Raw genomic sequence first — 144,179 nt, forward strand, 5'->3', positions numbered from 1 at the left:
TTATTATAGGAAAGGCAAGGAAAACATAGCAAATGTTCCCAGACTGTGCCCAAGTTCTGAGTTCAAGCACAGGACTAATAGAAAGAGAGAGGGGTGGGACTTAAAAGAAAGGCAAAATTGAGAAACAACTAAAATAACAACAAAAAGCTACTTAAGGTTTCATAAACAGGCCGGGCATGGTGGCTTATGCCTGTCATCCTAGCTCCTCAGGAGGCTGAGATGTGAGGGTCAAGGTTCAAAGCCAGCCCGTGCACAAAAGGACCTGAGACTCATCTCCAATTAACCTCTAGAAAACTGGAAGTGGGGCTGGAGCTCAAAGGGTAGGGTGGTATCCTTGAGCCAGAGTGCTCAGTGACAGTGCCCAGGCCTAGAGTTCAAGTCCCATTACCCACAAAAAATAAAAAATCACAAAACGTCATTAACTCCAAAAAAAAAGGAGGGGGGAAGGGTTCTTTCTTACTGGGCAATGGCACCTCACTATTCAGATAGTAGAAATGTGGTACCTTCCAGCATGGAACAAAGGGATTTGACTCATAGAGAGACAGGCGCGAACGGTAGCCAATCACATTAGACCAAACATGCACACACCTCTCTCATTGGTCCAAGTTCGCACCAGTGAGAAAACACAGAGACTTGTGAAGTCTACCCCAGATAGCTAGCCAGTAGTTTCATGCTGCATCATTATCTAGGCAGAAGATGGCTGCGTTGCAATCATACAAAATGAACCTATCAAATCATACAAAATGAACCTATCAAGGTGAGGGTTACCACTTACCCAAGCAGGCTGAATTAAAGGCCAAGTGATGACCAGCAATTAACCAGTCATCACCTCTCATAACCTTCCCTTACAGGAGAACTGGTTGAGACGCGTTGGGAAACTCAACATGCAACTGATTTTTAACTTAAATCTCTATTAAGAGACTTCCTCTTTCCTCCCAGCCAAGGTCAAGAGGCCCTAGGCCATGCTCCTTATCTTCTCCCAGCCCATTTCCAGGCTCACATCATGATTTCTCCATGCTGGATCTTTCACCTTCTGCCAGGACCTTGTGGGGGGGGAATTACCCACAACTCCCACAACTTTTATGTTTGGCTAGGTCTTTCTGGGACAGGGGGAGGGATCCCACATTCCTTGATCTTGCCTGCAAACTGTTTGAGTCCAGTCCCCCAATATTAGGGTCTGTGATCAAAGGAACGAGTCTGACACAAAAGCAGGAGTTAAACAGAATTTTATTCCATGCCTAGCATCGAGAATCACACGGATCGGTCAGGACCATCTCTAAGATGTGAGTGAGAGTGTGGGGGGGAGGGAAACGGGTACCAAGACATGTGAAAGGGTATCAATGTATGTGAATTAATGCACCTTCTATCTGGCAAATATCATGTAACCCTTTTACTAATTACAATAAAAAAAAAGATGAGAGAGCAACCCCCTGTAATCTCACAGGCTACTTTTGGAGGCCACCAGCCATGTAGTAGGGCTTGGCCATGCAGAGGGGGCCAATGGAATCTCAACCTCCTTGAGTGATGTCTGGGGCAACCACTGACGCTTTTGCTGTTTGAACTGACCTATCATCTAGGTGGGCTTCTGGCACACTGCTTTGACAACAAAGAAAAGGGAGGGAGTTTCCTGTCGGGCTGATGGGTAGGGTGGAGGAGGAATCCTGGTAACTTCACCTGGTTAACCTGCTCTTATAACCTGAGCTATTGTCAGGGAATTTACAGCCCCTGAGTTGAGTCAAGTACTCCTTTATCCTGAAGATCGGAAATGCCTATAGGGGATGGATTTGGAGGGAAGTCAAGAAAGGGGTCCCTTCACAAACAAGCTGCTTTACAGAACTGACATTTGCAGTGCCCAGGACCTGAGTTCAAGCTCAGCACTGGGGGTTAAAAAAAAAAAGAATAGCACAGAGAGTAGGTACTGTAACAAACATCTTTTAAAGAAAGAAGCAGAACTGGGTGCCAGTGGCTCATGCCTGTAATCCTAGCTACTCACGAGGCTGAGATGTGAGGACTGCAGTTCAAGGCCAGCCTGGGCACAAAAGTCAGTGAGGTTTTTATCTCCTATTAGCCACCTGAAAACTGCAAAGTGGTATTGTGGTTCAAGTGGGAGAGTGCTAGACCTGGGCCAAAGAACTCAGGGCCAGAACCCACATCCAATGTTCAAGCCCTACAACCAAGCAAAACAAAATAATAAAGGCAAGAAATTAAACCTCAGAGGCATTCAATACATTCTGTGTCATATACCTGAGAAATCAAACCTAGCCATTGAAAATTATCAATTGTCTTCTCACTCTATTATAGCACTGGTGATTATACTCAGTAAACTGAGTGGAAGGTAAATATTACATGGTTTCTGTCTGATAGGCAAAATATTTTCCTTCTTGTGATTACTGGATGTTTTTAGTACAATCATCCATAGGAAAGAGTTCTGGAAAAAGCCAGGGAGAAACTGGCTCTGGACGCTGGGAGAGCAAGCTGGGCTCTGCAGACCAGGAGAAGCAGGAGCTGTGCATTTCCCTCCATGACTGAGAGAGAGTGCTGTGTTAGCCATGGGATTTTATCACTGTGCCCAGCTGGAGGACGAGCCAGGGAATGACTGTCGTGGAATTGTGAAAGGTCTTAGGACAGTGAGTGGCGATTGGGGCTCTGTGTTGTTTCTCAAGACATGTTTGCTCTGCTCCTGCTTTGTGTCCCGACCAGCGGGTTCAGTTATTCGTCAGGCTCGAGGAGGCACCTCCTAAGAGAAGAAAACCAATGGGGGAAAGAGAGGAAGGAGACCAGGCGCATAAAGAGAGACAGAATCAGTCTGGGTCACGTCAAGGTCTCATTTATTAAAAGCAAAGCAGGGTTTATATACCCTGAGTGTAAGGAAGGGAGTATGGGGGGGGGAGTTTTTGCAATAACAAGAACGGGAAATCTCAAGGTTAGGGGTGGGTCAGGCTATTCTTTTGGCCGTTGTGCTAACCCAAGGGACTCAACCTGCGGTTATTCCGAGAAGTATTTTGTGCAGATGACTCAACCAGGTGTGGTTTGCTCAAGGCTAGAGGGTCTTTGCTTTGTTCCGTTTAACTCCTTGGTCTCTGACAATTCTTCCTTTCCTTTAAAGAACAGTCTTTAAAGATTGGTTGAGAGAACATCCTGTCTTAGGCTATATGGAGGGCCACCTTACTCCTGGCAACATGCCTTGTTGAGCCGGCCAGTACGGCCTCTGTATGTTGTGCCATCCAGGGTAAGCTCCATACTATTCCCGTCATTGGATGCTCTCTAGCTACCTTGGGGTTAATGGGTGAGGAGTTTATGGAACTGAAGTCCTCTCTCAGGAGGGCTCTCAATAGACCCTGCAGGGCCTTCTAGGTCCTCTAGGCAACGACAATGCACCGAGATTGACAGAATAAAATATGTAAGGCGCTGAAAAAGCTCAAAGGCCAAAAGAATTGTACTGGAAAAATTTAAAAAGGTCCCGAAATTAGACTAGAGTGGTAAAGTGTAGTCCTGGAGTTTGGTCAGTGTCAACGGTACTAAGGGGCTGATATTGAATAGCTATTATTTTAGTCTTAACTACTGTATCTATTTGGGTTTTTATAAAAGTCATAATTTTATTGAAAAGGAAAGGCCCGAAAGAGAGTAAAATAAGTATACCGAATAAGGGTCCTAACAGGGGCAGGAGATAAGGTAAAAGCCTGTTAAGCCCAGTCCAGAGGGGGTTATCAGTCAGTTCCCTTCGTCGTTTTTCCAGATCTTCCTGAAGGTTCTTGATCTTGTCCCGGACAATGCCAGACTTGTTTGCATAAAAGCAGCATCGTTCCTGTAAAGCCAAGCAGATACCTCCCTGTTCTGCAGTTAGTAGATCTAACCCCCTTCTATTTTGGAGGACCATTTCTGCTAGGGAGTCCACTTGGTCCTGTAGATCCTGGATAGTGCCAGATAATGCTTGGACATCTCCAATTAATTGTTTTGATAATTGATTATACTTATGTAGAGACACACCTAATCCGCTGTTCCCGACCCTACGGCCGCAGTAACGCCTAGGGTCGCGAGGAGGGGAATAAATGTAATTGCTCGTGTGTGTCTCTTTCCTCCTATCATATCAAAAGTAGGGACAGGTAGGGGCTCGTCCCCTGGTACGACACTTATATCTGGGAGTAATAAAGCGAGAACACAATTTCCTGTCCAGTTGGATGGCAATTGGGGATAGGCCAAATTTCCTCCACAGACAAATATTGTGCCGCTGGGGGGGCAAAGAGACGGCGTAGGTTGAGAATAGTTCTTCAATATTTCACAATTATTGGAGGGGTACGTGCCAATATCAACATTTAGGGTATTGTTTTGCATTGCACCTGAGAGGCAGGTTGTAAAATTGCCCATAGGTTGGACCCTAAGAGGGGGGCTAGGGGAGCATGTGTCTTTAGTACTCACATTATATGTGGCGGAAATGGCTAAAGGCATAACTCTCCTTGCTGCTAAACAAAGCCAACAATCACTAGCAAGTACAGGGTTAGAGTTGTTGGTAAAAGAAAGGTGGTGTTTAAAATATCCATTGTATTTATATCTAAATTTGATGCTTGGGACTTGGGTAATGCTAAGGGATGATACGTAAGTTGAGGCAGTTGGGGTTCTAGTGATTTCAGTACTTGGGTATGTTTAATAGCATCTGTGGGCCCTCCTCCATCAGATACGCCTATGGGGGCCGTAAGGAGCCAGCAAGAGGGTTTGCCAATAGTTCCCTCACAGCCGGCAAGTTGCAACTGTGTATGGAGTCTTGTATACCCAAAAAGACCAGTGGTCACGTGTGTGGCCATTCCTTCAGGGCGAAAGGTTTTGGTCAGGGAGGCTTGAAAGTATTGAAGGCCTTGTTTGCCTATACAAATGGCGGCTGATGTATAGCAAGTGCTGTGCATTGCTGTGGTATATGCGCAGGATTCTGAGCAATTTTGTCTGGCTTGGCCTGTTTTAGAGGGAACTATTTTTGGTTTATTAATGCAAACCCATTTTGGTTGATGAAATCCTCCAGAATTAGTATTTACTTCTGCGCGGAGGTAGGCCACCTTAGTTGTACAATCCACTGTCCAAGTGTAACTACCAGGAGCTTCAGGCCAATATCCTCCTGAGCAGTCACAGGGAGGGCCAAAGAGTGCAGTATAAAGTTCCTTTCTTGAGGGCGGGGTCCAAAGCCTGAATTTATATTTTTGATTATTATTGAGGCTAAAAGCCATAGGGGCACAAGTTTTGGCTGCATCTTTATCTTACCAATTACAGGAATGGTCACGAGCTATTGAGACTCTGCAGCGCCGTGGATCCTAGAAGAAGAGAAAAACTTTCTCAGGGAGGGTCCCTGGATTTATTATATGGTTTTATTAACCTTTCAGGTAACCACCTAGCTCCCCCTTCTTTAGAATTATAAATGCAAGCTGATCCTTTTCCCCAGATAATGACTGGGTCAGGGCCGTTCCATTTTCCCGTCAGTGGGTCTTTCCATAGGGCCTGGGCGTAGTCTGTTTGTGTGATGGGATGCCAAAGGCATTCTGCGGCAGATTTGCCATTAGCGTCAAGAGTTAAAAAGTTTAAGACAAAGAGAGCATGTAATAGTAAAGTCTTATAGTTTCCTTTAAGGGAATATAATGTTTCTTGTGACGCAAGTTTAATGAGGGTGTTTTTTAAAGTCTGATGAGCCCTTTCCACTATTCCTTGTCCTTGGGGGTTGTAGGGGATTCCAGTAATACGTTTTATGCTCATTTGGGAGCAAAATTATTTGAACTTTTGACTGGTATATCCGGGCCCATTAACCGTCTTTATAGTTTGGGGTTGTCCCATGACAGAAAAAACATATAGGAGATGGTTTATAACATCTTTTGTGGCCTCCCCTAAATGAGCGGAGGCACAAATAAATCCACTAAAGGTGTCAATGGTAACATGTACATATTTTAATCTTCCAAAGGAGGGGACATGAGTAACATCCATTTGCCAAAGTTGTCCAGGTATGAGCCCTCTGGGGTTTACACCTACATGGGGTTCAGGGAGCAGGGTTAGGCAATTTTGGCAGTTTTTAACAATTTGTCTTGCCTGTTCTCTAGTAATTCTAAATTTTAAGTGTAGGGTATGAGCGTTAAGGTGGTGAACAGCATGGGCCTCTTGTGCAAGGGTCACCGGATCAACTGTTTGAGATAAGGTAACTATTTGGGTTGCCAAGTCAGCTAATTCATTACCCCGGGTTAGTGGCCCAGGTAGGCCGGAATGAGCACGAATATGTCCTACAAAAAAGGGGTACGAACGTTGTCTAATAAGTTTCTGTAATTCAAAAAATAATTGAAAAGTAGGTGTAGTAGGTTGAATAACCGGAACCATTTCTAAAACTTGTAAAGCTCTGACAACATAGTGGCTATCCGAAAACAGATTAAAAGGCTGGCCATTTATATCAGTCTTGGACCGGCACTCTCTAGCCCAGTGATGGCCTCTTTTGCATTTAGGACAAAGGCCAGGGGGAAGGGGGAAGGGGGAGGGGAATCGTCCCAGGAACGTTGGGTTGTTTAATAGTTCCAGGGCATTCTCTAGCAAAATGTCCAATTTGTCCACATTTAAAACAGTTTTTAGGGCTAGATATTTGTCCTAGTTTTCCTGAAGGTGGAGTCTGGTTTTGGAGTATGGCTCCAATGGCCAAATTAATAGATTTAGACATTTTATGTTCAAAGGAATCCACATCATTGCAAATTTTAATCATACCATTTAAATCTAGGGTCTTTGTTTTGCCTCTTAAAGCAGCTTTACAGGCTGCATTTGTTAGACCCCCGACTCAGCGGGATGTCTTCCAGACGGAGCCCCCTTCCCAAGGAACAGCGAGTCCACACAGTCGGATGCAAACAGCAAGAGGTTTATTTGGGAACACGGGTGCCCGGGGCAACAAGGTCTCCTAGGAGACTTGCGCGCCTGGGCTGGGGAGAGGGGGATATTTATGGGTGGCTGAAGCAGGTTACAGAAGCAGAAGCATAGTTACAGGGTAATGATTGGTTATAATCACATTAGGTAAGACTCAGCTAGGGGTTTATTGGATTTTCCACTTGGTTAAACAGGCAGTTGACTGCATGTCTTGTTTCTGGCCATATTTTATTGTTTTATTCCTGGAATTTCCTCCTCTTATTCAGGTTCATAAGGTATACAGTTTCACTGACTCGAACCAACTCAAACCGCAATCATTCAACATCCTGTTGGCTGTTTTCCAGCCCATTGTATAAACTGCAGCTACTTGCACTATTCTAAAGGCCATTCTTTTAAGACTTTGGATTTCTTAGTATCACCTCTATAATCAAGTAAATTGGAAGATGTTTGTGTTGTACTATTACATTATGGGGAGATTTTATATTTCTCACATTAGCATTTTCTATGGCCAACTGTCTAACTATAATATCATCTGTATCTACCTTACCTAATATTCTTTCGGTTGCTTCCAACAGTCTAGCAACAAATTGAGAATATGGTTCATTATTGCCTTGTACTACCCTGGAAAGAGAGGTAGTAACCGCTCCTGCAGCAGGCACGGCTCTCCAGGCGGCCAGGGCAGCCTGAGCAGTCTGGGTTAATATTCCTGCAGGGAGTTTTTGTTGTTTTTCCTCCGAGGCAAATTTGCCCCTCCCTGAAATTTTATCAGAAGACCATGAAGCCATTTGTGTATGTTTTTTATTGGTAATGGCTTGATTTTCTGCCTTATCTATAAATTCAGCTTTCCAGGTTAGATATTGACTCCTGGTTAAAACAGACTGTACAATCTTGTGCCACTCATGAGGCAATAAATGTCCCTCACCCCCGAGGCCCTCCAGTACTGTTAAAGTAAAAGGGGCATTAATTCCATAATTCTTGACAGCCGAATGTAGTTCTTTAATTTGTTTAAATTTTAATTTTTTATATGTAATTTGAGAACCTTCCCTTGCCTCTTCCTGATCACCCCCCTCCTCCTCGGATGCAGAGGAATCTAAGTTTTGTCCTTCCTCCTGCCTCCTGATGGTGTCAGCCTCCTCTTCTTCCTCCCTTTCCTGAGGCTGAGAGGTAGAGCGAGTAATTACGGGGAGGGAGAGGGAAACAGTTTGCGCTCCGGATTGGAGTCTATTATTGCGGCTCTTTGAAGCCGAGGGAGTTTTAATGGGCTTATTACCCGAGGCGTGGGAGGTAGTTAGAGTTTCCCCAACGAGATCCATTTGTAAGTTATGAATTTGTAAAGTGAGGTCCTTTAATTCTCTTTTCAAGTGAAGAACGTTTTTTAATTCTGTTACTTGTTTTAAGAGAGAGTCTTTGCTTTTAAGGAGGCCTTGCATCTCCGGAGGAACAGAAAATGATCTCAACATTTCCTGTGGTGGGGCTGACGGGAGAGGAGGGTCTGGATAGGGGGGAGGGGAGGGCCAGTGAGGGGCCCTTGTTTCCGGAGTCTGTGTAGCTGCAAAAACTTGGGGAAGAGGAAGAGGGCCATACTTTTCTTCCTCATACCGCGCTGCCTCCTCCTCTAGCTCCACCTCAGAGGAGGGATCGAGTCTGCCACTATCAGGAGAAGTCTTAGGAATAATAGGATAGATATTTTTATAAGGTTTTAGTGACATATTTCTCTTTTTAGTATTGTTCTTGGTGCTGTCTTCTAAAGAGGGTTGGACTTGTTCCTCTTTTTCGGGGACTAAAGGTGGCACCAGGTGGCATCCTGTGGGCACAGGCTCATCAATCAAAGAGGGGGTGCATGGGCCAAGCGGAAGGCCAGTGGCCGAAGGTCTTTCATTGTCGCTTTCGCTCTTACGAGACAGACAACATGACCCCGTTAGGTAATCCTCTGTTAAAACTAGTAAGCGAGCACTGTCACTTCCCTCCTCTGCGTCCTTTAAGATGTCTCTAACAACCCCATAGAAGCTAAAGAAGGCCTTAGGGACTTCCTCTCCCTGACGGAGTAAATCATTGATATTCTTCCCTACCTTATTCCAGGTGAGGGGATGGATATCTGGCCCGTGCAAGACCAACCACGGACACTTCTCTCCAACAAAACAATTTTACCAAATCTTTCTTTTTAACTCTTATTCCTCTCTTCCTAAGTGATTCTTTCATTTCTTTTATAAATAATACCTCTTTTGATAACGCTTTGCCCATGGTAGATGGGACGGCAGAACTTACCTCAAGACTCTCCCACGGTGCACGAGTGATGCGGTGCGGGCGTCTCTACCTCTGGGTAGTTCTGATCTCCTATTTTCCGCACCGTCCGGCAGGTCACTGTACCCGGAGCCCCACCTTGGGCGCCACTTGTCATGACCGGCGGGTTCAGTTATTCGTCAGGCTTGAGGAGGCACCTCCTAAGAGAAGAAAACCAATGGGGGAAAGAGAGGAAGGAGACCAGGCGCATAAAGAAAGACAGAGTCAGTCTGGGTCGCGTCAAGGTCTCATTTATTAAAAGCAAAGCAGGGTTTATATACCCTGAGTGTAAGGAAGGGAGTATGGGGGGGGATGGAGAGTTTTTGCGATAACAAGAATGGGAAATTTCAAGGTTGGGGTGGGTCAGGCTATTCTTTTGGCCGTTGTGCTAACCCAAGGGACACAACCTGTGGTTATTCCGAGAAGTATTTTGTGCAGATGACTCAACCAGGTGTGGTTTGCTCAAGGCTAGAGGGTCTTTGCTTTGTTCCGTTTAACTCCTTGGTCTTTGACAGCTTTGTTGGCCTTCTTAGCTCACCTGGCTTGAGTTCACACAGGTGTGCACACATCCTTGTGTCTGGAGTCATTGTTCATGGGATATTGGAGTAGTGTGTGCTGGTGCTGTGGTTTTAGGAATGGAGCCTAGCGATGTTTGAAAGACACCCTGTGACCAGGAGTCTCCCTCCTAAAGGACAGACTTCACCCACTCTGAGAAGCCCTACAGAGCAGAGGAGAAAAGCGCAGGAAGAGGACACGGTTTTAGCTCTCCTTTCCTTAAGGAATCATTGGTTCTATATCTGCAGAGCACAAAATGGACGTGGTAGTCTTTCTTCCAACATTCAATCACTTGTTGATTTTGGAAGGTTTAGACCAACTTTCAGGAGGGAGAGGACTTGGGCCGAGGAATAAGCTGGAACCTAGTTTTTAGAGGGGAACAGGAGACAAATGAAAGGATCTGTCTAGGTTCTACTCCCCAATCCCATTCTCACTAATTTATTCAGTCTACTCCCACAATCATTCTAGTACATGATCTTTCAAATTTAATCCCAAATATCCCATGTATGGATTTGGTGATCCTAGCTGTTATATATTGGTTCTTGCTGGCATTTCAGGAAGTGTCAGTCCATGATCTTTGTCCTTTTAAGAAAAATTACAGAAGAAATTTTGAGGTAATGTATCTTACTGAAGGTTTCATAATTTGTAGATTGTACATATCCTGAACTTTTGCCTAGTGTTCTCCATTTGGGACAATCTACTCTAAGAAGTATTATTTCACATAAGACCTTCTTTCTGGGAATTGAACTTAATGGACATAAGCAGTCTGTTAAACTACCTTTTGTGGGGGGTGGGTCGTGAGGATTTAATGTGCGGTCCATCTTCAGCTCAAGGCTTCCTCCCTACCCCTTGCCCAGGGTGTTGTCCCTGAGCTCTTCAGTTCAAGACTACCACCCTACCTGGAGCCAAGCCCCACTCTTGTTTTCTAGAGGTTAATTGCAGATAAGAGTCTCAGTTCCTTTTGGGCCCACATTGACTTTGAATCTTCATCCTCAGATCTCAGCCATCAGAGTAGCTAGGCTTACAGGCTATGAGCCACCATGCCTGGCTCTGTTAAAATATCTTATGGAAACATGTTTATGCTGGGTGATATTTTTTGCGGGGGGGGCGGGGAGGTTGTTTGTGGGAGTTTAACTGTGGGCCTCGGCGGCATGAAGAGTGGAAAAACACTGGTACTTGTTGATGAAATGACCTCCCTCACCCCAGGCCCTGTTCTGGGAACCAAAACCACAGAAAACACTAACCCAGACTTGAAGCCCAGGTGACAATGGTTCATCGCCCTGCGGTTATGAGCTCTGACCAATCCTGAAGTGACCAGTGGTTCAAAGTTAAACGTAGTCTGTAACTGTGGAAACTTGTTTGCCCTTGACTATAAATGCTGTGTGCAATCTCTGCTCCTGGCCTCTGAGTGTCACCGGAAACGTGTGCGCAGAGGCCTGAGTTCGAATTCACCATAAACGACCCTTGGCTCTTTGGTTTTACCTGGATGTCTGGTAGTTATTTTGGGATCCTAGGAATTCGGGTACAACAGGCACTCATCCTGATCTTTTCAGCTGAGGACTATTGCTCTGACTTTGAAGCACAGCATTACATCAGGTTGTCGGGCGGTTAATTAGAGATAAGATTCTCTGGATATTTTGCCTGCTGTCTTTGAACTAATTCTCAGATCTCAGCCTCCTGAGTAGCTAGAATGATGAGTGTGAGCTACCAGCTCCTGGCTTGAAGCTGTTCGTTTGTTTGATTTTTTTTTGTGGGTCTTGGGGCTGGAAATCTTTCATGAGGGCTGTGCTGTCACTGGGCTCTTCAGCTCTGGAGCCACAGTTTGTAGTGGTTAATTGGAGATGAGTGTCTCACAGGACTTCCTTGCCCGAGCTGGCTTTTTGCTGTTTTTATCCTCTGCACTTGCTATGGCTTTTGCAAGTTTAAAATGTTACTCACATGGATATTCTCCATTTTAATTGTCTGCCTCTTTAACATCCCTTAAATCTAGAGACTGCCTAAATCTATATTGCAAAACAATTGTTGAAATATAACCTACGATACAATGCCTGTTTTTATCTTCTTCTGATCTTGGTCTTTGAGCTCATAGTCTGGGCACTAACCATGAGCTTGTTTGCTCAAGAATAATGTGCAAAAACAATTAAAGCACATCTCCAATAACAGTTATTTTTCATATTTTATTAGAGATCAGAGTTTCCCAGACCTGTCTCTGCTGGAGTCAATCTGTGCCACTTCCGGGTTCTGGTGATTAATAGCAAGTAAGAATCTTATACACTTTAGCACCTGGGCTGGCTTTGAACCACAGTTCTCAGACCTTAGCCTTCAGAGTAGGTAGGATTATAGCCCTGAGCCACCAAGCCAGATTACAATATAGTTTTATAAAATGCATATTATATTTCTAAGAAAATAATATAAAATAGAAAAGTTTAAATTAATAAGGGATGTCCAATAACTAATATGTATAAGGGTATTCTCAATCCCAAAACAAAAAAAGAAAATAGCCCACCCTGAAATCTAAAACACTCTTGATCTCAAGCATTGTGAATATGGGCATTAGGCTATTGTAATATCTTTTTTTAAGTTTTTTTGTTTTTTTTTTTAGGCCTGGGCTCTGTCCCTGAGCTCTTCAGCTCAAAGCTACTTACTGCTCTACCCTAGAGCCAAGTCCCACTCCCCATTTTCTAGAGATTAACTGGAGATAGGAGTCTCAGTTCCTTTTCTCTTCAGGCTTGCTTTGAACCTTGATCCTCTGATCTCAGCCTCCCGAGAAGATAGGATTATAGGTCTGAGCCACCAGCATTGGCTTTTTAAAATTGTTTCTAAAGTAAGAAAACACTCTTCTGAGGTAGAAAAACACAGTACTGATGTGCAAACACTGTTTTAAAGGATTCCACTGTCTTTCCTAGCAAAAACACCCTTGCATCAAGTCTAAAGAGTAGATTTTCGTTTTTTGTATCTCCTTGTTAGATTCATGTTATTTTACATTATAAAATGTCCAAGCTGGGCATGGTGGTCCACACCTGTAATCCTAGCTTCTCTGGAGGCTGACATCTGAGAATTGTGGTTCAAACCCAGCTAAGGCACTAATGTCTTTGAGAATCTTACCTACAATTAAGCAACAGAAACCCGGAACGGACACTGTTAGGTGGCAGGGGTAGAGTGGTAGCCTGGAGCTGAGGAGCTCAGGGACAACACCCAGGCTCAGAGTTGAAGACCCATGAACAATAACAAAAACAGAATTTCCATTCTACATGACTGTGTCAAAACAAACCAAAACAGAACTGTAGACAATTATTTTCTGTGCAATAAACCAAGCAACAAGTAAGTGTAGAAACATACCTATTTAATTTTTTTTAATAATATGATCTGCCTTTTGGAGAGTTCTCAGCTTGTTATCTAGTATAAATATTTAAGTAATGTTAGACTATAAGCTGGGCAAGGTGGCTCACGTTTCTAATCCTAGCTACTCAGGAGGCTGAGATTTGAGGATCAAGGTTCAAAGCCAGCCCAGGAAGAAAAGGACCTCAGAAAAGACTATAAACTTCTGATTCTCTTACTCAGGATGTGAGTTTGATTGAGACACTCCTATGACCTGAATTTTCTGTTGCATCTTTATTAGGCCCTGTGTCTCCAGCAGGCTGGCCAACGTCCTTCATTTGACTGTTTAGGAAAGTCAGCATTAAGGACTTGCATCATCTTTCCTGATGGCCTTTTGACAAAAGCAGGTTAAATGACAAATTGAAAATTATTCCACAACGGTGAGAAACCTTATAAGTGTAAAGAATGTGAAAAGTCTTTCAGAATTAAGACAATTCTCTCTTACGATCTGGGAAAACACACAGGAGAGAAACCCTTTGAATGTAAGCAATGTGGCAAATACTTCAGATACAAGCGAAATTTTAAAAGACACAGGAGAACACACACGGCAGAGAAACCTTATGAATGTACGAAATGTGGAAAGTCTTTCAGACAAAAACGATACCTGGATTTACATGAGAGCACACACACAGGAGAGAAACCCTTTGAGTGTAAGGAATGTGGCAAATTCTTCATCCAGAAATCAGGTCTCAACTGTCATACAAGAATTCACACTGAAAAGAAAGCTTATGAATGCAACAAATGTGGGAAGACCTTCAAGTGGAAGTCACATCTTGATGTGCATAATAGAATTCACACCGGTGAGAAACCTTATGGATGCAGCATATGTGAAAAGTCTTTCAGAAAGAAGTCAAAGCTCACTTTGCATCAGGGAATTCACACAGGTGAAAAAACTTATTAGGCATTCAATAAATTCTGTGTCATATACCTGAGAAATCAGAACTTAGCCATTGAAAATTATCAATTGTCTTTTCATTCTGTTGTAACACTGGTGATTTCACTCAGTAAACTGAGTGAAAGGTAAATATTACGTGGTTTCTGTCTAAAAGGCAAAATATTTTCCTTCCTGTGATTACTGGATGTTTTTAGTACAATCACTCATAGGGAAGAATTCTGGAACAAGCCAGGGAGAATGACTGACCCCTTATGATGCCACTCAAATTAGAAATCACTGTTCTATGAAGCTCGCTGAAACAAACCACTTCTTACATCTCTACCCTCTGATGCATAAAGTAGCAGCTGGATGTCATCTTCAGTTTTCAAAGGATATATATTAAACAATTCTGGAATGACCTTCTACTGCTGATATGCTAAAGGTGGCCTACATCCATATCCAAGAGTGGGTGAGGACACACAGCAGCAGGTCACCTGTGTGAAGGAAGCACAAAAGCGTTTACTCTCTCACAAGCAACATGGAACCAGTTATTGATGAGTAAGGGTCTGAGTTACTAGTTGTAAATTAATTTCATTGGTCCTAGTTTGTATGTGTGAGGAGTAGGGTTTGAACCCAGGATTCTTGCTCTTCCTTGGCCTTTTCCCTTATGGATGATAGGCTGCCTGTTAAGCATACCTCTACTTCTGGGTTTCTCACTGCTGAAATGCTGAGAAATGTCAATGGTATTTCCTGACTGGACTGGCCTAGAATCCTCAGATCTCAGCCTCCAAAGCAGCTAGGATTACAGGTGTGAGCCACCATGCCCAGCTCAGATATATATATTTTTTTAATCAGGGAAATATTGCTTAAACCTCAAGGGATGCTTCAGACACTGCAGTCCTCTTACTTAAGCTTATGTAGCTAGAATAATAGGCAAGGATTCTAATATTTCCTTTATTCAAGGAAAATCTGCTAGAAAAAATTATTTCATTTTTGTTTTTTTTTGTTTTTTTTTTCTGAACTTACAGTCGTGCGCTCAGAGCGCGAGTGTGTTTTTCTTTTGGGGTTTTTGACATTTTTTTTTTTTAGTGAATGTTGGTGCTCTTATTTCTAGAAGCCCAACTCACTTCTGTGTTTTTAATAGTTAAAGTTTGTTTGGAATACTGCCCGACTATATTGCAATGGCAGATTTTGAACTGTGATCCTCAGATCTCAGGCTGCTGAGTATTTTTCCATATTTCAGAAAGCTGTCATTGCTCCTTCATTTGATGGATAATTTAAGTGGATACAAATCTTATGGTTGTGAGTTGTACCTGAGTAGTAGAGGCCTCAGCTAACATGCTAGGCCTTGATAGGAAGGGAGGGAAAGAGGAAGGAAGGAAATTTATTTTGGGGAGCATCTAAAAATAACTTTTAGAAATATGGCTCAAGAAAAAAATGGGTTTTACCAGAAAGAAATTCTTTGAGCCTTTTTTGAATAATACAGAGGTTCACAGTTTTTTTTGGGGGGGGGAGCAGTACTGGGCTTGAGCTCAGTGCCTGAGCAGTGTCCTTGGACTTTCTCAAGGCTAGAGAGGCTCAGGCATTTTACAGAAGGTTGGAATGAAACCCTTTCATCTACATAGACACAGAAAGCTTGACCTAAGTTTATAATTCCTAGAAGCAAGGTGGATGGCATAGTATAAGTGGCAGTGTGGCTCAAGTGGTAGAAGACTAACCTTGAGCTAAAGAGCTCAGGGACAGTGCCAAGCTTCATGATTTTCTTGTTCCCAACCCACCCCACTGCCCGGGAAAAAACAAAAACACAAGAAAGCAAAACTTGGTGCAAACTCTGATTCTGTTAGGGCCTGGTCTTTGTGACAGAAGTCCAGCAGTCCTGGGGCTTGAACTCAGGACCTGACCTCTGTTCTTGGCCTTTCTGTAGGCTAGAGCTTTGCCACTTGAGTTACTGAGCCAATTCTGGCTTTTTTATGTATGTGGAACCCAGGAATTGAAGCCGGGTCTTTGTGAATGCTAGGCAAGCACTCTACCACTAGGGCAAACTCCCGGCCCTACAGCCAACAGTTTTATGCTACATCATCATCTAGGCAGCCAATGACTGCGATGTAAGATACAAAAGAAACCTATCATGGTGAGGGTTACCACTTCCCCAAATAAGCAGAATTAGTGGCTAAGTGATTACCAGTCATCTCTTCCCATGACCTTCCCTTGCACGAGAACTAGTGGAGACTGGTCCAAGAGACTCAACATGTGTCTGATTTTTAACTTAAATCTCTATTAAGAGCCTTCCTCTTCCCTCCACAGCCAAGGTCAAGCAGTCCTAGGCCATGTTCCTTAGCTTCTCCCCAGCCCATTTCCAGGCTCACATCATGATTTCAACGCAATTTCTCCATGCTGGATTTTTCACGTTCTGCCTGGACTTTGTGGGGGAATTACCCACAACACACACAGCTTGTATATTTGGCTAGGTTTTTCTGGGAAGGCAGGGAGGATCCCACATCCCCTGATTCTGCCTGCAAACAAGCTGGTTCACAGAACTGACCTTTGCAGTTTCTGAAACGGGGATGTGGTCTGCACAGGCCACAACCCCCAATTTGGGGAAAAGGCTGAGGGTCTAAAAAAACAGCAACAAGAAAAGACACACACACCAAAAATACTATATCTAAAACTGGGTTCTTACAATAACAATACAGGTATTTTATATCAGTGTGAACATTAGAGCAGTAGAAAATTATCCAGGAATTAGTTTAGGGCCTTCAAATCTCTCTCTCTCTTTTTTTTTTTTTTTTTTGCCAGTCCTGGGGTTGGGCTCAGGGCCTGAGCAATGTCCTTGGACTTTCTCAAGGCTAGAGCTCTAGCACTTGAGCATCAGCACCACTTCTGGCTTTTCTCTATGTATGTGGTACCAAGGAATCAAACCTGGGTCTTCATGCATGCTAGGCAAGCACTCTACCACTAGGCCAAACTCCCAGCCCTGGCCTACAAATATCTTTTCAAAGTGACCGGGAAGATACTCAAACCGTGAAGGCGAAACAGAGACATACTTTACCCTGCAGCAGAATGAATCTGTGAAAAGAAAACCAAAACCTATGTGGTCTCATAACCTCAATGCCATGATTACATCTAGGACTTAAAAAGCCAAAGCCGATGGCAATGACTCAGCCTGTAATCCTAAATTCCCAGGAGGCTGCTATCAGAGGACTGTGGTTCAAAACCAGGCCAGGCTTTCAAATCGTGGAGACTCTTATGTCCATTTAACCTCCAGAACACCGGAGGGGCACCATCGAACCAAGGCCTGGAGCTGAAGTCAACTTATCTAGTGCTCTCCATACGTTTCCATTTTCTGTTTGGTCTTACAATGCTTCCAGAGGCAAACAATAATTTGATGAAGAAATTCACCTGGCTCCCCAACCCGGGAGAGAAACTTTCCAGTACATCCAGCCAGACCTGGGACCTAGCTTCTGACAGTGGTGGATCCTGTGAAAGGAGCCCACTTCCGCCAAGGTGCCGCCGTGCATTGTGGGAGTTGTAGTTTTACCACAGAGCAGAGCCCTTGGTAGTGGAGGAAGTTTGTTTGGAGGCGGGGTCGGAAATCGGAAGATGGGTGTTGCACCTAGGCTCCCGCCCACAGCTTGGTGTTTTCCCTTTGAAAATCCCTGCGTCTGCCTGTTCCCTGCTCGCTGCTGGAAGCCTGCAAAAGACTAACTCGGCAGCTTGGAGTCCCGCGAAGCAGGCGACCAGCTGTGGAGCCGATGTCAGGTGGGGAGCCCGGGCTGGGGCACGGGAGCAGAGTCGACCTCCACGTGTTCCTCCACTCGGGGTTCATGAGTGTCGCTGCCATCAGCTCTCGGGTCTCCTCCAGGTGCCAGAAACTGGCTCTGGACGCCGGGAGAGCAAGCTGGGCCCTGCAGAGCAGGAGAAGCAGGAGCTGTGCATTTCCCTCCATGACTGAGAGACAGTGCTGTGTCGGCCATGGGATGTTATCACTGTGCCCAGCTGGAGGACGAGCCAGGGCATGACTGTGGTGGAAATGTGGAAGGTCTTAGGACAGTGAGCTGGGATTGGGGTTCTGTGTTGTTTCTCAAGACATGTTTGCTCTGCTCCTGCTTTGTTGGCCTTCTTAGCTCACCTGGCTTGAGTTCACGCAGGTGTGCACACGTCCTTGTGTCTGGAGTCATTGTTCATGGGATATTGGAGTAGTGTGTGCTGGTGCTGTGGTTTTAGGAATGGAGCCTAGAGCTGTTGGAAAGACACCCTGTAACCAGGAGTCTCCCTCCTAAAGGACAGACTTCACCCACTCTGACAAGCCGTACAGAGCAGAGGAGAAAAGCACAGGAAGAGGAAAACGGTTTTAGCTCTTCTTCCCTTAAGGAATCATTGGTTCTACTTCTGCAGAGCACAAAATGGACGTGGTAGTCTTTCTTCCAACATTCAGTCACTTGGTGATTTGGGAAGGTTTAGACCAACTTTCAGGCGGGGAGAGGACTTGGGCCGAGGAATAAGCTGGAACCTAGTTTTTAGAGGGGAACAGGAGACAAATGAAAGGATCTGTCTAGGCACTACTCCCCAATCCCATTCTCACTAATTTATTCAGTCTACTCCCACAGTCATTTCTAGTACATGATCTCTCAAATTTAATCCCAAATATCCCATCTATGGATCTGGTGATCCTATATTGGCTCTTGCTGGCATTTCAGGAAGTGTAAGTCCATATCTTTGTCCTTTTTAGGAAAATTACAGAAGAAACATTCAGGTAAGGTATCTTGCTGCAGATTTTATAATTTGTATATGTTACATACCCTGCAGTTTTAGCTAGTATTCTCTGTTTGGGGTTCTCTAATTTTGCCCTTTGAGCTCACAGCCTGGCACTAACCATGAGCTTGTTTGCTCAAGAGTAATGTTCAGAAACACTTAAAGCACCTCTTAAATTCCAGTTATTCTTGGTATTTTCTTGGATATTGGATTTTTCCAGACCTGTCCCTGCTGGCTTTAATCTGTGCTACTTCCGGGTTTCTGGCTTTCAATAGCAAGTAAGCATCTCATAGACTTTCCCTGCCTGGGCTGGCTTGAACCACAGTTCTCAGATCTCAGCCTCCAGAGTAGCTAGGATTATAGCCACCAGAGCCTAGTTACAATACTCTCTTATAAAATGCATATTATATTTCTAATAAACTCATATGAAATAGAAAACTTTAAATTAATAAGGGATGTCCAGTCACTAATATGTATAAGGGTAGTCCCAATCCCAAAACAAAAAGAAAATACCCTACCCTGAAATCTATAACACTCTTGATCTCAAGCGTTGTGAATATAGGCAATGGGCTATTGTAAAACCTTTTTTAAGCTTATTGTTTTTCTTAGGCATGGGCTCTGTCCCAGAGGTATTCCACTAAAAGGCTACCACCCTGCCAGAGAGCCAAGGCCCATTTCCAATTTCTAGAGGTTAACTGGAGATAAGAGTTTCAGTTCCTTTTCTGCCGAGGCTGGCATTGAATCTTGATCCTCTGATCTCAGCCTCCTGAGAAGGTAGCATTATGGATGTGAGCCACCTGCACCGGCTTTCAAAAATGGTTTTTAATGTAAGGAAACAGTGTTCTGATGTAGAAAAACAAAATACTGATCTGCAAACATTGCTTTTAAACAATTCACATTGTCTTTCCTAGCAAGAACAGCCTCACTTAAAGTCTAAAGAGTACATTTTCATTTTTTGTACGTCTTTGTAAGATTCATGTTATTTTACATCAAAAAATGTCCAAGCTGGGCGTGGTGGCCCACACCTATAATCCTACATTCTCTGGAGGCTGAGATCTGAGAATTGTGGTTCAAAGCCAGCTCAGGCACTAAAGTCTTTGAGAATCTTACCTGCAGTTAAGCAGCAAAAACCTGGAAGTGGCACTGTTTGCTTCCAGGGGTAGGGTGATAGCCTGGAGCTGAGGAGCTCAGGGACAACAACCAGGCCCTAAAGCAGAAGTCCAATGAACACCACAAAAAAAGAATTTCCATTCTATATGACTGTGTAAAAAAACAAACAAACAGAACTGTAGATAATGTATTTCATGTGTAACAAACCAACTACTAAGTACATGTAGAAACACATCTATTTAATGTTTTAAAAATATAATGGATCTGCCTTTTGGAGAGTTCTCAGCTAGTAATTTTACATAAGTATTTTTTAAGTAATGTTAGAATGTAAGCTGAGTGAGATGGTTCAGGCTTGTAATCCTAGCTACTCAGGAGGCTAAGATCTCAGGATCAAGGTTCAAAGCCAGCCCTGGCAGAAATGGACCTGAGAAAAGACTATAATCTTCTGGTTCTTTAGCTCAGGATGTGTGAGTTGGATTGAGACACGCCTTTGACCGGTATTTTATGTTGCATCTTTGTTAGGCCCTGTGTCTCCACCAGGCTAGCAAGGTTCTTAATTTTACTGTTTAGGAAAGTCAGCATTAAGGACTTGCATCATCTTTACTGATGGCCTTTTGACAAAAGCAGATTAAATGACAACTTGCAAATCATTGCACAAGGCTACTCTGAGTGTTTGAATATAGGGAAATGTGCCATTTGTTAGCCATTACTGAAACATCATAAAGAAGACTTACATATCATATACACTTCTCCTGTATAAATTTGGGTGATAAATACTGAGTTAGACATACATGTTTTTGTTGTATTTAGTATGTAAATGAATGAGGCAGTACACAAATGGTCAGTGCAGTCCTTGGATACCTTTGAATAAATAAAATAATCATTCATACATGCCTCAGTGTATTTCAGTAAAAACTAGTTTTAATGAGGGTTTCATTTTCTATTTGTTTCAATTAGTTAATTCTTTTTGGTGGGAACATTTGTTTTGGTTTGCTTTTTGCCAGTTCTAGACTTGAAGTCAGGGCATGGACACTGTCCTTGAGCTTTTTCAAGGCTACAGGTCTACCACATGAGCCGCAGCACCACTTCTGGCTTTTTTCTGTAGATGTGGTACAAAGGAATCAAATAAGGGGCTTCATGCATGATAGGCGAGCAATCTACCGGGAGGCCACACTCCCCACCCAGGCAAACATTAGCTTTTATGAATTCTGTATATCTATTATTCTAGAAATGAATTGCTTGTATACTATCTACCTAACATCTAATGGACTGGATTCTTCTTTAGCAGAGAGTTTATTGCTATCCTTGTGATCCAAAAGAATCTATAGAAGGCTTTATGCTTCTCCAGCCTAAATAGTCTGTGTTTTGCAGGAAAAAAATGGAGCAAAACCATACAGACTCTTTCCTAACCACCTCATTTGCTTTTTCTCCCAGCTATTCTTCCAGAATCTTCTGTTCATTGTCAAAAGCAAGAAAACATGAGAAGATCTGTGGTGAGTTGCTTTTTATTTCTCAGTGTTTTACCTACCTATGTGTGTTGAAGATTTAAAAATATAAGGAGATAAAGATGGAATTAGATCAAACAGATTATAAAAACCTTACATTCTGTCAATATTGAGTGCTAATTTGCTTCTGGTAGTTTTTAATTTTTCTGTGATTCAGTGACAATGGGGAAGTGACTTCTCATGGAAGGTTTATTTTATTTATTTTATTTTTTTATTTTTTTGCCAGTCCTGGGCTTGAGCTTATGCCCTGAGCACTGTCCTTGGGCTTTCTCAAGGTTAGAGCTCTACCACTTGAGCCTCAACACCACTTCTGGCTTTTTTCTATGTATGTGGTACCGAGGAATCGAACCCGGGTCTTCATGCATGCTAGGCAAGCACTTTAACCACTAGGCCAAACTCATGGCCCTCATGGAAGGTTTATACGCAGAGTGTGAGACATCACATTCCCATGAGTAACATAAATAAGTGTAGTTAATGAAATACTGTGGAGCAGCTGAAATAGTGTGTCCACACACAACTTCTAGTGTGCTAGAGAAGAGAACAAGGTTCATGTGTACAAATTCCTCTCCATACATGCTTCTTGGACAGTTTTGTTGTTTATGTCTTACTGGAAAATTAGGCTACATGTGTCCCTTTTTATTTTCCTTATTCTCAATCCCTCTTCCTTCCTTCTTTACGTTTTTTCCTTGTTTTTTTGGCCAGTCCTGAGGCTTGGACTCAGGGCCTCAGCTCTGTCCTTGGACTTTCCTCAAGGCTAGCACTCCACCACTAGAGCCACAGCAGCACTTCTGGCTTTTTTGTGTATGGCATACTGTCTGAGATATCTAATCTGGGTCTTCCTGCATGCTAGGGAAACACTCTACCACTAGGCTATGCTCCTGGTCCCCCCTGTCTGTCATAAGTCTCACCTTTTTCTTTTCTTCCAATGATCTTCTTTTGGCTTCATTTTGGCAGCTTTTTCTGTGTATGTGATATTGAGGAATTGAACTCAGTTCTTCGTGCATGCTACGTAGGCAAGCACTCTACCAGTAGGCCAAACTCCCTGCCAGGAACTAGTTTTCCTTATTGATCCATTTTCCTTTGGTTCATAGAATTGACATTTTCTTTTCTATCTTTCTTACTTTTTTTTTTTTTTGCCATTCCTGAGGATGTGGTACTGGTGAATACTGGTGAATCGAACCTGGGTTTTTGTGTATGCTAGTCAGACACTCTTACCACTAGGCCAAACCCGGGCCAGAATTGACATTTCTTTTACATACATTTCTTTCTTTCTTTCTTTCTTTCTTTCTTTCTTTCTTCCTTTCTTCCTTTCTTCCTTTCTTCCTTTCTTTCTTTCTTCCTTCCTTCCTTCCTTCCTTCCTTCCTTCCTTCCTTCAATCCTTGATTTATTTATTTATTTAGTTCGTTAGTTTACAAGTGCTAGGCCTGAGATCAGGGCCTGAGCACTATACTTGCACTTTCTCAAAGCTAGAACTCTACTACTTGAGCCTCAGCATCACTTCCAGCTTTTTTTTTTCTATGTATATGGTACCAAGGTATCAAACCTGGGCCTTTGTGCATATGAGGGAAGGACTTTACCACTAGATCAAACTACCGGCCCTAACTTCAGTACTCTCCCTGAACTTATCAGCTCAAGCCTTACCATCCTGCCCCTGGGCTTGGGCATTGTCCTGAAGCTCTTCAGCTAGAGGCCACTGCCCTATCCTGGAGACTGTTTTCTTGAGGTTAATTGGAGATGAGACACTCTGGTCCTTTTATGCAGGGCTGGCTCTGGACCTTGATCTCAGATCTCATCCTCCTGAGGAGCTAGGTTTACAGGCTGGAGCCACAGCACCTGGTCAGAATTGACATTTTTCTTACCCAATATATAGGAAAATTGTTGCAAATTATAAACTGAGACACTTCTACAGGATTCCAGATCCAAAGGAAACAAATAAAAAAAAAACAAAAAACAACAAGAAGACATAAAAAAATCGAGAAATAAAAGAGAAACTAGGCTTTCCAAGTTTGACTAGCATTTGGGCCTAGAGTCCCAGCAAACAAGCATATTTAATTCACAAAGGGAAGGTTACAAGGGGTACATTAAAAAAAAATAAAGCACCTATATTAATATTACAAGCAGAGCCAAAACAGAGTTTGTAAGAGGCTTTTAAGACAGGAGACTATAGCCCAGACAAATTCCAGCCATGAAATCCTCCTTAATTAGTCTTCAAGGTCAACAACATTCTAAGGTTCAGTTCCCAGCCTTCCCAGCACTAAGGAAGAGGTGTGATCTGAGTCTCTGAACACTCTCCAGAGTTGCTGTTTAAACCCTTCATGGCCAGCTCTCAGTATTTTGCATTCTGGCAAGGTGGAACTTTAAACCCTCAGCTTTAGGGTTCCTTTTATTCTTTTTTTTTTTTTTTTTTTTTGCCATTTCTGGGTTTGGCTCAGGGTCTGAGCACTGTCCTTGGCCTGAGCACCCTCCTTGGACATTCTCAAGGCTAGAGCTCTACCACTTGAGCATGAGCATCACTTTTGCCTTTTTTCTACATATGTGGTACTGAGGAATTGAACCCATGTCTTTGTGCATGCTAGGCAAGCACTCTACCATCAGGCCAAAGTCAGGGCCCCAGAGTTCCTTTTAAGCATGTCTTTCGAGACTTTCCTTTTTACCATGCATCTTTTATTATGCAGATGTTTGATGTATTCGTTATTATAAATGGTCTGTAGCTATGGTCATACAATTTGTACTGATGTTTATTTCCTTTCATGTTCCCACCATTTGTATTTTTCATTATTGTCTTTTGCTTAGGTTAGCTTTTTATTTGTTTTTTCTATATTTAGTATAGATCTCTTTTGACTGATTATTAAGATAACAATAGTTCAAAGACTGCCTGTTTAGTACAGATGCCAAACTTTTTCAAATATTTTGGTTCGATTGCTCTGTGCATCTGTGCAGTTCACAAATATGCAGGGCCTAGTATATTCCTTTGAAAAGCTATTAATTATGTAATAGCTATAATCTAGTCTGGTAGTTTGACTGTTCTTTTCATAGAAAATTAACTGGTAAGTTTATTTATTTATTTATTTATTTATTGTTTTTCCTGTCTTGAGCTTGAGCTCAGGGTCTGAGCACTATCCTTGGATTTCTCAAGGCTGGAGCTCTAACACTTGAGCTGTAAAATTTCCATTAGGTACATACTTGAGTATTGTCACTCACTTAAACATTCCCCTGGACACTCTACTTGTCACAGATGTCTTAATGGCATATGTATTCCATGTGATGTCCTGAATCTGTTTTGATTGCTTATGAGAGCTCTTTATAAAAGATCAAATTAGCATATTCAGTGAGGAAAAATATGAAAATATGGAAAAATAATTTGTTTACTTCATGGTTACCCTGAGAAGTAGTAAATTTTATCATATTATAAGCTAAGGACACTCTTTCAGAAACCTATGTATAATTAATTTTATTATTCCAGGTTATTAGCTCCTTAGAAGTTACTTTGTCTCTAATGCTAGCAGCAGAAACTTTGTATTACTAATTACTAAGTTAATATAGAGACATATATTTCTTTTAATTTTTCTTTCTCTTAGTGTAACATAACAGAGCAAGCTCCAAACATTTGATGTAAGATGAAACATATATGTACAAGAGTGAATTTCCAGAGTTGGTATTCTTATGCCTCACAGTTAATGACTTGATGGAAATGTGCTGTTACAGAAGCTGGTGTCATTTGATGATGTGGCTGTGGACTTCAGCTGGCAGGAGTGGCAGATCCTGAACAATGCCCAGAGAACCATGTATAGGGATGTCATGCTAGATACCTACAGCAACTTTGTGTCCTTGGGTGAGCAAAAATCATAATAACCTACAAGGTCATCGTCATATTTTGTAGTGGATTTATGAATGTTTGTGTTATTGGAGTGTAAGATTTCAGGCCGCAGGATATATACTCTAAATCTGGCACTGGTTGCAGTGCTTCACTCCTGTAATCCTGGCTCCTTAGGGGCTGAAATCTGAGATTTTGGGGTTGAAGCCATCAATGGCAGAAAAATCCCCATGAGGCTCTTATCTCCAATTAACTACTCAAGACTGGAAATGCTTTTTGGACTTGGCTTTCTCCAAGTCTGTGCTGACGTCCTCCTGAAGAACAGATGCCACCTGCCTGAACGCTGACATGCCAGGGGGTGTGAATCCTTCGTTTTCCTTTGCACAGTATTCCAGTGCACACTTAGCATTCTGGTGTTTTGTTTTGGGTTTTTTTTTCAGTTGATAGTTGAGCAAACTGACATTACAGAAAGTGCCTTAGACACTACAGTACTAAGACAATGTTAAATATATTATTTGCCTCTAGGACAATTTATTGTATTATTTTGACTGTGCTTCATAACATGTACCTCTCTAGTCAAAGTAGTATTATAAACATTCAGCAACAATGAATCAGTGTTAATGAAAAATCCTCAATCCTCTGCATTGTACTTCAAAACACAAAACCTTTGGGGGTTAAAAGCTTTATCATCTGTTAGGAAGAATTGTCATGCAGGTTTGGAATCTTGAATCTCCCCTGGATGAATTGTACTGGCTGTTGACCACCAGACTCCTGACTGCAGATATCTTTTCTTGTATTCCCATATTTCTAGACAATGATTTTTGTAAGACAATAAATTTATTCATTATAGACTAAAAAAAAGGGAAGCAAGATTTAGGATCAGCCTTGTGAACAATATGTGTGACATCCTAGAGCAGTGATGACCCAGCATGAGCCATAGTTCTCCACTACTTCTTATTAGCAGGGCACTGCTTCCCTAAACCTGAATTGATTGCCAAGCTGGAGCAAGGTACAGAACCCTGGGGAGCCTCTGACCAGAACTTCACAGGTGAGTGACATCATCATATGTAGTGATGCTGAGGCCTGAACTCAGTGGGTAAGTTCTTCTTGTGCTGTATGGAGCTATAATATTGCAGGTTTCCCTGAGTCCTGTGTGTGATGGAAACCTAGGTGATCCTTGTGTCAAAGGACTGTGAAACAAGACTTGATATGGAGATCTACTATGTTCTCTGTGGCGGTAAAGTTAGCAATTTCTTTCTTTATGTGGAAGTCACTATGGAACAAAAAGAAGAAAGTGAATAATGTAGAAAATGAGATTTCATTTTCTGCCTGGTGCTGGAGGCTCACACCTGTAATCCTAGCTAATGAGGAGGCTGAGATCTGAGGATCTCAGTTCAAAGCAAGCCCAGGCATGAAAGTCCTTTAGACGCTTCTCTCTAAATAACTCCCAGAAAGGTGAAAGTGATCCTGTGGGGCAAAGTGGTAGCACACTAGTGTTGGCTGAAGAGCTCAGGGACAGTGTTCAGGCCCTGAGTTCAAATCCCAGAACTGATAAAGAAAGAGAGAAAGGAAGAGAGAAAAGAGTTTTAATTTTCCTGGAAGTAAAAGTATGCCGGTGTGAGGAAATAAGGAATACATCAGGGCTGTTTTACTCTGAAAACCAAAATAGTGTATCAGTGGTGGCAGAGACTGAGATCCAGAAGCAGAGCTTTTAGTCTAGTGAGGATGATTCAGTAGGTGGTGAGCTGGAGTATCTTTGTTTTTCCAAGGTTCTGAGGAGCAGGAGTGTTAGGAAAGGAATTTGATGAGACATTGTCTAAGATAGAGAAACACAAATTTTATAATTCCCATAGATACCTAAAATAATTCTTAATGAGAAGTTAGAACTGAATGTATAAACAATTATTGAAAGGCAAAGAGTCACCTAATTATTGAGAAACACAGCAGTATTAGTTATTTCAAAAAAGTAAATGTAAACAAAGCAGCTTTTCTCCCATGATCAAGCAAATAATATTTGAAAAAAATGGTAAAGGCCAAAGGTAAGTACTGAGCTCAATTTTATCAGTACAAAATTGAGCAATTTGAGTAAATTTTTCTCTGTTATAAAACAAAGGAAAAAGGACACATAGAAAAACATTTTTCTCTGTAAAATGTCTGGATTACTTGCTTAATTAATACACTAGAGAGAAAAGCATATATTTCTCTGTTGTTGTTTCTTATTTTTTTTGCCAGTACTGAGGACTGAACTCAGGAGCCTGAGCCTATCCTTGGACTTTCCTCAAGTTTAGTGCTCTACCACTTGAGCCACAGCAGTAGTTCTGACTTTTCTTTATATGTGGTACTGAGGAATCGATCCCCGGTCTTTGTGCATGCTAGGCAAGCACTCTACCACTAGGCCAAACTCCCGGCAAAAGAAAAGCATATATTTCTCATAAATCAATTCCTACTTTGACATTTTACAATCTCTTTAACAGTTAGGATGGGAGAAAATGTCTTTACCTTTACATTACTGAATCATTGGTTCTCATTTGTATTTTTTTTGTATGACTCATTCTAGGTATCCAAAAGATGGAGGCAATGACTCAAACGTGTGAGGAAAATCCAGATGAATGTGTGTGTGAAGTAGAAAGCATGAATAGTAACACAGTCGTGGAAAGAATGAGATCACTACGAACTTTTAAGTTGAATTCAAATCGTAAACCATACCTTACTTTACATGAGCAAACACACACAGGAGAGAAACCCTTTGAATGTACGGAAAGTGACAAATACTTCACCCTGAAATCAGATCTCAATGTACATACAAGAAATCACACAGAAAAGAAACCTTATGAATGCGACAAATGTAGAAAGACTTTCATGAAGAACTCACAGCTTGACATGCATAATAGAATTCACACAAGTGAGAAACTTTATGAATGCAACATATGTGGAAAGTCTTTCAGACTGAAGTCATACCACAATTTGCATCAGAGAATTCACACAGGTGAGAAACCTTATAAGTGTAACACATGTGTAAAGTCTTTCAGACAAAAGTCAAACCTCTCCTCCCATCAGCAAACACACACAGGAGAGAAACCCTTTGAATGTAAGAAATGTGACAAATCCTTTGGATGCAAGAGAGGTTTCCAAAGACACTCCAGTATACACACAGGAGAGAAACCCTTTGAATGTAAGGAATGTGATAAATCCTTTGGATGCAAGACAGGTTTCCAAAGACACTCCCGTATACACGCAGGAGAGAAACCCTTTGAATGTAAGGAATGTGGGAAGTCTTTCAGACGGAAATCACACCTCACTTTACATCAGAGAACACACACAGGAGAGAAACCCTTTGATTGTAAGGAATGTAACAAATCCTTTGCATGCAAGAGAAATTTACAAAGACACTCCCGTATACACACAGGAGAGAAACCCTTTGAGTGTAAGGAATGTGACAAATCCTTTGCATGCAAGAGAAATTTACAAAGACACTCCCGTATACACACAGGAGTGAAACCCTTTGAATGTAAGGAATGTGGGAAGTCTTTCAGAGATAAACCACACCTCACTTTACATCAGAGAACACACACAGGAGAGAAACCCTTTGAATGTAAGGAATGTGACAAATTCTTTGGATGCAAGAGAAATTTACAAAGACACTCCCGTATACACACAGGAGAGAAACCCTTTGAGTGTAAGGAATGTGACAAATTCTTTGCATGCAAGAGAAATTTACAAAGACACTCCCGTATACACACAGGAGTGAAACCCTTTGAATGTAAGGAATGTGGGAAGTGTTTCAGAGAGAAACCATACCTCACTTCACATCAGAGAACACACAGGAGAGAAACCCTTTGAATGTAAGGAATGTGGGAAGCCCTTAGCCTAATTTTGATTATGTTCTAAAAACTAAGTGCCATTGATTGTATATAGAGATTCCTTTTGAACACTTGTTTGTTAATCATGTCATTTGAAATACGATGTAAAAATCAATGTTAATAAATTCTCTAATAAAAGTTTTTTAAAAAGAGCCAACTTATCTAGTGCTAGCCATATGTTTCCATTTTCTGCGTGTTCTTATAATGCTTTGAGAGGCAAACAGTAATTGGAAGAAGAAACTCACCTTGGCTCCCCCACCGGGTGAGAAACTTTCCAAACTATCAAGCCACACCTGTGATCTAGGATCTGACAATGGTGCAACCTCTGAAAGGAGCCCACTTCCTCCAGGGTGCCGCCGTGCATTGTGGGAGTTGTAGTGTTCGGGCAGAGCAGAGCCCTTGGTAGTGGAGGTTTTCTGTTTTGAGGCGGGGTGGGGAAGCGGAAGATCCTTTTTGCGCTTGCGCGTTCCCAGCCACAGCTTAGCTTTTGAAAATCCCCGCTCTGCCTCTTCCCCTGGCTGCTGGAAGTCCGCGGAAGACTAACTTGGCCATCTGTAGGTCGGAGTCCCCTGAGACAGGCGACCAGCTGTACTTGAAGGCATCTCAGGTGTGGAGCCCATGTCAGGTGGGGAGCCGGGGCTGGGGCACGGGAGCAGAGTCGACCTCCACGTGTTCCTCCACTCGGGGTTCATGAGTGTCGCTGCCATCAGCTCTCGGGTCTCCTCCAGGTGCCAGAAACTGGCTCTGGACGCCGGGAGAGCAAGCTGGGCCCTGCAGAGCAGGAGAAGCAGGCGCTGTGCATTTCCCTCCATGACTGAGAGAGAGTGCTGTGTCGGCCATGGGATGTTATCACTGTGCCCAGCTGGAGGACGAGCCAGGGCATGACTGTGGTGGAAATGTGGAAGGTCTTAGGACAGTGAGCTGGGATTGGGGTTCTGTGTTGTTTCTCAAGACATGTTTGCTCTGCTCCTGCTTTGTTGGCCTTCTTAGCTGGCCTGGCTTGAGTTCACGCAGGTGTGCACACGTCCTTGTGTCTGGAGTCATTGTTCATGGGATATTGGAGTAGTGTGTGCTGGTGCTGTGGTTTTAGGAATGGAGCCTAGCGATGTTTCAAAGACACCCTGTGACCAGGAGTCTCCCTCCTAAAGGACAGACTTCACCCACTCTGACAAGCCGTACAGAGCAGAGGAGAAAAGCACAGGAAGAGGAAGACGGTTTTAGCTTTCTTTCCCTTAAGGAATCATTGGTTCTACTTCTGCAGAGCACAAAATGGACGTGGTAGTTTTTCTTACAACATTCAGTCACTTGTTGATTTTGGAAGGTTTAGACCAACTTTCAGGCGGGGAGAGAAGCTGGGCCGAGGAATAAGCTGGAACCTAGTTTTTAGAGGGGAACAGGAGACAAATGAAAGGATCTGTCTAGGCACTACTCCCCAATCCCATTCTCACTAATTTATTTGTCTACTCCCACAATCATTCTAGTACATGATCTCTCAAATTGAATCCCAAATATCCCATCTATGGATCTGGTGATCCTATATTGGCTCTTGCTGGCATTTCAGGAAGTGTAAGTCCATATCTTTGTCCTTTTTGGAAAATCACAGAAGAAACATTCAAGTAAGGTATCTTGCTGCAGATTTTATAATTTGTATATGTTACATACCCTGCAGTTTTAGCTAGTATTCTCTGTTTGGGGTTCTCTAATTTTGCCCTTTGAGCTCACAGCCTGGCACTAACCATGAACTTGTTTGCTCAAGAGTAGTGTTCAGAAACACTTAAAGCACCTCTTAAATTCCAGTTATTCTTGGTATTTTCTTGGAGATTGGATTTTTCCAGACCTGTCCCTGCTGGCTTTAATCTGTGCTACTTCCGGGTTTCTGGCTTTCAATAGCAAATGAGCCTCTCGTAGACTTTCCATGCCTGGGCTGGTTGAACCACAGTTCTCAGATCTCAGCCTCCAGAGTAGCTAGGATTATAGCCACCAGAGCCTAGTTACAATACTCTCTTATAAAATGCATATTATATTTCTAATAAACTCATATGAAATAGAAAACTTTAAATTAATAAGGGATGTCCAGTCACTAATATGTATAAGGGTAGTCCCAATCCCAAAACAAAAAGAAAATACCCTACCCTGAAATCTATAACACTCTTGATCTCAAGCGTTGTGAATATAGGCAATGGGCTATTGTAAAACCTTTTTTAAGCTTATTGGTTTTTTTTTTTTTTTGCCAGTCCTGGGCTTGAGCTCAGGGCCTGAGCACTGTCCGTGGACTTTCTCAAGGCTAGAGCTCTACCACTTGAGCCTCAGCACCACTTCTGGCTTTTTTCTATGTATATGGTACCGAGGAATCGAACCCGGGTCTTCATACATGCTAGGCAAGCACTTTAACCACTAGGGCAAACTCCCGGCCCAGCTTATTGTTTTTCTTAGGCTTGGGCTCTGTTCCAGAGGTATTCCACTAAAAGGCTACCACCCTGCCAGAGAGCCAAGGCCCATTTCCAATTTCTGGAGGTTAACTGGAGATAAGAGTTTCAGTTCCTTTTCTGCCGAGGCTGGCATTGAACCTTGATCCTCTGATCTCAGCCTCCTGAGAAGGTAGCATTATGGATGTGAGCCACCTGCACCAGCTTTCAAAAATTGTTTTTAATGTAAGGAAACACTATTCTGATGTAGAAAAACAAAATACTGATCTGCAAACATTGCTTTTAAACAATTCACATTGTCTTTCCTAGCAAGAACAGCCTCACTTAAAGTCTAAAGAGTACATTTTCATTTTTTGTACGTCTTTGTAAGATTCATGTTATTTTACATCAAAAAATGTCCAAGCTGGGCGTGGTGGCCCACACCTATAATCCTACATTCTCTGGAGGCTGAGATCTGAGAATTGTGGTTCAAAGCCAGCTCAGGCACTAAAGCCTTTGAGAATCTTACCTGCAGTTAAGCAGCAAAAACCTGGAAGTGGCACTGTTTGCTTCCAGGGGTAGGGTGGTAGCCTGGAGCTGAGGAGCTCAGGGACAACAACCAGGCCCTAAAGCAGAAGTCCAATGAACAACACAAAAAAAGAATTTCCATTCTACATGAGTGTGTAAAAAAAAACAAACAGAACTGTAGATAATGTATTTCATGTGTAACAAACCAACTACTAAGTACATGTAGAAACACATCTATTTAATGTTTTAAAAATATAATGGATCTGCCTTTTGGAGAGTTCTCAGCTAGTAATTTTACATAAGTATTTTTTAAGTAATGTTAGAATGTAAGCTGAGTGAGATGGCTCAGGCTTGTAATCCTAGCTACTCAGGAGGCTAAGATCTCAGGATCAAGGTTCAAAGCCAGCCCGGGCAGAAATGGACCTGAGAAAAGACTATAATCTTCTGGTTCTTTAGCTCAGGATGTGTGAGTTGGATTGAGACACGCCTTTGACCGGTATTTTATGTTGCATCTTTGTTAGGCCCTGTGTCTCCACCAGGCTAGCAAGGTTCTTAATTTTACTGTTTAGGAAAGTCAGCATTAAGGACTTGCATCATCTTTACTGATGGCCTTTTGACAAAAGCAGGTTAAATGACAACTTGCAAATCATTGCACAAGGGTTCTCTGAGTGTTTGAATATAGGGAAATGTGCCATTTGTTAGCCATTACTGAAACATTATAAAGAAGACTTACATATCATATACACTTCTCCTGTATAAATTTGGGTGATAAATACTGAGTTAGACATACATGTTTTTGTTGTATTTAGTATGTAAATGAATGAGGCAGTACACAAATGGTCAGTGCAGTCCTTGGATACCTTTGAATAAATAAAATAATCATTCATACATGCCTCAGTGTATTTCAGTAAAAACTAGTTTTAATGAGGGTTTCATTTTCTATTTGTTTCAATTAGTTAATTCTTTTTGGTGGGAACATTTGTTTTGGTTTGCTTTTTGCCAGTTCTAGACTTGAACTCAGGGCATGGACACTGTCCTTGAGCTTTTTCAAGGCTACAGGTCTACCACATGAGCGGCAGTACCACTTCTGGCTTTTTTCTGTAGATGTGGTACAAAGGAATCAAATAAGGGGCTTCATGCATGATAGGCGAGCAATCTACCGGGAGGGCACACTCCCTACCCAGGCAAACATTAGCTTTTATGAATTCTGTATATCTATTAATCTAGAAATGAATTGCTTGTATACTATCTACCTAACATCTAATGGACTGGATTCTTCTTTAGCAGAGAGTTTATTGCTATACTTGTGATCCAAAAGAATCTATAGAAGGCTTTATGCTTCTCCAGCCTAAATAGTCTGTGTTTTGCAGGAAAAAAATGGAGCAAAACCATACAGACTCTTTCCTAACCACCTCATTTGCTTTTTCTCCCAGCTATTCTTCCAGAATCTTCTGTTCATTGTCAAAAGCAAGAAAAAATGAGAAGATCTGTGGTGAGTTGCTTTTTATTTCTCAGTGTTTTACCTACCTATGTATGTTGAAGATTTAAAAATATAAGGAGATAGGGCCGGGAGTTTGGCCTAGAAGTTAAAGTGCTTGCCTAGCATGCATGAAGACCCAGGTTCGATTCCTCGGTACCACATACATAGAAAAAAGCCAGAAGTGGTGCTGAGGCTCAAGTGGTAGAGTTCTAGCCTTGAGAAAGTCCAAGGACAGTGCTCAGGGCCTGAGCTCAAACCCAAGACTGGCAAATATATATATATATATATATATATATATATATATATGGAGATAAAGATGGAATTAGATCAAATAGATTATAAAAACCTTACATTCTGTCAATATTGAGTGCTAATTTGCTTCTGGTAGTTTTTAATTTTTCTGATATAAGAAAAAGTAAGCACACTTGTTATGGGATTCAGTGACAATGGGGAAGTGACTTCTCATGGAAGGTTTATAAGCAGAGTGTGAGACATCACATTCCCATGAGTAACATAAATAAGTGTAGTTAATGAAATACTGTGGAGCAGCTGAAATAGTGTGTCCACACACAACTTCTAGTGTGCTATAGAAGAGAACAAGTTTCATGTGTACAAATTCCTCTCCATACATGCTTCTTGGACAGTTTTGTTGTTTATGTCTTACTGGAAAATTAGGCTACATGTGTCCCTTTTTATTTTTCTTATTCTCAATCCCTCTTCCTTCCTTCTTTACGTTTTTTCCTTGTTTTTTTGGCCAGTCCTGAGGCTTGGACTCAGGGCCTCAGCTCTGTCCTTGGACTTTCCTCAAGGCTAGCACTCCACCACTAGAGCCACAGCAGCACTTCTGGCTTTTTTTGTATGGCATACTGTCTGAGATATCTAATCTGGGTCTTCCTGCATGCTAGGGAAACACTCTACCACTAGGCTATGCTCCTGGTCCCCCCTGTCTGTCATAAGTCTCACCTTTTTCTTTTCTTCCAATGATCTTCTTTTGGCTTCATTTTGGCAGCTTTTTCTGTGTATGTGATATTGAGGAATTGAACTCAGTTCTTCGTGCATGCTACGTAGGCAAGCACTCTACCAGTAGGCCAAACTCCCTGCCAGGAACTAGTTTTCCTTATTGATCCATTTTCCTTTGGTTCATAGAATTGACATTTTCTTTTCTATCTTTCTTGCTTTTTTTTTTTTTTTTTGCCATTCCTGAGGATGTGGTACTGGTGAATACTGGTGAATCAAACCTGGGTTTTTGTGTATGCTAGTCAGACACTCTTACCACTAGGCCAAACCCGGGCCAGAATTGACATTTCTTTTACATACATTTCTTTATTCCTTTCTTTCTTTCTTTCTTTCTTTCTTTCTTTCTTTCTTTCTTTCTTCTTTCCTTCCTTCCTTCCTTCAATCATTTATTTATTTATTTAGTTAGTTAGTTAGTTAGTTTGCCAGTCCTAGGCCAGAGATCAGGGCCTGAGCACTATACTTGCACTTTCTCAAAGCTAGAACTCTACTACTTGAGCCTCAGCATCACTTCCAGCTTTTTTTTCTATGTATATGGTACCAAGGTATCAAACCTGGGCCTTTGTGCATATGAGGGAAGGACTTTACCACTAGATCAAACTACCGGCCCTGTTTTTTATTTTTTGTGGGTCATGGGCTTTGAACTTAACCTCAGTACTCTCCCTGAACTTATCAGCTCAAGCCTTACCATCCTGCCCCTGGGCTTGGGCATTGTCCTGAAGCTCTTCAGCTAGAGGCCACTGCCCTCTCCTGGAGACTGTTTTCTTGAGGTTAATTGGAGATGAGACACTCTGGTCCTTTTGTGCAGGGCTGGCTCTGGACCTTGATCTCAGATCTCAGCCTCCTGAGGAGCTAGGTTTACAGGCTGGAGCCACGGCACCTGGCCAGAATTGACATTTTTCTTACCCAATATATAGGAAAATTGTTGCAAATTATAAACTGAGACACTTCTACAGGATTCCAGATCCAAAGGAAACAAATAAAAAAAAAAACAAAAAAAACAACAAGAAGACATAAAAAAATCGAGAAGTAAAAGAGAAACTAGGCTTTCCAAGTTTGACTAGCATTTGGGCCTAGAGTCCCAGCAAACAAGCATATTTAATTCACAAAGGGAAGGTTACAAGGGATACATGAAAAAAAATAAAGCACCTATATTAATATTACAAGCAGAGCCAAAACAGAGTTTGTAAGAGGCTTTTAAGACAGGAGACTATAGCCCAGACAAATTCCAGCCATGAAATCCTCCTTAATTAGTCTTCAAGGTCAACAACATTCTAAGGTTCAGTTCCCAGCCTTTCCAGCACTAAGGAAGAGGTGTGATCTGAGACTCTGAACACTCTCCAGAGTTGCTGTTTAAACCCTTCATGGCCAGCTCTCAGTATTTTGCATTCTGGCAAGGTGGAACTTTAAACCCTCAGCTTTAGGGTTCCTTTTATTCTTTTTTTTTTTTTTTTTTTTTTTTTTGCCATTTCTTGGTTTGCCTCAGGGTCTGAGCACTGTCCTTGGCCTGAGCACCCTCCTTGGACATTCTCAAGGCTAGAGCTCTACCACTTGAGCATGAGCATCACTTTTGACTTTTCTCTACATATGTGGTACTAAGGAATTGAACCCATGTCTTTGTGCATGCTAGGCAAGCACTCTACCATTAGGCCAAAGTCAGGCCCCCAGAGTTCCTTTTAAGCATGTCTTTCGAGACTTTCCTTTTTACCATGCATCTTTTATTATGCAGATGTTTGATGTATTCGTTATTATAAATGGTCTGTAGCTATGGTCATACAATCTGTACTGATGTTTATTTCCTTTCATATTCCCACCATTTGTATTTTTCATTATTGTCTTTTGCTTAGGTTAGCTTTTTATTTGTTTTTTCTATATTTAGTATAGATCTTTTTGACTGATTATTAAGATAATAACAGTTCAAAGACTGCCTGTTTAGTACAGATGCCAAACTTCTTCAAATATTTTGGTTCGATTGCTCTGTGCATCTATGCAGTTCACAAATATGCAGGGCCTAGTATATTCCTTTGAAAAGTTATTTATTATGTAATAGCTTTAATCTAGTCTGATAGTTTGACTGTTCTTTTCATAGAAAATTAACTAGTAAGTTTATTTATTTATTTATTTATTTATTTATTTATTTATTTATTTATTGTTTTTCCTGTCCTGAGCTTGAGCTCACGGTCTGAGCACTATCCTTGGAGTCTCTCTCCAATCTGTTGTGACCCTGGGATTCTGTTCAGGAATCTTTTCCCTGTGCTTATAAGTTCCAGTGTCTCTCCTATTCTATCCTGTAGCAGTTTCACAGTTTCTGGTCTGACATTGAGGTCTTTGATTCACTTTGAGTTAATGCTTGTGCATGACGAAAGGCTAGAGTCAATTTTTCATTTTTTGCATGTGGTTGCCCAGGGAAGTGGATGAATCTAGAGCGAATCATGTTGATTGAGACAAGTCAAGACCAAAGGAACAAAAGGCACTTGGTATCCTTAATATGTGGCTATTAGATCCAAACAATACAAGAGTGAGTACTCAATATTTGCACACCAAATGCTATGGATATGGTGTTGGAAATATAAACACAACTACATAGACATAAAAACCTATGACTCTATAGGGCCGGGAGTTTGGCCTAGTGGTTAAAGTGCTTGCCTAGCATGCATGAAGCCCCGGGTTTGATTCCTTGGTACCACATACGTACAAAAAAGCCGGAAGTGGGGCTGAGGATCAAGTGGTAGAGCTCTAGCCTTTAGAAATTCCAGGGACAGTGCTCAGTGCCTGAGCTCAAGCCCAGGACTGGCAAAAAAAAAAACAAAACAAAACCTATGACTCTATAGACATAATGTTTTATTACATAGATTCATATGTACCTATGATATACAAACCCTTAGCCTAATGTTGATTATGTTCTAAAAATTAAGTGCCATTGATTGTATATAGAGATTCCTTTTGAACACTTGTTTGTTAATCATGTCATTTGAAATACGATGTAAAAATCAATGTTAATAAATTCTCTAATAAAAGTTTTTTAATAAGAGCCAACTTATCTAGTGCTAGCCATATGTTTCCATTTTCTGCTTGTTCTTACAATGCTTTGAGAGGCAAACAGTAATTGGAAGAAGAAACTCACCTTGGCTCCCCCACCGGGTGAGAAACTTTCCAAACTATCAAGCCACACCTGTGATCTAGGATCTGACAATGGTGCAACCTCTGAAAGGAGCCCACTTCCTCCAGGGTGCCGCCGTGCATTGTGGGAGTTGTAGTGTTCGGGCAGAGCAGAGCCCTTGGTAGTGGAGGTTTTCTGTTTTGAGGCGGGGTGGGGAAGCGGAAGATCCTTTTTGCGCTTGCGCGTTCCCAGCCACAGCTTAGCTTTTGAAAATCCCCGCTCTGCCTCTTCCCCTGGCTGCTGGAAGTCCGCGGAAGACTAACTTGGCGTTCTGTAGGTCGGAGTCCCCTGAGACAGGCGACCAGCTGTGCTTGAAGGCATCTCAGGTGTGGAGCCCATGTCAGGTGGGGAGCCGGGGCTGGGGCACGGGAGCAGAGTCGACCTCCACGTGTTCCTCCACTCGGGGTTCATGAGTGTCGCTGCCATCAGCTCTCGGGTCTCCTCCAGGTGCCAGAAACTGGCTCTGGACGCCGGGAGAACAAGCTGGGCCCTGCAGAGCAGGAGAAGCAGGAGCTGTGCATTTCCCTCCATGACTGAGAGAGAGTGCTGTGTCAGCCATGGGATGTTATCACTGTGCCCAGCTGGAGGACGAGCCAGGGCATGACTGTGGTGGAATTGTGGAAGGTCTTAGGACAGTGAGCTGGGATTGGGGTTCTGTGTTGTTTCTCAAGACATGTTTGCTCTGCTCCTGCTTTGTTGGCCTTCTTAGCTGGCCTGGCTTGAGTTCACGCAGGTGTGCACACGTCCTTGTGTCTGGAGTCATTGTTCATGGGATATTGGAGTAGTGTGTGCTGGTGCTGTGGTTTTAGGAATGGAGCCTAGCGATGTTTGAAAGACACCCAGTGACCAGGAGTCTCCCTCAGTCTCCCTCCTAAAGGACAGACTTCACCCACTCTGACAAGCCCTACAGAGCAGAGGAGAAAAGCACAGGAAGAGGAAGCCGGTTTTAGCTCTTCTTCCCTTAAGGAATCATTGGTTCTACTTCTGCAGAGCACAAAATGGACGTGGTAGTCTTTCTTCCAACATTCAGTCACTTGGTGATTTGGGAAGGTTTAGACCAACTTTCAGGCGGGGAGAGGAGCTGGGCTGAGGAATAAGCTGGAACCTAGTTATTAGAGGGGAACAGGAGACAAATGAAAGGATCTGTCTAGGCACTACTCCCCAATCCCATTCTCACTAATTTATTCAGACTACTCCCACAGTCATTTCTAGTACATGATCTCTCAAATTGAATCCCAAATATCCCATCTATGGATCTGGTGATCCTATATTGGCTCTTGCTGGCATTTCAGGAAGTGTAAGTCCATATCTTTGTCCTTTTTAGGAAAATTACAGAAGAAACATACAGGTAAGGTATCTTGCTGCAGATTTTACAATTTGTATATGTTACATACCCTGCAGTTTTAGCTAGTGTTCTCTGTTTGGGGTTCTCTAATTTTGCCCTTTGAGCTCACAGCCTGGCACTAACCATGAGCTTGTTTGCTCAAGAGTAGTGTTCAGAAACACTTAAAGCACCTCTTAAATTCCAGTTATTCTTGGTATTTTCTTGGATATTGGATTTTTCCAGACCTGTCCCTGCTGGCTTTAATCTGTGCTACTTCCGGGTTTCTGGCTTTCAATAGCAAGTAAGCATCTCATAGACTTTCCCTGCCTGGGCTGGCTTGAACCACAGTTCTCAGATCTCAGCCTCCAGAGTAGCTAGGATTATAGCCACCAGGGCCTAGTTACAATACTCTCATAAAATGCATATTATATTTCTAATAAACTCATATGAAATAGAAAACTTTAAATTAATAAGGGATGTCCAGTCACTAATATGTATAAGGGTAGTCCCAATCCCAAAACAAAAAGAAAATACCCTACCCTGAAATCTATAACACTCTTGATCTCAAGCGTTGTGAATATAGGCAATGGGCTATTGTAAAACCTTTTTTAAGCTTATTGTTTTTCTTAGGCCTGGGCTCTGTCCCAGAGGTATTCCACTAAAAGGCTACCACCCTGCCAGAGAGTCAAGGCCCATTTCCAATTTCTAGAGGTTAACTGGAGATAAGAGTTTCAGTTCCTTTTCTGCCGAGGCTGGCATTGAACCTTGATCCTCTGATCTCAGCCTCCTGAGAAGGTAGCATTATGGATGTGAGCCACCTGCACCGGCTTTCAAAAATGGTTTTTAATGTAAGGAAACACTGTTCTGATGCAGAAAAACAAAATACTGATCTGCAAACATTGCTTTTAAACAATTCACATTGTCTTTCCTAGCAAGAACAGCCTCACTTAAAGTCTAAAGAGTACATTTTCATTTTTTGTACGTCTTTGTAAGATTCATGTTATTTTACATCAAAAAATGTCCAAGCTGGGTGTGGTGGCCCACACCTATAATCCTACATTCTCTGGAGGCTGAGATCTGAGAATTGTGGTTCAAAGCCAGCTCAGGCACTAAAGTCTTTGAGAATCTTACCTGCAGTTAAGCAGCAAAAACCTGGAAGTGGCACTGTTTGCTTCCAGGGGTAGGGTGGTAGCCTGGAGCTGAGGAGCTCAGGGACAACAACCAGGCCCTAAAGCAGAAGTCCAATGAACACCACAAAAAAAGAATTTCCATTCTATATGACTGTGTAAAAAAACAAACAAACAGAACTGTAGATAATGTATTTCATGTGTAACAAACCAACTACTAAGTACATGTAGAAACACATCTATTTAATGTTTTCAAAATATAATGGATCTGCCTTTTGGAGAGTTCTCAGCTAGTAATTTTACATAAGTATTTTTTAAGTAATGTTAGAATGTAAGCTGAGTGAGATGGCTCAGGCTTGTAATCCTAGCTACTCAGGAGGCTAAGATCTCAGGATCAAGGTTCAAAGCCAGCCCGGGCAGAAATGGACCTGAGAAAAGACTATAATCTTCTGGTTCTTTAGCTCAGGATGTGTGAGTTGGATTGAGACACGCCTTTGACCGGTATTTTATGTTGCATCTTTGTTAGGCCCTGTGTCTCCACCAGGCTAGCAAGGTTCTTAATTTTACTGTTTAGGAAAGTCAGCATTAAGGACTTGCATCATCTTTACTGATGGCCTTTTGACAAAAGCAGATTAAATGACAACTTGCAAATCATTGCACAAGGGTACTCTGAGTGTTTGAATATAGGGAAATGTGCCATTTGTTAGCCATTACTGAAACATTATAAACAAGACTTACATATCATATACACTTCTCCTGTATAAATTTGGGTGATAAATACTGAGTTAGACATACATGTTTTTGTTGTATTTAGTATGTAAATGAATGAGGCAGTACACAAATGGTCAGTGCAGTCCTTGGATACCTTTGAATAAATAAAATAATCATTCATACATGCCTCAGTGTATTTCAGTAAAAACTAGTTTTAATGAGGGTTTCATTTTCTATTTGTTTCAATTAGTTAATTCTTTTTGGTGGGAACATTTGTTTTGGTTTGCTTTTTGCCAGTTCTAGACTTGAAGTCAGGGCATGGACACTGTCCTTGAGCTTTTTCAAGGCTACAGGTCTACCACATGAGCCGCAGCACAACTTCTGGCTTTTTTCTGTAGATGTGGTACAAAGGAATCAAATAAGGGGCTTCATGCATGATAGGCGAGCTATCCACCAGGAAGCCACACTCCCTACCCAGGCAAACATTAGCTTTTATGAATTCTGTATATCTATTATTCTAGAAATGAATTGCTTGTATACTATCTACCTAACATCTAATGGACTGGATTCTTCTTTAGCAGAGAGTTTATTGCTATACTTGTGATCCAAAAGAATCTATAGAAGGCTTTATGCTTCTCCAGCCTAAATAGTCTATGTTTTGCAGGAAAAAAATGGAGCAAAACCATACAGACTCTTTCCTAACCACCTCATTTGCTTTTTCTCCCAGCTATTCTTCCAGAATCTTCTGTTCATTGTCAAAAGCAAGAAAACATGAGAAGATCTGTGGTGAGTTGCTTTTTATTTCTCAGTGTTTTACCTACCTATGTGTGTTGAAGATTTAAAAATATAAGGAGATAAAGATGGAATTAGATCAAACAGATTATAAAAACCTTACATTCTGTCAATATTGAGTGCTAATTTGCTTCTGGTAGTTTTTAATTTTTCTGTGATTCAGTGACAATGGGGAAGTGACTTCTCATGGAAGGTTTATTTTATTTATTTTATTTTTTTATTTTTTTGCCAGTCCTGGGCTTGAGCTTACGCCCTGAGCACTGTCCTTGGGCTTTCTCAAGGTTAGAGCTCTACCACTTGAGCCTCAACACCACTTCTGGCTTTTTTCTATGTATGTGGTACCGAGGAATCGAACCCGGGTCTTCGTGCATGCTAGGCAAGCACTTTAACCACTAGGCCAAACTCATGGCCCTCATGGAAGGTTTATACGCAGAGTGTGAGACATCACATTCCCATGAGTAACATAAATAAGTGTAGTTAATGAAATACTGTGGAGCAGCTGAAATAGTGTGTCCACATACAACTTCTAGTGTGCTAGAGAAGAGAACAAGGTTCATGTGTACAAATTCCTCTCCATACATGCTTCTTGGACAGTTTTGTTGTTTATGTCTTACTGGAAAATTAGGCTACATGTGTCCCTTTTTATTTTTCTTATTCTGAATCCCTCTTCTTTCCTTCTTTACGTTTTTTCCTTGTTTTTTTGGCCAGTCCTGAGGCTTGGACTCAGGTCCTCAGCTCTGTCCTTGGACTTTCCTCAAGGCTAGCACTCCACCACTAGAGCCACAGCAGCACTTCTGGCTTTTTTGTGTATGGCATACTGTCTGAGATATCTAATCTGGGTCTTCCTGCATGCTAGAGAAACACTCTACCACTAGGCTATGCTCCTGGTCCCCCCTGTCTGTCATAAGTCTCACCTTTTTCTTTTCTTCCAATGATCTTCTTTTGGCTTCATTTTGGCAGCTTTTTCTGTGTATGTGATATTGAGGAATTGAACTCAGTTCTTCGTGCATGCTACGTAGGCAAGCACTCTACCAGTAGGCCAAACTCCCTGCCAGGAACTAGTTTTCCTTATTGATCCATTTTCCTTTGGTTCATAGAATTGACATTTTCTTTTCTATCTTTCTTGCTTTTTTTTTTTTGTTTTGCCATTCCTGAGGATGTGGTACTGGTGAATACTGGTGAATCGAACCTGGGTTTTTGTGTACGCTAGTCAGACACTCTTACCACTAGGCCAAACCCGGGCCAGAATTGACATTTCTTTTGCATACATTTCTTTCTTTCTTTCTTTCTTTCTTTCTTTCTTTCTTTCTTTCTTTCTTTGTTTCTTTCTTTCTTTCTTTCTTTCCTTTCTTTCTTTCTTCTTTCCTTCTTCCTTTAATCATTCATTTATTTATTTAGTTAGTTAGTTAGTTTGCCAGTCCTAGGCCAGAGATCAGGGCCTGAGCACTATACTTGCACTTTCTCAAAGCTAGAACTCTACTACTTGAGCCTCAGCATCACTTCCAGCTTTTTTTTTCTATGTATATGGTACCAAGGTATCAAACCTGGGCCTTTGTGCATATGAGGGAAGGACTTTACCACTAGATCAAACTACCGGCCCTGTTTTTTATTTTTTGTGGGTCATGGGCTTTGAACTTAACCTCAGTACTCTCCCTGAACTTATCAGCTCAAGCCTTACCATCCTGCCCCTGGGCTTGAGCATTGTCCTGAAGCTCTTCAGCTAGAGGCCACTGCCCTCTCCTGGAGACTGTTTTCTTGAGGTTAATTGGAGATGAGAGACTCTGGTCCTTTTGTGCAGGGCTGGCTCTGGACCTTGATCTCAGATCTCAGCCTCCTGAGGAGCTAGGTTTACAGGCTGGAGCCACTGCACCTGCCAGAATTGACATTTTTCTTACCCAATATATAGGAAAATTGTTGCAAATTATAAACTGAGACACTTCTACAGGATTCCAGATCCAAAGGAAACAAATAAAAAAAAAACAAAAAAACAACAAGAAGACATAAAAAAATCGAGAAGTAAAAGAGAAACTAGGCTTTCCAAGTTTGACTAGCATTTGGGCCTAGAGTCCCAGCAAACAAGCATATTTAATTCACAAAGGGAAGGTTACAAGGGATACATGAAAAAAAATAAAGCACCTATATTAATATTACAAGCAGAGCCAAAACAGAGTTTGTAAGAGGCTTTTAAGACAGGAGACTATAGCCCAGACAAATTCCAGCCATGAAATCCTCCTTAATTAGTCTTCAAGGTCAACAACATTCTAAGGTTCAGTTCCCAGGTTTTCCAGCACTAAGGAAGAGGTGTGATCTGAGACTCTGAACACTCTCCAGAGTTGCTGTTTAAACCCTTCATGGCCAGCTCTCAGTATTTTGCATTCTGGCAAGGTGGAACTTTAAACCCTCAGCTTTAGGGTTCCTTTTATTCTTTTTCTTTTTTTTGCCATTTCTGGGTTTGGCTCAGGGTCTGAGCACTGTCCTTGGCCTGAGCACCCTCCTTGGACATTCTCAAGGCTAGAGCTCTACCACTTGAGCATGAGCATCACTTTTGACTTTTCTCTACATATGTGGTACTAAGGAATTGAACCCATGTCTTTGTGCATGCTAGGCAAGCACTCTACCGTTAGGCCAAAGTCAGGCCCCCAGAGTTCCTTTTAAGCATGTCTTTCGAGACTTTCCTTTTTACCATGCATCTTTTATTATGCAGATGTTTGATGTATTCGTTATTATAAATGGTCTGTAGCTATGGTCATACAATCTGTACTGATGTTTATTTCCTTTCATATTCCCACCATTTGTATTTTTCATTATTGTCTTTTGCTTAGGTTAGCTTTTTATGTGTTTTTTCTATATTTAGTATAGATCTTTTTGACTGATTATTAAGATAATAACAGTTCAAAGACTGCCTGTTTAGTACAGATGCCAAACTTCTTCAAATATTTTGGTTCGATTGCTCTGTGCATCTGTGCAGTTCACAAATATGCAGGGCCTAGTATATTCCTTTGAAAAGTTATTTATTATGTAATAGCTTTAATCTAGTCTGATAGTTTGACTGTTCTTTTCATAGAAAATTAACTGGTAAGTTTATTTATTTATTTATTTATTTATTGTTTTTCCTGTCCTGAGCTTGAGCTCTCGGTCTGAGCACTATCCTTGGAGTCTCTCTCCAATCTGTTGTGACCCTGGGATTCTGTTCAGGAATCTTTTCCCTGTGCTTATGAGTTCCAGTGTCTCTCCTATTCTATCCTGTAGCAGTTTCACAGTTTCTGCTCTGACATTGAGGTCTTTGATTCACTTTGAGTTAATGCTTGTGCATGACGAAAGGCTAGAGTCAATTTTTCGTTTTTTGCATGTGGTTGCCCAGGGAAGTGGATGAATCTAGAGCGAATCATGTTGATTGAGACAAGTCAAGACCAAAGGAACAAAAGGCACATGGTATCCTTAATATGTGGCTATTAGATCCAAACAATACAAGAGTGAGTACTCAATATTTGCACACCAAATGCTATGGATATGGTGTTGGAAATATAAACACAACTACATAGACATAAAAACCTATGACTCTATAGGGCCGGGAGTTTGGCCTAGTGGTTAAAGTGCTTGCCTAGCATGCATGAAGCCCCGGGTTTGATTCCTTGGTACCACATACGTACAAAAAAGCCGGAAGTGGGGCTGAGGATCAAGTGGTAGAGCTCTAGCCTTTAGAAATTCCAGGGACAGTGCTCAGTGCCTGAGCTCAAGCCCAGGACTGGCAAAAAAAAAAACAAAACAAAACCTATGACTCTATAGACATAATGTTTTATTACATAGATTCATATGTACCTATGATATACAAACCCTTAGCCTAATGTTGATTATGTTCTAAAAATTAAGTGCCATTGATTGTATATAGAGATTCCTTTTGAACACTTGTTTGTTAATCATGTCATTTGAAATACGATGTAAAAATCAATGTTAATAAATTCTCTAATAAAAGTTTTTTAATAAGAGCCAACTTATCTAGTGCTAGCCATATGTTTCCATTTTCTGCTTGTTCTTACAATGCTTTGAGAGGCAAACAGTAATTGGAAGAAGAAACTCACCTTGGCTCCCCCACCGGGTGAGAAACTTTCCAAACTATCAAGCCACACCTGTGATCTAGGATCTGACAATGGTGCAACCTCTGAAAGGAGCCCACTTCCTCCAGGGTGCCGCCGTGCATTGTGGGAGTTGTAGTGTTCGGGCAGAGCAGAGCCCTTGGTAGTGGAGGTTTTCTGTTTTGAGGCGGGGTGGGGAAGCGGAAGATCCTTTTTGCGCTTGCGCGTTCCCAGCCACAGCTTAGCTTTTGAAAATCCCCGCTCTGCCTCTTCCCCTGGCTGCTGGAAGTCCGCGGAAGACTAACTTGGCGTTCTGTAGGTCGGAGTCCCCTGAGACAGGCGACCAGCTGTACTTGAAGGCATCTCAGGTGTGGAGCCCATGTCAGGTGGGGAGCCGGGGCTGGGGCACGGGAGCAGAGTCGACCTCCACGTGTTCCTCCACTCGGGGTTCATGAGTGTCGCTGCCATCAGCTCTCGGGTCTCCTCCAGGTGCCAGAAACTGGCTCTGGACGCCGGGAGAACAAGCTGGGCCCTGCAGAGCAGGAGAAGCAGGAGCTGTGCATTTCCCTCCATGACTGAGAGAGAGTGCTGTGTCAGCCATGGGATGTTATCACTGTGCCCAGCTGGAGGACGAGCCAGGGCATGACTGTGGTGGAATTGTGGAAGGTCTTAGGACAGTGAGCTGGGATTGGGGTTCTGTGTTGTTTCTCAAGACATGTTTGCTCTGCTCCTGCTTTGTTGGCCTTCTTAGCTGGCCTGGCTTGAGTTCACGCAGGTGTGCACACGTCCTTGTGTCTGGAGTCATTGTTCATGGGATATTGGAGTAGTGTGTGCTGGTGCTGTGGTTTTAGGAATGGAGCCTAGCGATGTTTGAAAGACACCCAGTGACCAGGAGTCTCCCTCAGTCTCCCTCCTAAAGGACAGACTTCACCCACTCTGACAAGCCCTACAGAGCAGAGGAGAAAAGCACAGGAAGAGGAAGCCGGTTTTAGCTCTTCTTCCCTTAAGGAATCATTGGTTCTACTTCTGCAGAGCACAAAATGGACGTGGTAGTCTTTCTTCCAACATTCAGTCACTTGGTGATTTGGGAAGGTTTAGACCAACTTTCAGGCGGGGAGAGGAGCTGGGCTGAGGAATAAGCTGGAACCTAGTTATTAGAGGGGAACAGGAGACAAATGAAAGGATCTGTCTAGGCACTACTCCCCAATCCCATTCTCACTAATTTATTCAGACTACTCCCACAGTCATTTCTAGTACATGATCTCTCAAATTGAATCCCAAATATCCCATCTATGGATCTGGTGATCCTATATTGGCTCTTGCTGGCATTTCAGGAAGTGTAAGTCCATATCTTTGTCCTTTTTAGGAAAATTACAGAAGAAACATACAGGTAAGGTATCTTGCTGCAGATTTTACAATTTGTATATGTTACATACCCTGCAGTTTTAGCTAGTGTTCTCTGTTTGGGGTTCTCTAATTTTGCCCTTTGAGCTCACAGCCTGGCACTAACCATGAGCTTGTTTGCTCAAGAGTAGTGTTCAGAAACACTTAAAGCACCTCTTAAATTCCAGTTATTCTTGGTATTTTCTTGGATATTGGATTTTTCCAGACCTGTCCCTGCTGGCTTTAATCTGTGCTACTTCCGGGTTTCTGGCTTTCAATAGCAAGTAAGCATCTCATAGACTTTCCCTGCCTGGGCTGGCTTGAACCACAGTTCTCAGATCTCAGCCTCCAGAGTAGCTAGGATTATAGCCACCAGGGCCTAGTTACAATACTCTCATAAAATGCATATTATATTTCTAATAAACTCATATGAAATAGAAAACTTTAAATTAATAAGGGATGTCCAGTCACTAATATGTATAAGGGTAGTCCCAATCCCAAAACAAAAAGAAAATACCCTACCCTGAAATCTATAACACTCTTGATCTCAAGCGTTGTGAATATAGGCAATGGGCTATTGTAAAACCTTTTTTAAGCTTATTGTTTTTCTTAGGCCTGGGCTCTGTCCCAGAGGTATTCCACTAAAAGGCTACCACCCTGCCAGAGAGTCAAGGCCCATTTCCAATTTCTAGAGGTTAACTGGAGATAAGAGTTTCAGTTCCTTTTCTGCCGAGGCTGGCATTGAACCTTGATCCTCTGATCTCAGCCTCCTGAGAAGGTAGCATTATGGATGTGAGCCACCTGCACCGGCTTTCAAAAATGGTTTTTAATGTAAGGAAACACTGTTCTGATGCAGAAAAACAAAATACTGATCTGCAAACATTGCTTTTAAACAATTCACATTGTCTTTCCTAGCAAGAACAGCCTCACTTAAAGTCTAAAGAGTACATTTTCATTTTTTGTACGTCTTTGTAAGATTCATGTTATTTTACATCAAAAAATGTCCAAGCTGGGTGTGGTGGCCCACACCTATAATCCTACATTCTCTGGAGGCTGAGATCTGAGAATTGTGGTTCAAAGCCAGCTCAGGCACTAAAGTCTTTGAGAATCTTACCTGCAGTTAAGCAGCAAAAACCTGGAAGTGGCACTGTTTGCTTCCAGGGGTAGGGTGGTAGCCTGGAGCTGAGGAGCTCAGGGACAACAACCAGGCCCTAAAGCAGAAGTCCAATGAACACCACAAAAAAAGAATTTCCATTCTATATGACTGTGTAAAAAAACAAACAAACAGAACTGTAGATAATGTATTTCATGTGTAACAAACCAACTACTAAGTACATGTAGAAACACATCTATTTAATGTTTTCAAAATATAATGGATCTGCCTTTTGGAGAGTTCTCAGCTAGTAATTTTACATAAGTATTTTTTAAGTAATGTTAGAATGTAAGCTGAGTGAGATGGCTCAGGCTTGTAATCCTAGCTACTCAGGAGGCTAAGATCTCAGGATCAAGGTTCAAAGCCAGCCCGGGCAGAAATGGACCTGAGAAAAGACTATAATCTTCTGGTTCTTTAGCTCAGGATGTGTGAGTTGGATTGAGACACGCCTTTGACCGGTATTTTATGTTGCATCTTTGTTAGGCCCTGTGTCTCCACCAGGCTAGCAAGGTTCTTAATTTTACTGTTTAGGAAAGTCAGCATTAAGGACTTGCATCATCTTTACTGATGGCCTTTTGACAAAAGCAGATTAAATGACAACTTGCAAATCATTGCACAAGGGTACTCTGAGTGTTTGAATATAGGGAAATGTGCCATTTGTTAGCCATTACTGAAACATTATAAACAAGACTTACATATCATATACACTTCTCCTGTATAAATTTGGGTGATAAATACTGAGTTAGACATACATGTTTTTGTTGTATTTAGTATGTAAATGAATGAGGCAGTACACAAATGGTCAGTGCAGTCCTTGGATACCTTTGAATAAATAAAATAATCATTCATACATGCCTCAGTGTATTTCAGTAAAAACTAGTTTTAATGAGGGTTTCATTTTCTATTTGTTTCAATTAGTTAATTCTTTTTGGTGGGAACATTTGTTTTGGTTTGCTTTTTGCCAGTTCTAGACTTGAAGTCAGGGCATGGACACTGTCCTTGAGCTTTTTCAAGGCTACAGGTCTACCACATGAGCCGCAGCACAACTTCTGGCTTTTTTCTGTAGATGTGGTACAAAGGAATCAAATAAGGGGCTTCATGCATGATAGGCGAGCTATCCACCAGGAAGCCACACTCCCTACCCAGGCAAACATTAGCTTTTATGAATTCTGTATATCTATTATTCTAGAAATGAATTGCTTGTATACTATCTACCTAACATCTAATGGACTGGATTCTTCTTTAGCAGAGAGTTTATTGCTATACTTGTGATCCAAAAGAATCTATAGAAGGCTTTATGCTTCTCCAGCCTAAATAGTCTATGTTTTGCAGGAAAAAAATGGAGCAAAACCATACAGACTCTTTCCTAACCACCTCATTTGCTTTTTCTCCCAGCTATTCTTCCAGAATCTTCTGTTCATTGTCAAAAGCAAGAAAACATGAGAAGATCTGTGGTGAGTTGCTTTTTATTTCTCAGTGTTTTACCTACCTATGTGTGTTGAAGATTTAAAAATATAAGGAGATAAAGATGGAATTAGATCAAACAGATTATAAAAACCTTACATTCTGTCAATATTGAGTGCTAATTTGCTTCTGGTAGTTTTTAATTTTTCTGTGATTCAGTGACAATGGGGAAGTGACTTCTCATGGAAGGTTTATTTTATTTATTTTATTTTTTTATTTTTTTGCCAGTCCTGGGCTTGAGCTTACGCCCTGAGCACTGTCCTTGGGCTTTCTCAAGGTTAGAGCTCTACCACTTGAGCCTCAACACCACTTCTGGCTTTTTTCTATGTATGTGGTACCGAGGAATCGAACCCGGGTCTTCGTGCATGCTAGGCAAGCACTTTAACCACTAGGCCAAACTCATGGCCCTCATGGAAGGTTTATACGCAGAGTGTGAGACATCACATTCCCATGAGTAACATAAATAAGTGTAGTTAATGAAATACTGTGGAGCAGCTGAAATAGTGTGTCCACATACAACTTCTAGTGTGCTAGAGAAGAGAACAAGGTTCATGTGTACAAATTCCTCTCCATACATGCTTCTTGGACAGTTTTGTTGTTTATGTCTTACTGGAAAATTAGGCTACATGTGTCCCTTTTTATTTTTCTTATTCTGAATCCCTCTTCTTTCCTTCTTTACGTTTTTTCCTTGTTTTTTTGGCCAGTCCTGAGGCTTGGACTCAGGTCCTCAGCTCTGTCCTTGGACTTTCCTCAAGGCTAGCACTCCACCACTAGAGCCACAGCAGCACTTCTGGCTTTTTTGTGTATGGCATACTGTCTGAGATATCTAATCTGGGTCTTCCTGCATGCTAGAGAAACACTCTACCACTAGGCTATGCTCCTGGTCCCCCCTGTCTGTCATAAGTCTCACCTTTTTCTTTTCTTCCAATGATCTTCTTTTGGCTTCATTTTGGCAGCTTTTTCTGTGTATGTGATATTGAGGAATTGAACTCAGTTCTTCGTGCATGCTACGTAGGCAAGCACTCTACCAGTAGGCCAAACTCCCTGCCAGGAACTAGTTTTCCTTATTGATCCATTTTCCTTTGGTTCATAGAATTGACATTTTCTTTTCTATCTTTCTTGCTTTTTTTTTTTTGTTTTGCCATTCCTGAGGATGTGGTACTGGTGAATACTGGTGAATCGAACCTGGGTTTTTGTGTACGCTAGTCAGACACTCTTACCACTAGGCCAAACCCGGGCCAGAATTGACATTTCTTTTGCATACATTTCTTTCTTTCTTTCTTTCTTTCTTTCTTTCTTTCTTTCTTTCTTTGTTTCTTTCTTTCTTTCTTTCTTTCTTTCCTTTCTTTCTTTCTTCTTTCCTTCTTCCTTTAATCATTCATTTATTTAGTTAGTTAGTTAGTTAGTTTGCCAGTCCTAGGCCAGAGATCAGGGCCTGAGCACTATACTTGCACTTTCTCAAAGCTAGAACTCTACTACTTGAGCCTCAGCATCACTTCCAGCTTTTTTTTTCTATGTATATGGTACCAAGGTATCAAACCTGGGCCTTTGTGCATATGAGGGAAGGACTTTACCACTAGATCAAACTACCGGCCCTGTTTTTTATTTTTTGTGGGTCATGGGCTTTGAACTTAACCTCAGTACTCTCCCTGAACTTATCAGCTCAAGCCTTACCATCCTGCCCCTGGGCTTGAGCATTGTCCTGAAGCTCTTCAGCTAGAGGCCACTGCCCTCTCCTGGAGACTGTTTTCTTGAGGTTAATTGGAGATGAGAGACTCTGGTCCTTTTGTGCAGGGCTGGCTCTGGACCTTGATCTCAGATCTCAGCCTCCTGAGGAGCTAGGTTTACAGGCTGGAGCCACTGCACCTGCCAGAATTGACATTTTTCTTACCCAATATATAGGAAAATTGTTGCAAATTATAAACTGAGACACTTCTACAGGATTCCAGATCCAAAGGAAACAAATAAAAAAAAAACAAAAAAACAACAAGAAGACATAAAAAAATCGAGAAGTAAAAGAGAAACTAGGCTTTCCAAGTTTGACTAGCATTTGGGCCTAGAGTCCCAGCAAACAAGCATATTTAATTCACAAAGGGAAGGTTACAAGGGATACATGAAAAAAAATAAAGCACCTATATTAATATTACAAGCAGAGCCAAAACAGAGTTTGTAAGAGGCTTTTAAGACAGGAGACTATAGCCCAGACAAATTCCAGCCATGAAATCCTCCTTAATTAGTCTTCAAGGTCAACAACATTCTAAGGTTCAGTTCCCAGGTTTTCCAGCACTAAGGAAGAGGTGTGATCTGAGACTCTGAACACTCTCCAGAGTTGCTGTTTAAACCCTTCATGGCCAGCTCTCAGTATTTTGCATTCTGGCAAGGTGGAACTTTAAACCCTCAGCTTTAGGGTTCCTTTTATTCTTTTTCTTTTTTTTGCCATTTCTGGGTTTGGCTCAGGGTCTGAGCACTGTCCTTGGCCTGAGCACCCTCCTTGGACATTCTCAAGGCTAGAGCTCTACCACTTGAGCATGAGCATCACTTTTGACTTTTCTCTACATATGTGGTACTAAGGAATTGAACCCATGTCTTTGTGCATGCTAGGCAAGCACTCTACCGTTAGGCCAAAGTCAGGCCCCCAGAGTTCCTTTTAAGCATGTCTTTCGAGACTTTCCTTTTTACCATGCATCTTTTATTATGCAGATGTTTGATGTATTCGTTATTATAAATGGTCTGTAGCTATGGTCATACAATCTGTACTGATGTTTATTTCCTTTCATATTCCCACCATTTGTATTTTTCATTATTGTCTTTTGCTTAGGTTAGCTTTTTATGTGTTTTTTCTATATTTAGTATAGATCTTTTTGACTGATTATTAAGATAATAACAGTTCAAAGACTGCCTGTTTAGTACAGATGCCAAACTTCTTCAAATATTTTGGTTCGATTGCTCTGTGCATCTGTGCAGTTCACAAATATGCAGGGCCTAGTATATTCCTTTGAAAAGTTATTTATTATGTAATAGCTTTAATCTAGTCTGATAGTTTGACTGTTCTTTTCATAGAAAATTAACTGGTAAGTTTATTTATTTATTTATTTATTTATTGTTTTTCCTGTCCTGAGCTTGAGCTCTCGGTCTGAGCACTATCCTTGGAGTCTCTCTCCAATCTGTTGTGACCCTGGGATTCTGTTCAGGAATCTTTTCCCTGTGCTTATGAGTTCCAGTGTCTCTCCTATTCTATCCTGTAGCAGTTTCACAGTTTCTGCTCTGACATTGAGGTCTTTGATTCACTTTGAGTTAATGCTTGTGCATGACGAAAGGCTAGAGTCAATTTTTCGTTTTTTGCATGTGGTTGCCCAGGGAAGTGGATGAATCTAGAGCGAATCATGTTGATTGAGACAAGTCAAGACCAAAGGAACAAAAGGCACATGGTATCCTTAATATGTGGCTATTAGATCCAAACAATACAAGAGTGAGTACTCAATATTTGCACACCAAATGCTATGGATATGGTGTTGGAAATATAAACACAACTACATAGACATAAAAACCTATGACTCTATAGGGCCGGGAGTTTGGCCTAGTGGTTAAAGTGCTTGCCTAGCATGCATGAAGCCCCGGGTTTGATTCCTTGGTACCACATACGTACAAAAAAGCCGGAAGTGGGGCTGAGGATCAAGTGGTAGAGCTCTAGCCTTTAGAAATTCCAGGGACAGTGCTCAGTGCCTGAGCTCAAGCCCAGGACTGGCAAAAAAAAAAACAAAACAAAACCTATGACTCTATAGACATAATGTTTTATTACATAGATTCATATGTACCTATGATATACAAACCCTTAGCCTAATGTTGATTATGTTCTAAAAATTAAGTGCCATTGATTGTATATAGAGATTCCTTTTGAACACTTGTTTGTTAATCATGTCATTTGAAATACGATGTAAAAATCAATGTTAATAAATTCTCTAATAAAAGTTTTTTAATAAGAGCCAACTTATCTAGTGCTAGCCATATGTTTCCATTTTCTGCTTGTTCTTACAATGCTTTGAGAGGCAAACAGTAATTGGAAGAAGAAACTCACCTTGGCTCCCCCACCGGGTGAGAAACTTTCCAAACTATCAAGCCACACCTGTGATCTAGGATCTGACAATGGTGCAACCTCTGAAAGGAGCCCACTTCCTCCAGGGTGCCGCCGTGCATTGTGGGAGTTGTAGTGTTCGGGCAGAGCAGAGCCCTTGGTAGTGGAGGTTTTCTGTTTTGAGGCGGGGTGGGGAAGCGGAAGATCCTTTTTGCGCTTGCGCGTTCCCAGCCACAGCTTAGCTTTTGAAAATCCCCGCTCTGCCTCTTCCCCTGGCTGCTGGAAGTCCGCGGAAGACTAACTTGGCGTTCTGTAGGTCGGAGTCCCCTGAGACAGGCGACCAGCTGTACTTGAAGGCATCTCAGGTGTGGAGCCCATGTCAGGTGGGGAGCCGGGGCTGGGGCACGGGAGCAGAGTCGACCTCCACGTGTTCCTCCACTCGGGGTTCATGAGTGTCGCTGCCATCAGCTCTCGGGTCTCCTCCAGGTGCCAGAAACTGGCTCTGGACGCCGGGAGAGCAAGCTGGGCCCTGCAGAGCAGAAGCACGAGCTGTGCATTTCCCTCCATGACTGAGAGAGAGTGCTGTGTCAGCCATGGGATGTTATCACTGTGCCCAGCTGGAGGACGAGCCAGGGCATGACTGTGGTGGAATTGTGGAAGGTCTTAGGACAGTGAGCTGGGATTGGGGTTCTGTGTTGTTTCTCAAGACATGTTTGCTCTGCTCCTGCTTTGTTGGCCTTCTTAGCTGGCCTGGCTTGAGTTCACGCAGGTGTGCACACGTCATTGTGTCTGGAGTCATTGTTCATGGGATATTGGAGTAGTGTGTGCTGGTGCTGTGGTTTTAGGAATGGAGCCTAGCGATGTTTGAAAGACACCCAGTGACCAGGAGTCTCCTCCTAAAGGACAGACTTCACCCACTCTGACAAGCCCTACAGAGCAGAGGAGAAAAGCACAGGAAGAGGAAGCCGGTTTTAGCTCTTCTTCCCTTAAGGAATCATTGGTTCTACTTCTGCAGAGCACAAAATGGACGTGGTAGTCTTTCTTCCAACATTCAGTCACTTGGTGATTTGGGAAGGTTTAGACCAACTTTCAGGCGGGGAGAGGAGCTGGGCTGAGGAATAAGCTGGAACCTAGTTATTAGAGGGGAACAGAAGACAAATGAAAGGATCTGTCTAGGCACTACTCCCCAATCCCATTCTCACTAATTTATTCAGACTACTCCCACAGTCATTACTAGTACATGATCTCTCAAATTGAATCCCAAATATCCCATCTATGGATCTGGTGATCCTATATTGGCTCTTGCTGGCATTTCAGGAAGTGTAAGTCCATATCTTTGTCCTTTTTAGGAAAATTACAGAAGAAACATTCAGGTAAGGTATCTTGCTGCAGATTTTATAATTTGTATATGTTACATACCCTGCAGTTTTAGCTAGTGTTCTCTGTTTGGGGTTCTCTAATTTTGCCCTTTGAGCTCACAGCCTGGCACTAACCATGAGCTTGTTTGCTCAAGAGTAGTGTTCAGAAACACTTAAAGCACCTCTTAAATTCCAGTTATTCTTGGTATTTTCTTGGATATTGGATTTTTCCAGACCTGTCCCTGCTGGCTTTAATCTGTGCTACTTCCGGGTTTCTGGCTTTCAATAGCAAGTAAGCATCTCATAGACTTTCCCTGCCTGGGCTGGCTTGAACCACAGTTCTCAGATCTCAGCCTCCAGAGTAGCTAGGATTATAGCCACCAGGGCCTAGTTACAATACTCTCATAAAATGCATATTATATTTCTAATAAACTCATATGAAATAGAAAACTTTAAATTAATAAGGGATGTCCAGTCACTAATATGTATAAGGGTAGTCCCAATCCCAAAACAAAAAGAAAATACCCTACCCTGAAATCTATAACACTCTTGATCTCAAGCGTTGTGAATATAGGCAATGGGCTATTGTAAAACCTTTTTTAAGCTTATTGTTTTTCTTAGGCCTGGGCTCTGTCCCAGAGGTATTCCACTAAAAGGCTACCACCCTGCCAGAGAGTCAAGGCCCATTTCCAATTTCTAGAGGTTAACTGGAGATAAGAGTTTCAGTTCCTTTTCTGCCGAGGCTGGCATTGAACCTTGATCCTCTGATCTCAGCCTCCTGAGAAGGTAGCATTATGGATGTGAGCCACCTGCACCGGCTTTCAAAAATGGTTTTTAATGTAAGGAAACACTGTTCTGATGCAGAAAAACAAAATACTGATCTGCAAACATTGCTTTTAAACAATTCACATTGTCTTTCCTAGCAAGAACAGCCTCACTTAAAGTCTAAAGAGTACATTTTCATTTTTTGTACGTCTTTGTAAGATTCATGTTATTTTACATCAAAAAATGTCCAAGCTGGGTGTGGTGGCCCACACCTATAATCCTACATTCTCTGGAGGCTGAGATCTGAGAATTGTGGTTCAAAGCCAGCTCAGGCACTAAAGTCTTTGAGAATCTTACCTGCAGTTAAGCAGCAAAAACCTGGAAGTGGCACTGTTTGCTTCCAGGGGTAGGGTGGTAGCCTGGAGCTGAGGAGCTCAGGGACAACAACCAGGCCCTAAAGCAGAAGTCCAATGAACACCACAAAAAAAGAATTTCCATTCTATATGACTGTGTAAAAAAACAAACAAACAGAACTGTAGATAATGTATTTCATGTGTAACAAACCAACTACTAAGTACATGTAGAAACACATCTATTTAATGTTTTCAAAATATAATGGATCTGCCTTTTGGAGAGTTCTCAGCTAGTAATTTTACATAAGTATTTTTTAAGTAATGTTAGAATGTAAGCTGAGTGAGATGGCTCAGGCTTGTAATCCTAGCTACTCAGGAGGCTAAGATCTCAGGATCAAGGTTCAAAGCCAGCCCGGGCAGAAATGGACCTGAGAAAAGACTATAATCTTCTGGTTCTTTAGCTCAGGATGTGTGAGTTGGATTGAGACACGCCTTTGACCGGTATTTTATGTTGCATCTTTGTTAGGCCCTGTGTCTCCACCAGGCTAGCAAGGTTCTTAATTTTACTGTTTAGGAAAGTCAGCATTAAGGACTTGCATCATCTTTACTGATGGCCTTTTGACAAAAGCAGATTAAATGACAACTTGCAAATCATTGCACAAGGGTACTCTGAGTGTTTGAATATAGGGAAATGTGCCATTTGTTAGCCATTACTGAAACATTATAAACAAGACTTACATATCATATACACTTCTCCTGTATAAATTTGGGTGATAAATACTGAGTTAGACATACATGTTTTTGTTGTATTTAGTATGTAAATGAATGAGGCAGTACACAAATGGTCAGTGCAGTCCTTGGATACCTTTGAATAAATAAAATAATCATTCATACATGCCTCAGTGTATTTCAGTAAAAACTAGTTTTAATGAGGGTTTCATTTTCTATTTGTTTCAATTAGTTAATTCTTTTTGGTGGGAACATTTGTTTTGGTTTGCTTTTTGCCAGTTCTAGACTTGAAGTCAGGGCATGGACACTGTCCTTGAGCTTTTTCAAGGCTACAGGTCTACCACATGAGCCGCAGCACAACTTCTGGCTTTTTTCTGTAGATGTGGTACAAAGGAATCAAATAAGGGGCTTCATGCATGATAGGCGAGCTATCCACCAGGAAGCCACACTCCCTACCCAGGCAAACATTAGCTTTTATGAATTCTGTATATCTATTATTCTAGAAATGAATTGCTTGTATACTATCTACCTAACATCTAATGGACTGGATTCTTCTTTAGCAGAGAGTTTATTGCTATACTTGTGATCCAAAAGAATCTATAGAAGGCTTTATGCTTCTCCAGCCTAAATAGTCTATGTTTTGCAGGAAAAAAATGGAGCAAAACCATACAGACTCTTTCCTAACCACCTCATTTGCTTTTTCTCCCAGCTATTCTTCCAGAATCTTCTGTTCATTGTCAAAAGCAAGAAAACATGAGAAGATCTGTGGTGAGTTGCTTTTTATTTCTCAGTGTTTTACCTACCTATGTGTGTTGAAGATTTAAAAATATAAGGAGATAAAGATGGAATTAGATCAAACAGATTATAAAAACCTTACATTCTGTCAATATTGAGTGCTAATTTGCTTCTGGTAGTTTTTAATTTTTCTGTGATTCAGTGACAATGGGGAAGTGACTTCTCATGGAAGGTTTATTTTATTTATTTTATTTTTTTATTTTTTTGCCAGTCCTGGGCTTGAGCTTACGCCCTGAGCACTGTCCTTGGGCTTTCTCAAGGTTAGAGCTCTACCACTTGAGCCTCAACACCACTTCTGGCTTTTTTCTATGTATGTGGTACCGAGGAATCGAACCCGGGTCTTCGTGCATGCTAGGCAAGCACTTTAACCACTAGGCCAAACTCATGGCCCTCATGGAAGGTTTATACGCAGAGTGTGAGACATCACATTCCCATGAGTAACATAAATAAGTGTAGTTAATGAAATACTGTGGAGCAGCTGAAATAGTGTGTCCACATACAACTTCTAGTGTGCTAGAGAAGAGAACAAGGTTCATGTGTACAAATTCCTCTCCATACATGCTTCTTGGACAGTTTTGTTGTTTATGTCTTACTGGAAAATTAGGCTACATGTGTCCCTTTTTATTTTTCTTATTCTGAATCCCTCTTCTTTCCTTCTTTACGTTTTTTCCTTGTTTTTTTGGCCAGTCCTGAGGCTTGGACTCAGGTCCTCAGCTCTGTCCTTGGACTTTCCTCAAGGCTAGCACTCCACCACTAGAGCCACAGCAGCACTTCTGGCTTTTTTGTGTATGGCATACTGTCTGAGATATCTAATCTGGGTCTTCCTGCATGCTAGAGAAACACTCTACCACTAGGCTATGCTCCTGGTCCCCCCTGTCTGTCATAAGTCTCACCTTTTTCTTTTCTTCCAATGATCTTCTTTTGGCTTCATTTTGGCAGCTTTTTCTGTGTATGTGATATTGAGGAATTGAACTCAGTTCTTCGTGCATGCTACGTAGGCAAGCACTCTACCAGTAGGCCAAACTCCCTGCCAGGAACTAGTTTTCCTTATTGATCCATTTTCCTTTGGTTCATAGAATTGACATTTTCTTTTCTATCTTTCTTGCTTTTTTTTTTTTGTTTTGCCATTCCTGAGGATGTGGTACTGGTGAATACTGGTGAATCGAACCTGGGTTTTTGTGTACGCTAGTCAGACACTCTTACCACTAGGCCAAACCCGGGCCAGAATTGACATTTCTTTTGCATACATTTCTTTCTTTCTTTCTTTCTTTCTTTCTTTCTTTCTTTCTTTCTTTCTTTGTTTCTTTCTTTCTTTCTTTCTTTCCTTTCTTTCTTTCTTCTTTCCTTCTTCCTTTAATCATTCATTTATTTAGTTAGTTAGTTAGTTAGTTTGCCAGTCCTAGGCCAGAGATCAGGGCCTGAGCACTATACTTGCACTTTCTCAAAGCTAGAACTCTACTACTTGAGCCTCAGCATCACTTCCAGCTTTTTTTTTCTATGTATATGGTACCAAGGTATCAAACCTGGGCCTTTGTGCATATGAGGGAAGGACTTTACCACTAGATCAAACTACCGGCCCTGTTTTTTATTTTTTGTGGGTCATGGGCTTTGAACTTAACCTCAGTACTCTCCCTGAACTTATCAGCTCAAGCCTTACCATCCTGCCCCTGGGCTTGAGCATTGTCCTGAAGCTCTTCAGCTAGAGGCCACTGCCCTCTCCTGGAGACTGTTTTCTTGAGGTTAATTGGAGATGAGAGACTCTGGTCCTTTTGTGCAGGGCTGGCTCTGGACCTTGATCTCAGATCTCAGCCTCCTGAGGAGCTAGGTTTACAGGCTGGAGCCACTGCACCTGCCAGAATTGACATTTTTCTTACCCAATATATAGGAAAATTGTTGCAAATTATAAACTGAGACACTTCTACAGGATTCCAGATCCAAAGGAAACAAATAAAAAAAAAACAAAAAAACAACAAGAAGACATAAAAAAATCGAGAAGTAAAAGAGAAACTAGGCTTTCCAAGTTTGACTAGCATTTGGGCCTAGAGTCCCAGCAAACAAGCATATTTAATTCACAAAGGGAAGGTTACAAGGGATACATGAAAAAAAATAAAGCACCTATATTAATATTACAAGCAGAGCCAAAACAGAGTTTGTAAGAGGCTTTTAAGACAGGAGACTATAGCCCAGACAAATTCCAGCCATGAAATCCTCCTTAATTAGTCTTCAAGGTCAACAACATTCTAAGGTTCAGTTCCCAGGTTTTCCAGCACTAAGGAAGAGGTGTGATCTGAGACTCTGAACACTCTCCAGAGTTGCTGTTTAAACCCTTCATGGCCAGCTCTCAGTATTTTGCATTCTGGCAAGGTGGAACTTTAAACCCTCAGCTTTAGGGTTCCTTTTATTCTTTTTCTTTTTTTTGCCATTTCTGGGTTTGGCTCAGGGTCTGAGCACTGTCCTTGGCCTGAGCACCCTCCTTGGACATTCTCAAGGCTAGAGCTCTACCACTTGAGCATGAGCATCACTTTTGACTTTTCTCTACATATGTGGTACTAAGGAATTGAACCCATGTCTTTGTGCATGCTAGGCAAGCACTCTACCGTTAGGCCAAAGTCAGGCCCCCAGAGTTCCTTTTAAGCATGTCTTTCGAGACTTTCCTTTTTACCATGCATCTTTTATTATGCAGATGTTTGATGTATTCGTTATTATAAATGGTCTGTAGCTATGGTCATACAATCTGTACTGATGTTTATTTCCTTTCATATTCCCACCATTTGTATTTTTCATTATTGTCTTTTGCTTAGGTTAGCTTTTTATGTGTTTTTTCTATATTTAGTATAGATCTTTTTGACTGATTATTAAGATAATAACAGTTCAAAGACTGCCTGTTTAGTACAGATGCCAAACTTCTTCAAATATTTTGGTTCGATTGCTCTGTGCATCTGTGCAGTTCACAAATATGCAGGGCCTAGTATATTCCTTTGAAAAGTTATTTATTATGTAATAGCTTTAATCTAGTCTGATAGTTTGACTGTTCTTTTCATAGAAAATTAACTGGTAAGTTTATTTATTTATTTATTTATTTATTGTTTTTCCTGTCCTGAGCTTGAGCTCTCGGTCTGAGCACTATCCTTGGAGTCTCTCTCCAATCTGTTGTGACCCTGGGATTCTGTTCAGGAATCTTTTCCCTGTGCTTATGAGTTCCAGTGTCTCTCCTATTCTATCCTGTAGCAGTTTCACAGTTTCTGCTCTGACATTGAGGTCTTTGATTCACTTTGAGTTAATGCTTGTGCATGACGAAAGGCTAGAGTCAATTTTTCGTTTTTTGCATGTGGTTGCCCAGGGAAGTGGATGAATCTAGAGCGAATCATGTTGATTGAGACAAGTCAAGACCAAAGGAACAAAAGGCACATGGTATCCTTAATATGTGGCTATTAGATCCAAACAATACAAGAGTGAGTACTCAATATTTGCACACCAAATGCTATGGATATGGTGTTGGAAATATAAACACAACTACATAGACATAAAAACCTATGACTCTATAGGGCCGGGAGTTTGGCCTAGTGGTTAAAGTGCTTGCCTAGCATGCATGAAGCCCCGGGTTTGATTCCTTGGTACCACATACGTACAAAAAAGCCGGAAGTGGGGCTGAGGATCAAGTGGTAGAGCTCTAGCCTTTAGAAATTCCAGGGACAGTGCTCAGTGCCTGAGCTCAAGCCCAGGACTGGCAAAAAAAAAAACAAAACAAAACCTATGACTCTATAGACATAATGTTTTATTACATAGATTCATATGTACCTATGATATACAAACCCTTAGCCTAATGTTGATTATGTTCTAAAAATTAAGTGCCATTGATTGTATATAGAGATTCCTTTTGAACACTTGTTTGTTAATCATGTCATTTGAAATACGATGTAAAAATCAATGTTAATAAATTCTCTAATAAAAGTTTTTTAATAAGAGCCAACTTATCTAGTGCTAGCCATATGTTTCCATTTTCTGCTTGTTCTTACAATGCTTTGAGAGGCAAACAGTAATTGGAAGAAGAAACTCACCTTGGCTCCCCCACCGGGTGAGAAACTTTCCAAACTATCAAGCCACACCTGTGATCTAGGATCTGACAATGGTGCAACCTCTGAAAGGAGCCCACTTCCTCCAGGGTGCCGCCGTGCATTGTGGGAGTTGTAGTGTTCGGGCAGAGCAGAGCCCTTGGTAGTGGAGGTTTTCTGTTTTGAGGCGGGGTGGGGAAGCGGAAGATCCTTTTTGCGCTTGCGCGTTCCCAGCCACAGCTTAGCTTTTGAAAATCCCCGCTCTGCCTCTTCCCCTGGCTGCTGGAAGTCCGCGGAAGACTAACTTGGCGTTCTGTAGGTCGGAGTCCCCTGAGACAGGCGACCAGCTGTACTTGAAGGCATCTCAGGTGTGGAGCCCATGTCAGGTGGGGAGCCGGGGCTGGGGCACGGGAGCAGAGTCGACCTCCACGTGTTCCTCCACTCGGGGTTCATGAGTGTCGCTGCCATCAGCTCTCGGGTCTCCTCCAGGTGCCAGAAACTGGCTCTGGACGCCGGGAGAACAAGCTGGGCCCTGCAGAGCAGGAGAAGCAGGAGCTGTGCATTTCCCTCCATGACTGAGAGAGAGTGCTGTGTCAGCCATGGGATGTTATCACTGTGCCCAGCTGGAGGACGAGCCAGGGCATGACTGTGGTGGAATTGTGGAAGGTCTTAGGACAGTGAGCTGGGATTGGGGTTCTGTGTTGTTTCTCAAGACATGTTTGCTCTGCTCCTGCTTTGTTGGCCTTCTTAGCTGGCCTGGCTTGAGTTCACGCAGGTGTGCACACGTCCTTGTGTCTGGAGTCATTGTTCATGGGATATTGGAGTAGTGTGTGCTGGTGCTGTGGTTTTAGGAATGGAGCCTAGCGATGTTTGAAAGACACCCAGTGACCAGGAGTCTCCCTCAGTCTCCCTCCTAAAGGACAGACTTCACCCACTCTGACAAGCCCTACAGAGCAGAGGAGAAAAGCACAGGAAGAGGAAGCCGGTTTTAGCTCTTCTTCCCTTAAGGAATCATTGGTTCTACTTCTGCAGAGCACAAAATGGACGTGGTAGTCTTTCTTCCAACATTCAGTCACTTGGTGATTTGGGAAGGTTTAGACCAACTTTCAGGCGGGGAGAGGAGCTGGGCTGAGGAATAAGCTGGAACCTAGTTATTAGAGGGGAACAGGAGACAAATGAAAGGATCTGTCTAGGCACTACTCCCCAATCCCATTCTCACTAATTTATTCAGACTACTCCCACAGTCATTTCTAGTACATGATCTCTCAAATTGAATCCCAAATATCCCATCTATGGATCTGGTGATCCTATATTGGCTCTTGCTGGCATTTCAGGAAGTGTAAGTCCATATCTTTGTCCTTTTTAGGAAAATTACAGAAGAAACATACAGGTAAGGTATCTTGCTGCAGATTTTACAATTTGTATATGTTACATACCCTGCAGTTTTAGCTAGTGTTCTCTGTTTGGGGTTCTCTAATTTTGCCCTTTGAGCTCACAGCCTGGCACTAACCATGAGCTTGTTTGCTCAAGAGTAGTGTTCAGAAACACTTAAAGCACCTCTTAAATTCCAGTTATTCTTGGTATTTTCTTGGATATTGGATTTTTCCAGACCTGTCCCTGCTGGCTTTAATCTGTGCTACTTCCGGGTTTCTGGCTTTCAATAGCAAGTAAGCATCTCATAGACTTTCCCTGCCTGGGCTGGCTTGAACCACAGTTCTCAGATCTCAGCCTCCAGAGTAGCTAGGATTATAGCCACCAGGGCCTAGTTACAATACTCTCATAAAATGCATATTATATTTCTAATAAACTCATATGAAATAGAAAACTTTAAATTAATAAGGGATGTCCAGTCACTAATATGTATAAGGGTAGTCCCAATCCCAAAACAAAAAGAAAATACCCTACCCTGAAATCTATAACACTCTTGATCTCAAGCGTTGTGAATATAGGCAATGGGCTATTGTAAAACCTTTTTTAAGCTTATTGTTTTTCTTAGGCCTGGGCTCTGTCCCAGAGGTATTCCACTAAAAGGCTACCACCCTGCCAGAGAGTCAAGGCCCATTTCCAATTTCTAGAGGTTAACTGGAGATAAGAGTTTCAGTTCCTTTTCTGCCGAGGCTGGCATTGAACCTTGATCCTCTGATCTCAGCCTCCTGAGAAGGTAGCATTATGGATGTGAGCCACCTGCACCGGCTTTCAAAAATGGTTTTTAATGTAAGGAAACACTGTTCTGATGCAGAAAAACAAAATACTGATCTGCAAACATTGCTTTTAAACAATTCACATTGTCTTTCCTAGCAAGAACAGCCTCACTTAAAGTCTAAAGAGTACATTTTCATTTTTTGTACGTCTTTGTAAGATTCATGTTATTTTACATCAAAAAATGTCCAAGCTGGGTGTGGTGGCCCACACCTATAATCCTACATTCTCTGGAGGCTGAGATCTGAGAATTGTGGTTCAAAGCCAGCTCAGGCACTAAAGTCTTTGAGAATCTTACCTGCAGTTAAGCAGCAAAAACCTGGAAGTGGCACTGTTTGCTTCCAGGGGTAGGGTGGTAGCCTGGAGCTGAGGAGCTCAGGGACAACAACCAGGCCCTAAAGCAGAAGTCCAATGAACACCACAAAAAAAGAATTTCCATTCTATATGACTGTGTAAAAAAACAAACAAACAGAACTGTAGATAATGTATTTCATGTGTAACAAACCAACTACTAAGTACATGTAGAAACACATCTATTTAATGTTTTCAAAATATAATGGATCTGCCTTTTGGAGAGTTCTCAGCTAGTAATTTTACATAAGTATTTTTTAAGTAATGTTAGAATGTAAGCTGAGTGAGATGGCTCAGGCTTGTAATCCTAGCTACTCAGGAGGCTAAGATCTCAGGATCAAGGTTCAAAGCCAGCCCGGGCAGAAATGGACCTGAGAAAAGACTATAATCTTCTGGTTCTTTAGCTCAGGATGTGTGAGTTGGATTGAGACACGCCTTTGACCGGTATTTTATGTTGCATCTTTGTTAGGCCCTGTGTCTCCACCAGGCTAGCAAGGTTCTTAATTTTACTGTTTAGGAAAGTCAGCATTAAGGACTTGCATCATCTTTACTGATGGCCTTTTGACAAAAGCAGATTAAATGACAACTTGCAAATCATTGCACAAGGGTACTCTGAGTGTTTGAATATAGGGAAATGTGCCATTTGTTAGCCATTACTGAAACATTATAAACAAGACTTACATATCATATACACTTCTCCTGTATAAATTTGGGTGATAAATACTGAGTTAGACATACATGTTTTTGTTGTATTTAGTATGTAAATGAATGAGGCAGTACACAAATGGTCAGTGCAGTCCTTGGATACCTTTGAATAAATAAAATAATCATTCATACATGCCTCAGTGTATTTCAGTAAAAACTAGTTTTAATGAGGGTTTCATTTTCTATTTGTTTCAATTAGTTAATTCTTTTTGGTGGGAACATTTGTTTTGGTTTGCTTTTTGCCAGTTCTAGACTTGAAGTCAGGGCATGGACACTGTCCTTGAGCTTTTTCAAGGCTACAGGTCTACCACATGAGCCGCAGCACAACTTCTGGCTTTTTTCTGTAGATGTGGTACAAAGGAATCAAATAAGGGGCTTCATGCATGATAGGCGAGCTATCCACCAGGAAGCCACACTCCCTACCCAGGCAAACATTAGCTTTTATGAATTCTGTATATCTATTATTCTAGAAATGAATTGCTTGTATACTATCTACCTAACATCTAATGGACTGGATTCTTCTTTAGCAGAGAGTTTATTGCTATACTTGTGATCCAAAAGAATCTATAGAAGGCTTTATGCTTCTCCAGCCTAAATAGTCTATGTTTTGCAGGAAAAAAATGGAGCAAAACCATACAGACTCTTTCCTAACCACCTCATTTGCTTTTTCTCCCAGCTATTCTTCCAGAATCTTCTGTTCATTGTCAAAAGCAAGAAAACATGAGAAGATCTGTGGTGAGTTGCTTTTTATTTCTCAGTGTTTTACCTACCTATGTGTGTTGAAGATTTAAAAATATAAGGAGATAAAGATGGAATTAGATCAAACAGATTATAAAAACCTTACATTCTGTCAATATTGAGTGCTAATTTGCTTCTGGTAGTTTTTAATTTTTCTGTGATTCAGTGACAATGGGGAAGTGACTTCTCATGGAAGGTTTATTTTATTTATTTTATTTTTTTATTTTTTTGCCAGTCCTGGGCTTGAGCTTACGCCCTGAGCACTGTCCTTGGGCTTTCTCAAGGTTAGAGCTCTACCACTTGAGCCTCAACACCACTTCTGGCTTTTTTCTATGTATGTGGTACCGAGGAATCGAACCCGGGTCTTCGTGCATGCTAGGCAAGCACTTTAACCACTAGGCCAAACTCATGGCCCTCATGGAAGGTTTATACGCAGAGTGTGAGACATCACATTCCCATGAGTAACATAAATAAGTGTAGTTAATGAAATACTGTGGAGCAGCTGAAATAGTGTGTCCACATACAACTTCTAGTGTGCTAGAGAAGAGAACAAGGTTCATGTGTACAAATTCCTCTCCATACATGCTTCTTGGACAGTTTTGTTGTTTATGTCTTACTGGAAAATTAGGCTACATGTGTCCCTTTTTATTTTTCTTATTCTGAATCCCTCTTCTTTCCTTCTTTACGTTTTTTCCTTGTTTTTTTGGCCAGTCCTGAGGCTTGGACTCAGGTCCTCAGCTCTGTCCTTGGACTTTCCTCAAGGCTAGCACTCCACCACTAGAGCCACAGCAGCACTTCTGGCTTTTTTGTGTATGGCATACTGTCTGAGATATCTAATCTGGGTCTTCCTGCATGCTAGAGAAACACTCTACCACTAGGCTATGCTCCTGGTCCCCCCTGTCTGTCATAAGTCTCACCTTTTTCTTTTCTTCCAATGATCTTCTTTTGGCTTCATTTTGGCAGCTTTTTCTGTGTATGTGATATTGAGGAATTGAACTCAGTTCTTCGTGCATGCTACGTAGGCAAGCACTCTACCAGTAGGCCAAACTCCCTGCCAGGAACTAGTTTTCCTTATTGATCCATTTTCCTTTGGTTCATAGAATTGACATTTTCTTTTCTATCTTTCTTGCTTTTTTTTTTTTGTTTTGCCATTCCTGAGGATGTGGTACTGGTGAATACTGGTGAATCGAACCTGGGTTTTTGTGTACGCTAGTCAGACACTCTTACCACTAGGCCAAACCCGGGCCAGAATTGACATTTCTTTTGCATACATTTCTTTCTTTCTTTCTTTCTTTCTTTCTTTCTTTCTTTCTTTCTTTGTTTCTTTCTTTCTTTCTTTCTTTCTTTCCTTTCTTTCTTTCTTCTTTCCTTCTTCCTTTAATCATTCATTTATTTAGTTAGTTAGTTAGTTAGTTTGCCAGTCCTAGGCCAGAGATCAGGGCCTGAGCACTATACTTGCACTTTCTCAAAGCTAGAACTCTACTACTTGAGCCTCAGCATCACTTCCAGCTTTTTTTTTCTATGTATATGGTACCAAGGTATCAAACCTGGGCCTTTGTGCATATGAGGGAAGGACTTTACCACTAGATCAAACTACCGGCCCTGTTTTTTATTTTTTGTGGGTCATGGGCTTTGAACTTAACCTCAGTACTCTCCCTGAACTTATCAGCTCAAGCCTTACCATCCTGCCCCTGGGCTTGAGCATTGTCCTGAAGCTCTTCAGCTAGAGGCCACTGCCCTCTCCTGGAGACTGTTTTCTTGAGGTTAATTGGAGATGAGAGACTCTGGTCCTTTTGTGCAGGGCTGGCTCTGGACCTTGATCTCAGATCTCAGCCTCCTGAGGAGCTAGGTTTACAGGCTGGAGCCACTGCACCTGCCAGAATTGACATTTTTCTTACCCAATATATAGGAAAATTGTTGCAAATTATAAACTGAGACACTTCTACAGGATTCCAGATCCAAAGGAAACAAATAAAAAAAAAACAAAAAAACAACAAGAAGACATAAAAAAATCGAGAAGTAAAAGAGAAACTAGGCTTTCCAAGTTTGACTAGCATTTGGGCCTAGAGTCCCAGCAAACAAGCATATTTAATTCACAAAGGGAAGGTTACAAGGGATACATGAAAAAAAATAAAGCACCTATATTAATATTACAAGCAGAGCCAAAACAGAGTTTGTAAGAGGCTTTTAAGACAGGAGACTATAGCCCAGACAAATTCCAGCCATGAAATCCTCCTTAATTAGTCTTCAAGGTCAACAACATTCTAAGGTTCAGTTCCCAGGTTTTCCAGCACTAAGGAAGAGGTGTGATCTGAGACTCTGAACACTCTCCAGAGTTGCTGTTTAAACCCTTCATGGCCAGCTCTCAGTATTTTGCATTCTGGCAAGGTGGAACTTTAAACCCTCAGCTTTAGGGTTCCTTTTATTCTTTTTCTTTTTTTTGCCATTTCTGGGTTTGGCTCAGGGTCTGAGCACTGTCCTTGGCCTGAGCACCCTCCTTGGACATTCTCAAGGCTAGAGCTCTACCACTTGAGCATGAGCATCACTTTTGACTTTTCTCTACATATGTGGTACTAAGGAATTGAACCCATGTCTTTGTGCATGCTAGGCAAGCACTCTACCGTTAGGCCAAAGTCAGGCCCCCAGAGTTCCTTTTAAGCATGTCTTTCGAGACTTTCCTTTTTACCATGCATCTTTTATTATGCAGATGTTTGATGTATTCGTTATTATAAATGGTCTGTAGCTATGGTCATACAATCTGTACTGATGTTTATTTCCTTTCATATTCCCACCATTTGTATTTTTCATTATTGTCTTTTGCTTAGGTTAGCTTTTTATGTGTTTTTTCTATATTTAGTATAGATCTTTTTGACTGATTATTAAGATAATAACAGTTCAAAGACTGCCTGTTTAGTACAGATGCCAAACTTCTTCAAATATTTTGGTTCGATTGCTCTGTGCATCTGTGCAGTTCACAAATATGCAGGGCCTAGTATATTCCTTTGAAAAGTTATTTATTATGTAATAGCTTTAATCTAGTCTGATAGTTTGACTGTTCTTTTCATAGAAAATTAACTGGTAAGTTTATTTATTTATTTATTTATTTATTGTTTTTCCTGTCCTGAGCTTGAGCTCTCGGTCTGAGCACTATCCTTGGAGTCTCTCTCCAATCTGTTGTGACCCTGGGATTCTGTTCAGGAATCTTTTCCCTGTGCTTATGAGTTCCAGTGTCTCTCCTATTCTATCCTGTAGCAGTTTCACAGTTTCTGCTCTGACATTGAGGTCTTTGATTCACTTTGAGTTAATGCTTGTGCATGACGAAAGGCTAGAGTCAATTTTTCGTTTTTTGCATGTGGTTGCCCAGGGAAGTGGATGAATCTAGAGCGAATCATGTTGATTGAGACAAGTCAAGACCAAAGGAACAAAAGGCACATGGTATCCTTAATATGTGGCTATTAGATCCAAACAATACAAGAGTGAGTACTCAATATTTGCACACCAAATGCTATGGATATGGTGTTGGAAATATAAACACAACTACATAGACATAAAAACCTATGACTCTATAGGGCCGGGAGTTTGGCCTAGTGGTTAAAGTGCTTGCCTAGCATGCATGAAGCCCCGGGTTTGATTCCTTGGTACCACATACGTACAAAAAAGCCGGAAGTGGGGCTGAGGATCAAGTGGTAGAGCTCTAGCCTTTAGAAATTCCAGGGACAGTGCTCAGTGCCTGAGCTCAAGCCCAGGACTGGCAAAAAAAAAAACAAAACAAAACCTATGACTCTATAGACATAATGTTTTATTACATAGATTCATATGTACCTATGATATACAAACCCTTAGCCTAATGTTGATTATGTTCTAAAAATTAAGTGCCATTGATTGTATATAGAGATTCCTTTTGAACACTTGTTTGTTAATCATGTCATTTGAAATACGATGTAAAAATCAATGTTAATAAATTCTCTAATAAAAGTTTTTTAATAAGAGCCAACTTATCTAGTGCTAGCCATATGTTTCCATTTTCTGCTTGTTCTTACAATGCTTTGAGAGGCAAACAGTAATTGGAAGAAGAAACTCACCTTGGCTCCCCCACCGGGTGAGAAACTTTCCAAACTATCAAGCCACACCTGTGATCTAGGATCTGACAATGGTGCAACCTCTGAAAGGAGCCCACTTCCTCCAGGGTGCCGCCGTGCATTGTGGGAGTTGTAGTGTTCGGGCAGAGCAGAGCCCTTGGTAGTGGAGGTTTTCTGTTTTGAGGCGGGGTGGGGAAGCGGAAGATCCTTTTTGCGCTTGCGCGTTCCCAGCCACAGCTTAGCTTTTGAAAATCCCCGCTCTGCCTCTTCCCCTGGCTGCTGGAAGTCCGCGGAAGACTAACTTGGCGTTCTGTAGGTCGGAGTCCCCTGAGACAGGCGACCAGCTGTACTTGAAGGCATCTCAGGTGTGGAGCCCATGTCAGGTGGGGAGCCGGGGCTGGGGCACGGGAGCAGAGTCGACCTCCACGTGTTCCTCCACTCGGGGTTCATGAGTGTCGCTGCCATCAGCTCTCGGGTCTCCTCCAGGTGCCAGAAACTGGCTCTGGACGCCGGGAGAGCAAGCTGGGCCCTGCAGAGCAGAAGCACGAGCTGTGCATTTCCCTCCATGACTGAGAGAGAGTGCTGTGTCAGCCATGGGATGTTATCACTGTGCCCAGCTGGAGGACGAGCCAGGGCATGACTGTGGTGGAATTGTGGAAGGTCTTAGGACAGTGAGCTGGGATTGGGGTTCTGTGTTGTTTCTCAAGACATGTTTGCTCTGCTCCTGCTTTGTTGGCCTTCTTAGCTGGCCTGGCTTGAGTTCACGCAGGTGTGCACACGTCATTGTGTCTGGAGTCATTGTTCATGGGATATTGGAGTAGTGTGTGCTGGTGCTGTGGTTTTAGGAATGGAGCCTAGCGATGTTTGAAAGACACCCAGTGACCAGGAGTCTCCTCCTAAAGGACAGACTTCACCCACTCTGACAAGCCCTACAGAGCAGAGGAGAAAAGCACAGGAAGAGGAAGCCGGTTTTAGCTCTTCTTCCCTTAAGGAATCATTGGTTCTACTTCTGCAGAGCACAAAATGGACGTGGTAGTCTTTCTTCCAACATTCAGTCACTTGGTGATTTGGGAAGGTTTAGACCAACTTTCAGGCGGGGAGAGGAGCTGGGCTGAGGAATAAGCTGGAACCTAGTTATTAGAGGGGAACAGAAGACAAATGAAAGGATCTGTCTAGGCACTACTCCCCAATCCCATTCTCACTAATTTATTCAGACTACTCCCACAGTCATTACTAGTACATGATCTCTCAAATTGAATCCCAAATATCCCATCTATGGATCTGGTGATCCTATATTGGCTCTTGCTGGCATTTCAGGAAGTGTAAGTCCATATCTTTGTCCTTTTTAGGAAAATTACAGAAGAAACATTCAGGTAAGGTATCTTGCTGCAGATTTTATAATTTGTATATGTTACATACCCTGCAGTTTTAGCTAGTGTTCTCTGTTTGGGGTTCTCTAATTTTGCCCTTTGAGCTCACAGCCTGGCACTAACCATGAGCTTGTTTGCTCAAGAGTAGTGTTCAGAAACACTTAAAGCACCTCTTAAATTCCAGTTATTCTTGGTATTTTCTTGGATATTGGATTTTTCCAGACCTGTCCCTGCTGGCTTTAATCTGTGCTACTTCCGGGTTTCTGGCTTTCAATAGCAAGTAAGCATCTCATAGACTTTCCATGCCTGGGCTGGCTTGAACCACAGTTCTCAGATCTCAGCCTCCAGAGTAGCTAGGATTATAGCCACCAGGGCCTAGTTACAATACTCTCATAAAATGCATATTATATTTCTAATAAACTCATATGAAATAGAAAACTTTAAATTAATAAGGGATGTCCAGTCACTAATATGTATAAGGGTAGTCCCAATCCCAAAACAAAAAGAAAATACCCTACCCTGAAATCTATAACACTCTTGATCTCAAGCGTTGTGAATATAGGCAATGGGCTATTGTAAAACCTTTTTTAAGCTTATTGTTTTTCTTAGGCCTGGGCTCTGTCCCAGAGGTATTCCACTAAAAGGCTACCACCCTGCCAGAGAGCCAAGGCCCATTTCCAATTTCTAGAGGTTAACTGGAGATAAGAGTTTCAGTTCCTTTTCTGCCGAGGCTGGCATTGAATCTTGATCCTCTGATCTCAGCCTCCTGAGAAGGTAGCATTATGGATGTGAGCCACCTGCACCGGCTTTTAAAAATTGTTTTTAATGTAAGGAAACACTGTTCTGATGTAGAAAAACAAAATACTGATCTGCAAACATTGCTTTTAAACAATTCACATTGTCTTTCCTAGCAAGAACAGCCTCACTTAAAGTCTAAAGAGTACATTTTCATTTTTTGTACGTCTTTGTAAGATTCATGTTATTTTACATCAAAAAATGTCCAAGCTGGGCGTGGTGGCCCACACCTATAATCCTACATTCTCTGGAGGATGAGATCTGAGAATTGTGGTTCAAAGCCAGCTCAGGCACTAAAGTCTTTGAGAATCTTACCTGCAGTTAAGCAGCAAAAACCTGGAAGTGGCACTGTTTGCTTCCAAGGGTAGGGTGGTAGCCTGGAGCTGAGGAGCTCAGGGACAACAACCAGGCCCTAAAGCAGAAGTCCAATGAACAGCACAAAAAAAGAATTTCCATTCTACATGAGTGTGTAAAAAAACAAACAAACAACTGTAGATAATGTATTTCATGTGTAACAAACCAACTACTAAGTACATGTAGAAACACATCTATTTAATGTTTTCAAAATATAATGGATCTGCCTTTTGGAGAGTTCTCAGCTAGTAATTTTACATAAGTATTTTTTAAGTAATGTTAGAATGTAAGCTGAGTGAGATGGCTCAGGCTTGTAATCCTAGCTACTCAGGAGGCTAAGATCTCAGGATCAAGGTTCAAAGCCAGCCCGGGCAGAAATGGACCTGAGAAAAGACTATAATCTTCTGGTTCTTTAGCTCAGGATGTGTGAGTTGGATTGAGACACGCCTTTGACCGGTATTTTATGTTGCATCTTTGTTAGGCCCTGTGTCTCCACCAGGCTAGCAAGGTTCTTAATTTTACTGTTTAGGAAAGTCAGCATTAAGGACTTGCATCATCTTTACTGATGGCCTTTTGACAAAAGCAGATTAAATGACAACTTGCAAATCATTGCACAAGGGTACTCTGAGTGTTTGAATATAGGGAAATGTGCCATTTGTTAGCCATTACTGAAACATTATAAACAAGACTTACATATCATATACACTTCTCCTGTATAAATTTGGGTGATAAATACTGAGTTAGACATACATGTTTTTGTTGTATTTAGTATGTAAATGAATGAGGCAGTACACAAATGGTCAGTGCAGTCCTTGGATACCTTTGAATAAATAAAATAATCATTCATACATGCCTCAGTGTATTTCAGTAAAAACTAGTTTTAATGAGGGTTTCATTTTCTATTTGTTTCAATTAGTTAATTCTTTTTGGTGGGAACATTTGTTTTGGTTTGCTTTTTGCCAGTTCTAGACTTGAAGTCAGGGCATGGACACTGTCCTTGAGCTTTTTCAAGGCTACAGGTCTACCACATGAGCCGCAGCACAACTTCTGGCTTTTTTCTGTAGATGTGGTACAAAGGAATCAAATAAGGGGCTTCATGCATGATAGGCGAGCTATCCACCAGGAAGCCACACTCCCTACCCAGGCAAACATTAGCGTTTATGAATTCTGTATATCTATTAATCTAGAAATGAATTGCTTGTATACTATCTACCTAACATCTAATGGACTGGATTCTTCTTTAGCAGAGAGTTTATTGCTATACTTGTGATCCAAAAGAATCTATAGAAGGCTTTATGCTTCTCCAGCCTAAATAGTCTATGTTTTGCAGGAAAAAAATGGAGCAAAACCATACAGACTCTTTCCTAACCACCTCATTTGCTTTTTCTCCCAGCTATCCTTCCAGAATCCTCTGTTCATTGTCAAAAGCAAGAAAACATGAGAAGATCTGTGGTGAGTTGCTTTTTATTTCTCAGTGTTTTACCTACCTATGTGTGTTGAAGATTTAAAAATATAAGGAGATAAAGATGGAATTAGATCAAACAGATTATAAAAACCTTACATTCTGTCAATATTGAGTGCTAATTTGCTTCTGGTAGTTTTTAATTTTTCTGATATAAGAAAAAGTAAGCACACTTGTTATGTGATTCAGTGACAATGGGGAAGTGACTTCTCATGGAAGGTTTATTTTTTTTATTTTTTTATTCTTTTGCCAGTCCTGGGCTTGAGCTTACGGCCTGAGCACTGTCCTTGGGCTTTCTCAAGGTTAGAGTTCTACCACTTGAGCCTCAACACCACTTCTGGCTTTTTTCTATGTATGTTGTACCGAGGAATCGAACCCGGGTCCTCGTGCATGCTAGGCAAGCACTTTAACCACTAGGCCAAACTCATGGCCCTCATGGAAGGTTTATAAGCAAAGTGTGAGACATCACATTCCAATGAGTAACATAAATAAGTGTAGTTAATGAAATACTAGTGGAGCAGCTGAAATAGTGTGTCCACACACAACTTCTAGTGTGCTAGAGAAGAGAACAAGGTTCATGTGTACAAATTCCTCTCCATACATGCTTCTTGGACAGTTTTGTTGTTTATGTCTTACTGGAAAATTAGGCTACATGTGTCTTTTTATTTTTCTTATTCTGAATCCCTCTTCTTTCCTTCTTTACGTTTTTTCCTTGTTTTTTTGGCCAGTCCTGAGGCTTGGACTCAGGTCCTCAGCTCTGTCCTTGGACTTTCCTCAAGGCTAGCACTCCACCACTAGAGCCACAGCAGCACTTCTGGCTTTTTTGTGTATGGCATACTGTCTGAGATATCTAATCTGGGTCTTCCTGCATGCTAGGGAAACACTCTACCACTAGGCTATGCTCCTGGATCCCCCTCTCTGTCATAAGTCTCACCTTTTTCTTTTCTTCCAATGATCTTCTTTTGGCTTCATTTTGGCAGCTTTTTCTGTGTATGTGATATTGAGGAATTGAACTCAGTTCTTCGTGCATGCTAGGTAGGCAAGCACTCTACCAGTAGGCCAAACTCCCTGCCAGGAACTAGTTTTCCTTATTGATCCATTTTCCTTTGGTTCATAGAATTGACATTTTCTTTTCTATCTTTCTTGCCTGTTTTTTTTTTTTTTTTTTTGGTCATTCCTGAGGATGTGGTACTGGTGAATTGAACCTGGGTTTTTGTGTATGCTAGTCAGACACTCTTACCACTAGGCCAAACCCCAGCCAGAATTGACATTTTTTTTACATACCGTTCTTTCTTTCTTTTTTTCTTTTTTTCTTTCTTCCTTCCTTCCTTCCTTCCTTCCTTCCGTCCTTCCTTCCTTCCTTCCTTCCTTCCTTCCTTCCTTCCTTCCTTCCTTCTTTCCTTCCTTCAATCATTGATTTATTTATTTATTTAGTTCGTTAGTTTGCCAGTCCTAGGCCTGAGATCAGGGCCTGAGCACTATACTTGCAGTTTCTCAAAGCTAGAACTCTACTACTTGAGCCTCAGCATCACTTCCAGCTTTTTTTTTTCAATGTATATGGTACCGAGGTATCGAACCTGGGCCTTTGTGCATATGAGGGAAGGACTTTACCACTAGATCAAACTACCGGCCCTAACTTCAGTACTCTCCCTGAACTTATCAGCTCAAGCCTTACCATCCTGCCCCTGGGCTTGAGCATTGTCCTGAAACTCTTCAGCTAGAAGCCACTGCCCTATCCTGGAGACTGTTTTCTTGAGGTTAATTGGAGATGAGACACTCTGGTCCTTTTATGCAGGGCTGGCTCTGGACCTTGATCTCAGATCTCAGCCTCCTGAGGAGCTAGGTTTACAGGCTGGAGCCACAGCACCTGGTCAGAATTGACATTTTTCTTACCCAATATATAGGAAAATTGTTGCAAATTATAAACTGAGACACTTCTACAGGATTCCAGATCCAAAGGAAACAAATAAAAAAAAACAAAAAACAACAAGAAGACATAAAAAAATCGAGAAGTAAAAGAGAAACTAGGCTTTCCAAGTTTGACTAGCATTTGGGCCTAGAGTCCCAGCAAACAAGCATATTTAATTCACACAGGGAAGGTTACAAGGGATACATGAAAAAAAATAAAGCACCTATATTAATATTACAAGCAGAGCCAAAACAGAGTTTGTAAGAGGCTTTTAAGACAGGAGACTATAGCCCAGACAAATTCCAGCCATGAAATCCTCCTTAATTAGTCTTCAAGGTCAACAACATTCTAAGGTTCAGTTCCCAGGTTTTCCAGCACTAAGGAAGAGGTGTGATCTGAGACTCTGAACACTCTCCAGAGTTGCTGTTTAAACCCTTCGTGGCCAGCTGTCAGTATTTTGCATTCTGGCAAGGTGGAACTTTAAACCCTCAGCTTTAGGGTTCCTTTTATTCTTTTTTTTTTTTTTTGCCATTTCTTGGTTTGCCTCAGGGTCTGAGCACTGTCCTTGGCCTAAGCACCCTCCTTGGACATTCTCAAGGCTAGAGCTCTACCACTTGAGCATGAGCATCACTTTTGCCTTTTTTCTACATATGTGGTACTGAGGAATTGAACCCATGTCTTTGTGCATGCTGGGCAAGCACTCTGCCATCAGGCCAAAGTCAGGGCCCCAGAGTTCCTTTTAAGCATGTCTTTCGAGACTTTCCTTTTTACCATGCATCTTTTATTATGCAGATGTTTGATGTATTCGTTATTATAAATGGTCTGTAGCTATGGTCATACAATTTGTACTGATGTTTATTTCCTTTCATATTCCCACCATTTGTATTTTTCATTATTGTCTTTTGCTTAGGTTAGCTTTTTATTTGTTTTTTCTATATTTAGTATAGATCTCTTTTGACTGATTATTAAGATAATAATAGTTCAAAGACTGCCTGTTTAGTACAGATGCCAAACTTTTTCAAATATTTTGGTTCGATTGCTCTGTGCATCTGTGCAGTTCACAAATATGCAGGGCCTAGTATATTCCTTTGAAAAGCTATTTATTATGTAATAGCTATAATCTAGTCTGGTAGTTTGACTGTTCTTTTCATAGAAAATTAACTGGTAAGTTTATTTATTTATTTATTTATTTATTTATTTATTTATTGTTTTTCCTGTCCTGAGCTTGAGCTCAGGATCTGAGCACTACCCTTGGATTTCTCAAGGCTGGAGCTCTAACACTTGAGCTGTAAAATTTCCATTAGGTACATACTTGAGTATTGTCACTCACTTAAACATTCCCCTGGACACTCTACTTGTCACAGATGTCTTAATGGCATATGTATTCCATGTGATGTCCTGAATCTGTTCTGATTGCTTATGAGAGCTCTTTATAAAAGATCAAATTAGCATATTCAGTGAGGAAGAATATGAAAATATGGAAAAATAATTTGTTTACTTCATGGTTACTCTGAGAAGTAGTAAATTTTATCATATTATAAGCTAAGGACACTCTTTCAGAAACCTATGTATAATTAATTTTATTATTCCAGGTTATTAGCTCCTTAGAAGTTACTTTGTCTCTAATGCTAGCAGCAGAAACTTTGTATTACTAATTACTAAGTTAATATAGAGACATATATTTCTTTTAATTTTTCTTTCTCTTACTGTAACATAACAGAGCAAGCTCCAAACATTTGATGTAAGATGAAACATATATGAACAAGAGTGAATTTCCAGAGTTGGTATTCTTATGCCTCACAGTTAATGACTTGATGGAAATGTGCTGTTACAGAAGCTGGTGTCATTTGATGATGTGGCTGTGGATTTCAGCTGGCAGCAGTGGCAGATCCTGAACAATGCCCAGAGAACCATGTACAGGGATGTCATGCTAGATACCTACAGCAACTTTGTGTCCTTGGGTGAGCAAAAATCATAATAACCTACAAGGTCATCGTCATATTTTGTAGTGGATTTATGAATGTTTGTGTTATTGGAGTGTAAGATTTCAGGCCGCAGGATTTATACTCTAAATCTGGCACTGGTTGCAGTGCTTCACTCCTGTAATCCTGGCTCCTTAGGGGCTGAAATCTGAGATTTTGGGGTTGAAGCCATCAATGGCAGAAAAATCCCCATGAGGCTCTTATCTCCAATTAACTAATCAAGACTGGAAATGCTTTTGGGACTTGGCTTTCTCAAAGTCCGTGCTGACGTCCTCCTGAAGAACAGATGCCACCTGCCTGAACGCTGACATGCCAGGGGGTGTGAATCCTTCGTTTTCCTTTGCACAGTATTCCAGTGCACACTTAGCATTCTGGTGTTTTGTTTTGGGTTTTTTTTTCAGTTGATAGTTGAGCAAACTGACATTACAGAAAGTGCCTTAGACACTACAGTACTAAGACAATGTTAAATATATTATTTGCCTCTAGGACAATTTATTGTATTATTTTGACTGTGCTTCATAACATGTACCTCTCTAGTCAAAGTAGTATTATAAACATTCAGCAACAATGAATCAGTGTTAATGAAAAATCCTCAATCCTCTGCATTGTACTTCAAAACACAAAACCTTTGGGGGTTAAAAGCTTTATCATCTGTTAGGAAGAATTGTCATGCAGGTTTGGAATCTTGAATCTCCCCTGGATGAATTGTACTGGCTGTTGACCACCAGACTCCTGACTGCAGATATCTTTTCTTGTATTCCCATATTTCTAGACAATGATTTTTGTAAGACAATAAATTTATTCATTATAGACTAAAAAAAAGGGAAGCAAGATTTAGGATCAGCCTTGTGAACAATATGTGTGACATCCTAGAGCAGTGATGACCCAGCATGAGCCATAGTTCTCCACTACTTCTTATTAGCAGGGCACTGCTTTCCTAAACCTGAATTGATTGCCAAGCTGGAGCAAGGTACAGAACCCTGGGGAGCCTCTGACCAGAACTTCACAGGTGAGTGACATCATCATATGTAGTGATGCTGAGGCCTGAACTCAGTGGGTAAGTTCTTCTTGTGCTGTATGGAGCTATAATATTGCAGGTTTCCCTGAGTCCTGTGTGTGATGGAAAGCTAGGTGATCCTTGTGTCAAAAGACTGTGAAACAAGAGTTGATATGGAGATCTACTATGTTCTCTGTGGCGGTAAAGTTAGCAATTTCTTTCTTTATGTGGAAGTCACTATGGAACAAAAAGAATAAAGTGAATAATGTAGAAAATGAGATTTCATTTTCTGCCTGGTGCTGGAGGCTCACACCTGTAATCCTAGCTAATGAGGAGGCTGAGATCTGAGGATCTCAGTTCAAAGCCAGCCCAGGCATGAAAGTCTTTTAGACGCTTCTCTCTAAATAACTCCCAGAAAGCTGAAAGTGATCCTGTGGGGCAAAGTGGTAGCACACTAGTGTTGGCTGAAGAGCTCAGGGACAGTGTTCAGGCCCTGAGTTCAAATCCCAGAACTGATAAATAAAGAAAGAAAGGAAGGAAGAGAGAAAAGAGTTTTAATTTTCCTGGAAGTAAAAGTATGCCGGTGTGAGGAAATAAGGAATACATCAGGGCTGTTTTACTCTGAAAACCAAAATAGTGTATCAGTGGTGGCAGAGACTGAGATCCAGAAGCAGAGCTTTTAGTCTAGTGAGGATGATTAAGTAGGTGGTGAGCTGGAGTATCTTTGTTTTTCCAAGGTTCTGAGGAGCAGGAGTGTTAGGAAAGGAATTTGATGAGACATTGTCTAAGATAGAGAAACACAAATTTTATAATTCCCATAGATACCTAAAATAATTCTTAATGAGAAGTTAGAACTGAATGTATAAACAATTATTGAAAGGCAAAGAGTCACCTAATTATTGAGAAACACAGCAGTATTAGTTATTTCAAAAAAGTAAATGTAAACAAAGCAGCTTTTCTCCCATGATCAAGCAAATAATATTTGAAAAAAATGGTAAAGGCCAAAGGTAAGTACTGAGCTCAATTTTATCAGTACAAAATTGAGCAATTTGAGTAAATTTTTCTCTGTTATAAAACAAAGGAAAAAGGACACATAGAAAAACATTTTTCTCTGTAAAATATCTGGATTACTTGCTTAATTAATACACTAGAGAGAAAAGCATATATTTCTCTGTTGTTGTTTCTTATTTTTTTTGCCAGTACTGAGGACTGAACTCAGGAGCCTGAGCCTATCCTTGGACTTTCCTCAAGTTTAGTGCTCTACCACTTGAGCCACAGCAGTAGTTCTGACTTTTCTTTATATGTGGTACTGAGGAATCGATCCCCAGTCTTTGTGCATGATAGGCAAGCACTCTACCAGTAGGCCACACTCCCGGCAAAAGAAAAGCATATATTTCTCATAAATCAATTCCTACTTTGACATTTTAAAATCTCTTAACAGTTAGGATGGGAGAAAATGTCTTTACCTTTGCATTACAGAATCGTTGGTTCTCATTTGTATTTTTTTTGTATGACTCATTCTAGGTATCCAAAAGATGGAGGCAATGACTCAAACGTGTGAGGAAAATCCAGATGAATGTGTGTGTGAAGTAGAAAGCATGAATACTAACACAGTCGTGGAAAGAATGAGATCACTACGAACTTTTAAGTTGAATTCAAAACGTAAACCATACCTTACTTTACATGAGCAAACACACACAGGAGAGAAACCCTTTGAATGTATGGAAAGTGACAAATATTTCACCCTGAAATCAGATCTCAATGTACATACAAGAAATCACACAGAAAAGAAACCTTATGAATGCGACAAATGTGGAAAGACTTTCATGACGAAGTCACAGCTTGACATGGATAATAGAATTCACACAAGTGAGAAACCTTATGAATGCAACATATGTGGAAAGTCTTTCAGACTGAAGTCATACCTCAATTTGCATCAGAGAATTCACACAGGTGAGAAACCTTATAAGTGTAACACATGTGAAAAGTCTTTCAGACAAAAGTCAAACCTCTCTTCCCATCAGCGAACACACACAGGAGAGAAACCCTTTGAATGTAAGGAATGTGACAAATCCTTTGGATACAAGATAGATTTCCAAAGGCACTCCAGTATACACACAGGAGAGAAACCCTTTCAATGTAAGGAATGTGACAGATCCTTTGGATGCAAGAGAGATTTCCAAAGACACTCCAGTATACACACAGAAGAGAAACCCTTTGAATGTAAGGAATGTGGGAAGTCTTTCAGACAGAAACCATACCTCACTTTACATCAGAGAACACACACAGGAGAGAAACCCTTTGAATGTAAGGAATGTGGGAAGTCTTTCAGACAGAAATCATACCTCACTTTACATCAGAGAACACACACAGGAGAGAAACCCTTTGAATGTAAGGAATGTGAGAAATCCTTTGGATACAAGATTGATTTCCAAAGGCACTCCAGTATACACACAGGAGAGAAACCCTTTCAATGTAAGGAATGTGACAAATCCTTTGGATGCAAGAGAGATTTCCAAAGACACTCCCGTATACACACAGGAGAGAAACCCTTTGAATGTAAGGAATGTGGGAAGTCTTTCAGACAGAAATCATACCTCACTTTACATCAGAGAACACACACAGGAGAGAAACCCTTTGAATGTAAGGAATATGACAAATCCTTTGGATACAAGAGAGATTTCCAAAGGCACTCCAGTATACACACAGGAGAGAAACCCTTTGAATGCAAGGAATGTGACAAATCCTTTGGATGCAAGAGAGATTTCCAAAGACACTCCAGTATACACACAGGAGAGAAACCCTTTGAACGTAAGGAATGTGGGAAGTCTTTCAGACAGAAACCATACCTCACTTTACATCAGCGAACACACACAGGAGAGAAACCTTTGAATGTAAGGAATGTGATAAGTCCTTCTCCCAGAAATCAGGTCTCAACACACATACAAGAATTCACACAGGAGAGAAACTCTTTGAAGGTAAGGAATGTGACAAATCCTTCACCCGGAAATCAGATCTCAACAGACATACAAGGATTCACATAGGCTAGAGACCTTATGAGTGTAAAAAGTGTAGAAAGGCCTTCAACCAGCGTTCAAATCTCAGTGGCAATACTTTAGGAATAATAAATATGGAAAATCTTTCAACTAGGTAAGAACTCAGTTTGCATCAGAGAACCCATGCAAGAGAGAACCCTTATATTATGAAGGACCACTGTCTTTTGAGCAGAAGCCACATCTCGTGCATTAGAAAACCATTCAGGATAGAAGCCTTATGAATGCAGGAAGGCAGAGCTCACAACTCATTAACATACAAGAAACAAATACTATGAATGAAACAGATGTGGAAAGTTTCTCAAGAAGATGGCATGCCTCCGTTTTCATCAGAGAATACAAACAGGGGAGAAACCATATGAATGTAAGAAATGTCAAAAGTTATTCACCAAAAAAGTATAGCTCAATATTTCTAGAACACACACAGGGGAATGGGAGTTTATCCTAGTGGTATAGTGCTTGCTTAGCATGCATGAAAACATGGGTTCACTTATTCCATGCCACATACACAGAAGCCGTAAGTGGTGCTATGGCTCAAGTGGTAGAGCTATTTAGTCTTGAGGAAGACCAAGGACAGTGTTCAGGTCCTGAGTTCAAGCCCCAAGACTGGCTAAAAAAGACATTTTCTTATTTCTTCTCAGAAATAAGAGCTCTGGCTCTATGCGACTGGTGTTAAGGTCATCTCCAAGATGGTTTGGGGATTGTTAGATGGGAAGAGAGTGTCATGATTTGAGCATCTTTTTCTCCACTGTTCTCTCAATGTTTCTCACTGTATTGTGTGGTCCATGCATTATAACTCAGATGACTTAGTATTTCCAAATTGGTTTTTTTTTTTTTTTTTTGCCAGTCCTGGGCTTGAGCTCAGGGTCTGAGCCTCAGCACCACTTGAGCCTCAGCCCCACTTCCGGCTTTTCTTATGTGTGTGGTACCAAGGAATCGACCTCAGGTCTTCATGCATGCTAGGCAAGCAATCAACTACGAGGCCAAACTCCCAGCCCTCCAGATTGGTTTTTAATAGAAGATCTGATGGAAGATACCCCTCCTTGTTTATTACGAATTGTGCACAGAAGGAACATCTGTCTCCCCATCTTTTGTCCCTAAGTTCAGTAGAGAACATGGATGAACACACATTTGGGGATACATTTACTTTGTGTGTGGGGACAAATCTTGCAACTGGAACTCAGAGCCTAGGCACTGATCTTAAACATTTTTGCTGAAGGCTAATGCTGTACCACTTGAGCCATAACTCTACTTCTGGTTTCTCTGGTGGGAAAATAAAGACAAATATAATTAAACTGGTCCACAAGAGGTCATTGGATTTTTAAGTGGTGAAGTAGCAGAAAAATGATGAGAAAACGGATACATTGCTAACCATTTTTTATTGAGGTATGTGCTTATAGGATCACTGCTCCCTCTTCTTCTCCCCTCTTCTCTATTTTCCCTTTCTTGCCTTCACATTCTTCCCTCTTGTCTCTCCCAGTCCTTAAATCAGAGTCACATTCATGCTAGTAAGTGCTGCACTAGATGAGCCACACACCCTGCTCTTTTTGTTTCACTCCTTTTTATAATAGGGTTTATGTTTATGCCCAGGCCAGGTTGCACTACAATCCATCTTTATGTGCTTTCTGAGTAGCTGAGGTCACAAACACAGTGTACTGAGAACAGCTATTGAATGAGGTGCAGTAATGTGAACTTTTTGTCTGGATTAGCCATAAATCAAAAGACTCTGTATCTATATAGTCCTAGCTCTATAACAAGGTTACAAATGTGAGCAGCCATGCCTGACTCTAATTTCTACATATTTAATTATTTTAAAAGTTAAATTTGGGGATAATGGATGCTTTTACTTTCATAGTTTCAAATTTCAACTCCCAAAAGCCAAAACTTTAACATTTGCTTTTCCTGAGATAAGCAGATAAGATTTAAAAATATCAATTAACTACAAAAAAAAAAACTTTAAGGAAAGTATCCTTAACAGGGTAACTCTGGATTTGACACCTTGAAAAAAGTATCTTATTTCATACTCTTCTTTATGGAGAATGTATTCCACGAATGGGTCATGCCATCTCCAAAGCTTATGACTAGTTTTACTGAGAGGAGAAAAGCCCAAACTATACACAAACCCACCAGTGCAAGTTATAATGGCTGTATTCCAACTTTTCACCTGAAATGATTCAAGGGTAGGAAAGCGTAAGTATACAAAGGAGAAAAGGGCAGGCAAATAGGAAAATGATATCAATATTCCAAAAGTGTGGGATCAAAGAGTGGGTTAAAGATAGAATAATTCAGGCCAAGAGCATGAACTAGTGATAGAGTGATGGCCTAATGTACATGAAGCCCCAGGATTGAGTCCTCAGTGCCACGGGAGCAGAAAATAAGAAAACCAAAAGCGGTGCTGAGGTCAAGTTCTAGAGTATTAGCCTTGAAAAAAATCCAATGACAGTGCACAGGCCCTGAGTTCAAGCCCAGCCGTAGGGGGTAAAAAAAAAAAAGAATAGCTCATACAGTAGGTACTGGAACAAACAACTTTTAAAGAAAGAACCAGAGTTGGGTGCCAGTGGCTCATGCCTGTCATCCTAGCTACTGACGAGGCTAACATGTGAGGATTGCAGTTCAAGGCCAGCCTGGGCACAAAAGTCAGTGAGGCTTTTATCTCCAATTAACCACCTGAAAACTGGAAAGTGGTACTGTGGCTCAAGTGGGAGAGTGACAGCCTTGGGCCGAAGAACTCGGGGCCAGGGCCCAGATCCAATGTTCAAGCCCTACAACCAACCAAAAAAAAAAAAACAAAGGCAAGAAATTAAACCTCATAGGCATCCAATAATTGCTGTGTCATATACCTGAGAAATCAGAACCCAGCCACTCAAATTTATCAATGGTCTTTTCACTCTTTTGTAGCACTGGTGATTTCACTCAATAAATTGAGTAGGGAAGATAGGCACAACACAAGAGAAAGATAAATATTCAATGGTTGCGGTCTAAAAGGCCAAGTATTTTCCTTCCTGTGATTAGTGGACTTTGGAGGAAAGAGGTTGATTTCTCCAAGCCTTGAATATCCTCGTCAATTGCTCCTTGTAAGGACTCACAGGAGGTGGCTGAGTTACCAGAGATGCGACCCCCATCCCTAGTCCAGCCAGTCCTATGAGGCTCCCAATGGTAATAGAGGCGATTACCTCCCTTTTTTTTTTCTGTTCAGGCGTTCCATTATCCACTGAGTCATCATGTCTTCTTCAGTGTGATAAATTACCTGAGGTAGGAGCTGTACTAATACTCCAAAGGATTCCTTTCCCTGACCTTAATGTCATAGTATCTGGAGGGACAAGCAAGGGGTAAGTCCAGTTGAACAGGTCTACCAGGTGTCCGAGGGCGGCACCAGATACCCGGTGTGGGAAGTGGAATTAAAGGAGGAATTGCACAGTTGGGAATATTTGGTAGGAATCTTCCCCACACAGAGCCCTTGTCTGGACACCACTTGTGAGGTCAAATGGACGGCCTGTTGTTCCACCTACACTGAGTACAGTTGCTGCAGATGGAAATACTCCTTTGGGTGGCCAGGCCCTCATGAAAAAGAAAGTGAATGTCATAGCGTAACCAACGAGGTTGTAACGTTGGGACGGGTTTGATTTAGGACTTTAAAGGTAAGCAGTAGCAATTGCCACAAGGATCCTCCTGATGTTTAGGGCATGCCGGGGGTATCTACGGTTTTAGGGATTTGAGGGCTTTGTGGGCCCTGGGACTTCTGAGTCTTTTGGTCCTTTCCCTTAGGTTTTCTGGGGTTGCTTGGTTTCGGGTCACAGGAGGGCTTTAGTGCAACACTGGGACCTATGACTGCTGGGGGGAGCAGCGATCAGGCACCTTAACCACCTGCAAGGTTAACAGCACCCCTGAATGGACACCCCCGGTGTAATACAGTTGCTAGCCCCATGATTTACCTAGTTCCCACCCTTCCACCCTTTTCCCAGTGTCTGTGAATTATATCTTGATTTTGGAATCCTGGTTGCTGGGCTTGGAAAAGATTGCTAAATCCCTCCCAGTACCTCTCCACCAGGTGGAGGTGCTGGTTTCACAACCCCAGGCCTTACAGTCATATTCTTCGGGACCTCCACACCGGTCTGTCTGCTTTCCCCCAGGCCCATGTGCCAGCTGTGCCATCTGCATTCTGAGTGAGAGTCCTGTTTAGTCCAGCCAGTTCGGGCCCAGGATCGTTCGGGCCCAGGATCCTTCAGCCAGCTGGCATAGGTCAAAGTGGAGTTTGGGGAAATCGGGCAGGGGTCCCCGTGTCGTGGTCAGAATTATTCTCTTTCCTGTCTCAGGGTTGTGGATCACCCACATCCAGTTGGATGGTCTGTGAGGGTTTGTTGCAACAGAACACAAGGGTAAACAGATTAAAAGATAAAAGCGCAGAGCAAGCATGGTCACAGTTTTTGGCAGTGCAACTTAATTTTTAAAGGGTTGTTCTTAGTCTGATCAATCCTCCAGGTCGTCTTCTTCGCTGAGGGTTCAGTGAGGGCTGGAAATGGGTTCACTGGCTAGGCATGGGTGTATTGAATCCAGGAGGCCTCTCAGTCCACCTTGAGAGTGGTGGGAGTTGTCAGAATGGTTTTGAACGGTCCTTTCCGCGGTGGCTCCTAATTCTCCTGCGGGTGGTTCTTCACAAGTACCCAATCACCTGGTCTGTAGGGGTGAGGCACTGGAGGTGGTCCTGTCTCGTTCAGGTCCCTCAGCTTGGGCCAGACCACTTGTTGAGCCCTTTGCAGGGCTTGGAGTGAAAACAAGAGTTCAAAATCACCATCCTCTTTCTTTTTAACAAGGTTTTCCTTAAGGCTGGGTATTATAGGGGGTGGTCTACCAAACACTATTTCATAGGGGGTAAGTCCTAGTTTAAAAGGGAGTTTCAAACCCTGTACAGAGCATAGGGGAGAAGAGCTACCCAGTTTGTGCTCCATGGTCAATTTAGTTAGGGTCTTTTTTAATGTTCTATTCATTCTATCCACCTGTCCTGAACTTTGGGGTCTGTAGGCACAATGTAATTTCCAATCTGCCCCAAGAATGGAAGCCAATCTCTGACTTACCTTTGAGATGAATGCAGGTCCATTGTCCAAACCTATCATCATTGGAAAGCCATATCTGGATAAGATGTCCTCAGGTATCTTCTTGGCCACTATCTGTGCAGTTTCTCCTTTCGTGAGGAAGGCCTCTACCCATCCTGAGAAAGTATCTACAAAAACTAGTAAATACTTATACCCATACTTTCCTGGTTTTATTTCAGTAAAATCAACCTCCCATTAGGCTCCTGCCTTGTCCCCCTGCTGCCTTGCCCCTGCATTCTGCTGATTTCTCCCTGCATTATTTAGCTGGCTTACTCTGCAACTTGAGATAATCTGATCGATTTTTGTGGCTGCTTCCTTAATTCATAGTCCAGTTTGTCTTATTAAGTCTTACATTTTTCTGGCTCCCAGATGTGTGCTATGGTGGATTCTTCGCAGCACCTTTGTCCCTAATTTTTTGGGGAGCACTATGTGATACCTGGAATCTCTCCATCATCTGTCGAGGAGCTGTGCCATAGGGAGCTTTTGGGTCCATGGCAGTTCTTCCTCTGTGTACTCTGGGATCGGCGGTCAGGCTCTGGGTCCTGGGTCTGGGAGGGCTAGAGATGGGGTTGGAGATAGGCCACCTCCCGGGCAGTCTAGTTGGCCAGGTGATTGCCTCTGGACACAGGTCTATGGGTTTCTGGTGTCCTGGGCAGTGGACTATTGCCAGTTTCTTTGGTTCTCAAAGGGCAGCCAGGAGTGCCAATATTTCCTCCTTATTTTTAATGGTCTGTCCTGCTGTGGCTTGGGTGAAAGCCACCAGTTCTGCTCTTTGTGATGATGTCCCTGAAGGTAGGGATTCAGCCCAGATTGCTTTAGTCTCTGAGACTACTGCAGCCCCCGCATACATCTAGCTTTGGTGCATAAAGCTGCTCCCGTTGGTGAACCAGAAGACCTCTGCTGTGTTGGGTTTGGTGGGGATTAGTCTCTTGAGTTCCTTGTAGATACTGCATATTAAGCATTTGTCAGATGTATTATTGGTAAATATCTTTTCCCAGTTGCTTGGCTGTCTACTTTTGTGGCTATGCTTTTATCTGTGCAGAAACTTTTGATTTTTTAGGTAGTCCCATTTATCGAGTCTCTCTCCAATCTGTTGTGACCCTGGGATTCTGTTCAGGAATCTTTTCCCTGTGTGTATGAGTTCCAGTGTCTCTCCTATTCTATCCTGTAGCAGTTTCACAGTTTCTGGTCTGACATTGAGGTCTTTGATCCACTTTGAGTTAATGCTTGTGCATGACGAAAGGCTAGAGTCAATTTTTAGTTTTTTGCATGCGGTTGCCCAGGGAAGTGGATGAATCTAGAGCGAATCATGTTGATTGAGACAAGTCAAGACCTAAGGAACAAAAGACACCTGGTATCCTTAATATGTGGCTATTAGATCCAAACAATACAAGAGTGAGGACTCAATATTTGCACACCAAATGCTATGGATATGGTGTTGGAAATATAAACACAACTACATAGACATAAAAACCTATGACTCTATAGACATAATGTTTTATTACATAGATTCATATGTATCTATGATATATAAACCCTTAGCCTAATTTTGATTATGTTCTAAAAACTAAGTGCCATTGATTGTATATAGAGATTCCTTTTGAACACTTGTTTGTTAATCATGTCATTTGAAATACGATGTAAAAATCAATGTTAATAAATTCTCTAATAAAAGTTTTTTAATAAGAGCCAACTTATCTAGTGCTAGCCATATGTTTCCATTTTCTGCTTGTTCTTACAATGCTTTGAGAGGCAAACAGTAATTGGAAGAAGAAACTCACCTTGGCTCCCCCACCGGGTGAGAAACTTTCCAAACTATCAAGCCACACCTGTGATCTAGGATCTGACAATGGTGCAACCTCTGAAAGGAGCCCACTTCCTCCAGGGTGCCGCCGTGCATTGTGGGAGTTGTAGTGTTCGGGCAGAGCAGAGCCCTTGGTAGTGGAGGTTTTCTGTTTTGAGGCGGGGTGGGGAAGCGGAAGATCCTTTTTGCGCTTGCGCGTTCCCAGCCACAGCTTAGCTTTTGAAAATCCCCGCTCTGCCTCTTCCCCTGGCTGCTGGAAGTCCGCGGAAGACTAACTTGGCGTTCTGTAGGTCGGAGTCCCCTGAGACAGGCGCCCAGCTGTACTTGAAGGCATCTCAGGTGTGGAGCCCATGTCAGGTGGGGAGCCCATGTCAGGTGGGGAGCCGGGGCTGGGGCACGGGAGCAGAGTCGACCTCCACGTGTTCCTCCACTCGGGGTTCATGAGTGTCGCTGCCATCAGCTCTCGGGTCTCCTCCAGGTGCCAGAAACTGGCTCTGGACGCCGGGAGAGCAAGCTGGGCCCTGCAGACCAGGAGAAGCAGGAGCTGTGCATTTCCCTCCATGACTGAGAGAGAGTGCTGTGTCAGCCATGGGATGTTATCACTGTGCCCAGCTGGAGGACGAGCCAGGGCATGACTGTGGTGGAATTGTGGAAGGTCTTAGGACAGTGAGCTGGGATTGGGGTTCTGTGTTGTTTCTCAAGACATGTTTGCTCTGCTCCTGCTTTGTTGGCCTTCTTAGCTGGCCTGGCTTGAGTTCACGCAGGTGTGCACACGTCCTTGTGTCTGGAGTCATTGTTCATGGGATATTGGAGTAGTGTGTGCTGGTGCTGTGGTTTTAGGAATGGAGCCTTGAGATGTTTGAAAGATACCCAGTGACCAGGAGTCTCCCTCCTAAAGGACAGACTTCACCCACTCTGACAAGCCCTACAGAGCAGAGGAGAAAAGCACAGGAAGAGGAAGCCGGTTTTAGCTTTCTTTCCCTTAAGGAATCATTGGTTCTACTTCTGCAGAGCACAAAATGGACGTGGTAGTCTTTCTTCCAACATTCAGTCACTTGGTGATTTGGGAAGGTTTAGACCAACTTTCAGGCGGGGAGAGGAGCTGGGCCGAGGAATAAGCTGGAACCTAGTTATTAGAGGGGAACAGGAGACAAATGAAAGGATCTGTCTAGGCACTACTCCCTAATCCCATTCTCACTAATTTATTCAACCTACTCCCACAATCATTTCTAGTACATGATCTCTCAAATTTAATCCCAAATATCCCATCTATGGATCTGGTGATCCTATATTGGCTCTTGCTGGCATTTCAGGAAGTGTAAGTCCATATCTTTGTCCTTTTTAGGAAAATTACAGAGGAAACATTCAGGTAAGGTATCTTGCTGCAGATTTTATAATTTGTATATGTTACATACCCTGCAGTTTTAGCTAGTGTTCTCTGTTTGGGGTTCTCTAATTTTGCCCTTTGAGCTCACAGCCTGGCACTAACCATGAGCTTGTTTGCTCAAGAGTAATGTTCAGAAACACTTAAAGCACCTCTTAAATTCCAGTTATTCTTGGTATTTTCTTGGAGATTGGATTTTTCCAGACCTGTCCCTGCTGGCTTTAATCTGTGCTACTTCCGGGTTTCTGGCTTTCAATAGCAAGTAAGCATCTCATAGACTTTCCATGCCTGGGCTGGCTTGAACCACAGTTCTCAGATCTCAGCCTCCAGAGTAGCTAGGATTATAGCCACCAGAGCCTAGTTACAATACTCTCTTATAAAATGCATATTATATTTCTAATAAACTCATATGAAATAGAAAACTTTAAATTAATAAGGGATGTCCAGTCACTAATATGTATAAGGGTAGTCCCAATCCCAAAACAAAAAGAAAATACCCTACCCTGAAATCTATAACACTCTTGATCTCAAGCGTTGTGAATATAGGCAATGGGCTATTGTAAAACCTTTTTTAAGCTTATTGTTTTTCTTAGGCCTGGGCTCTGTCCCAGAGGTATTCCACTAAAAGGCTACCACCCTGCCAGAGAGCCAAGGCCCATTTCCAATTTCTAGAGGTTAACTGGAGATAAGAGTTTCAGTTCCTTTTCTGCCGAGGCTGGCATTGAATCTTGATCCTCTGATCTCAGCCTCCTGAGAAGGTAGCATTATGGATGTGAGCCACCTGCACCGGCTTTCAAAAATTGTTTTTAATGTAAGGAAACACTGTTCTGATGTAGAAAAACAAAATACTGATCTGCAAACATTGCTTTTAAACAATTCACATTGTCTTTCCTAGCAAGAACAGCCTCACTTAAAGTCTAAAGAGTACATTTTCATTTTTTGTACGTCTTTGTAAGATTCATGTTATTTTACATCAAAAAATGTCCAAGCTGGGCGTGGTGGCCCACACCTATAATCCTACATTCTCTGGAGGCTGAGATCTGAGAATTGTGGTTCAAAGCCAGCTCAGGCACTAAAGTCTTTGAGAATCTTACCTGCAGTTAAGCAGCAAAAACCTGGAAGTGGCACTGTTTGCTTCCAGGGGTAGGGTGGTAGCCTGGAGCTGAGGAGCTCAGGGACAACAACCAGGCCCTAAAGCAGAAGTCCAATGAACACCACAAAAAAAGAATTTCCATTCTATATGACTGTGTAAAAAAACAAACAAACAGAACTGTAGATAATGTATTTCATGTGTAACAAACCAACTACTAAGTACATGTAGAAACACATCTATTTAATGTTTTAAAAATATAATGGATCTGCCTTTTGGAGAGTTCTCAGCTAGTAATTTTACATAAGTATTTTTTAAGTAATGTTAGAATGTAAGCTGAGTGAGATGGCTCAGGCTTGTAATCCTAGCTACTCAGGAGGCTAAGATCTCAGGATCAAGGTTCAAAGCCAGCCCTGGCAGAAATGGACCTGAGAAAAGACTATAATCTTCTGGTTCTTTAGCTCAGGATGTGTGAGTTGGATTGAGACACGCCTTTGACCGGTATTTTATGTTGCATCTTTGTTAGGCCCTGTGTCTCCACCAGGCTAGCAAGGTTCTTAATTTTACTGTTTAGGAAAGTCAGCATTACGGACTTGCATCATCTTTACTGATGGCCTTTTGACAAAAGCAGATTAAATGACAACTTGCAAATCATTGCACAAGGCTACTCTGAGTGTTTGAATATAGGGAAATGTGCCATTTGTTAGCCATTACTGAAACATCATAAACAAGACTTACATATCATATACACTTCTCCTGTATAAATTTGGGTGATAAATACTGAGTTAGACATACATGTTTTTGTTGTATTTAGTATGTAAATGAATGAGGCAGTACACAAATGGTCAGTGCAGTCCTTGGATACCTTTGAATAAATAAAATAATCATTGATACATGCCTCAGTGTATTTCAGTAAAAACTAGTTTTAATGAGGGTTTGATTATCTATTTGTTTCAATTAGTTAATTCTTTTTGGTGGGAACATTTGTTTTGGTTTGCTTTTTGCCAGTTCTAGACTTGAAGTCAGGGCATGGACACTGTCCTTGAGCTTTTTCAAGGCTACAGGTCTACCACATGAGCCGCAGCACCACTTCTGGCTTTTTTCTGTAGATGTGGTACAAAGGAATCAAATAAGGGGCTTCATGCATGATAGGCGAGCAATCTACCGGGAGGCCACACTCCCCACCCAGGCAAACATTAGCTTTTATGAATTCTGTATATCTATTAATCTAGAAATGAATTGCTTGTATACTATCTACCTAACATCTAATGGACTGGATTCTTCTTTAGCAGAGAGTTTATTGCTATCCTTGTGATCCAAAAGAATCTATAGAAGGCTTTATGCTTCTCCAGCCTAAATAGTCTATGTTTTGCAGGAAAAAAATGGAGCAAAACCATACAGACTCTTTCCTAACCACCTCATTTGCTTTTTCTCCCAGCTATTCTTCCAGAATCTTCTGTTCATTGTCAAAAGCAAGAAAACATGAGAAGATCTGTGGTGAGTTGCTTTTTATTTCTCAGTGTTTTACCTACCTATGTGTGTTGAAGATTTAAAAATATAAGGAGATAAAGATGGAATTAGATCAAACAGATTATAAAAACCTTACATTCTGTCAATATTGAGTGCTAATTTGCTTCTGGTAGTTTTTAATTTTTCTGTGATTCAGTGACAATGGGGAAGTGACTTCTCATGGAAGGTTTATTTTATTTATTTTATTTTTTTATTTTTTTGCCAGTCCTGGGCTTGAGCTTACGCCCTGAGCACTGTCCTTGGGCTTTCTCAAGGTTAGAGCTCTACCACTTGAGCCTCAACACCACTTCTGGCTTTTTTCTATGTATGTGGTACCGAGGAATCGAACCCGGGTCTTCGTGCATGCTAGGCAAGCACTTTAACCACTAGGCCAAACTCATGGCCCTCATGGAAGGTTTATAAGCAGAGTGTGAGACATCACATTCCCATGAGTAACATAAATAAGTGTAGTTAATGAAATACTGTGGAGCAGCTGAAATAGTGTGTCCACACACAACTTCTAGTGTGCTAGAGAAGAGAACAAGGTTCATGTGTACAAATTCCTCTCCATACATGCTTCTTGGACAGTTTTGTTGTTTATGTCTTACTGGAAAATTAGGCTACATGTGTCCCTTTTTATTTTTCTTATTCTCAATCCCTCTTCCTTCCTTCTTTACGTTTTTTCCTTGTTTTTTGGGCCAGTCCTGAGGCTTGGACTCAGGTCCTCAGCTCTCTCCTTGGACTTTCCTCAAGGCTAGCACTCCACCACTAGAGCCACAGCAGCACTTCTGACTTTTTTGTGTATGGCATACTGTCTGAGATATCTAATCTGGGTCTTCCTGCATGCTAGGGAAACACTCTACCACTAGGCTATGCTCCTGGTTCCCCCTCTCTGACATAAGTCTCACCTTTTTCTTTTCTTCCAATGATCTTCTTTTGGCTTCATTTTGGCAGCTTTTTCTGTGTATGTGATATTGAGGTTTTGAACTCAGTTCTTCGTGCATGCTAGGTAGGCAAGCACTCTACCAGTAGGCCAAACTCCCTGCCAGGAACTAGTTTTCCTTATTGATCCATTTTCCTTTGGTTCATAGAATTGACATTTTCTTTTCTATCTTTCTTGCTTTTTTTTTTTTTTTGCCATTCCTGAGGATGTGGTACTGGTGAATCGAACCTGGGTTTTTGTGTATGCTAGTCAGACACTCTTACCACTAGGCCAAACACCAGCCAGAATTGACATTTTTTTTACATACCTTTCTTTCTTTCTTTTTTTCTTTCTTTCTTCCTTTCTTCCTTCCTTCTGTCCTTCCTTCCTTCCTTCCTTCCTTCAATCATTGATTTGAGTTATTTATTTATTTAGTTCGTTAGTTTGCCAGTCCTAGGCCTGAGATCAGGGCCTGAGCACTATACTTGCACTTTCTCAAAGCTAGAACTCTACTACTTGAGCCTCAGCATCACTTCCAGCTTTTTTTTTTCTATGTATATGGTACCAAGGTATCGAACCTGGGCCTTTGTGCATAGGAGGGAAGGACTTTACCACTAGATCAAATTACTGGCCCCACTTCAGTACTCTCCCTGAACTTATCAGCTCAAGCCTTACCATCCTGCCCCTGGGCTTGGGCATTGTCCTGAAGCTCTTCAGCTAGAGGCCACTGCCCTATCCTGGAGACTGTTTTCTTGAGGTTAATTGGAGATGAGACATTCTGGTCCTTTTATGCAGGGCTGGCTCTGGACCTTGATCTCAGATCTCAGCCTCCTGAGGAGCTAGGTTTACAGGCTGGAGCCACAGCACCTGGTCAGAATTGACATTTTTCTTACCCAATATATAGGAAAATTGTTGCAAATTATAAACTGAGACACTTCTACAGGATTCCAGATCCAAAGGAAACAAATAAAAAAAACAAAAAACAACAAGAAGACATAAAAAAATCGAGAAGTAAAAGAGAAACTAGGCTTTCCAAGTTTGACTAGCATTTAGGCCTAGAGTCCCAGCAAACAAGCATATTTATTTCACAAAGGGAAGGTTCCAAGGGATACATGAAAAAAAATAAAGCACCTATATTAATATTACAAGCAGAGCCAAAACAGAGTTTGTAAGAGGCTTTTAAGACAGGAGACTATAGCCCAGACAAATTCCAGCCATGAAATCCTCCTTAATTAGTCTTCAAGGTCAACAACATTCTAAGGTTCAGTTCCCAGCCTTCCCAGCACTAAGGAAGAGGTGTGATCTGAGTCTCTGAACACTCTCCAGAGTTGCTGTTTAAACCCTTCATGGCCAGCTCTCAGTATTTTGCATTCTGGCAAGGTGGAACTTTAAACCCTCAGCTTTAGGGTTCCTTTTATTTATTTATTTATTTTTTTTGCCATTTCTTGGTTTGCCTCAGGGTCTGAGCACTGTCCTTGGCCTGAGCACCCTCCTTGGACATTTTCAAGGCTAGCGCTCTACCACTTGAGCATGAGCATCACTTTTGCCTTTTTTCTACATATGTGGTACTGAGGAATTGAACCCATGTCTTTGTGCATGCTGGGCAAGCACTCTGCCATCAGGCCAAAGTCAGGGCCCCAGAGTTCCTTTTAAGCATGTCTTTCGAGACTTTCCTTTTTACCATGCATCTTTTATTATGCAGATGTTTGATGTATTCGTTATTATAAATGGTCTGTAGCTATGGTCATACAATTTGTACTGATGTTTATTTCCTTTCATGTTCCCACCATTTGTATTTTTCATTATTGTCTTTTGCTTAGGTTAGCTTTTTATTTGTTTTTTCTATATTTAGTATAGATCTCTTTTGACTGATTATTAAGATAACAATAGTTCAAAGACTGCCTGTTTAGTACAGATGCCAAACTTTTTCAAATATTTTGGTTCAATTGCTCTGTGCATCTGTGCAGTTCACAAATATGCAGGGCCTAGTATATTCCTTTGAAAAGCTATTTATTATGTAATAGCTATAATCTAGTCTGATAGTTTGACTGTTCTTTTCATAGAAAATTAACTGGTAAGTTTATTTATTTATTTATTTATTTATTTATTGTTTTTCCTGTCTTGAGCTTGAGCTCAGGGTCTGAGCACTATCCTTGGATTTCTCAAGGCTGGAGCTCTAACACTTGAGCTGTAAAATTTCCATTAGGTACATACTTGAGTATTGTCACTCACTTAAACATTCCCCTGGACACTCTACTTGTCACAGATGTCTTAATGGCATATGTATTCCATGTGATGTCCTGAATCTGTTCTGATTGCTTATGAGAGCTCTTTATAAAAGATCAAATTAGCATATTCAGTGAGGAAGAATATGAAAATATGGAAAAATAATTTGTTTACTTCATGGTTACCCTGAGAAGTAGTAAATTTTATCATATTATAAGCTAAGGACACTCTTTCAGAAACCTATGTATAATTAATTTTATTATTCCAGGTTATTAGCTCCTTAGAAGTTACTTTGTCTCTAATGCTAGCAGCAGAAACTTTGTATTACTAATTACTAAGTTAATATAGAGACATATATTTCTTTTAATTTTTCTTTCTCTTAGTGTAACATAACAGAGCAAGCTCCAAACATTTGATGTAAGATGAAACATATATGTACAAGAGTGAATTTCCAGAGTTGGTATTCTTATGCCTCACAGTTAATGACTTGATGGAAATGTGCTGTTACAGAAGCTGGTGTCATTTGATGATGTGGCTGTGGACTTCAGCTGGCAGGAGTGGCAGATCCTGAACAATGCCCAGAGAACCATGTACAGGGATGTCATGCTAGATACCTACAGCAACTTTGTGTCCTTGGGTGAGAAAAAATCATAATAACCTACAAGTTCATCGTCATATTTTGTAGTGGATTTATGAATGTTTGTGTTATTGGAGTGTAAGATTTCAGGCCGCAGGATTTATACTCTAAATCTGGCACTGGTTGCAGTGCTTCACTCCTGTAATCCTGGCTCCTTAGGGGCTGAAATCTGAGATTTTGGGGTTGAAGCCATCAATGGCAGAAAAATCCCCATGAGGCTCTTATCTCCAATTAACTACTCAAGACTGGAAATCCTTTTTGGACTTGGCTTTCTCCAAGTCCGTGCTGACGTCCTCCTGAAGAACAGATGCCACCTGCCTGAATGCTGATATGCCAGGGGGTGTGAATCCTTCGTTTTCCTTTGCACAGTATTCCAGTGCACACTTAGCATTCTGGTGTTTTGTTTTGGGTTTTTTTTTCAGTTGATAGTTGAGCAAACTGACATTACAGAAAGTGCCTTAGACACTATAGTACTAAGACAATGTTAAATATATTATTTGCCTCTAGGACAATTTATTGTATTATTTTGACTGTGCTTCATAACATGTACCTCTCTAGTCAAAGTAGTATTATAAACATTCAGCAACAATGAATCAGTGTTAATGAAAAATCCTCAATCCTCTGCATTGTACTTCAAAACACAAAACCTTTGGAGGTTAAAAGCTTTATCATCTGTTAGGAAGAATTGTCATGCAGGTTTGGAATCTTGAATTTCCCCTGGATGAATTGTACTGGCTGTTGACCACCAGACTCCTGACTGCAGATATCTTTTCTTGTATTCCCATATTTCTAGACAATGATTTTTGTAAGACAATAAATTTATTCATTATAGACTAAAAAAAAGGGAAGCAAGATTTAGGATCAGCCTTGTGAACAATATGTGTGACATCCTAGAGCAGTGATGACCCAGCATGAGCCATAGTTCTCCACTACTTCTTATTAGCAGGGCACTGCTTTCCTAAACCTGAATTGATTGCCAAGCTGGAGCAAGGTACAGGACCATGGGGTGCCTCTGACCAGAACTTCACAGGTGAGTGACATCATCATATGTAGTGATGCTGAGGCCTGAACTCAGTGCTGTATGGAGCTATAATATTGCAGGTTTCCCCTTTCCTGTGTGTGATGGAAAGCTAGGTGATCCTTGTGTCAAAAGACTGTGAAACAAGAGTTGATATGGAGATCTACTATGTTCTCTGTGGCAGTAAAGTTAGCAATTTCTTTCTTTATGTGGAAGTCACTATGGAACAAAAAGAAGAAAGTGAATAATGTAGAAAATGAGATTTCATTTTCTGCCTGGTGCTGGAGGCTCACACCTGTAATCCTAGCTAATGAGGAGGCTGAGATCTGAGGATGTCAGTTCAAAGCCAGCCCAGGCATGAAAGTCTTTTAGACGCTTCTCTCTAAATAACTCCCAGAAAGCTGAAAGTGATCCTGTGGGCAAAGTGGTAGCACACTAGTGTTGGCTGAAGAGCTCAGGGACAGTGTTCAGGCCCTGAGTTCAAATCCCAGAACTGATAAATAGAGAAAGAGAGAAAGGAAGAGAGAAAAGAGTTTTAATTTTCGTGGAAGTAAAAGTATGCCAGTATGAGGAAATAAGGAATACATCAGGGCTGTTTTACTCTGAAAACCAAAATAGTGTATCAGTGGTGGCAGAGACTGAGATCCAGAAGCAGAGCTTTTAGTCTAGTGAGGATGATTCAGTAGGTGGTGAGCTGGAGTATCTTTGTTTTTCCAAGGTTCTGAGGAACAGGAGTGTTAGGAAAGGAATTTGATGAGACATTGTCTAAGATAGAGAAACACAAATTTTATAATTCCCATAGATACCTAAAATAATTCTTAATGAGAAGTTAGAACTGAATGTATAAACAATTATTGAAAGGCAAAGAGTCACCTAATTATTGAGAAACACAGCAGTATTAGTTATTTCAAAAAAGTAAATGTAAACAAAGCAGCTTTTCTCCCATGATCAAGCAAATAATATTTGAAAAAAATGGTAAAGGCCAAAGGTAAGTACTGAGCTCAATTTTATCAGTACAAAATTGAGCAATTTGAGTAAATTTTTCTCTGTTATAAAACAAAGGAAAAAGGACACATAGAGAAACATTTTTCTCTGTAAACTATCTGGATTACTTGCTTAATTAATACACTAGAGAGAAAAGCATATATTTCTCTGTTGTTGTTTCTTATTTTTTTGCCAGTACTGAGGACTGAACTCAGGAGCCTGAGCCTATCCTTGGACTTTCCTCAAGTTTAGTGCTCTACCACTTGAGCCACAGCAGTAGTTCTGACTTTTCTTTATATGTGGTACTGAGGAATCGATCCCCGGTCTTTGTGCATGGTAGGCAAGCACTCTACCACTAGGCCAAACTCCCGGCAAAAGAAAAGCATATATTTCTCATAAATCAATTCCTACTTTGACATTTTAAAATCTCTTAACAGTTAGGATGGGAAAAAATGTCTTTACTTTTACATTACAGAATCGTTGATTCTCATTTGTATTTTTTTTGTATGACTCATTCTAGGTATCCAAAAGATGGAGGCAATGACTCAAAAGTGTGAGGAAAATCCAGATGAAAGTGTGTGTGAAGTAGAAAGCATGAATAGTAACACAGTCGTGGAAAGAATGAGATTACTACGAACTTTTAAGTTGAATTCAAAACGTAAACCATACCTTACTTTACATGAGCAAACACACACAGGAGAGAAACCCTTTGAATGTACGGAAAGTGACAAATACTTCACCCTGAAATCAGATCTCAATGTACATACAAGAAATCACACAGAAAAGAAACCTTATGAATGCGACAAATGTGGAAAGACTTTCATGAAGAAGTCACAGCTTGACATGCATAATAGAATTCACACAGGTGAGAAACCTTATGAATGCAACATATGTGGAAAGTCTTTCAGACTGAAGTCATACCACAATTCGCATCAGAGAATTCACACAGGTGAGAAACCTTATAAGTGTAACACATGTGAAAAGTCTTTCAGACAAAAGTCAAACCTTTCTTTGCATCACAGAATTCACACAGGTGAGAAACCTTATAAGTGTAACACATGTGAAAAGTCTTTCAGACAAAAGTCAAACCTTTCTTCCCATCAGCAAACACACACAGGAGAGAAACCCTTTGAATGTAAGAAATGTGACAAATCCTTTGGATGCAAGAAACGTTTCCAAACACACTCCAGTATACACACAGGAGAGAAACCCTTTGAATGTAAGGAATGTGATAAATCCTTTGGATGCAAGAGAGGTTTCCAAAGACACTCCAGTATACACACAGGAGAGAAACCCTTTGAATGTAAGGAATGTGGGAAGTCTTTCAGACAGAAACCACACCTCACTTTACATCAGAGAACACACACAGGAGAGAAACCTTTTGAATGTAAGGAATGTAACAAATCCTTTGGATACAAGATCGATTTCCAAAGGCACTCCAGAATACACACAGGAGAGAAACCCTTTGAATGTAAGGAATGTGACAAATCCTTTGGATACAAGACAGACTTCCAAAGGCACTCCAGTGTACACACAGGAGAGAAACCCTTTGAATGTAAGGAATGTGACAAATTCTTTGGATGCAAGAGAAATTTACAAAGACACTCCCGTATACACACAGGAGAGAAACCCTTTGAGTGTAAGGAATGTGACAAATTCTTTGGATGCAAGAGAAATTTAAAAAGACACTCCCGTATACACACAGGAGTGAAACCCTTTGAATGTAAGGAATGTGGGAAGTGTTTCAGAGAGAAACCATACCTCACTTCACATCAGAGAACACACAGGAGAGAAACCCTTTGAATGTAAGGAATGTGGGAAGCCCTTAGCCTAATTTTGATTATGTTCTAAAAACTAAGTGCCATTGATTGTATATAGAGATTCCTTTTGAACACTTGTTTGTTAATCATGTCATTTGAAATACGATGTAAAAATCAATGTTAATAAATTCTCTAATAAAAGTTTTTTAATAAGAGCCAACTTATCTAGTGCTAGCCATATGTTTCCATTTTCTGCTTGTTCTTACAATGCTTTGAGAGGCAAACAGTAATTGGAAGAAGAAACTCACCTTGGCTCCCCCACCGGGTGAGAAACTTTCCAAACTATCAAGCCACACCAGTGATCTAGGATCTGACAATGGTGCAACCTCTGAAAGGAGCCCACTTCCTCCAGGGTGCCGCCGTGCATTGTGGGAGTTGTAGTGTTCGGGCAGAGCAGAGCCCTTGGTAGTGGAGGTTTTCTGTTTTGAGGCGGGGTGGGGAAGCGGAAGATCCTTTTTGCGCTTGCGCGTTCCCAGCCACAGCTTAGCTTTTGAAAATCCCCGCTCTGCCTCTTCCCCTGGCTGCTGGAAGTCCGCGGAAGACTAACTTGGCGTTCTGTAGGTCGGAGTCCCCTGAGACAGGCGCCCAGCTGTACTTGAAGGCATCTCAGGTGTGGAGCCCATGTCAGGTGGGGAGCCGGGGCTGGGGCACGGAAGCAGAGTCGACCTCCACGTGTTCCTCCACTCGGGGTTCATGAGTGTCGCTGCCATCAGCTCTCGGTTCTCCTCCAGGTGCCAGAAACTGGCTCTGGACGCCGGGAGAGCAAGCTGGGCCCTGCAGACTAGGAGAAGCAGGAGCTGTGCATTTCCCTCCATGACTGAGAGAGAGTGCTGTGTCAGCCATGGGATGTTATCACTGTGCCCAGCTGGAGGACAAGCCAGGGCATGACTGTGGTGGAATTGTGGAAGGTCTTAGGACAGTGAGCTGGGATTGGGGTTCTGTGTTGTTTCTCAAGACATGTTTGCTCTGCTCCTGCTTTGTTGGCCTTCTTAGCTGGCCTGGCTTGAGTTCACGCAGGTGTGCACACGTCCTTGTGTCTGGAGTCATTGTTCATGGGATATTGGAGTAGTGTGTGCTGGTGCTGTGGTTTTAGGAATGGAGCCTAGAGATGTTTGAAAGACACGCAGTGACCAGGAGTCTCCCTCCTAAAGGACAGACTTCACCCACTCTGACAAGGCCTACAGAGCAGAGGAGAAAAGCACAGGAAGAGGAAAACGGTTTTAGCTCTCTTTCCCTTAAGGAATCATTGGTTCTACTTCTGCAGAGCACAAAATGGACGTGGTAGTCTTTCTTCCAACATTCAGTCACTTGGTGATTTGGGAAGGTTTAGACCAACTTTCAGGAGGGGAGAGGAGCATTTTTTCAGTGCATGTGGTACCAAGGTATCAAACAAGGGGTTTTATGCATGCTAGGCGAGCACTCTTCCACAAGGCCACACTCCCCACCCAAGCATACATTATGAATTCTGTATATCTATTAATCTAGAAAGAATTGCTCTTTTACTGTCTTCCTACCATCTAATGGACTGGATTCTTTTTTAGCAGAGAGTTTATTGCCATACTTGAGATATAAGAGAATATGTAAGAAGGCTTTATGCTTCTCCAGACTAAATAATCTGAGTCATGTAGTAAAAAAAATGGGGCAAAACGATGCAGACTGTTTCCTAACCTCCTCATCTGCTTTTTCTCCCAGCCATGCTTCCAGAATCTTCTGTTCATTGTCAAAAGCAAGAAAAAATGAGAAGATCTGTGGTAAGTTGCTTTTTATTTCTCTGGATTTTACTTTCCATTTGTGAACCTAAGTGTGTTGAAGATTTAAAAGCATAAAGAGATAAAGATGGTACTAGATTGAACAGATTATAAGATTTTACATTCTGTCTACATTGCGTGCTCATTTGCTTCTGGTTGTTTTTAATTTTTCTGATGTAAGAAAAAGTAGCCACACGTGTTATGTGATTCAGTAACAATGGGGAAGTGACTTCTCATGGAAGGTTTACTAGCAGAGAGTGAGACATCACATCCCCACGAGTAACATAAATAAATGTAGCTTAATGAAGTACTAGTGGAGCAGCTGAAATAGTGTGTTCACACACAACTTCAAGTGTGCTAGAGGAGAGAGTAAGCTGCATGTGTACAAATTCCTCTCCATACATGCTTCTTGGACAGTTTTGTTGTTATGTCTTACTTGAAAATTAGGCTACATGTGTCCCCTTTTAGTTTTCTTTCTTTCTTTTTTTTTTTTTTTGCCAGTCCTGGGCTTGAGCTCAGGGCCTGAGCACTGTCCTTGGATTTTCTCAAGGCTAGAGTTCTAACGCTTGAGCCTCAGCAGCACTTTTGGCTTATTTTCGATATATGTGGTAGTGAGGAATCGAACCCGGGTCTTTGTGCATGCTAGGCAAGCACTCTACCACTAGCCCAAACCCCCGGCCCCTTTTTATTTTTCTTATTCTCAATCCCTCTTCCTTTCTCATTTCCATTTTTTTTCTTGTTTTTGGCCAGTCCTGGGGCTTAGACTCAGGGCCTCAGCTCTGTGTTGGGCTTTCCTCAAGGCCAGCACTCCACTACTTGAGCCAAAGCACCACTTCTGGCTTTTTCTGTGTATGTGATACTGTCTGAGATATCAAATCTGGTTCTTCCTGCATGCTAGGCAAGCTCTCTACCACTGGGCTATGCTCCTTGTCCCACCTCTCCAACATATGTCTCACCTTTTTCTTTTCTTCCAGTGATCTTTTTTGGCTTTATTTTGTGAAGCTTTTTCTGTGTATGTGATACTGAGGAATTGAACTTCGGTCTTTGTGGATGCTAGGCAAGCACTGTACCAGTAGGCCAAACTCCCTGCCAGGAAACAGTTTTTCTTACTGTACAATTTTCCTTTGGCTCTTAGAATAGACCTTTTCTTTTCTCTTCTCTTCTCTTCTCTTTTCTTTCTTTCTTTCTTTCTTTCTTTCTTTCTTTCTTTCTCTTTCTTTCTTTCTTTCCTACCTTCCTTCTCTCTGTTTTATTTTGTTTTGCCATTCCCGAGGATGTGGTACTGATGAATCGAACCTGGGTTTTTGTGTATGCTAGATAGGCACTCTTACCACTAGGTAAACTCCTGCCAGGATTGACTTAATTTTTTTTACATTCATTCATTCATGTACTTATTTATTGATTAATTTTGCCAGTCCTGGGCTTGAGATTAGGGCCTGAGCACTATCCTTGAACTTTCTCAAGGTTAGAACTATACTGCTTGAAACTCAGCACCACCTCCAGCTTTTTTTTTTTTTCTATGTATGTGGTACGGAGGAATCAAATCCAGGCCTTCATGCATGTGAGGCAAGCACTTTACCATTAGGCCAAGATACCAGCCCTATTTTTTTGTGGACCATGTGCGTTGAACTGAACCTGGGTCCTATCCCTGAACTTATCAGCTCAAGCCTTAAGATCCTACCCCTGGGCCTGGGCATTGTCCCTGAGCTCTTCAGCTAGAGGCTACTGCCCTTCCCTGGAGCCACTTCTTATGTTCTTGGGTTGAATTGGAGAGATGTGTGTCAGGTCCTTTTGTGCCGGGGCTAGCTTTGAATCTTGATGTCAGCCTCTTGAGTAGCTAGGATTACGGGCAGGAGCCACTGCGCCTGGCCAGAATTGACAGTTTTCTTACCCCCTATATAGGAAAATTGTCATTAACTGTGAACTGACACACTTGTACAGGATTCCAGAGCCATAGAAAAGTTTTTTAAAAAAAGACAAAAAAAATAGAGAAGTAGAAGACAAACTGGGCTTCCCAACTTTGACTACTATTTTGGCCTCGAATCCCAGCAAGCAAGCATATTTTGTTCACACAGGGAAGGTTGCAATGGATACATGAACAAAATAAAGCATGTGTATTCATATTACATTCAGAGCCAAAACAGAGTTTGTAAGAGGCATTTAAATGCTTATTCTTTTAAGATGGGAGACTATAGCACAGACAAAGTCCAGACATGAAATCATCCTTAATTACCCTTCAGGGTCAATAGCATCCAGAGGTTCAGTTCCCAGCCTTTCTAGCACTAAGAAAGAGGTGTGATCTCAGTGTCTGAACACTCTCCAGAGTTGCTGTTTTAACCCTTGGGCCATCTCTCAGTATTCTGAATGCTGTCAGCGTTGAGCTTTAAACACTCATTTTCACAGTTCCTTTTGAGCATGTCTTCGTAGACTTTGCTTTTTACCATACAACTTTTAGTATCCAAATGTTTGATGTATTTGTTATTATAAATGGTCTGTAGCTGAGGTCATACAATTTGTACTAATGTTTATTTCCTTTCATAGTCCCACCATTTGTATTTTTCATTATTGTCTTGCTTAGGTTAGCTTTTTATTTGTTTTTTTGTATATTTAGTATAGATCTCTATTGACTGATTATTAAGATAATAATAGTTCATAGACTGCCTGTTTAGTACATTAGCCAAACTTTTTCAAATATTTTGGTTCTATTGCTCTGTGCACCTGTGCAATCCAGAAATATGCAGGGCCTACTATATTCCTTTGAATATAGTAGGTATAATCTAGTCTGATAGTATGACTTTTTTTCATAGAGAATTAACTAAAAATTTTATTTATTTATTTATTTTTTTGCCAGTCCTGGGCTTGAGCTCAGGGCCTGAGCACTGTTCTTTGACTTTCTCAAGGCTGGAGCTCTACCACTTGAGTCTCAGCACCACTTTGGCTCTTTTCTATGCATGTGGTACCGAGGAATCGAACCCAGGTCTTCATGCATGCTTGGCAAGCACTCTACTATCATTAGGCTAAACTCCTAGCTTCATGTCAAATTTTATGTACTGTACAAAAGCCATCCTCTGGTGAATGCCTAGAGCTTCAGAAGAAGCTAAACATGCACAAAAATTATTGTGATTCTATAGAACTGCAACAAAAAAAATGTCCTGCCCAGTCTTATTCTTGGTCATGGCAGGCATAGGCACTGTACATGATGACTGTGCTTCACTGTATTATTAATGTAAGAGTCTTAATATTCTCACAGTACCAGTATATGACATCATACAATATAGTTACTTTCCAATGAAATAATTCCATTTATAAGTGGATCTATTGTGCATTTTTTTGTTCACTAATTATTTGAACTCAGGGCTTTATGTTTAGCAAGTATATACAATGCATATGCAATATGCAATATGCATATGCAAGTATATACAATCCATATGCAATATTAATGAATCTATATTGCTAATCTGTATACTTTGTTTTTAATGCACTTAGGTATTTATATATTGAATCTTCACGCATTAGGAATCATGAATATGGCGCTATAAGTTTCCCTTCTACAAATCATTTCAGAGAGGTTACATAAAATATATTGTCTTTACATTCCTTTATAATTACCTAAACATATACTATTTTAATTACCTTGTCTTGGGTATATTACTATGTTGGCATGGTTTGTTATTCTCTTGAAGCATGATAACGTCTTGTAACACAATCAAAATTCAGATGAGCTATTAGTGAATGATCTTTTCCTGAAATTATCAATGTACTTTTTTTTTGCCAGTCCTGGGTTTAGAACTCAGGTCCAGGGCACTATCCTTGGGCTTTCTCAAGCCTAGTACTTGACCACTTGAGTCCTAGCACCACTTGGGTTTCTCTGCCTAATGGATTGTGAATTGCATCTTGTTCTCTTTCAACACTTTACAGAGAGATTTCCTTTTTGTGTTTTAGCCAGCATTCATCTCCAGTATTGTCAAGCATGGCTGGAATGGAAGAATTGTTGATCATTATTCATATATAATGGGTTCAATGAGGGAGTCAAAAGTTTTTCCTTTTGGGGGCTTGGAATTTGACCTAGGTAGAGTCCTTGTCTAGTATGCACTAAGACCAGGGTTGGATTCCTAGGTACCACATGCATAGAAAAGCTGGAAGTGGTGCTCTGGCTCAAGCAGTAGAGCACTAATCTTTTTTTTTTTTTTTTTTTTGCCAGTCCTGGGCTTGAGCTCAGGGCCTGAGCACTGTCCTTGGACTTTCTCAAGGCCAGAGCTCTACCACTTGAGCCTCAGCACCACTTCCGACTTTTTTCTATGTATGTGGTACCGAGGAATCGAACCCAGGTCTTCATGCATGCTAGGCAAGCACTCTACCACTAGGCCAAACTCCCAGCCCCGAAGAGCACTAATCTTAAGGAGGGCCCAAGGACAGTGCTCAGGCCCTGAGCAGTCCTTTTAACCTCTCCTTCTAACCACTGTTCAAGAAATTAGTATGATATTTTATTTAAACTTTTAAAGTGTTCTATTATTTTTAGATCTAATCCCACTGTCTTCTTCTTTTCTTTGTCCTGCAGGTGGCGATTGTATTTCACATTTCTGTCTTCTTGAATGTTCCTTAAGCTCCTATACATTTGTACACATTCTTCCATGAAACTGTTTCCTCTCCTTCAACCTACATTTTGTACTGTAGGAGGTAGCGATGTTCACAAAAAATTTATGCTTAACTACTTTTTCCTTTTTTAATGAGGAGGTATCAGGTGTCTGTTTCCACAGTTCCATCTTTAGAAATTCAGTGGCAAGGTGGGTGCAGAGGCTCACACATGTAATCCTAGCTACTCAGGAGGCTGAGCTCTGAGGATCAGGTTCAAAGCCAGTCCCAGGCACAAAAGACCAAAAGCCCAAAAGATTTTTTTTTATCTTTGCCAGTTCTGGGCATGAGCTCAGGGCCTGAGCACTGTCCTTGGACTTCCTCTAACACCTGGTCCTGAGCACCACTTCCAGCTTTTTTCTGTATATGTGGTACTGAGGAATCGAACCCGGGTCATTATGCATGCTAGCCAGCCACTCTACCCCTAGGCCAAACTCCCAGCCAGAGCCTTTTTTGTTTTTTTTTTTGGTGGGTCATGGGGCATTAATTCATCCTGGGCACTGTACCTGAGTTCTTGAGCTCAAGGATACCACCCTATCCTTGGCGTGGGCATGGTCCTCCAGCTCTTCAGAGCAAGGCTGCCACCCCTACCCTGGAGCCAAAGCCCACTTCCCGTTTTCTTGAGGTAAACTGGAGATAAAAATCTCAGGTGCTTTTGTGCACTGGCTGGCTTTGAACCTCAATCCTTATATCTCAGCTTGCTGAGTAGCCATTGGCTCCACATGGTAGGATACTTTTATTGTGGCAACAAAGTCATAACTTTTAAGTGCTAAATCAATCATTAGCTTTCTTATTGTTGAGGCTTGAACTCTTGAAATAGGGGCTGGGGCATTGTCCTTGAGCTTCTTTTCTTCAAGGATAGCCCTCTACCACATGAGCCACAGCACCATTTCTGGCTTCTTCTGTTTATGTGATACTGAAGAATCAAACCCAGGGCTTCATGCATATGAGGCAAACACTTTACCACTAAGCCACATTCCCAGCCCTTCAATAGATTCATTATTTTTCTTTTTTGTTTTGTTTTCTTTTTTCCTTTTTAATTATTGCCACTCCTGAAGCTAGAACTCAGGGACTAGGCACTGCCTTGGGCATTTTCAAGCCTAACACTTTACCACTGAGCCACAGTGCTACTTTTGGCTTTTTTTTTTTCAGTGTATGTGGCATGAAGGATTTGAACCCAGTGCTTGGTGCATACTAAGCAAGCACTCTACCACTATGCTACACTCCTGGCCCATGAGCTACACTCTTTTTTTTTCTTTCCCATTAGGTACATTCTTGAACATTCCCTGGACACTGTACTTTTCACAGATGTCTGAATGGGATATGTATTCAATGTGATGTCCTCAATCTGTTCTGATTGCTTATGATTGCTTTATAAAATACGAAATTACGTATCCAGTGAGGAAGAACATGAAAGTATGGAAAAATAATTTGTTTACTTCATGGTTATCCTGAGAAATAGTAAATTATATCAAATTAAGCTAATGACACCCTTTTAGACACCCATGTATAATTAATTTTATCCTTCCAGGTTATTAGCTCCTAAGAATTGTCACCTGGTCTGTAAGGCCAGCAGCAGAAACTTTGTATTATTAATTACTAAGTTAATATAGAGATAAATATTTCTCTTAATTTGTCTGTATCTTACTATATAGATATCAGAGCAAGCTCCAGACATTTGGTGTAAGATAAAACGCATACGAACAAGAGTGAATTTCCACACTTGGTATTTTTATAACTTGGGCTTAATGACTTGATGGAACTGTGCTGTTACAGAAGCTGGTGTCATTTGATGATCTGGCTGTGGACTTCAGCTGGCAGGAGTGGCAGATCCTGAACATTGCCTAGAGAACCCTGCATAGGGATGTCATGCTAGATACCTACAGCAACTTTGTGTCCTTGGGTGAGCAAAAATCATAATTACCTACAAGGTCAACATCATACTTTGTAGGGGTTTATGAATATTCATGTTACTAGAGTACAAGATTGCAGTGTGCAGGAAATGTCACACACACAAAAATATTCTAAGAAAACATCCACTTGACTATGTTGAAAATTTCTCTTCTGATTCTTCCAGAAGCCCAATCAGAAGTTAGACAAAAGTTCTAAACCATATTCTACTGACAGGAGACTGTCTTCCCAAACTTGAGGTGATTTTCTAGGTATATATACAGTCCAGAATGGAAGGTATATTAATATTGGGAATGTGACTGGGAAATCACTATTTAAAGAAGGGATTTACCATCTAAACCTGGCACTGGTTGCAGTGCTTCACTCCTGTAATCCTGGCTCCTTAGGGGGCTGAAATCTGAGAATTTGGGGTTGAAGCCATCAATTGCAGGAAAATCCCCATGAGGCTTTTTTCTCCAATTAACTACTCAAGACTGGAAGTGGTTCCTGGACTCAAACTGATAGAATTGTAGCTTGAAGCAAAAGATCTGAGTTCATGCCACACAATTAATTAGCCAACTAAATGCAAAGTTCTGGGATAGTCAACCATGCAACCAGTGAGATAAGAGAAACAAGATTAGGATCAGCCTTGTGAACAATATGTGTGACATCCTAGAGCAGTGATGACCCAGCATGAGCAATAGTTCTCCACTACTTCTTATTAGCAGGGCACTGTTTTGCTAAACCTCCATTGATTGCCAAGCTGGAGCAAGGTACAGAACCATGGGGAGCCTCTGACCAGAACTTCACAGGTGAGTGACAGCATCATACAGAGTGATGCTGAGGCCTGTACTCAGTGGGTAAGTTCTTCTTGTGCTGTATGGAGCAATAATATTGCTAGTTGCCCTAGGTCCTGTGTGTGTGTCAGAAAGCTAGGTGATCCTTTGTCTCAAAGCCCTAGCTTCTCTACTAGTTTCTCTGTGGCAGTAAAGTTAGCAATTTCTTTCTTTATGTGGAAATCACTATGGGACAAAAAGAATAAAGTGAATAATGTAGAAAATGAGATTCCATTTTCTACCAGGTGCTGGTGGCTCACACCTGTAATCCTAGCTAATCAGGAGGCTGAGATCTGACGATCTTGGCTCAAAGCCAACCCAGACATGAAAGTCCTTTAGATGCCTTTTTCTAAATGATCCCCAGAAAGCTGAAAGTGATCCTGTGCTTCAAAGTGGCAGCGCACTAGTCTTGGCTGAAGCGCTCTGGGACAGTGTCCAGACCCTGAGTTCAAATTCCAGAACTGATAAAGAAAGAAAGAAAGAAAGGAAGAGAGAAAAGAGTTTTAATTTTCCTTGAAGTAGAAGTATGCAGGTGTGAGGAAATAAGGAATACATCAGGGCTGTTTTACTCTGAAAACCAAATTAGTGTATCAGTGGTGGCAGAGACTGAGATCCAGAAGCAGAGCTTTTAGTCTAGTGAGGATGATTAAGTAGGTGGTGAGCTGGAGTATCTTTGTTTTTCCAAGGTTCTGAGGAGCAGCAGTGGTAGGAAGGAATTTTGATGAGACTTTGTCCAAGATAGAGAAACACAAAATTTATAATTCCCATAGATACCTAAAATAATTCTTTTTTTCTCATTTTCTTTTTTTCATATATTTTTTATTGTAATTAATAGAAGGGTTACATTATATTTGCCAGATAGAAGGTGCATTAATTCCCATACATTGATACCCTTTCACATGTCTTGGTCCCCATTTCCCTCCCCTCACCTCCACCCTTCAACTTGTTTTCCCCCCTTCCCTATCCAATTTCAAATAACCAAATACAAATATATCTGATATATCAGGTAACAAAGTGAGATACTGTAACAATATGAGATAACCAAGGGACAGCAAAAGAGATGAGTGATAACTTAAGAACAACAATCATTCATTATGTGGCTTATGTTTCTATATCCTAGAGGTCCTTTCATTTAGTGTCCTACTATATGGCCTTTTATATCAAAGTTTTGCTCTATTGCAAATCTCTGCTAGGAGAGCCCAGGTTTCTACTGATTATGACAAATGAGGGAAACCATTGGGCCTAAGTTCCTTTGAGTCTGGCTTACTTCACTTAATATGATGTTTTCTAAGTTTTTCCATTTCCTAACAAATGGGGCAATGTCATTCTTTCTGACAGCAGCACAGAATTCCATTGTGTACAAATACCACATCGTGTTGGTGCTGTACCTCTTGAGCCCCAGCATCAGTTCTGGCTTTTCTATATATGTGGTATTGAGGAAATGAACCCCAGGCTTTGTGCATGCTAGGCAAGCACTGTACAAGTAGGCCAAACTCCCGGCCCAAGAAAGCATATAATTGTCCTAAATAAATTCCTACTTTGATATTTAAAATCTCTTCACAGTGAGGATGGGAGAAAATGAATGACTTTACCTTTACATTACAGAATCTTTGGTTCTCATTTGTATTTGTTTTTCTTGACTCATTCTAGATGTCCAAAAGCGGGAGGCAATGATTACAATCGGTGAGGAAAATCCAGATGAATGTGTGTGTGAAGTAGAAAGCATGAATAGTAACACAGTGGAGGCAAGCGTGAGATTAGTACCAACCTTTAAGTTGAGTTCACAACAGAAGCCGGAGCTGGTGAGGAATAATCGGGATTCCTTAGGGCTGAAGACTGACAAGCTCAGTGAGTGTCAGAGCATGCTTCTCTCTAGTAAGCCAGATGATATGCATGCTGCATACAGGCCTGCTGTGTCTCCTGCAGTTGAACAATCCCTCAGATATTTTGAGCATTTCGTTCAAAATGATGAAAGTCCACATGAGCTGCAGTACTTCAATTGTGGTGGAGAAGGGAAAGTAGTAAACTCAGAGGCCATATCATTTAAACCTAATTGTGTTGATGGCGGGGTGCCCTCTCAAAACCATTATGAATACACAGTAGACTATGATAGGCCTGTTCTCCTTGCCCACGAGATATACCAGGAAGGAAGGAATACACCTGAAGGTACTATATGTGGAAAAATATTGTCCTTAAGATCTGCAGTCACTGCACATGAGAAAATGTACACAGGGGAGAATCCATGTGGTATGTGTGAAGATTCTTCAAGAAAGAAAATATCCATTGCAAAACCTCAGAGCAAATATCCAGAGGTGCAATCATATGAGTACAATCTGTGTGTAGAAACCATCTCCCTAAAGTCACACCCAACTTCCCAAACTCAAACACCCAAAGACGAGAAACCCTTTGGATATGAAGTACATAGGAAAATTTCCACCCAGGTGTCAACTCTGAGCAGACACCAGAGAACTCACACAGAAAAGAAACTTTATGAATGCAACCAATGTGGAAAGACCTTCAAGTGGAAGTCACATCTTAATGTGCACACTAGAATTCACACCGGTGAGAAACCTTATAAGTGTAGACAATGTGAAAAGTCTTTCACACAAAAGTCAAACCTCTCTTGCCACCTGCGAACACACACAGGAGAGGAACCCTTTGAATGTAAGGAATGTTACAAATCCTTCAGATACAAGGGAAATTTCAAAAGACATTGGAGAACACACACGGGAGAGAAACCCTTTGGATGTAAGGAATGTGACAAATTCTTCACCCAGAAATCAAGTCTCAACAGACATACAAGAATTCACACAGAACAGAAAGATTTTGAATGCAACAAATGTGGAAAGACCTTCAACTGCAAGTCGTATCTTGGTGTGCATAATAGAATTCACACCGGTGAGAAACCTTATAAGTGTAGAGAATGTGAAAAATCTTTCAGAAATAGGTCAAACCTCTCTTGCCATCTGCGAACACACACAGGAGAGAAACCCTTTGAATGTAAGGAATGTAACAAATCCTTCATATACAAGAGAGATTTCCAAGGGCACTCCACTACACACACAGGAGAGAAATCCTTTGAATGTAAGAAATGTGACAAATTTTTCACCCTGAAATCAGATCTCAACATACATACAAGAATTCACACAGAAAAGAAACCTAGTGAATGCAACAAATGTGGAAAGACCTTCATGAAGAAGTCACATCTTGATGTGCATTATAGAATTCACACAGGTGAGAAACCTTATGAATGCAGCAAATGTGGAAAGTCTTTCAGAAAGAAGTCATCCCTCAATTTGCAACAGGGAGTTCATACAGGTGAGAAACCTTATAAGTGTAACAAATGTAAAAAGTCTTTCAGACTAAAGTCATATCTCTCTTCCCATCAGCGAACACACACAGGAGAGAAACCATTCGAATGCAAGGAATGTAACAAATCCTTCTCCCAGAAATCATGTCTCAAGAGACATACAAGAATTCACACAGGAGAGAAACCTTATGAATGTAAACAGTGTGGAAAGGCCTTTAACCAGAACTCACATCTCAGTAGACATAGGAGAATTCACACACCTGAGATATTTTAGGAATAATTAATGTGGAAAATCTTTCAAGTAGATAAAAACTCAGTTTGCATCAGAGAACCCATGCAAGAGAGAACCCTTAGACTATACAGGATGAGTGTTTTTCAAGCAGAAGTCACATCTCATGCATTAGAAAAACCATTCAGGATCAAAGCCTTATGAATGCAGGAAGGCATTCATAACTCACAACTCATTAACATACAAGAGAGAAATACTATGAATGAAACAAATGTGGAAAGTTTTTTTAAGAAGATGGCATACCTCAGTTTTCATCAGAGAACACACACAGGAGAGAAACCATATGAATGTAAGAAATGTCAAAAATTATTCACCAAAAAAGTATAGCTCAGTGTTCCTAGAACATACACGGGAGACTGGGTGTTTAGCCTCGTGATAGAGTGCTTGCTAGCATGCATGAAGACCTGGGTTCGATTCTTCCATGCCACGTACACAGAAAAAGCCAGATGTGGTGCAGTGGCTTAGTGGTAGAGCTATCTATCCTTGAGGAAGCCCAAGGACAGTGTTCAGGTCCTGAGTTCAAGTCCCAGGACTGGCCAAGAAAGGCATTTTCTTATTTCTTCTCAGAAATAAGAGCTCTAGCACTATGAGACTGGTGTTGAGGTCATTTCCGTGATGGTTTGGGGATTGTTAGATGGGAAAAGAGTGTTATGATTTCAGCATCTTTTTTCCCACTGTTTTCCCAAAGTTTGTCACTGTATTGTGTGGTCCATGCATTATAACTTAGATGACTTAGTATTTCCAGATTGGGTTTTAATAGAAGTTCTGATGGAAGATACCACTTATTACAAATTGTGTACAGAAGGAACATCTCTTTTCACACCTTTTGTCCCTAAGTTCTGTAGAGAACATGGATGAACACACATTTGGGGATACATTTTCTTTGTGTGTGGGGACAAATTTTGCAGAGCCTAGGCACTGATCTTAAACATTTTTGCTGAAGGCTAATGCTCTACCAATTCAGCCATAGCTCCACTTCTGGTTTCTCTGGTGGGAAAATAAAGACAAACATCATTAAAATGGTCAACAACAGGTCATTGGATTTTGTAAGTGGTGAAGTAGCAGAAAAATGATGAGAAAACATTCATTTCTAACCATTCTTGTATTGAGGTATGTGCTTATTGGATAACTCCTCTCTCTTTTTCTCCTCTCTTCTCCTTTTTAATTTTTTCCTTAATTCCTTCATATCCCTTCCTCCTGTCTTTCCCTGTGCTTAAACTCAGGGTCACATTTCATGCTACTAGGTGCTGTACTAGTTGGGCCACACACCCAGCTCTTTTTGTTTCACTTTTTTTTAATACTAGGTTTTATGTTTATGTCCATAATCCATCTTTATGTCCTTACTGAGGAGCTGACATCACAAGCAAAATGAACTGAGTACAGCTGTTGAATGAGATGCACTGTTGTGAATTTTTGCCTGGATAGCCATAAATCAAAATACTCTGTATGCAATCCTAGCTCTGTCTATAAAAGGTTGCAAATGTGAGCAGCCATTCCTCACTTTAATTTCTAACTATTTAATTATTTTACAAGTTAAATTTGGAGACAATGTATGCTTTTACTTTCATAGTTTCAAATTTCAAACCCCAAAAGCCAAAATTTTAACATTTGATTTCCCTGAGAGTAATTAATCAGATAAGATTTTAAAATATGAATTAGCTGTTTGGAAAAAAACCCAAAACTTTAAAAAATGTGTCCTTACCCATGTAACTCTGGATTTGGCACTTTGAAGAAAAAAATCTTAATACTCTTCTTTATGGAGAATGTATTCCACGAATGACCATTTTGATTGAGAGGAGAAAAGGCCAAGCTATACACAAACCCACCAAGGGAAGTTATGGTGTCTGTATCCCAACATTTGACCTGAAATGTTTCCACGGTGAAGAAAGCTTAGTTATAAAAAGGTGGAAAAGGCAGGCAAATAGGAAAAAGACAACAATATTCCAAAACAGTGGGATCAAAGAGTGGGTTAAAGATAGAATAATTGGGGCTGAGAGCATGGACTAGTGGTAGAGTGCTTGCCTAATGTGCAGGACGTCCTCAATATCACATGAACAGAAAAAAAGAAAGCTAGAAGTGGTGCTGAGGTCAAGTTGTAGAGCTCTAGCCTTGACGAAATTCCAAGGACAATGCCCAGGCCATGAGTTCAAGCCCAGCACTTGCAGTCGTTAAGGAAGATTTGGGTTGAACACCAGCCACACATTCAGAAAAGTTTGTGGACCTGAGGCTGTGTCCCTATTGATCTGTTTAGGCCTACAGTGACAACTGAAGCAGAGTCTCAGAGATTAAGATCCCAAGAGAATCAGGGAAATGCCTTTGCAAATGGGTGATAAGTGAACTACATTATTGTAGCCAAAGAAAAAGTTTGTGTGGTTGTTAGATGTTTTATATGATCTACAGTTTACAGTAAAATATTGCTCCTAAAATGGAATCCTGGCAACCCCTTGGTAAAATAGGCTAAGCTTTTCAGGTCCCTAGCTACTTTTATAGGCCACCAGCCATGTGGTTGGGCTTGGCCATACACAGGTGGCCAATGGAATTTCAACAGACTTGAGGGATGGCTGGGAAGACCACTGAAGCCTTTGCTGTTTGAACTGACCTATCATCTACTGGGATTCTTGTGCACTGCTCTGACAACAAAGGAAAGAGAGGGAGTTTTCTGGCAGGCTAAGGAGGTGGGTTGGGGGAGGAATTCTGGTAACTCCACCTGGTTAAGCTGCTCTTGTAATCTGAGCTGTTATCAGGGAATTTACAGCACTGAGTTGAGTCAAGTACTCCTTTGACCTGAAGATGGGAAATGCCTATAGGAGATGGATTTGGAGGGAAGTCAAGAAAGGGGTCCCTTCACAACCAAGCTGCTTTACAGAACTGACATTTGCAGTGCCCAGGACCTGAGTTCAAGCCCAGCACTGGGGGGGGGGATTAAGAAAAAAGAATAGCACATAGAGTAGGCACTGGAACAGACATCTTTTAAAGAAAGAACCAGAACTGGGTGCCAGTGGCTCATGCCTGTAATTCTAGGTACTCACGAGGCTGAGATGTGAGGATTGCAGTTCAAGGCCAGCCTTGGCACAAAAGTCAGTGAGGCTTTCATCTCCTATTAGCCACCTGAAAACTGGCAAGTGGTACAGTGGCTCAAATGGGAGAGTGCTAGCCTTGGGCTGAAGAACTCAGTGCCAGTGCCCAGATCCAATGTTCAAGCCCTACAACCAACCAACCAACCAACAAATAAATAAATAAGTAAGTAAATAAAGGCAAGACATTAAACCTCAAAGGCATTCAATAAATTCTGTGTCATCTACCTGAGAAATCAGAACCTAGCCATTGAAATTTATCAATTGTCCTTTCACACTGTTATAGCACTGGTGATTTCACTTAGTAAACTGAGTGAAAGGCAAATATTACATGGTTTCTATCAAAAAGGGAAAAGATTTTCCTTCGTGTTATTACTGGATGTTTTTAGTATAATCACTCATAGGAAAGAGTTCTGGAACAAGCCAGTGAGAATGACTGACCCCTTATGATCCCACTCAAATTAGAAATCACTGTTCTATGAAGCTCGCTGAAACAAACCGCTTGTTAAATCTCTAGCCATTAATGTAGAAAGCAGCTGGGGGTCATCTTCAGTTTTCAAAGGATAATATTAAATAATTCTGGAATGACCTCCTGCTGATATGCTAAAGAGGGCCTATTTCCATGTCCAAGACTGGGTGAGAATCCACAGCAGCAGCTCACCTGTGTGAAGGAAGCACAAAAGCATTCACTCTCACAAGCAACATGGAACCAGTTATTGATGAATAAGGGTCTGAATTATTAGTTGTACAATAATTTCATTGTTCCTAGATTGTGTGTGTCAGGAGTAGGGATTGAACCCAGGATTCTTGCTCTTCCTTGGCTTTTTCCCTTATGGATGGTACGCTCCCTGTTAACCATAACTCTCCTTCTGGGTTTTTCACTGCTGAACTGGAGACAATTCTTAATGGTATTTCCTGACTGGACTGGCCTTGCATCCTCAGATCCCAGCCTCCAGATTAGCTAGGATTACAGGCGTGAGCCACCGTGCCCAACTCAGACATTTATTTTTTTAAATCACGAAAATATTGCTTAAACCTAAAGGGATGCTTCAGAGACTGCAGTCCTCTTACATAAGCCTATGTAGCTAGAAAAACATGCAAGGATTCTAATATTTCCTTTATTCAAGGTAAATCTGCTAGAAAGAAGTGTTTCATTTTTTTTTTCTGAACTTGCAGTAGTGAGCTCAGCGTGAGAGTTTGTTTTTGTTGTTGTTTTGTTTTGGGGTTTTTCAGATTTTTTTTTAGCGAAAGTTGGTGTTCTTATTTCTAGAAGCACAACTCACTTCTGTCTTTTAGTAGTTAAAAATAAGTTTGAAATACTGCTCAACTATATTGCAATGGCAGATTTTGAACTGTGAGCCTCAGATCTCAGGCTGCTGAGTATTTTTCCTTTTTTTTTAGAAAGTTGTCATTGCTCCTTCATTTGATGGATATTTGAAGAGGATACAAATCTTTGGTTCTGAGTTGTACCTGAGTAGTAGAGGCCTCGGCAAACATGATAGGCCTTGAAAGGGAGGGAGAGAGGGAGGGAGGGAGGGAGGGAGGGAGGGATGGAGGAATCTTATTCTTCAGAGCATCTAAAAATTACTCTTTTAGAAGTAGGGGTCAAGAAAAAAATGGGTTTTACCAGATGGAAATTCTTTGAGCCTTTTTTGAATAATTCAGAGGCTCAAACTTTTTTTGCGGTGGGGGGGAGTCCTTGGTTTGAGCTCAGCGCCTGACCAGTGTCCTTGGACTTTCTCAAGAGTAGAGCCGCTCAGACATTTTATAGAAGGTTGGAATGAAACCCCTTTCATCTACATAGATACAAAAAGCTTGACCAAGTTTATAATTTCTAGAATAAGGTGGATGGCATTGTATAAGTGGCAGTGTGGCTCAAGTTGTAGAAGACTAACCTTGAGCTAAAGAGCTCAGAGATAGTGCCCAAGCCCTAGGGTCTTGCTGTTCCACATTGCTCCCCCCACCCTGCCCCCAAAAAACAAAAAAAGCAAAATTTGGTGCAAACTCTGACTGTGTTAGGGCCTGGTCTTTGTGAAAGAAGTCCAGTAGTCCTGGGCTTGAACTCAGGACCTGACCTCTGTCCTTGGCCTTTCTGTAGGGTAGAGCTTTATCACTTGAGTTACAGCACTAATTCTGGCTTTTCTATGAATATGGTACTGAGGAATTGCACCAGAGTTTTGGTGCACGCTAGGCAAGCATTCTACCACTAGGCCAAACTCCTGGCCCAGCAGCCTGCTTTTTAATAAGGACCCAGGATATAAATTCCTAAATTGTGGCTTCTCTATATTGGGCTAATCTCTTGGTCCTATCACATCATTGTTATAGGAAAGGCAAGTAAAGCACAGCAAATGCTCCCAGACTGTGCCCAAGCTCTGAGTTCAAGCCTCAGGACTAAAATTAAAGATGGCCGGGTGGGGACTTAAAATAAAAGGCAAAATTGAGAAACAACCAAAATAACAAAAAGCTCAAGGTTTCATGAATAGGCTGGGCATGGTGGCTTATGCCTATCATCCTAGCTTCTCAGGAGGCTCAGATGTGAGGATCAAGGTTCAAAGCCAGCCTATGTACAAAAGGACCTGAGACTCTTATCTCCATTTAACCTCTAAAACTGGAAGTGGGACTGGGGCTCAAGGGGTACTGTGGTAGCCTTGAGCCAGAGAGCTTGGGACAGGGCCCAGGCCTAGAGTTCAAGTCCCATTACCCAAAAAAATAGGAAATCACAAAATTTGCTGACTCCAAAAAAAAGGGGGGGGCAAGGGTCCTTTCTTACTGTGGAATGGCAACCTCACTACTCAGATAGTAGAAATGTGGTGCCCTCCAGCATGGGACGAGGGGATTTGACTCATAGAGAGACGGGGACGAACAGTACCCAGTCACTTAAACCAAACAGGCATGCAAATCTCTCATTGGTCCTCGTTCAACCAGTGAGAAAACACAGAGACTCATGTAGTCCCACCCCAGGTAGCTGGCCAATAGTTTTAAGCTGTGTCATCATGATCTAGGCGGATGATGGCTGCATTGCAAGCATACAAAATGAACCGATCGACGTGAGGGTTACCACTTACCCAAGCAGGAAGAATTAGTGGCTAAGTGATTTCCAGCAATTAACCAGTCATCTCCTCCCATAACCTTCCCTTACACGAGACCTGCTTGAGCTGCGTTGAGAAACTCAATATGTGACTGATTTTTAACTTAATTTTCTATTAGGAGACATCCACTTTCCTCCACAGCCAAAGTCAAGCAGTCCTAGGCCATGCTCCTTAGCTTCCCTCCAGCCCCATTTCCAGGTTCACATCATGATTTCAACACAATTTCTCCATGCTGGATCTTTCACATTCTGACAGGACCTCGTGGGGGGAATTACCCACAACTCACACAACTTTTATATTTGGTTAGGTCTTTCTGGGAAAGGGGGAGGGATCCCACATTCCCTGATCTTGCCTGCAAACTGCTAGGGTCCAGTCCCCCAATATTAGGGTCTGAGATCAAAGGAACGAGTCTGACACAAAAGCAGGAGTTAAACAGTTTTATTCCATGCCTAGCATCGAGAATCACACTGACGGGTCAGGGCCATCTCTAAGATGTGAGTGAGAGAGCTACCTCGTCTAATCTCACAGGCCACTTTTATAGGCCACCAGCCATGTGTTTCTGCTTGGCCATACACAGGTGGCCAATGGCATCTCAAAGTACTTGAGTGATGGCTGGGCAACCACTCACGCCATTGCTGTTTGGGCTTCTGATGCACTGCTCTGACGACAAAGGAAAGGGAGGGAGTTTCTTGGCAGGCTGAGGGCATAGGGTGGGGGAGGAATTCTGGTAACTTCACCTGGTTAAGCTGCTCTTGTAATCTGAGCTGTCATCAGGGAATTCACAGCCCCTGAGTTGAGTCAAGTTCTCCTTTGTCAAGAAGATGGGAAATGCCTATAGGGAATGGATTTTGGGGAAAGTCAAGCTGGTTCACAGAACTGACATTCGCAGTGCTTAGGCCCTGAGTTCAAGCCCACCCCTGGGGGGTAAAAAAATAGCACATACAGTAGGTACTGGAACAAACAACTTTTAAAGAAAGAACCAGATTTGGGTGCCAGTGGCTCATGCCTGTAATCTAAGCTACTCATGAGGCTGAGATGTGAGGATTGCAGTTAAAGGCCAGCCTGGGCAAAAAGTCAGTGAGGCTTTTATCTCCCATTAGCCACCTGAAAACTGGAAAGTGGTACTGTGGCTCAAGTGGGAGAGTGCTAGCCAATATTAGGGTCTGTGATCAAAGGAACGAGTCTGACAGAAAAGCAGGAGTTAAACAAAGTTTTATTCCACACCTAGCATAGAGAATCATACTGACCGGTCAGGGACATCCGTAAGATGTGAGTGAGACAAGTCAAGACCAAGGGAACAAAAGGCACCTGCTATCTTTATTTGTTTTTATTTATTTTTTTGTTTGCCAGTCCTGGGCTTGGGCTCAGGGCCTGAGCACTCTCCTTGGACTTTCTCAAGGCTAGCACTCTACCACTTGAACCTCAGCACCACTTCCGGCTTTTTTCTAGGTATGTGGTACCGAGAAATCGAACCCGGGTCTTCATGCATGCTAGGCAAGCACTTTAACCACTAGGCCAAACTCCCAGTCCAGCACCTGGTATCTTTAATATGTGGCTATTAGATCCAAACAGTACAGGAGTGAGGACTCAATATTTGTACACCAAATGCTATGGATATGGTATTGGAAATATAAACAGAACTACGTAGACATAAAAACCTATGACTCTATAGACATAATGTTTTATTACATAGATTCATATGTATCTATGATATACAAACCCTTAGCCTAATTTTGATTATGTTCTAAAAACCAAGTGCTATTGATTATATATAGAGATTCCTTTTGAATACTTGTTTGTTAATATGATATAACAATCAATGTTACATCTAGAGCTCCCCATACTATTTTGTTTTCTGCTTGTTCTTACAATGCTTCAAGAGGCAAACAGTAACTTGAAGGAAAAAGTCACCACAGTTCCAAGATTGGAAGAGAAACTTTCCAGTATCTTCAGCCACACCTGGGACCGAGGTTCTGACAGTGGTGGATCCTCTGAAAGGAGCCCACTTCCACCAAGGTGCCGCCGTGCATTGTGGGAGTTGTAGTTTTAGGGCAGAGCAGAGCCCTTGGTAGTGGAGGAAGTTTGTTTTGGGGCGGACTGGGAAAGCAGAAGATCCTTTTTGCGCCTGCGCATTCCCGCCCACAGCTTAGGGTTTTCCCTTTGAAATTTCCCACATGTGCCTCTTCTGCTTCCTGCTGGATTCCTCAGAAGACTCACATGGCGTTCTGTAGGTTGGAGTCCCCTGAGGCAGGCGCCCAGCTGTACTTGAAGGCATCTCAGGCTGTGGAGCCCATGTCAGGTGGGGAGCCGGGGCTGGGGCACGGGAGCAGAGTCGACCTCCACGTGTTCCTCCACTCGGGGTTCATGAGTGTTGCTGCCATCAGCTCTCGGGTCTCCTCCAGGTGCCAGAAACTGGCTCTGGACGCCGGGAGAGAAAGCTGGGCCCTGCAGACCAGGAGGAGCAGGAGCTGTGCATTTCCCTCCATGACTGAGAGAGAGTGCTGTGTCGGCCATGGGATGTTATCACTGTGCCCAGCTGGAGGACGAGCCAGGGCATGACTGTGGTGGAATTGTGGAAGGTCTTAGGACAGTGGGCTGGGATTGGGGTTCTGTGTTGTTTCTCAAGACATGTTTGCTCTGCTCCTGCTTTGTTGGCCTTCTTAGCTGGCCTGGCTTGAGTTCACGCAGGTGTGCACACGTCCTTGTGTCTGGAGTCATTGTTCATGGGATATTGGAGTAGTGTGTGCTGGTGCTGTGGTTTTAGGAATGGAGCCTAGCGATGTTTGAAAGACACCCTGTGACCAGGAGTCTCCCTCCTAAAGGACAGACTTCACCCACTCTGAGAAGCCCTACAGAGCAGAGGAGAAAAGCACAGGAAGAGGAAGCCGGTTTTAGCTCTTCTTCCCTTAAGGAATCATTGATTCTACTTCTGCAGAGCACAAAATGGATGTGGTAGTCTTTCTTCCAACATTCAGTCACTTGGTGATTTGGGAAGGTTTAGACCAACTTTCAGGCGGGGAGAGGAGCTGGGCCGAGGAATAAGCTGGAACCTAGTTATTAGATGGGAACAGGAGACAAATGAAAGGATCTGTCTAGGCACTACTCCCTAATCCCATTTTTACTAGCTTATTGTGGCCACTCCCACAGTCATTTAGTACATGATCTCTCAAATTTAATTCCAAATATCCCATCCTTGGATTTAATGATTCTAGTTCCTATATATTGGTTCTTGCTGGCATTTTAGGAAGTGTCACTCCGAGATCTTTGCCCTTTTAAGAAAAATTTCAGAAGGAAATTTGAGGTAATGTATCTTGCTGAAGGTTTCATAATTTGTAGATTGTACATATACTGAAGGTTTAGCTAGTATTCTCCATGTTTGACAATCTGCTCTAAGAAGTATAACCTGGGCAACGTGGCTCAGGCTTTTAATCCTAGCTACTCAGGAGGCTGAGATCTGAGCATCAAGGTTCAAAGCCAGCCTGGGCAGAAAAAGACCTGAGAAAAGACTATAATGTTCTGGTTCTTTGGCTCAGGATGTATGAGTTGGATTGAGACACGCCTTTGACCGGTATTTTCTGTTGCATCTTTATTAGGCCCTGTGTCTCCAGCAGGCTGGACAACGTTCTTCACTTGACTGTTTAGGAAAGTCAGCATTAAGGACTTGTATCATCTTTACTGATGGCCTTTTGACAAAAGCAGGTTAAATGACAAATTGCAAATCATTGCACAAGGGTTCTCTGAGTGTCTGAATATACAGCAATGTGCATTTTGATAGCCTTTATTGAAACATCATTACACAAGATTTACATATCAGATTCACTTCTCCTATATAAATTTGAGTGAAAAATACTGAGTTATAAATGCATGTTTCTTGTGGTATTTAGTATGTAAATAGATGAGGCAGTACACAAATGCAGTCCTTATATACCTTTGAATTTCTAAAAAAATTGTTCAAAAATGCCTCAATGCATTTTAATAAAAACTAGTTTTTTTTTTTTTTTTTTTTGCCAGTCCTGGGCTTGAGCTCAGGGCTTGAGCACTGTCCTTGGACTTTCTCTACCACTTGAGCCTCAGCACCACTTCTGGCTTTTTGCTATGTATGTGGGGTACCGAGGAATCGATCCCGGGTCTTCATGCATGCTAGGCAAGCACTTTAACCACTAGGCCAAACTCCCAGCCCCATAAAAACCAGTTTTAATGAAGGTTTGATTTCCTTTTAGTTTCAATTAGTTAACTGTTTTATGTAGGAACATTTCTTTTCTTTTGCTTTTTTCCAGTTCTGGACTTGAACTCAGGGCATGGACAGTGTCCTTGAGCTTTTTCAAGGCTACAGCTGTACCACATGAGCCACAGCACCACTTCTGGCTTTTTTCTGTGCATGTTGTATCACGGAATCAAACCAGGGGCTTCATGCATGCCAGGCAAGCACTGTACCACGAGGCCACACTCCCCACCCAGGCAATTATTAGCTTTTATGAATTCTGTATATCTATTAATCTAGAGATGAATTGCTTGTATACTATCTACCTAACATCTAATGGACTGGATTCTTCTTTAGCAGAGAGTTTATTGCTATACTTGAGATATAAAAGAGTCTATAGAAGGCCTTATGCTTCTCCAGCCTAAATAGTCTGTGTTGTGCAGTAAAAAAATGGAGCAAAACCATACAGACTCTTTCCTAACCACCTCATTTGCTTTTTCTCCCAGCCATTCTTCCAGAATCTTCTGTTCATTGTCAAAAGAAAGAAAAAATGAGAAGATCTGTGGTGAGTTGCTTTTTGTCTGGGTTTTACCTTCCATTTTGTGAACCTATGGGGGTTGAAGATTTAAAAATATGAAGAGATAAAGATTATAAAATCTTACGTTCTGTCTACATTGAGTGCTAATTTGCTTCCGGTTGTTTTTTAATTTTTCTGATGTAAGAAAAAGTAAGCACACTTGTTATGGGATTCAGTGACAATGGGGAAGTGACTTCTCATGGAAGGTTTACTAGCAGAGAGTGAGACATCACATCCCCACGAGTAACATAAATAAATGTAGCTTAATGAAGTACTAGTGGAGCAGCTGAAATAGTGTGTTCACACACAACTTCAAGTGTGCTGGAGGAGAGATAAAGCTGCATGTATACAACTTTCTCTCCATACATGCTTCTGGGACAGTTTTGTGGTTTGTGAAAATTAGGCTACATGTGTCCCTTTTTATTTTTCTTATTCTCAATCCCTCTTCCTTCCTTCTTTTGTTTCTTCCTTCTTTCCTTTTCTTTTCTTGTTTTTTGGCCAATCCTGGGGCTTGGACTGTGGGCCTCAGCTCTGTCCTTGGGCTCTCGTCAAGGCTAGCACTCTACCACTTGAGCCACAGCACCACTTCTGGCTTTTTTGTGTATGGCATACTGTCTGAGGAATCCAATCTGGGTCTTCCTCCATGCTAGGCAAGCACCCTACCACTAGGCTATGCTTCTGGTCCCACCACTGTCATATGTCTCACCTTTTTCTTTTCTTCAAATGATCTTCTTTTGACTTCACTTTGTGCAGTTTTTTTCTGTGCATGTGATATTGAGGAATTGAACTCAGTTCTTCGCGTATGCTCAGTAGGAAAGCATTTTACCAGTAGGCCAAACTCCCTGTCAGGAACTAGTTTTCCTTATTGATCAATTTTCCTTTGGCTCATAGAATTGACATTTTATTTTCTTTCTTTCTTACCTTTTTTTTTTCTTTGCATCCCTGAGGATGTGGTACTGGTGAATCGAACCTGGGTTTTTATGTATGCTAGGCAGACACTAGGGCAAACCCCAGCCAGAGTTGACTTTTTTTTTTACATTTATTTATTTGTTTATTTATGTATTTATTTGTTCATTTATTTTGCCAGTCCTAGGCCTGAGATCAGGGCCTGAGCACTATCCTTGCACTTTCTCAAGGGTAGAGCTTTTTTTTTTTCTATTTATGTGGTACTGAGGTATCGAACCTGGGCCTCGTGCACATGAGGCAAGGACTTTACCACTAGGCCAAACTACCGGCCCTGTTTTTTATTTTTTGTGGGTCATGTGACTTGAACTGAACTTGGGTACTGGCCCTGAACTTATCAGCTCAAGCCTTAAATCCTACTCCTGGGCTTGGGCATTGTCCCAGAGCTCTTCAGCTAGAGGCCACTGCCCTACCCTGGAGCCAATCCACTTACTGTTTTCTTTAGGTTAATTGGAGATGAAAGACTCTGGTCCATTTGTGCAGGGCTGTCTCTGGACCTTGATCTCAGATCTCAGCCCTCCTGAGTTGCTACGTTTACAGGCAGGAGCCATCTGGCCTGGCCAGAACTGACATTTTTCTTACCCAATATATAGGAAAATCGTTGCAAATTATAAACTGAAACACTTTTTTCTTTTCTTTTCTTTCTTTTTTTTTTTTGCTATTTCTGGGCTTGAGCTCAGGGCCTGAGCACTGTCCTGGGCCTGAGCACTGTCCTTGGACTTTTTCAAGGCTAGAGCTCTACCACATGAGTCTGAGCAATACTTCCGACTTTTTACTACATATGTGGTACTGAGGAATTGAAACCATGTCTTTGTGCATGCTAGGCAAGCACTCTGCCATCAGGCCAAAGTCAGGGCCCCAGAGTTCCTTTTAAGCATGTCTTTTGAGACTTTGCTTTTTACCATTGCAACTTTTATTATGCACATGTTTGATGTATTCGTTATTATAAATGGTCTGTAGCTGTGGTCATACAATTTGTACTGATGTTTATTTCCTTTCATATTCCCACCATTTGTATTTTTCCTTATGGACTTTTGCTTAGGATATCTTTGTACTTGTTTTTTTGTATATTTACTATAGATCTCTTTTGACTGATTATTAAGGTAATAATAGTTCAAAGACTGCCTGTTTAGTACAGATGCCAAAGCTTTTAAAATATATTGGTTCCATTGCTCTGTGCATCTGTGCAATTCACAAATATACAGGGCCTAGTATATTCCTTTGAAAAGGCTATTTATTATGTAGTAGCTATAATCTAGTCTGATAGTTTGACTGTTTTCTTCATACAGAATTAACTAGAAATTTTATTTATTTATTTAGTGTTTTGCCTGTCCTGGGCTTGAGCTCAGGGTCTGAGCACAGTGCTTTGACTTTCTCAAGGCTGGAGCTCTACCACTCTACCCTCAGCACCACATCGGCTCTTTTCTATGTATGTGGTACCGTGGAATTGAACGTGGGTCTTTGTGCATGCTAGGCAAACACTCTACTACCATCAGGCCAAACTCATAGCCCTACTAGAAATTTTATGTGCAGAACAAGGCCATCCTCAGGCTAATGCCTAGAGTTTCAGAAGAAGTTAAGCATGCATAAAATATTTTTGTTATTCTATAGAACTGCAAGTAAATAAATGTCCTGCCCAGTCTTATTCTTGGTCATGGCAGAAATAGGAAATGTACATGATGACTGTACTTCACTGTAGTATTACTGTAAAAGTGTGCAATATTCTCACAGTGCCAGTATATGACATACAATATAGTTACTTTTCAATGAAATAATTCCATTTATAATGTGAATCCATTGCCCATTTTTTTCTGTTGAGTAATTATTTGAACTCAGGGCCTCATGTTTAGCAAGTATATACAATATCAATGAATCTGTATTACCAATCCATATGCAATATAAATGAATCTATATCTCTAATCTGTATACTTTGTTTTTAATGCACTTAGGTATTTATATATTGAATCTTCACGCATTAGGAATCATGAATATGGTGCTATAAGTTTCCCTTCTACAAATCCTTTCAGAGAAGTTACATAAAATATATTGTCTATACATTCCTTTATAATTACCTAAACATTAACTATTTTAATTACCTTGTCTTGGGTATATGACTATGTTGGCATGGTTTGTTATTTTTCTGAAGCATGATCAATTAAAATTTAGATGACCTATTAGTGAATGATCTTATCCGGAAATTATCAATGTACTTTTTTTTTGCCAGTCCTGGGTTTAGAACTCAGATCCTGGGCAATGTCCTTAGGCTTTCTCAAGCCTAGGACTCTAGCAATTGTGGTACCAAGAATTTGAACCCAGGGCTTCATGCATTCTAGGCAAGCACTGTACCACTATGCTACACTCCTGGCCCATGAGTTCCATTCTTTTTTTTTATTATTTCCATTAGCTACATTCTTGAGTATTGTCACTCACTTCAGCATTCCCTTGGACACTCTACTTGTCACATATGTCTTAATGGCATATGTATTCCATGTGATGTCCTGAATCTGTTCTGATTGCTTATGAGAGCTTTTTATAAAAGAATAAATTAGGATATTCAGTGAGGAAGACTATGAAAATATGGAAAAATAAGTTGTTTACTTCATGGTTACCCTGAGAAGTAGTAAATTTTATCATATTAAGCTAAAGACACTTTTTCAGACACCTATGTATAATTAATTTCATCAATCCAGGTTATTAACTCCTTAGAAGTTACTCTGTCTCTAATGCTAGCAGCAGAACTTTTGTATTACTAATTACTAAGTTAATATAGAGATAAATATTTCTGTTAATTTGTCTGTATCTTACTGTATAGATAACAGAGTAAGCTCCACACATTTGATGTAAGATAAACCGTATATATACAAGAGTGAATTTCCAGACTTGGTATTCTTTTGCCTCACGGTTAATGACTTGATGGAAATGTGCTGTTACAGAAGCTGGTGTCATTTGATGATGTGGCTGTGGACTTCAGCTGGCAGGAGTGGCAGATCCTGAACATTGCCCAGAGAACCATGTATAGGGATGTCATGGTAGATACCTACAGCAACTTGGTGTCCTTGGGTGAGCAAAAATCATAATAATGTAGACGGTCATTGTCATGTTTTGTAGTGAATAATATTTGTGTTATTGGAGTGTAAGATTTCAGGCTGCAGGATTTATACTCTAAATCAGGCACTGGTTGTGGTGCTTCACTCCTCTAATCTCAGCTCCTTAGGGGCTGAAATCTGAGAATTTGGGGTTGAAGTCATCCATGGAAGAAAAATCCTCATGAGGCTCTTATCTCCAATTAACTACTCATGACTGGAAGTGGTTCCTGGACTCAAACTGATAGAATTGTAGCTTGAAGCAAAAGATCTGAGTTCATGCCACATAATCAATTAGCCAACTAAATGCAAAGTTCTGGGCTAGTCAACCATGCAACCAGTGAGATAAGAGAAACAAGATTAGGATCAGCCTTGTGAACAATATGTGTGACATCCTAGAGCAGTGATGACCCAGCATGAGCAATAGTTCTCCACTACTTCTTATTAGCAGGGCACTGTTTTGCTAAACCTCCATTGATTGCCAAGCTGGAGCAAGGTACAGAACCATGGGGAGCCTCTGACAAGAACTTCACAGGTGAGTGACATCATCATACAGAGTGATGCTGAGGCCTGTACTCAGAGGATAAGTTCTTCTTGTGATGTATGGAGCAATAATATTGCTGATTTCCCTGGGTCCTGTGTGTGTCAGAAAGCTAAGTGATGCTTTGTGTCAAAGGCCTGTGAAACAAGAATTCATATGGATATCTACTAATTTCTCTGTGACAGTAAAGTTAGCAATTTCTTTCTTGTTGTGGAAGTCACTATGGAACAAAAAGAATAAAGTGAATAATGAAGAAAATGAGATTTCATTTTCTACCAGGTGCTGGTGGCTCACACCTGTAATTGTAGCTACTCGGAAGGCTGAGATCTGCGGACCTCATTTCAAAGCCAGCCCCGGAATTAAAGTTCTTTAGACGCTTCTCTTTAAATAACTCCCAGAAAGCTGAAAGTGATCCTATGGCTCAAAGTGGCAGTGCACTAGTGTTGGCTGAAGAGCTCAGGGAGAATTTCCAGGCCCTGAGTTCAAGTCCCACAACTAACAAAAAGAGAAACAAAGTAGGAAGCTGCATGTGTGAGCAAATAAGGGATACATCAGGGCTGTTCTAATCTGAAAACCAAAATAGTGTATCAGTGGTGGGCAGAGACTGAGATCCAGAACCAAAGCTTTTAGTCTAGTGAGGATCATTAACTAGATGGTGAGCTGGAGTATCCTTGGTTTTCCATGGTTCTGAGGAGCAGCAGTGTTAGGAAAGGAATTTGATGAAACTTTGTCGAAGATAGAGAAACACAATTTAAAATTCCCATAGATACCTAAATTAATTCTTAAAGAGAAATTAGAACTGAATGTATAGACAATTAGGTGAAAAGCAGAGAGTCACATAATGGTTCAAAAACAAAGCAGCATGATGTATTAATCCTTTCAAAAGTAAATGTAAAGAAAGCGGCTTTTCTCTCATGATCAAGCTAATAATATTTGAAAAAAAAATAGTAAAAGACGAGGTAAGTGGACCGGGAGTTTAGCCTAGTGGTTAAAGTGCTTGCCTAGCATGCATGAAGACCCGGGTTCGATTCCTTGGTAACACGTATAGAAAAAAGCTAGAAGTGATGCTGAGGCTCAAGTGGTAGAGCTCTAGCCTTGAGAAAGTCCAAGGACAGTGCTCAGGCCCTGCTCTCAAGCCCAGGACTGGCAAAAAAAAAATGAATAAAGGAAACACTGAAAAACATTTTTCTCTGTAAAATATCAGTATTACTTAATTAATACACTAGAGAGATAAGCATATATTTCCCTGTGGTTGTTTTTTTTGTTCGTTTCGGTTTTTTGCCAGTCCTTGGGACTGAACTCCGGGCCTGAGCAGTATCCTTGGACTATCCTCAAGGTTAGTGCTCTGCCACTTGGGCCACAGCACCAGTTCTGGCTTTTCTATATATGTGGTACTAAGGAATCTCACCCCGGTCTTTGTGCATGCTAGGCAAGCACTCTATCACTAGGCCAAATTCCCGGCCCAAGAAAAGCATACATTTCTCATAAATCAATTCCTACTTTTGCCGGAGCCAGCCGAAAACGAATTGGGATTCCTGAAATAGGGGGTAAGGACTAAGAAAATAGAAAGGAGACAAACAGATGGGGTTCGGGAGGACTACAGCCTAAGTCAGCAGCCCAAGACTCCAGATGGCCATGAGCCCAACACTGTAGTCCAGTTTATTTCAAGTTCTGACCTTAAAGATTCTTTTTAAAACTAGGGAACTGCCAGGGGATACTTTCATACAAAACAGGTTAAATGAGAAGCAATTAACATTGCCCAAGGTAAGTGACATCACAGAGGCTAAGGTCACTGGCCCCACAGTTGGCCCCCCGACATACTTTGACATTTTAAAAGCTCTTAACAGTTAGGATGGGAGAAAATGTCTTTACCTTTACATTACAGAATCTTTGGTTCTCATTTGTATTTGTTTTCTATGACTCCTTCTAGATGTCCAAAAGATGGAAGCCATGATTCAATCCTGTGAGGAAAATCCAGATGAATGTGTGTGTGAAGTAGAAAGCATGAATAGTAACACAGTGGAGGAAAGAGTGAGATTAGTACCAACTTTTAAGTTGACTTCAAATCGTAAGCCAGAGCTGATTAGGAATAAACAGGAATCCTTAGGGCTGAGGACTGACAAGCTCAATGAGTGTCAGAGCATGCTTCTCTCCAGTAAGCCAGATGAGATGCATGCTGCATACAGGCCTGCTGTGTCTCCTGCAGTTGAACAATCCCTCAGATATTCTGAGCATTTCACTCAAAATGATGAAAGTCCAGATGAGCTGCAGTATTTTAAATATGGTGGAGAAGGAAAGGTATTAAACTCAGAGGCCATATCATTTAGACATAATTCTGTTGATGGGGGAGAGCCCTCTCAAAACCATAATGAATACAAAGAAGACTATGATAGGCCTGTTCTCCTTGCCCACCAGATATATCAGGAAGGAAGGAAAACACCTGAAGGTACTGTATGTGGAAGAAGATTGTCCTTAAGACCTACAGTCACTGCACATGAGAAAATGTGCACAGAGGAGAATCCATGTGGTAAATGTGAGGATTGTTCAAGAAAGAAAATATCCATTACAATACCTCAGAGCAAATATTCAGAGGTGCAATCCAATGAGTACAGCCAGTGTGCAAAATCTGTTTCTCAGAAGTTACACCCCGCTTCCCAAACTCAAACACCCACCGAAGAGAAACCTTCTGGATATGAAGGATGTAGGAAAATTTCCAGCCAGGTGTCAGTTCTGAGCAGACACCAGAGAACTCATACAGAAAAGAAACCTTATGAATGCAACCAATGTGGAAAGACCTTGAAGAGGAAGTCAAATCTTGTTGAGCATAATAGAATTCACACCGGTGAGAAACCTTATAAGTGTAGAGAATGCGAAAAGTCTTTCAGACACAAGTCAAATCTCTGTTGCCATATGCGAACACACACAGGAAAGAAACCTTTTGAATGTAAGGAATGTGAAAAATCCTTCAGAAACAAGAATGATTTCCAAAGGCACTGGAGAATACACACAGGAGAGAAACCTTATGAATGCACAACATGTGGAAAGTCTTTCAGACAGAAAGTACACCTCAATTTTCATCAGAGAACACACACAGGAGAGAAACCCTTTGAATGTAAGAATTGTAACAAGTCCTTCTCCTGGAAAAAAAGTCTCAAAATACATACAAGAATTCACACAGGAGAGAAACCTTATGAATGTAAACAGTGTGGAAAGACCTTCAGGCAGAAGTCAAATGTCAGTAAACATAGGAGAATTCACACACATCAGATACTTTAGGAATAATAAATGTGGAAAATCTTTCAACTAGATAAGAACTCAGTTTTCATCAGAGAACCCATGCAAGAAAGAACCCTTAGATTATAAAGGACCACTGTCTTTTAAGCAGAGGTCACACCTCCTGCATTAGAAAAACCATTTGGGATCAAGGCCTTATGAATGCAGGAAGGCACAGCTCACAACTCATTTACATACAAGAGAGAAATACTATGAATGAAACAAATGTGGAAAGTTTCTCAAGAAGATGGCATACCTCAGCTTTCATCAGAGAACACACAAAGAGAAGAAACCATATGAATTAAAAGTTCTTCACCAAAAAAATATAGATCAATGTTCTAGAATACACACAGGAGAGGGAGAATTTACCTTAGTGACAGAGTGCTTACTTAGCAGAGAGTGCTAGTCATGGGCCAAAGAACTCATGGACTTCACCCATATCCAGTGTTAAAGCCTACAACCTACCAAAAAAAAAAAAAGGCTAGGGCCAGGAGTTTGGCCTAGTGGTTAAAGTGCTTGCCTAGCATGCATGAAGACCTGGGTTCGATTCCTCAGTACCACATACATAGAAAAAAGCCAGAAGTGGTGCTGAGGCTCAAGTGGTAGAGCTCTAGCCTTGAGAAAGTCCAAGGACAGTGCTCAGGCCCTGAGCTCAAGCCCAGGACTGGCAAAAAAAAAAAAAGGCTAATAAAATTTCCGAGGCTTCCAATAAATTCTATTTTATATATTTGAGAAATCAGAAGCTAGCCATTGAAATTTATCAATTATCTTTTCACTCTGGTATAGCACTGGTGATTTCACTCAATAACGTGAGTAGGGAAGATAGCCTCAACACAAGAGAAAGTTAAATATTGAATGGTTTCTGTCTAAAAGGCAAGGTATTTTCCTTCCCGTGATTACTGGATGTTTTTAGTACAATCCCTCATAGGAAGCAGTTTTAGAACAGGCCAGGGAGAATGACTGACCCCTTTTGATCCCACTCAAATTAGAAATCACTATTCTATGAAGCTCACTTAAACAAACCACTTCTTACATTCTAGCCATTGATGTAGAAAGTAGCAGCTGGTGGTCACCTTCAGTTTTTAAAGAACATACATTAAACAATTCTGGAATGAACTTCTTGTGCTGATGTGCTAAAGTGGGTGTACTTCAATGTCTAAGACTGGGTGAGAACCCAGAGCAGAAGCTCACCTGTGTGAAGGAAGCACAAAAGCATTCACTCTCTCACAAGCAACATGGAGTTAGTGATGAGTACAGGTCTGAGTTCTTAGTTGTACAATAATTTCATTGTTCCTCATTTGTGTGTCAGGAGTAGGGATTGAACCCAGGATTCTTGCTCTTCTTAGTTGTACAATAATTTCATTGTTCCTCGTTTGTGTGTCAGGAGTAGGGATTGAACCCAGGATTCTTGCTCTTCATTGGCCTTTTCCCTTATGGATGATAGGCTGCCTGTTAACCATACTTGTACTTCTGGGTTTCTCACTGCTGAAATGGAGACAAGTTTCATGGTATTTCCTGCCTGGGCTGGCCTTGAATCCTGATCCTCAAATGACAGCCTCCAGAGTAGCTTACAGTCCTGAGCCACCATACCTAACTCAGACATTTTTTTTAAATCAGGTAAGTATTACTTAAATCTCAAAGGATGCTTCAGAGAATGCAGTCCTCTTACTTAAGCCTATGTAACTAGAATAAGAGGCAAGTGTTTGGCACATCACATCAAGGAAATGAAATGCTACAAAAGGCTTACCTCGTGGTCCATTGCTCAGTTCCTGGTTTTGGCAATCCAACCTGCCTGTCACCTTGTGGGTGGCTATTGTGAAAGGAGTTGCTTTCCTGATTGTTGCCTCATTCCTCTCACTGTTGGCGTAGAGGAAGGCAGTTGATTTTTGAGGGTTAATTTTATATCCTGCTACCCTTCCAAAGTTTTGAATCAGCTCAAGGAACTTTGGAGTAGAGTCTATAGGATTCTTTAAATACAAGATCATGGCATCTGCAAAGACGGAAAGTTTTACTTCCTCTTTCCCTATTTGGATCCCATTTATGCTTGCTTCTTGCCTCATTGCACTGGCTAGGAATTCTAAAACTATGTTAAAGAGGAGTGGAGAGAGTGGGCATCCTTGTCTCGTTCCTGATTTTAGAGGGAATGGCTTTAGCTTTTTGCCGTTAAGTATAATACTAACTGTGAGTTTGTCATACACAGCCTTTATTATATTGAGGAATGTTCCATGGATTCCTAATTTCTCCAGAGCTTTTAACATAAAGGGGTGGATCTTGTCAAATGCCTTTTCTGCATCTATTGAGACAATCATTTGATTTTTGTCCCTGCTCCTGTTGATGTGTTGAATTATATTAATTGATTTGCATAAGTTGAACCAGCTTTGCCTCCCTGTGATGAAACCTGTTTGATCATAGTGTATAATTTTTTGATGAGTTGTTGCAAACGGTTGGCCAGTATTTTGTTGAGAAGTTTTGCATCGATGTTCATCAAAGAAGTAGGTCTATAGTTTTCTTTCTTTGATGAATCTCTGGTTTGGGCATGAGGGTTATACTGGCTTCATAGAATGAGTTTGGTAAAGAACCTTCATTTTCAGTTTTGTTGAAGAGCTTGAGGAGTATTGGTGTGAGCTCTGCTTTGAAGACCTTATAGAATTCAGCTGTGAATCCATCTGGCCCTGGGCTTTTCTTAGGTGGAAGTTCTCTTATTGCCATTTCGATTTCAGTGCTTGAAATAGGCCTGTTTAGTTAAGTTAGTTCTTCTTGGTTCAGTGTGTGTATGTTAATATTGGCTAGGAATTCATCCATTTCTTCTAGATTCTCAAATTTGTTGGCATAAAGGATTGAGAAGTATTCCTTCATGATACTCTGGATTTTGGTAATTTCTGTTGTGATATTACCATTTTCATCTGCGATTTTGTTTATATCAGTATGCTCCCTTCTTTTTTTTGGTAAGATTTGCTAAGGGTTTGCCAATTTTGTTAATTCTTTCAAAGAACCAACTCCTTGTTTTGTTGATTCTTTCTATAGTTTTTTTGGATTCCAATTCATTTAATTCTGCTTTGATTTTAATAATTTGCTTCCTTCTAGTGGGATTAGGGTTGGTTTGTTGTTCTTTTTCCAGGAGCTTAAGGTGACACATTAAATTGTTGGTTTGCGATTTTTCCAATTTGTTATTGTAGGCACTCAGAGCTATAAATTTTCCTCTGAGTACTGCCTTTGCCGTGTCCCAAAGGAGCTGGTATTTTGTGTGCTCCTTACTGTTAAATTTCAGAAACTGTTGGATTTCTGTTCTGATCTCTTCGATGACCCATTGGTGATTCAACAATGTGTTGTTCAATCTCCATGAGTTACAGGGTTTTCGTTGGTGGAGTTGTGTGTTCAGTTCCAATTTGATGCCCTTGTGGTCTGAGAGAGTGCAGGGAATAATTTCAGTGTTTCTGAATATGTCCAGGTTTGTTTTATGGTGACTGAACTCCAACAAATGTCCAAAGAGAATAAAGCTACTGAGCTAACCACTCAAATGGAAATCAAGGAGCTAAAGAAATCCATACATGATCTAAAACAAGACATGCAAGGCATCAAAAATGAGCAATTAGAAGCAAGGGAGATGAAGAATAAAGTAGATAGCTTTGATAGCAGGTTAGACAGTGCAGAAGAGAGAATTTCCAGGGTTGAAGATAATTTAGTTGTTATAGAAAAAGAACAGAAAATGAGTCAATTCAAATCTAGAAAATATGAAAAAACGCTACAGGAGGTCCAAGATAACAATTAGGAAGCCTAATTTAAGGCTAATTGGTATTGAGGAGGGTCTAGAGAAAGAGGTCAATGGTATTGGAAATATATTCAGGGAATCATCTCAGAGAACTTCCTAAATATCCAGAAGGGCAGGCCCATCCAGATACAAGAAGCTTTTAGAACCCCAAACAGTCTGACCAGAAAAGGACATCCCACCGCCACATTACAATCTGAACTGAATCAATAGAGGCCAAAGATAGGATCCTAAAAGCAGTCAGGGAGAAGAAAACAATCACCTACAAAGGCAAACCAATCAGAATAACCCCAGATTTGGTGCTCTTATTTCTAGAAGCACAACTCACATCTTTCTTTTTAGTAGTTAAAGATAAGTTTGAAATACTGCACGACTATATTGCAATGGCAGATTTTGAACTGTGATCCTCAGATATCAAGCTGCTGTGTATTTTTCCATATTTCAGAAAGTTGTCGTTGCTCCTTCATTTGATGCATAATTTAAGTGGATACAAATCTTATGGTTCTGAGCTGTTTCTGAGTAGTAGAGGCCTCAGCAAACATGCTAGGCCTTGAAAGGGAGGGAGGCAGGGAGAGTGTGAGTAAGGAAATTTATTTTGGGAAGGATCTAACAATTACTCTTTTAAAAGTAGGGCTCAAGAAAATGTGGTTTTTTCTAGAAAGAAATTCTTTGAGTCTTTTTTGAATAATGCAGAGGCTCACACTTTCATTTGAGGGGGGTGTCAGTTCAGGGCTTGAGCTCAGTGTCTGAGCAGTGTCCTTGGACTTTCTCAAGGCTAGAGAGGCTCAGACATTTTATAGAAGGTTGGAATGAAACCCCTTTCATCTATATAGATACAGAAAGCTTGACCTAAGTTTATAATTCCTAGAAGCAAGGTGGATGGCATTGTATAAGTGGCAGTGTGGCTCAAGGGGTAGATGACTAGCCTTGAGCTATAGAGCTCAGGAACAATGCCAAGCCCCATGATCTTGTTCCCATCTCCCCCTCGCCCCCCAAAAAACAAAAAGAAAAGAAAGCAAAACTTGGTGCAAACTCTGACTGTGTTAGCACCTGGTCTTTGTGACAGAAGTCCAGCAGTCCTGGAGCTTGAACTCAGGACCTGGTCTCTGTTCTTGGTCTTTCTGTGGGCTAGAGCTTTACCACTTGAGTTACTGCAACACTTCTGGCTTTTGTATGTATGTGGAACTCAGGAATCGATCCAGGGTCTTCATGTATGCTAGACAAGCACTCTAACACTAGGCCACAGCTCAGCAGCCCTTTTAATAAAGACCACAGATATAATTTCCTAAATTGTCGCATCGCTATATTGGGCTAATCTAATGGTCTTATAACATCATTATTATAGGAAAGGCAAGTAAAGCACAGCAAATGCTCCCAGACTGTGCCCAAGCTCTGAGTTCAAGCCTCAGGAGTGAAAGCAAAAAGAAGGGGTGGGGACTTAAAAGAAAGGCAAAATTGAGAAACCAAAATAATAACAAAAGTTCCTTAAGGTTTCATAGACAGGCATGGGTCGGTGGTTTATGCCTGTCATGGTAGGTCCTCAGGAGGCTGAGATCTGAGTATCAAGGTTCAAAACCAGCCCAGGCGCAAAAGGCCCGGAGACTCTTATCTTCAACTGACCTCTAGAAAATAGGAAGTGTGGCTGGAGATCCAGGTTTAGGCTGGTAGCAGAGAGTCAGAGAGCTCAAGGGCAGCATCCAGGCCCAGAGTTCAAGCCTCATGTCCCACATAAAACAAAGAAAAAAGAAAAAACACAACCTGTCTCTCCAAAAAATGTCAAAAGTCTTTTCTTACCAGGGAATGGCACCTCACTAGTCAGATAGTAGAAATGTTCCCTCCAGCATGGAGTAAGAGGACTTGACTCACAGAGAGATGGGCGTGAATCGTAGCCAATCATGTTAAACCAAACACACATGCATCTCTCTCATTGGTCCTCTTTCGCACTAGGTAGAAAACACAGTAACATGTAGAACTGTCCCAGGCAGGCAGCCAATAATTTTATGTTACGTCATCATCTAGGCAGCCAATGATTGAGATGCAAGCATACAAAATGAACCTATCATGGTGAGGGTTACCACTTGCCCAAGCAAGCAGAATTAGTGGCTAAGTGATTACCAGTCATCTCCTCCTGAAAGGGACTTCCCCAATTCCTCCCCCCCTTAGCCCCCTTGGCCTGCCAGAAACTCCCTGGCTTTCCTTGTCAGAGCAGTGTGCCAGAAGACCACTGAGATGATAGGCCCCTTCAAACAGCAAAGGTGTCAGTGGTTGCCCTAGCCATCAGTCAACTATGTTGAATTCCATTGGCCACCTGTGTATGGCCAGCCTAGGCACATGTCTGGCGGTCTATAAAGGTAGCCTGTAAGATTAGGTGGGGTCACTCTCTCACTCACATCTTAGAGATGGCCCTGACCTGTCAGTATGATTCTTGATGCTAGGTGCAGAATAAAACTATGTATAACTTAACTTCCAACTTCCGCTTTTGTGTCAGACTCGTTCTTTTGATCACAGACCCTAACAGTCCCATGACCTTCTGTGGTGGAGACTGGTACAACAAACTCAACTCACACAGCTCTTATATTTGCTAGGTTTTTCTGGGAAAGCATGGGGGAGGGGATTCGCACATTCCCTGATCCTGCCTGCAAACAAGCTGGTTCACAAAACTGACCTTTGCAGTTTCAGAAACGGGGGTGGGGCCGGCTCAGGCCACATCCCCCAATTTGGGGAAAAGGCTGAGTCTAAAAACAGAAACAAACACACAAAAAACTATAAAACTGTGCTCTTACAATAACAATCCAGCTGCTTTATGTCAGTGTGAACATTAGGGCAGTGGATAATTATCCAGGAATTAGTTTAGGGCCTACAAGTATCTTTTCAAAACTTGAAGGTGAAACAGAGACATACTTTACACTCCAGCAGAATGCATCTGTCAAAAGAAAACCAAAACCAATGTAGTCTCATAACCTCAATGCCATTATTACACCTAGGAATTAAAAAGCCAAAGCTGGGTGTGGTGGCTCAGGCTGTAATCCTAACTACTCAGGAGGCTGAGATCTGAGGACAGTGGTTCAAAACCAGCCCGGGCATTCAAATCCTTGGGACTCTTATCTCCAATTAATCCCCAGAACACCAGAAGTGTCACTGTGGTACCAAGGGCTGGGCGGTAGCCTGGAGCTCAGGGACAGTGCCCAGGCCCAGAGTTCAAGACCCACAACTGACCAAAAAAACAAAACTGAAAGCCAACTTATCTAGTGCTCCCCACGTGTTTCCATTTTCTGCTTGGTCTTACAATGCTTCGAGAGGCAAACAGTGATTTGAAGAAGAAAGTCACCTCAGCTCCATGATAAGAGAAATATTCGCCCAAATGTAATCACAAATACCCCAACTATGGATTTTGTGATCCTAGCTGTTATATATAGGTTCTTGCTGGCATTTCAGGAAGTGTTAGTAGGGGATGTTTGTCCTTTTAAGAAAAATTACAGAAGAAACTTTGAGGTAATATATCTTGCTAAAGGTTTCAGAATTTGTAGATTGTACATATCCTGAAGTTTTAGCTAGTGTCCTCCATTTGGGACAATCTGGTCTAAGAAGTAGTACTTCATATAAGACCTTTCTGGGAATTGAAGTTAATGGGACATAAGTACTATGTTAAACTACCTTTTGTGGGGGGTGGATAGTGAAGATTTAATGTGCTTTCCCTCTTCATCTCAAGTCTTCCTCTCCACCCCTGGGTGTTGTCTCTGAGCTCTTCAGCTCAAGGCTACCACCCTACCTGGAGTCAAGCCCCACTCCTGTTTTCTAGAGGTTAATTGTAGATAAGAGTCTCAGTTCCTTTTGGGCCCAATTAACTTTGAACCTTCATCCTCAAATCTGAGCCATCAGAGTAGCTAGGCTTCCAGGGTATGAGCCACCATGCCTGGCTCTGTTAAAATATCTTATGGAAGCATGTTTATGCTGGGTGGTTTTTTTTTTGCTGGGGGAGGGAGGAGGGGGATGCGGAGGTTGGTTGTGTGGCTTGAACCCAGGGCCGGGGCATGAAGAGTGGAAAAATTCTAGTACTTGTTGGTGAAATGACCTCCCTCGCCCCAGGCTTCTGGGAACCAACTCCCAGGTTCTGGGAATAAATAACCACAGAAAACACTAAGCCTTACTTGAAGCCCAGGTGACAATGCTTCATCACCCTAGGGTTAAACATCTGAGCTTTGACTAATCCTGAAGCAACCAGTTGTTCAAAGTTAAATGTAGTCTGTAACTGTGGAAACTTGTTAGAGATTGACTATAATAGCTGTGTGTAATCTCTGCTCCCGGCCTCTGAGCATCACCGGCAATGTGTGCGCAGAGGTCCGACTTCGAACTCACCATACACGACCCTTACCTCTTTGCTTTGTCCTCGGCTTCTGGTGGTTCTTTCAGAGTCCTAGGAATTCAGGTACAAAAGGCACTCATTCTGATCTTTTCAGCTCAGGACTATTGCTCTGACCTGTTGAAGCGCAGCTTTTCTGGTGGTTAATTGGAGATAAAATTCTCTGGATTTTTGTGCCTGCGGACTTTGAACTGATTCTGAGATCTCAGCCTACTGAGTTGCTAGGATGATGAATGTGAGCTACCAGCTCCTGGCTTGATCCTGTTGGTTTGTTTGTTTGTTTTTTGATGGGTCTTGGGGCTGGAAATCTGTCCTGAGGGCTGTGCTGTCCCTGGGCTCTTGAGCTCTGGGCTACTGCTCTAGCAAGTGGAGCAACAGCTTTGTGGTGGTTAATTGGAGATGAGCATCTCACAGGACTTGCCTGAGCTGGCTTGATCCTGTTTTTATCCTCTGCACTTGCTATGGCTTTTGCAACTTAAAATGTTACTCACATGGATATTCCCCATTTTAATTGCCTGCCTCGTTAACATCCCTTAAATGTAGAGACTGCCTAAATCTGTATTGCAAAACAATTGTTGAAATATAATTACAATACAATGCCTGTTTTAGTGTTGTTTTAATCTTGGTTCTTGAGCTCATAGTCTGGGCACTAACCATGAGCTTGTTTGTTCAAGAGTAATGTGCAGGGTTTGGTCTAGTGTGGTAGAGTGCTTGCCTAGCATGCACAAAGACCCAGGTTCGATTCCTCGGTACCACATACATAGAAAAAAGCCAGAAGTGGTAGAGCCCTAGCCTTGAGAAAATCCAGGAACAATGCTCAGGCCCTGAGCCCAAGCCCATGACTGGCAAAAAAAAAAAAGAGTAATGTGTAGAAACACGTAAAGCACATCTTCAATTCCAGTTATTTTTGCTTCCAGTTATTTTTAGTATTTTATTGGAGATCAGAGTTTCCCAGACCTGTCCCTGCTGGTGTCAATCTGTGCCACTTCCAGGTTTCTGGTGCTTAATAACAAGTAAGAGCCTCATACATTTTAGCTCCTGGGCTGGCTCTGAACCACAGTTCTCAGATTTCAGCCTCCAGGGTAGCTAGGGCTAAAACCCTGAGCCACCAGAGCCAAGTTATAATGCCCTCATAAAATGCATATTATATTTCTAATAACCAATGTGAAACAGAAAACTTTACATTAATAAGGGATGTCCAGTCACTAATATGTATAAGGGTAGTCCCAATCCCAAAACAAAAAGAAAATACCCCACCCTAAAATCTATAACACACTTGATCTAAAGCATTGTGAATATGGGGATTAGGCCATGGTTACATCTGAAGTTTTGGGGATTTTTTAGGCCTGGCCTCTGTCCCTGAGCTCTTCAGCTCAAGGTTACTTACTGCTCTGCCTGAGAGCCAAGCCCCACTTCCCATTTTTTAGAGGTTAACTGGAGATAAGAGTCTTAGGTCCATTTGTGCCCGGGCTGGCTTTGAACCTTGATCCTCTGATCTCAGCCTCCTGAGAAGATACGATTACATGTGTGAAACATCAGGTACCCAGCTTTTTATGATTGTTTTTAAAGTAAGAAAACGCTCTTCTGATGTAGAAAAACAAAATAGTTATGTGCAAACATTGCTTTTCAAGGATTCATACTGTCGTTCTATCAAAACACCCTTACTTAAAGTCTAAAGGGTAGATTTTCATTTTTTTCAACATGTCTTTTAGAAGATTCATGTTGTTATTATTAATTTTTTTTGCCAGTCCTGGGCTTGAGCTCAGGGCCTGAGCACTGTACTTGGACCATCTCAAGCCTAGAGCTCTACCACTTGAGCACCAACACCACTTCCAGCTTTTGTCTTTGTATATGGTACCAAAGAATCAAATCCGGGCCTTCCTGCTTGCTATGCAAGCAGGCCACTAGGCCAAACTCGGGCCCCAAAATTCATGTTGTTTTGCATTAACAAATGTCCAGGCTGTGTGTGGTGTCTCACGCCTGTAATCCTAGCTTCTCTGGAAGATGAGATCTGAGAATTGTGGTTCAAAGCCAGCTCAGGCACTAAAGTCTTTGAGACTCTTACCTGCAATTAAGCAGCAGAACCCAGGAAGTGGCACTGTTTGGTTCAAGGGGTAGGGGTAGAAGCTTCGAGCTGAGGAGCTCTTTTGGGGGCCGAGTAACACCGTGTCTAATAACTTTCTGCTGAGGCTTGTAGTAGAGATAAAACACGTGGATCTCTTTGTCCTGTCCATCTTGTATACTGATAGGTTCCCTCACCCAATATAAGGAGGAGGGATTTAGGGAATAAAGAGAGAGAGATCTTCCTGCCTTGATGAAGCTGCGTGGCGTCTCTGCTCGTGCTCCAGGGTAAGAAGGCTGGGTGCAGGAGGACAGTGGGCCCCTTCCTCTCGCGGCTTGGCCTGGTCGGGGTGTGTTTTTCCCCATCCCCCTACTAGTAGAGGAGGACCGGGGATGAAGGACCCCGACAGAGCTCAAGGACAACACCCAGGCCAAGAGATGAAGACCCATGAACAACAACCAAATAAAATTTACATTCTACATGATTGTGTAAAAAAAGAAAACAAAAGTGTAGATAATGCATTTTGTGTGTAATAAACCAAGCAACAAGTACATGTAGAAACACATCTATTTAACTTTTAAAAAATATTATGGATCCAACTTTTGGAGAGTTCTCAGCTTGGTATTTTGTATAAATATTTACATAATGCTAGACTATAAGCTGGACGAGGTGGCTCATGCATGTAATCCTAGCTACTCAGGAGGCTGAGATCTGAGGATCAAGGTTCAAAGCCAGTCTGGGCAGAAAAGGATGTGAAAAAAGACTATAATCTTCTGGTTCTTTGGCTCAGGATGTGTGGGTTGGATTGAGACACGCCTATGACCGGTATTTTCTGTTGCATCTTTATTAGGCCCTGTGTCTCCAGCAGGCTGGCCAACGTCCTTCATTTGACTGTTTAGGAAAGTCAGCATTAAGGACTTGCACTGATGGCCTTTTGACAAAAGCAGGTTAAATGACAAATTGCAAATCATTGCACAAGGGTACTCTGAGTGTCTGAATATAGGGAAATGTGCCATTTGATAGCCATTATTGAAACATTATAACACAAGACTTACATATCAGATTCACTTCTCCAGTATAACTTCGGGTGAAAAATACTGAGTTATAAATAGATATTTTTGTGGTATTTAGCATGCAAATGAATGAGGTAGTTCACAAATGGTCAATGCAGTCCTTGGATACCTTTGAATTAATAAAATAATCATTCATACATGTCTCAGTGTATTTCACTAAAAACTAGTTTTAATGAAGGTTTGTTTTTCTTTTTGTTTCAAGTAGTTAATTCATTTCGGTGGGGACATGTGTCTTGGTTTGCTTTTTGCCAGTTCTGGACTTGAACTCAGGGTATGGACACTGTACTTGAGCTTTTTCAAGGTTACACTCTACCACATGAGCCACAGCACCACTTCCGACTTTTTTTCTGTGCATGTGGTACCAAGGAATCAAACCAGGGGCTTCATACATGCTAGACAAGCACTCTACCACAAGGCCACACTCCCCACCCAAACAAACAATAGCTTTTACGAATTTTGTATATATATTAATCTAGAAATGAATTGTTTTTATACAATGAACCTACCATCTAATGGACTGTGGATTCTTCTTTAGCAGATAGTTTATGCTATACTTGAGATGTGAAAGAGTGTATAATAAGACTGTATGTTTCTCCCGCCTAAATAGTCTGTTATGTAGGGAAAAATGAGGCAAAAACGTGCAGACTCTTTCCTAACCGCCTCATTTGCTTTTTCTTCCAGCCATTCTTCGAGAATCTTCTGTTCACTGTCAAATGCAATAGAAAATGAGAAGATCTGTGGTGAGTTGCTTTTTATTTCTCAGTGTTTTACCTTCCATTTTGTGAACCTAAAGGTTTTGCAGATTTGAAAACATAAGAGATAAAGATGGTATTATATTGGACATATTATAAAATTTTACATTCTGTCTACATTGAATGCTAATTTACTTCTGTCTTTTTCTTTTAATTGTTCTGATGTAAGAAAAAATAGCCACACTTGTTAAGTGATTCAGTGACAATGGGGTAGTGACTCTCATGGAAGGTTCACTAGCAGATAGTGAGACATCACATCCCCATGAGTAACATAAATAAATGTAGTTAATGAAATACTAGTGGAGCAGCTGAAATAGTGTGTCCACACATGACTTCTAGTGTGCTAGAGGGGAGAGCAAGCTGCATGTATACAAATTCCTCTCCATACATGCTTCTTGGACAGTTTTGTGGTTTGTGTCTTACTTGAAAATTAGGCTACATGTGT

At 41.4% G+C, this 144,179-nt stretch overlaps 3 protein-coding genes across 3 annotated transcripts; all 3 read left to right on the forward strand.

Moving 5' to 3' along the window:
• The first annotated feature begins 17,929 nt into the window (after positions 1-17,929).
• LOC150044767 (uncharacterized) lies at positions 17,930-83,023 on the forward strand. Its single transcript, XM_090321164.1, has 8 exons — positions 17,930-18,007; positions 18,687-18,710; positions 25,031-25,157; positions 26,104-26,187; positions 27,697-27,935; positions 28,569-28,713; positions 80,548-80,631; positions 80,884-83,023. Exons 1-8 carry the CDS (start codon positions 17,930-17,932, stop codon positions 81,720-81,722), a joined length of 1,620 nt encoding a protein of 539 aa, XP_090177290.1. The 3' UTR covers positions 81,723-83,023.
• Positions 83,024-89,213: 6,190 nt separating this feature from the next.
• On the forward strand, positions 89,214-100,314 carry LOC150044768 (uncharacterized). Its single transcript, XM_090321165.1, has 5 exons — positions 89,214-89,291; positions 89,971-89,994; positions 96,267-96,393; positions 97,340-97,423; positions 98,916-100,314. The coding sequence occupies exons 1-5, from the start codon at positions 89,214-89,216 to the stop codon at positions 100,196-100,198; spliced, it is 1,596 nt and encodes a 531-aa protein (XP_090177291.1). The 3' UTR covers positions 100,199-100,314.
• A 10,731-nt stretch (positions 100,315-111,045) lies between these two features.
• LOC150044769 (uncharacterized) lies at positions 111,046-112,905 on the forward strand. Its single transcript, XM_090321166.1, has 3 exons — positions 111,046-111,487; positions 111,665-112,219; positions 112,388-112,905. Exons 1-3 carry the CDS (start codon positions 111,046-111,048, stop codon positions 112,903-112,905), a joined length of 1,515 nt encoding a protein of 504 aa, XP_090177292.1.
• Positions 112,906-144,179: the final 31,274 nt, after the last annotated feature.

The sequence above is a fragment of the Megascapheus bottae genome, chromosome 29 (genome assembly GCF_031878675.1).
Source record: "Megascapheus bottae isolate mThoBot1 chromosome 29, mThoBot2.hap1, whole genome shotgun sequence".
NCBI classification, from domain to species: Eukaryota; Metazoa; Chordata; class Mammalia; order Rodentia; family Geomyidae; genus Megascapheus; species Megascapheus bottae.

What these genes read in the sequence shown, in the direction of transcription:
- LOC150044768 (XM_090321165.1), top strand. Translation starts at nt 89,214, where the DNA reads ATGGGATGTTATCACTGTGCCCAGCTGGAGGACGAGCCAGGGCATGAC. An exon ending in CAGCAACTTTGTGTCCTTGG is followed by an intron (nt 96,394 to 97,339) that starts GTGAGAAAAAAT and finishes TCTTATTAGCAG; the next exon opens with GGCACTGCTTTCCTAAACCT. An exon ending in CTCTGACCAGAACTTCACAG is followed by an intron (nt 97,424 to 98,915) that starts GTGAGTGACATC and finishes GACTCATTCTAG; the next exon opens with GTATCCAAAAGATGGAGGCA.
- LOC150044769 (XM_090321166.1), top strand. Translation starts at nt 111,046, where the DNA reads ATGAATAGTAACACAGTGGAGGCAAGCGTGAGATTAGTACCAACCTTT. An exon ending in AGGAAGGAATACACCTGAAG is followed by an intron (nt 111,488 to 111,664) that starts GTACTATATGTG and finishes ATCTGTGTGTAG; the next exon opens with AAACCATCTCCCTAAAGTCA. An exon ending in GCATAATAGAATTCACACCG is followed by an intron (nt 112,220 to 112,387) that starts GTGAGAAACCTT and finishes CTACACACACAG; the next exon opens with GAGAGAAATCCTTTGAATGT.
- LOC150044767 (XM_090321164.1), top strand. Translation starts at nt 17,930, where the DNA reads ATGGGATGTTATCACTGTGCCCAGCTGGAGGACGAGCCAGGGCATGAC. An exon ending in CAGCAACTTTGTGTCCTTGG is followed by an intron (nt 25,158 to 26,103) that starts GTGAGCAAAAAT and finishes TCTTATTAGCAG; the next exon opens with GGCACTGCTTCCCTAAACCT. An exon ending in GCATCAGAGAATTCACACAG is followed by an intron (nt 80,632 to 80,883) that starts GTGAGAAACCTT and finishes GTATACACACAG; the next exon opens with AAGAGAAACCCTTTGAATGT.